Source organism: Amborella trichopoda, chromosome 9, assembly GCF_054954075.1.
Source record: "Amborella trichopoda isolate Santa Cruz 75 chromosome 9, AtrichopodaSantaCruz75HAP2 v2.0, whole genome shotgun sequence".
Lineage (NCBI taxonomy): Eukaryota > Viridiplantae > Streptophyta > Magnoliopsida > Amborellales > Amborellaceae > Amborella > Amborella trichopoda.
The window spans coordinates 8,769,312-8,899,161 of NC_142344.1; the positions used below are offsets into that span (position 1 = coordinate 8,769,312).

Genomic DNA, 129,850 nt, shown 5'->3' on the forward strand with positions numbered 1-129,850 from the left:
AATTTTCATCTATGAAAAAAAAAAAAAACATTTCTAAATCTCGCCCACACTCTTTTTGTTCAATTTTGAAGACATTATCACAATAATGGTACTTTACCTACCGTAAAAACTAACACATATTATAGGACAATTTAAGTACCGTAAAAATTAACCCATGTATTACAACAATTTAAGTATCGTAAAAATTAACCCATGTTATATGGCACTCAAAATATCGTAAACCCATATATATTACAGTACCATAAAAACTAACCGATGTTATACTGTTATCGAAATCCCACGAACCATTTTCTTCTTCTGTTTATATTTGTTTTCTTTCACATCTATATTTATCTCTTTTATCTTTATATTTCTGTTTAGGTTTATCTCTTCTTTCTCTCTATTTCTTTTTAGGGCAATAATTTCATGCAACGGTTGTATCATAGTATAATGCAACCACATTTCTAAAAAACCATGTTTTTGGCATTTGTATTAGTAAGCAACATTCAATTGATAATGTTCATTGCATGTGTGTGTGTGAGAGAGACATGTGTGAACCTCTCTTTTTATTCAAAATTTTTATCAAAATACTTATAAGGGATAGGCTATTTACCCATTTAAAGTTATTACAACTCAAGACAATATGTATTTATAGTTATTTTAAGATTAAATCAAAACAAATGGGTAAAATGTTAAATCGTTCATCTCCAATAGGTATTTAGATAAATTTTGTTATTACTTTTGCCAGTAGTAGCAACTATTATGTGCCTACTACCATCATTTATACCTCCATTAGGGTAGCCACATGGACTAGGCTAGGGCATATTGGATGGGACAAGTCTGGAGTTAAGACCACCCGTAGGCCTAGCCTAGCCATGCCAGAACTAGGCCAGGCTTATCCTAGGCTCAACCAAGTTTCTTGCCAGGCCAAAACTGACCTTGACCTAGCCTTAAACTTTACACAAAATATGTATTTATGCAAAATGCATGTACAGCATGCCACTCAGAGCATACCCTACACTTACTCCCTAGGGGCAAAATAATTGTTTGGGAGGACATTTTTATTTATAAATTTGGGATCTGTCTAAGAACCACCCCCATAATATTTTTAGAAATCAAAGGGTGAGAGGGCTCTTGAACACGTAGATCTTGCCCTTTAAAAATTTGATGGTTCCTGTTCAATCTTTGAAGGTTTGATTTTTTCTGGCACATCGAGATTTTAAATTTTTTTCTCTTATTTATTTATTTAAGTTTTCATTTTTAAGTTAGGGAGTTGGCTTAAGATAAGTGATTACATGTCCAAAACTTTGGGGTCCTTAAGATACTCCTGAGCTCGGATGTTTCCTCACAAACATACCTGAGCCTGGATTAATATTTTGACTTAGAACAAGATCTTGATCGTAGATAATAATTTCTTTTAAATGGGTGATGCCAGATGTTTGAAAGTCGAAATCATAGGAAATGTTGTATGCAGTCTCTACTAATGCGTACGATAAAATAATTTAATATAGAACCAAGGAAATTTTTATAAGAGATTATTAGCCGAACTAAAATAATTGAGATAAGGTTTGGACGATGATGATGATTATTGCCACCCATTATTTGATGCCTATAATGGATGATGTTGATGGTTTGAATTTCTGCTCATCACATCTGTCCATGTTGGGAAGAAATATTGGTGGCGGGCTAATATTTGGATAAAATTGAAAAATGATAGAGAATGAGAGAAAGAGTGAGACGTGTCCACTAAGAAATTTTCTTCCCAAATTTTGTTTTTAGATTCGTTTTGAACTCTTATTCGGTTTGGTGAGAAAAATGAAACAGTTTGATGCTTTGGTTTATTCGGGAGAAGATTTTAGATTTTTTTAATTTAATATAAATAAATTAGATATTTATATAAAAATAATGGAAAATTTTAAAATACAAATTTTAAAAAAATTAATAATAAATAAAATAATTTGATATAAATATTTCTTTGTTTAAGCTTGAGAGGCAATAGCTTCGGCCAAATCGACTCGAAACAAACTTAATATGATTCAAGTGGATGCATCAGGTCTAGGCATAAAATTTGAACGCTTCAGCCCTGAAGCGCAACACTAGGATGGGAGAGAGACGTGGCAAGTGAGTAAAGGGGAAATGAATGTGAGAATGCTTGAGGGACACTACAATGTTAATTTGGGGGATATAACCGACCACATTACAGCCCTGAGTCGTTCTTAATGTGAACGTTTATCATTTAAAACCCTAATTAGTTGGATAGTATGTGTTTACACTTCGCTTTTAAAAGCAATAAATTTATGGTGATGGCAATGGGCGGGGCTGTTATGTCACTGGGGCAGTAAGGGCCTTGGTGGTAGTACCAACCAGTTTTATGATAAAGTCTCTGATTCCATTCTCACCAAAGGGTTGGGGCTTAAATCTTCACTAACTTGCACCCCATAAAGCTATGTCAGACCGGGAATTTTCTTTTAACAAAAAAGTACAAGAAAATAGAAAAAACAAGAAAAAAGAGAGTTGGGACAATTCAGGCCACCACTGGTCCTAGCCTGGAACAAGAAAATAGAAAAAACAAGAAAAAAGAGGGTTGGGACAATTCAGGCCACCACTGGTCCTAGCCTGGCCCTAAAGTCACATTTTGTGGCCGAGGCCATATTTTTTAGGGTTGGGCTGCCTGACCCATGGCCAACTCTAAATTTTGGTTTAAAATTGTCGATCCTAATCAGAATCAATCAATCCATATTAAGAAATAGCCCGATCACCTCTAATTTATATTATTCCTAATGGATGGCTCTTATCAACTGCTTTGCTTTTTATCTTCTTAATTTTTTGCTAGATCACTGAGATGTTAAAGTGGCAAATTCAATTGGCAGATCTAGGTTTTAAACCATTTTCAACCTTTGTTGCAACCTATTTGATAACTGGACACTGTAAGTTCTTTGGGATCTGGATGTTCTGAACCTCTATAAGCCATATATTTTGATGTCTGGAAACAAAAAATACCGGTCCGACAACCTATGCAGAGTTTTTGGAAGTATAGGAACTTGCGTTTCATTGAACCTGGAATTCTAGAGATCTAGAAATTCATCATTTTATAGGGATCTTTTTAATGGGAGAGAGAAAGGGTTGTTTGATGAATAAGATTTCAAATGATACATGCCACGCCTAATTTTGCCCGATGAAAAACTGATCTGGTTTATCTGGTCCTCAACGCAACCCATTTGGCCTTTTCTTTTGGTCTAAAATCACATCGGGTTCTCTCTCCATACACCTAGTCATCATTCTTAGATTATTCTCACCAATTTTCTTCCAATTTCATAATAGGTTGACAAGTGGTTGGTCCAAGCAAGGCCTGCCTAGGTCCCTCCGCATCTGGTTTGAGTCCAGCCCAGTGTGGATAGGGCCAAGGGTCCCCTGGCTAGGCCTAGTATGGGCCGCACCTGGTTTACTAGACTCAAAGATTAAAGAATGAAAAATAAAGGAAAAATATAGGGCTGGGCTGGCCTGCTCTATTTTGGCCCAATTCTGCTCGGCAATAGGCAATGGTATAACCGAACCCATTCTAACTTTTTTTTTTTTTTTAATAGATCAATGGGTAATACAAGCCTTATTTTTTTAAAAAAATAGGATTGTTTATAAAAAAACTATTTATGTTTTGTACAGGGAAGTGACAATTATTATTGTCATTTAAATTTCAAAATAGATGCTTGTAAGAATATCACTGAATATACCAGGATTTGAAAATTCCGTGATCATGATCGATATCGCCTAATCTACATTAAAAATCGCTCATAATGATTCGAATCCTGCAGTATATTGAAATCCGGCCATGCCCCCTACCGCCTAGGTGGAGCCGGTCCGTACCCGGTTATGTAGTATGAAACAGCGGTTCTTCCGGGTCATGCCAAGTATAAAACAGCGGTTCACGGTTTTCAAATTTCTATTTCCTAGGGAAAATGTGGCGAAAATTGAGGTGGCAAGTCTATTTTTTCCTAGGAAAATTGATGTGGCCTTACACGCACTTTAGAAAATGAAGTACCTCACAAGTGTTTTATACCATGGGAAAAATGATGTGGTCTGACATGTACTTCATAAAATGTTGGGAAAATTATGTAGAAATTTGTTATAGTTTATGTCAATGGTTTAAAAAACGGATCGGTGACCCGGATTGGGTTTCTAAAAACCGATTCGGATGGGTGAATCGGCGATTCGGATCGGGAATCGGGTGAATCGTTCAGAATAAAGTTTAAAAAAAATTCAAAAAAATTATTAAAATTCATTATAAATATTTTTTTTAGGAATTCAATAAGAAACGAGGGTACTCCATTAAGAATTTTCATGTTTTTGAATGAATATGCGAATATTGATATGTTCTTTCCCTGCATGAACCGCCATTCAGCATTTACTTTACATCACACAAAAAGATAAATATAGAATTATCATGGAATAAGTATATCAACATACATGGACTACAATAAAGCATAAAATTAGTAACATATGATCTAAAAATAAAATGATAGACGACGTTATTGTTCTTCTTGGTCACGTTGGTGCCATTGATTGAATTTGTTTAACAATTCATTGATTCGATCTAAAAACGAATCATTGATATTAGCAGGCGTCTAACTATTCTCAAATCCCTGAGTGTTAGTGTTTTGTTGTGTTCCCAATCTAAAATCCCCGAACATTGTCCATCCTTCATGCTCACCTGCACTGTTGCTGTTAGGACTTGATATGTGAATAATATGGCTGGGATAGGGTGGCCTCAGAATCATCATCTCTCTCATTTTCTCTTTGAATAATATGGATTAAAAAATAAGAATAAAAAATTTTCAAAAAAATCGATCATAGATTAAAAAAAAAAAATCACAAAATTTCAAAAAATTCTATCATGCAAAAAAAATTCAATCATGGATTAAAAAAAAAAATCACAAATTTTCAAAAAATTCAATCATGGATTACAAAAAATTTGATCATGGATTACATAAAATTCGATCATGGATTACACAAAAATCGATCATGGATTACAAAAAAAACCAAACAAAAAAAAGCAAAAAATTCAATCGTGGATTACAAAAAAAGAAAAAAAAAATCGATTATGGATTACAAAAAATTCAATCATGGATTACAAAAAACTCTATCATGGGTTACAAAAAAAATAAAAAACAAAAAATTCGATCATGGATTACAAAAAAAAAACAAACATTTCGATCATGTATTACAAAACATTCGATCATGGATTACAAAAAATTCTATCATGGGTTACAAAAAAAAAAAAAAAAACAAAAAATTCGATCATGGATTACAAGAAAAAAAAACAAACATTTCGATCATGGATTACAAAAAATTCGATCATGGATTACAAAAAATTCTATCATGGGTTACAAAAAAAAAAAAAAAACAAAAAATTTGATCATGGAATACAAAAAAAAAAAAAAACAATTCGATCATGGATTACAAAAAAATCGATCAAGTATTACAAAAAAATCTATCATGGACTTAAAAAAAAAAAAAAAAAAAGTTCCGTATGGGACTCGCCGATTCACTATACGAACTCGCCGATTCCGTACAGTGAATCGGCGAGTCACTGTACAGAATCGTCCGGTTCTCTCTAGAACCGGACGATTCCCTTTTTTTTCGCCGATTCGATCTGTCCATGGTGATTCCCGAGTCGAACCGGGCGAGTCAGGTTCGACTCGGCGTTTTTTTAAACACTGGTTTATGTTATTACGGTTACATCAAATAGTTTTCGTTATTACACAACTATCTATTTTTTATCTTTCATAACGCTATTTTTTAAAAAAGACAACTTTGCTCATTTTTGGATGTTCAACATTCAAATTTATCATATTTTCGGATGTTGAATATTCGAAATTTAGCCGCAGGTCAAATGATGCTTTTTCCCATTTTCAGATGTTCAACATCCAAAAATATCAGAAATTCAGATGTTGAACATCCAAAAATGACTGATAGCTGAACAAAAAAAAAAAACCTCGCTACTGTTAGCGAGGTTTTTCGAAAAACCCTAGCTGCACATTCGAAAACCATCACTGCTCTTGTAAACCTCACATCATCTTCAAAATCTACCATTGCTACTGTTTCGAAGTCTTCAACCCCTTTCATCTTATTCAACAAGGTAAGGTTTTTTACTTTTTTGCTTGTTTTTCATTATTTTTTAATTTCAAATAAATCATTGTGCTCTACTTTGCATCTAATGGTCCAAAAATAAATCAGTATAGAAGTTACATTTTGGTGGTTTTGTTTTTACTATTGGTTTTTTTATTTTTTACTAGGTTTTGTTGTGTTTATGATGAATTTCTAAAAATACATCAGTATAGAAGTTATATTTTGGTGGTTTTATTTTGACTATTCTTTGCATCATTTTTGTGGTTTTATTTTAACTATTCGTTATTTTATTTTTTACTAGGTTTTGTTGTGTATATGATGCATCCCTGAAAATACATTAGTCTAGAAGTTACTCAATTTCTTACTGTTGGGAGTGAATTTCTTGGGAGCGAATTTCTTACTCAATCCCTAAAAATACATAAGTATAGAAGTTACTCAGTATATGATGCATCCCAAAAAATACATCAGGATAGAAGCTCCTCAATATATGATGCATCCTTAAAAATACATCAGTTTGACTATTTTCTGCATCATTTTTACTGTTAGGTGTGAATTTTTTAATTCTTTGTTCACGTTTTTTATATAATATTGGTTTCTTTGAGTTGCATTTGATCAATTTATCACTTATATCAATTTTATGAAATGTATGGTTGCCCAATTAGTGAAGATTTGTGTTGGTGAAATTTGTGTGTTTTTTTTAATGCTTATCGTTCTTCTTTTGAAATTTGTGTCTTTTATTGAATGCTTATTGCTCCCTTTTTGAATATATGAAATTAAACAGTTAAAAATGGTCAACCTGATATATGCAATTTGTAGTGCTAGAAATAGGTATTAATCCAGATTCTGAGTGATAGTTTACTAATGGGTGGTTGTTTTTGGGTGGTTGGATATAATGAATTTCGGACAGAACAAATCTTTGATTGCCAATAATTAGAAAACCACTGGGCCAACTAGAGACTTTCCCAAGTTGGCCTAGACCAACTAGAGACTTTAGTTCAATTTCAAGAAACAATCAAATTTTTTGTTTAATAATAGCATGTCATTATTGTTTGTTCATTTGTTATCTAGTAAATTTCTATATATGTAACCTTATGATTAACATTGTGACCATATGGGATTTCAGTGAATATGAATCGTTTACATCCTAATGGAGGATATCCAAGAGGTCCTCAGGACCCTAGTTTGCTGCAATTTCATCCTGGAGATGCATCATAATTTATATGGGAAGAACATGTATATGCATATATTCATATATGTCATTTCTATTAATTTGTTATTCTTCAATAAATTGTATTCAGGTTCAAACATTCTATGAGAAGTACATGTATATGTATTCAGACTAATATGTTGTTTATTTGTTGTATTTCAAGAGAAATAAGAAATTATAATTGATGAGAAGAGTTTTCAATTAAACGAATGGAAATTAATAGAAGAGCAAGTTGAATTAGTTAATACGTCTGGGTTGGGTCCCTTGTCTATCATTTGGCTAGGCCGAATTGATCATCCTTTGGTCTCAGCTAATGTAGAGAGGTGGCGTTCTAAGACTAACACATTTTATTTCAACATTCATATTGGTGAGATGGCACCGATACTATTTGATGTATACGAGATATTAGGACTGGCTGAGGATGGCTAGCCAGTTACATGTCGTCCTATCAGTGACCTACAACAGTATATAGAAGACAATTTGGGTGTAGTCCCTAATGGTAACCTGACAATCCTGAGGCATATATGGTTGAAGGTGAATTTTAGGGAATTGCCACCTGATACAACCCCTATTCAAGTTTATAGATATACTCGAGCATATCTGCTCTTCCTCATCAGTGTCACCATATGCGCTGATGCATCAGTTTCAATAGTGCCAACAAGGTACTTGCAGTTTTTTGAAGATATTGTGGGAGCCAACAAATATGCTTGGGGTGCTGCTGCCCTTGCATTCCATTATCACTTACTGGGAAAAGCTTGTACATTCAAGTGAAGACATTTTAGTGGTTCAGCCACTCTCATGCAAGTAACCTTTTTTTTGGTATATGACATAAGCGTAATAGTTTAGACTGCTTTCTTAAAATATTAAATAATATTTGTTGCTGAATTTATTGCAGTGCTGGTCGTATGAGCATATTATGCATATGAGGCCCATACCGCATAATATATCTCCAAAATTTGCCTAAAGCCAAACGATGGGAGCCCTCGAAGAAATATCATGGCAATCCACATAATTTAATGCCTCCCATCAGACAAGAATTTGATAAGTTCCAACCTAATGAGGTTAGTGTATAATTTGATATTGATTACTTTTAAATGTATTTAATCATTTGTAATTATTTTTATTGACTGATTGCATATCATATAACAGGTAATATGGAATCTCTATTTCAAGCCTGATGAGGTCATTTCAGATGACAGGCAAGAGGCATTTGAAACTACAATGTGCTAACGACACTTATATTTGACGATATTGTCAAGCCATACATGCTAGATCGAGTACGCCGGCAATTTGGAGCTAAAATGACATTCCTAGAAATCCATTGGTTGTTGGTAATAGGGCGAGCAGACAAGGTGGACACCGAGATTGGCGAAATGTTAATGCAGCTAAAATCCACCACTGGTTATCTTGCCATGAGCGCAAGATGCCTGATATTCAAATAGATACTGACAATGGGTTGCCTTCAGAGGAGTACAAGGCCTGGTACAACCTAGTGTCCGATCCTCTTATACATAATGTCGCTAACCCACCCAAAGACATATTACAACCTCATAATCAGGAAGAAGAAGCAGAAGATGTGGTTCCTGCTTATGAACCACAGTATATAATGAGACCCTGAGGTTATAAGGACCAGTTGATATGTTTATATTGACCTACAAATTCTTATAGTCTTGTATTTACCTATTAGTTTCATAAAATTATTTAAATATATTAATTAGGTAATCTTGTTTGTGCATATTAGTGCAGTTCAGGCATCTACAGTCATGTTAGCAGAGGCACTTACACTAGACAGAAGTGGTATTCAGAAGTTTACAATCGCGTTAACAATGCATTTGAAACATCGTCTTAGTTTGTGCCAGTTGATATGGATGACATAAAAGCCAGGATGGTAAGTTTACAGCGTGAATATCACTACGAAGGTATACCTGACGAGGCCGGACATGATAGAGTGGGTGAAAATAGTCGGGTTGTAGAAGACCTAGCTCCATTCACACAACCAGCAGTTGAGGAGTCTAGAAGATATAACACAAGAAATAAACAGTATCCTAAGAGAAGGCGACCAGTGTAATGGGGTCTTGACCCTTGTAATTTTGTTCATATCTTCATTTTGAATGTTTTGAAACAATTAATTTGTTCATTTTGAGCGATGTAATATATTAGTCTTTTTGACCCACCCTATTTGTTCAACGAGTTTTGTTAAGTACAATTTGGTCTTTCTACTTCGTTGAGTCTGTGTTTTTTTGAAGAACTCGTTGCTAATCTTTGAGCTTTGGCATGTATATATATATATATATATATACACACCATTGAAGTCTTTGAGCCTTGGCATGTACCAAATTTATCGGTGATGGACTGATTGATAGGCCAGATTCTTTGAGCCTTGGCATATATTGATGGGGCATTACATTTGATTGGTGTATATATATATATATATATATATATATATCGTTGATGTCTTTGAGCACCATTATCAACCGGGACGAATTAAGAGCTATTAACCCTGAATTTCATACCAAAGGCGTAAAAGAATCAAGTGTAGTATGATTAGAGAAATGGAACGCAGATCGCGTCGAGAAGGCCGAGGGGCTTTCGAGTTGATCTAAGAGAAGAGAGATCTAGTTGATTATATATATATATATATATATATATATATATATATATATATATATATATATATATATATATATATATATATATATATATATATATATATATATATATATATATATATATATATATATATATATATATGAATGTTGGTTTATACATGCAATTGATGAATGTTGTTTAATGTATATAGCAACTTAAAACATTTTCGGATGTTCAACATCCGAAAATGGCACTGTCAAAATCCAACAAGTTCTGAATTTTGGCAGTCAGTTTTTAGATGTTGAACATCTGAAAATGTTACATTTTTGGATGCTGAACATCCGAAAATATGTTATTTTCATATTTTCGGATGTTTTTAACATCCAGAAAAATTTCCCTATCAAAATGTGACATTTTCGGATGTATCATTTTCAGATGTTCAACATCCGAAACCTGACTACCAACAGCTCACTGCCAGATCTTCTCCTTCATGGACGGATACTCCGGGTATAATCAAATAAGGATGGCGCCTGAAAATGAAGATGCCATCGCATTCTTAACTCCAAAAGGGGTCTTCTGTACATAATGATGCCTTTTGGATTAAAGAATGCTGGGGTCACATATCAGAGAGCAATGACGACCATTTTCATTAAGTGGTGTAATAAAGAACAACTTGTACCATGGATGCTGAAGTTTGTTTGGTTGGAGGTAATTGATTTGGCTAATTCTTTGATTATCTCCTGCAATCATAGAGAAGCCAATAACGTTGTTGATCTATTGGCCAGGAGTAGCACTTCTCTTCAGAGATTATAATTTCTAATATTATAAATGACTGTTTGTAACCCCTCTTATTAAAGAATAGAATGGTCTAAACCTTCGTAAAAAAAAAAAAAATTATTTTCTTTAATGTTGCAACTGCATGACAATTCCTCTTGAGAATTGTTGAGTCCCATGTCCAGCAAGGAAAACATGAATGCTAACCCATTTGGGCGTGATATTTGAAAAGAAGGTTGTTGACGAGAAAAAAGAGGGAGTTGAAATTCACACACTTTTCATTCATAAGATATTTATAGACATTATTGTAAATGACACTACAATTACTAAAGGTTGCGGTTTCTATAAGGTTGCGACTTTAAACGATTCAATTACGGTGCACCTCCAAATTTCAACGTAACATATAATTTTGGTGTAAATGTTTTTTAGGATTATCTGAAAATCTACTTTCATATCAAATTATAAAATTTTAAACTTCAAAAATGGTCAAAATCAAGTAGATCTATAAATATATGAAAATCTTGAAAATTGATGGTCTAGATAATATGTTGCAAGATGCACTATTTTTGGGACTCAAAATCTTTTTTTTTTTTTCATATTCATACATCTCGATGTCGAGATGATCAATTAGAGGGTTTTTAAACATTAAACAAAATTCTCTCATGGATTTTTGAGGTGCATCATATAAACTTTTTCAATGACTTAAATCTTACACATGGCCTCTATTAAAGAAGGGTGCAGTTTAAGTAGAGCCGAGGCTCTAAACAATCAAACTAGAGCCCACCTTAAAATAGTGTAGATAAAAATGGTTTCAATACTAGAAAGTTTGTGATAGCCTTAAATTATATTTTCATCTTTAGTTACAAAATTTAAAGCTTAAAAAATAGCGTAGATCAAGCAGATCTATGAAAACTAGAAAATTGACAGCCAAAAATACGTTACAAGATGCACTATTTCAAAAACTTGAAATCCATTTTTTTTCTCATGCCCATGCCTCTTGATATCGAGATGATCAATTTGATGATATTTGGGCATCAAAACAACCTTTTCTAGTGGAAGTTTTGAGATAGGATCTAATTTGATTGTTAAGAGCCTAGGCTCTATATAAACTTTTCCCATTAAAGAACCCAATCAATAAACTTAAAACATCCCCAAAATGTATAGCCAATCAATTTTCACACTACAACTCTATCGTATTGATGTAGATATATTACTTACGGAAATATGGGTATGTTCATGCTCCTTAACATGAGAACAAATATAGGCTTGCTTCTAATATACATTGAAAGGAAAATGTCATCTTCAATACAAGTTTGAATTGAATAATGTGCCACAAGTACAAGAAGTGGTCATCAAGGCATCTAAATTGTGCAATCAATTTGCAATATGTCTATACCTCAATAGTAATCTGCTTTACACATGTTGCTCTTTATTTATTTCCAAAGTAATCATTAAAAAAAAAAAAAAAACACATAAAAAGCATAATAACTCAATGTAAACTCATGGAAATATAATTTATTGGAAAAAAATTATATAGGGAGGCCCTAAACAAACAAATTAAGGTGCATCTCAAAAATTCACTAAAACAAGTTGTTTCGATGCTGAACAACCCTCAAATCTGATCATTTGAACCTTGAGATACATGAAAGTAAAAGAAAAAGACTTCAAGCCTTAGAAATAGTACACCTTGTAATGTATTATCTAGACCGTTAATTTTCAAGTTTTTTCAAAAGCTCATAGATCATCGATCTCCTTGATCTACACTATTTTAGAAACTTTAGATTTTCTAATCAGAGATGAAAATAAATTTCTATGCCATCATAAAGATTTTTTGTACTGAAACGAGATATCTTTCAACATTATTTGATGGTACACCTTACTTTGAGTGCCTCAGCCTTATACAAACCATACCCTTAATTTTCACATGAAAGCATCTATCTCCATAATGAATCGTCCCCTTTAAGTTAATATCATATGTTATTGACTACCAAGCGTCCTTCCAAGGTAGGATACCAAATCTTGAGTCACTTAATGCACAAGATCATGTGGCACGGGTACAAGATTATTATTATTATCATCATCATCATTATTATTATCATTTTTATTATTATTAAATAAAATTACATAAATATCCGTTATACTTTGCGTTATTATAGATTTATCAAATAGTTTATGTTATTACGTGTATGTCTGTCTCTTACCTTTTATAACGTAATTTTAAAAAAAAAACGACTCTAACATTTTTCAGATGTTGAACAACCGAATTGGAGGGTTTTTTTGATGTTCAACATCCGAAAATAGACCGAATGTTTAACGTTCACATTCCCATTTTCGGGTGTTGAACATCCTAATTGAAGGGTTATGTCGATAAGTTGTATTTTTTGTGAAAATAGTTTCAGATGTTGGACGTCCGAAAGTATCACATTTTCGGATGTTGAATATCCGAAAATATGACATTTTCGGATGTTGAACATCCGAACATGGTGTCGGATGTTGAACATCCGAAAATGGTTTCGGATGTTGGACGTCTGAAAATGTCATACTTTCAGATGTTCATCATTCGAAAATGACTGTGAAATTCCTAAGACTTTCTTAAAATTCAAAGTTATATTTTTGGATGTTTAACGTCCGAAAAGATGACATTTTGGATGTCCAACATCCGAAACCATTTTCGAATGTCCAACATCCGAAACCATTCTCAAATGTTCAACATACGAAAACCCCTTCAATTTGGATGTTCAACACCCGAAAATGGGAATGTAAACGTTAAACTTTCAGCCTATTTTCGGATGTTGAACATTCGAAAAACCTTCAAATTCGAATATTCGACATCCAAAGAAGGGTAAAATTGTCCTTTTAAAAAAATTACATTATAAATGATAAAAAATGGACATACATATAACAACATAAACTATTTGATATATCCGTAATAACACAAAGTATGATGGATATGTACGTAATTTTTCCATATATATTATTATTATTATCTTTTTTTTTTTTTTTTTAAAATGTTGTACTATAATCTTCTTAAACCACTTTCTCCATCCATGCCACGGATCCATGGTACTACACTAAGCAATAATGAGTAATTAAAGAATTATGTTGTCCTAGGCTCCATTCCCACCATTGCGGCTTCAAAGAAGAGGGGAACCAATTCGGTCACCAATTCCTCCTCTTAATTCACGGCCAATAACTATGCATTTCCAGGTCATAATAGATGGAATCCAAGTTAATAATGGTGTATTTCTCATGGGATATGTGTGGTCCGAATAACTTCAAACATGAAACTGCATGATGATGAAAATCATTCTGACTTTTAATTTAGGGCATCTTTGGTTTATGTAAAAATATTTCCATGAAAATACTTTTGTATGAAAGAAAGAACTACCTTAGGTATGAGAGTTTTTTTAGACTAATTGGCTAATAATTGGTGTGAGCAAAATACATTGAGGCCTATTGGTGTGAAAAAACTCCCACATCTAATCACATAGGGGAGTTCTTTTATGTTAAAATATTTTTACGACAATATTTTCATAGGAACCAAAGATTCCGTTACGTGTTTATATTTGTAAGTTGTAACAAGTCTCGTGGTCCCTCCGGAGGTGGATATTAACAACCACAATTGGATCTGTTAAGATTCAAGAGAACAAACATAAGAACGGAAAATGGTGAGAGATGAAAAGAGATAACAGAAAAAATTATGTGGTTCAGGCCAAAGCCTTATGTCCACGGATCTAAAGCCCAACTGGCTACATCTTTACTATTTTAAATAAAGATTACACAAATATGTGTATCTATATATAGAGGACAATTACAATGAATCTTGGCATCTATATATAGAGGACAATCACAATGAATCTTGGCATCTATATAAAGAGGACAATCACAATGAATCTTGTCCTCTATATATAGAGGTCAATCACAATAAATCTTGGAGATAGAAGTAAATCGTATGAGGCCTTATCACCAATAACCAACTTGATAACCAAGCAATTTGACTTGGTCTCTTTTTATCTTCAAGACTCTCCCTCAAGTTGGTGCACGGAAATCTAAATCAAAGTGACCAACTTGCAAATCGAAACGGTAATTTGCAAATAGTAATGGGAATTGGAGTCTTGAGACCAAAAGTTGCCAAAAAAAACTTGCACTGCTCTCACTGGCGTATTTGAAATCTGCAACAGCGAAGATATGTGATCTGGGACACATGATCACCAAATGTGGTCTAAAAACCATTAAAAGTGCTACAAAGGCATAACGAAGACGACTTTGCGACAAATAGTGGCAACAAACACTGAAGATTGGTGAACGCTTCTCCTTGAAAAACCCGCTAATCATGAATGTGCTCCCCTTGACGATGTCACTACACCAAGGGTGTGACGAAGTCCTTTGCTACATAGCGAGGCACTAGAAGCAAATAAAATGCGAGACAACTGAAAAATACGTGAATACTGACAAGAACTGATGTTCTTGTCTACATAGCAGTTACATTAGAGATGTTGACTTAATCTCTACTCATCTCATCTAATGCCAATGAAATTGGGTTTCTAAACAATAGCCCACATTTTAAAAGAAATGCCACTCATTTTTATTTTTTTCTTTTTTTTTTCACATTTTTTTTTTTTTTTGCAAAAAAAAGAAAAAGAAAGCTACTAAAATTCCTCAAAATTTTTGGGTTGGCTTCTGGTTACCTACAAAAAAGCCCCCAAAACCAATAACATAATAGAAGACGCACGAAGACCTCACCCATCACAACTCAAACTCCTTTCTCTCACTTCACTGTCAAAAGCTTGATAACAGATGCAGATCCTACTTTGTGCAATGCAGCCACCACATCCTCGGCCTTACAGAGGCCCTTATCTTTTGCATATTGGAGAGCAAAAAGTACTGCTTCTTCGGTGGCCTCTGAGTATGAAGCCTTTGTCAAACGCACGCTTAGAACTAGGATCAACGCCCTGAAAATAAGACTATGCCTCGCCAGGGATTCATCATTGTAAAACCAATCAAAAGTATCAATGCTGATCTCAGGAATAACGACCGACATTATGGGCATAGAAACAGAGAGAGAAACGGAAAGACAACTGCGGAGAAGATCGAGAGAGAAACGGATGACTTCTCTCTCCACCTATTACTAGACCACCAATGAAGACAAAAACCGCATGAAGACAAACCCATGGAAAACGACAACAACAACAGAGAACGGCATAGGGAGAAAATGGCATGGAATTTCCAGCATGAATCTGAATTTCTGGCATGAATCCAAGCAACAGCAGAGGGCAGAGGGCAGAGGACACTGAAAGAGATATGAAATTTCTAGAACGCCGCCTCGATGCCGACACCTCAATGCTTAAGCTTGCCATAAAATAATAAGAGGGTCACCGGAATATCAAAGAGGCGAGGAAGGCCAAGGTTTCTGGTTAAGAAAATGGTGGAGGCAAACTTCACAAGAGGACGAACAACAGAAAAGAGATGATCGGATCTTTCTTGATCTGATACCAATGTAAGATTTGAGAGCGCAAATATGAAAAATGGAGAGAGAAGAAGAGAGATAACACAAGATTTACGTGGTTCAGACCGAAGCCTTACGTCCATGGATCCAAAGCCCAACTAGCTACATCTTCACTATTTTAGATAAAGATTACACAAGTATGTGCCTCTATATATAGAAGACAATCACAATAAATATTGGAGATAAAAGTAAATCGTATGAGGTCTTATCACCAATAACTAACTTGATAACCAAACAATTTAACTTGGTCTCTTCTTATCTTCAAGATGACCATCTCTCGATTTGTTCGTCATCCTTGACCAGGGGAGATGCTGATTTTCTTTGTATAGTTCCAATTTTATTGCTGGTATCTTATCAAATATCAATTGTTCAAATACACATAGGAGTCCAAATGTGAAGATGTTGATGACCTCTATGAATAGGAGTGCTAGTTTGGTTATTACAAGTTCTAGCAATCCATCCAGTTTAGATCACCAGATTCCCTGACAGACTCATCTGGTTCCATGATGGAAGCAGGTGATTCCAAGGAAATCAGATTGGTTTCTTGTTTCGACAATGAACCAAGTCTATCACGACCAAATCCCAATCCAAATTAGTGATTCCCGACCTAGATCATTGATTTTTAAAATAGTAAGAGTATTGTAGACACACTGTGACTATGAGCATCACTTTGATGAAGCTTGGCTACAAGGCTGGAAGAAAAAATAAACTTCCAAACGATGATAATTAGTAAAATTCATTAGCTTTCCTCTTGCGATCAATCAAATTACTACCGTAACACATATAAACAAGGGGGTGCAGTTGGCATATAGATGCATCCGTAGCAGTAGAGGTAAGGTGCACCTTAAAATTTTGTCATAGTATATAATTTTGATGTAAAATGTTCTTAGGATTATCTCAAAATCTATTTTCATATCTAATTATAAAATTTTAAATTTAAAAAAAGGTTAAACTCAAGTAGATCTATAAACATATGAAAATCTTGAAAATGGACGGTGTAGATAATATTTTGTAAAATGTACTATTTCTGAGACTTAAAATCTTTTTATTTTTCACGGTCATACATCTCGTGTCGAGATGATCAATCAAAGGGTTTTTCAACATTAAAAATACCTTTTCCGATGGATTTTTGAGGTGCATCCGTAGTTCTACATTATAAGGTTGCATCCTTATATGAACTTTTTCCTATAAACAATAGGGCATATACTATGCTCCAGTGGTCTAAAAAACGGATCGGTGCCCCGGATTTATGACGCATCTGATCATGCCGATACTAATCGTTCTATGATGTCATAATCGGTGCCAATACTAATCCTTCTATGATGTCATAATCGGTGACGCATCCTATCCGTGATGTCGTAATCGTTGCCGATACTAATCGTTTTATGATGTCATAATCGGTGGCGCATCCTATCCTTGACGTCATGAAACGTTATGTGACGCCATCAAACGAGGAAAGTGGCCGGATTCCATTTTATGGCATGATCCGAATCGGGCTGGGCGATACTGGATCCGGATCGTCTGATTTTCGATGTCATCAGGCGAGAAAAATGGCGGGATCCCATTTTATGGTTGGATCCGGAACGGGCTGGGCAATACCAGATTCCGGATCGGGTCGCTGATTTTTAAAACACCGTTATGTTCTATAAACAATTGGGCATCTATTATGGGGAATATACTATGCTCCTGCAAAACAATAGGGCATATACTATGCTCTTGTAGGAGCATACTGTCTATCTACTCCCTTGGGTGAAAACTGACTTGGGAGCCTTTTTTTGTAGTCTAAAATTTTGAAAACTACGTAATTACTATTAGATGATTATTTCTAAGAGAGAAATTTTGGATTTTCATCTCCGTAAGACTTAGATATCTCTCTTTTTTTTTAAAAAAAAAGGATGGTCATTGTTCAATCTTGAGATATCGTTTGTTTCAACTCTATAGAGAGTGCAATTTGGAATTGTTCTTTTTTGAGGCCAGTCTATGGTTGACGATGCTGCATCCCCAACATTTGGGATCCTAATATTACTTCTAGATTGGTTTTCACTGGAGGGAGTAAATGAATAGTATGCTCCTAAAAGAGTATAAGATATTTTTTCTATAAATAAAGATGGGTTTTAGGTGGCTCTAAAATATCTCTTTTAAAACAAAATTTATCTTAAAGATGTATTTTGGATAAAAACTTAACAGGTCAATAATCTCGACCACCATGATCATGATAAAAATTAAGTCTTAAAAAAAAGAATTTTAAACTTTGTTTTTGAATTTTTTAAATTATTTTAATAACATATTTAAAAATTTAGACTTCAATTTTTTTCAAATTTATGGTTGCGGTGGATGATACCAAGGCCTTGTAAAATTTCAATCCAAAATCTCTATCTAAGATGGATTTTTAAATAGGGATACATCAATACGTAACCATCGAAACTGTGGGTGATACACATTGGTTTTACAAGTGGGTTTCGCGAGAAAAAACTAATGGAAGGTGATGCACATTGTTTTTCCTTTTTTTCTGTGTGCTAATTGGCATATTTTCTCATATGTTTTTACTATTTCAGGAAAATGTGGATGGGAATATTGAAATATTACTTTGCAACCCATGTTTATGTGGATATAGTAAAATCGTAAGAGCCACAACCTTCTCAATTGTTAACGTATGGATATGGATATGTATCATATTGATACATATTAGTATGGATATGCATCTATATAGATACAGTCTAGATAACATGTTATAAGATAAACTCTTTTTAAGATTTTTTTTTGTTCATATAAATAATTCAAAATTGACGCTTTATATAAACTTTTTCCATGAGAAAAAGAAACAATTATTTTAACAGATACGTACGTCGAAGTAAAAATTTTCCCTTTTTAGAAATATATTTTTTCCCTTTATTAACAAATGCCTTCCTCATGCTAAAAGAAGAACTAAGGGGCTGCTAAAAGAAGAATGTTTCCCTTATTAGTCAAAGTGAAGGGGGTTAACATTTATCGTATATTTTTCCCTCATCCAAGAAAATGCATGCCTACGATCAAATGGAAAACGAAGCATCATCAAAGTAACGATAAGTGTTCGCAAAATTGAACCAGAATGGTTAACTGGACATGGGCATAGAAACGGTTTAAGCAGCCTAATGGTAAACTGGTCGATTCAATCGTTCTAACTGGGAAAGTCCCGGCCGGTCAAAAAGTGTTAAAAAGAATAAAAAAATACAAAAAAAAATCTATTAACATATGAAAAGCATATAAAGAATGATTAAAACAAAACACATCCAAATGAAGTTGAAAATTAATGGAAAAAAATGGATTTTAACCTATTTTATATTTTTCAAATGCTATTTTTAGATTTTTTTTTAAAAAAGATGATAAAATATAAAATTGAGTATTAATGACCAAAATAATTTTTAATATTTACCATAATATAAATAATATTTAAAAATGAATTACAAATTAAATTCTTTATTTTTGTGAATTTATATACATTTTTTTGAAATTTTTTTTAAATACCAGTTGATCACACTAACTGCCCAAAACCGGAACCGGCCACTCCAATCTAACCAGGCGATTAACGATTATATCGAACGATTTTGTGAACAAGGGTAACTATCGTTAAAATAACTCGTTATACTGGGAATAGTCTTCACCGGCATGTTAATAGTAATGGTGATATATTAGATATGATACTGGAAAATAAAATACTAATAATAATATTGAAAGACGTTATAACGTGCATTGTGCTTAAAAACAATGAAAATAAAGATTGTTTTCAAAATATATAAGTCTTTTAAAAAACAAAGGATGTACCGATCATATATAACCCGGTACTTTAAACTTGACAAAAGGATTAGGTTTGTATAAAGGTGTCTACCTTGTACTATACAAGTAAGACACATTTAAATTTTCCCAGAAGATGCAGTTTCACTACTGAAAACCTTACCATGGCTTTAATATCCTTGTTGAACCCCAATTATTCTCAATAATAAAAATATTACGGTCTATATAATTTTTATTTTTTTTAATCTTGACCGTGCCTTTTTAAATAAAATAAATTATCTAGACTTTACTTCTATAATCTAGACTACCCAGATAACTTGTTACAAAATACATTGACTTGAATTTTTGTTTCTTTGTATCCATGCAACTTAAGGTCGAGATGATCAATTAGAAGGTTTTCTAACTTTAGAACATTTTTTCTATAGGATTTTTGAGGTGCACTTTACTTCTAAAATCTAAGGTTGTAGCCTCATATGAACCTTTTCCTTAACAAAAAAAGGAAGATGTAAAATGATATAAAAGCGCTTCTTTTTTCAAACGACAAAACCAAATGTTTTAGCTTTTACATGGTTATATATCGACCAAATATACAAATAGATTTTGAGATAATCCTAAGAACATTTTACATCAAAATTACATATTATGATAAAATTTGAAGGTGCACCTTAGTTGGATTGTTTAAGGTTGCAACCTTATGAAAACCACACCCTTATCTAAATCATCCATTTATATTAATTTTAAAAAAATTGATCATTTACGTTTTGTACAAGGAGGTCACAACCACTATTGTCCCTTAGATTTCAAATGGGGTTGTTGTAAGAGTGTCATAGAAAAGACTCAAAGTTTAAAAAAAAATTTAAAAAAATCTCCGACTTTATGCTAGCCCAAGCCATCCAATTTAACATCTAATGAGTAGGAGTGATAGTGACCTCATTGTAATGAAGATAAATCGTCTCATTATATATAAGGATACGGTTTCTATGAATCCATGTAGAAATGAGTCACCTTTTAAAAATATATTTTTGAGATGAATTTTTTTACTTAATTTTTAAAGACATGTAATCTCTAACATGGAGATCACGAATATGAAAAAAATAAAAAAATTTAAAAAATAATTCTATTAAGAAATCATTTGGACCTTTAGTTTCAATTGTTTTTAGATGGACCACCTATTTGCATCCATCATAGATTCTTTGTACCTTGGGATCAAATATTGTATAAATACAATCGAACCCGCATTATATTTTGAAAATGTTGAAAATGTTAATTAGAGATGTCAACCGTAGAAATGGATACCACGTTGTGCTAACTGGGTGTGGGATGCTACCACCACAACCCAGCCCCTTAATGCAAACCGCACCCTTAATACATTACATGTAACTGTCACGTGTCAACATATCGGACGGGCCGAGCTCATATATTCGCCCGATATGACATTTCCTTGAACCATGACCCATACCTCATGTTATGTAACAAACCATGCCAGTTATTCATCAGTAGCCCCGTTAATTGAGCCTTGGAATCATGGGGTTGCTTCTTACATGAGAAGAAGTTTTCTTGGGTGCTTTTCCAATCTTCTACGAAATATAACTTAATTAATAAGCAGCATTAACAAATTCAAATCCCCACGTAAAGCATTATAATTTTCTCTCTTATTATTCTTCACTTTCGGCTCAGTGGAAGACATTTTCAATGCGTTTGTCACACGTCCAAGTATTTGCCTCCCTTGACTGACTTGAGACCTACTGCCACCAGCCTTAAAGGTAGCAAATTTGGGAAATATAAAAATCTGTTTTTTTTCCCCAAAAAATTTGGGTTTTTAATATATGAGGTAAAGTGGTTTATGTGTCAGGGGACGCATAACTACATATGCGCCTCATGAGGCATCCCACATCTATCTTAAAGATGGATGTGTATTCTTTTCTTAAGAAAAAAAATAAAATCAGCAATTTGAAAAAATTTCAGAAAAATATTATTTAGTTTTTTTTTTTAATTTATCTTTTTTAATACATTCATGTACTCCATGTTAGAGATTATATATACTTTAAAAATTAGATCCAAAATCTGTCTCAGAATCTTGGGACTCATAATGAAAGCAAAATTTTGGAGTGAAGATGAGCGCCAAGCCGATATCTGAGAGGGGTGTACCGTGAAGCTGGTGTTCACAGAGCCCAAATTTTATTTCAGGAACTCTTTAGAGAGAGAAGAGAATCGAAGCTTTCTGTAGACATAGGAGTCTATAAATTTTCATTGTAATCTCCTCTCTCTAACTTCCCATATTTATAGGAAGGAAGATGGGGCCAAATGTTCATATGTTTAAAGAAAGCTTCTATTCTCTTCTCCCAGATCTCAAGGATGCTTGTCCTCATCTCACATAAATCGTAAAAAAAATCTTGAGAAAATAATTATTCATTTATATATTACATGTAACAAAATCTTTTAACAATGAATAAGTGTTAAAATAAATACATATGGGATTCCTCCTATAAAAATAGATCAGGACCATAAAAATAGGAGAGGCAACGTGAGGTCTCATGACAACACGTGCTAACGTCTCCCACTTGGCCATGACAACCGAGCACAGTAATAAGTCATAGGTATACTCCCAAATTTGAATATGACATTTAAAATATTATTTTATTATGAGGCTTTTCTCACGCTTTTGCTGATATGCCTCTCATAACAAATGTTCGCAATATCTATCAAGAGGATTTTCACGCTAATGCGGATTTATCACTCAAGGAAACCAACTGACTTAAAGATTTTTTAGTCCCATTAAGCTTGTGTGCTTAGAAAATACTTCAACGCTTAAACTCTTGTCAATGGGTCAGTGATCATATTGGATGATGGCAAGTAGCAGTTACTTCATTTTTCTCAACTAAATCCCAAATATAATGATATTATACCTTTAGTGTCTTCCTTTGGAGCTATTTGCTCCACTTTGTATTAGTTTAATTACAATTTGATTATTACAAAACATTTGAATTTGTTCATTGATTATTTACAGTTTCAAAGCATCTATAAAACATTTTATCCAGATGTCATATTTATATCCAATTCTACAAGTAATGTACTCTACTTCATGTGTGTACTTAGAAACACACCTTTGCTTCTTAATAGACCACGAAATAGTGTACCTCCAAAGAGAAAAAATGCCCTATAATAGACTTACTATCGTTCTTGTCTCAACAAAGTTTCTATCCAAATATCTTAGAAAACATAATTTAAGATGCATTGTTCCCTTAATGTACGGTAGAATTCTTTTGACTACTTCCAATGGGCTATACCCGGATTATTTTGACATCTACTTACAAGACCTACAATATAGTTCAAGTCTAGTCTTGTACATTGTACTGCATATACTAAGCTATTAATAGCTTGTGTATAGGGAATATTAGGTTGTTTTTTGTCCTTCGGTTGGACAATCATTCTTATATAGCTTTTTTCCATTTTCAATAAGAGTAGACAGTGGTTTACAGTTTTTCATTTTAAATATTTTAATAACAGAATCAAGATTATCTCTCTTGGCTCAAACATAATATTCTAGATTTTCTACCTCTTGTTTTTTTTTATGCCTAAGACATAAGATGTTTTTCCCATATTTTTCATCTCAAACCGAGAAGAAAGCCATAACTTAGTTTTATCAATCATTTATATGTCATTTCCAGCTAACAAACTATCATATACATATAATGAAAGTAATATGAATTTACTCTCACTTTTCAAGAGATATACACAATGGTCTAACCTATTAACTTCATATCCCATTTGAAGGATAACATTATGAAATATTAAGTATTATTGTTTTGAACATTGTTTTAAACGATATAAAGACTTGTGTAATTTATATACTTTGTTTCTTGACCCTTGATTATGAAGTTCTCGGGTTGCTTCATATAGATGATTTCTTTTAGTTCACCATTCAAAAATGTCGTCTTTACATCCATTTAATAAAATTATAGATCATAATATGCAACGGTGGTCAAAATTATTCTAATGGATATAAATGTTACAATAGGAAAATAAGTGTCAACATAGTCAACTCTCTTTCTTTAGGTAAAATTATTTGCAACTAAACTTGCTTTAAATTTATCAATTGATCCATCATATTTTCAGCTTCTTTTTAAGTACCCATTTGTAGTCTATATGTTTCCTATGTGATGGTAAATCACATATATCTCAAACTTTATTTTTCTTAATACAATCAATTTATTCTCTAATGGCATTAAGTCATTCTTGAAATTCTTGTGACTTCATCGCATTATTGAAATTAAAAGTATCATCGATTTTATCTAGATCAATAGAATTGTTTATCTACTTACTCCTGTAGACATAAAAATCATCAAGGACCTCTAGACCTCTTTTGACTTTTGACTACTTAACATAGGGTGTATGGGTACTTCAATATTATCAATCTAATTTGGGTTATCCATATCCACTGTAGGTGGTGGTTCTAAGTCACTTATTGTCACACCCCCAAGAATTTACAATATTGATATTCCTGAGATGTGACAATCAAAACATATATACATCTCATTGATAAGACAAATTTACAATGGCGAAATTCTTACAAAGTAACAAAAGAAAGTTTAAGCACAACTACAGTATCTTCCAAAGTTGATCCTGACGAGCACTCAAAATGAAACCGCATTTATCCTGAAAAAATGTTTACCATAATTTGATGAGTTTGGCTACTCAGTAAGTGATCATCATAATCCTAAAAATAATCATGATTGAAAGATATCAATATTTTCAAAAAAGAGATCCATTAATAGAAATGCATTAACAGTTTCACTTTAAAAAACAATGCGTAATTAAGTATAATTCGAATAATTGAAATGTGTATAACATTTTAACAGCAATGCATAATTCAAGGATTTCACAAATTACCCTACTGGCGTCCCAAGTAGGTCACCTATATACCCATCAGCGTCCTGATGGGTCCACTTAATCCCTATCGGTGTTCCAGATAGGTCCACTTAATCCCTACAGGTCCACTTATAGCTTACCGACGTACCGGATGAATCCACTTAATCCCTACCGGCGTCCCAGATAGGTCCACTTATATCTCACAGGCGAACCAGATGAGTCAACTTGCATACTTAAAGTATTTTTATATCTCTTTAAACATTCGAAAGCAGCAATATCATGTACTCAACATATCACTGAAATTATTAATATGAATTTCACTGAAACCATTAAGAACAATCACTTTCAATAACATTTCCAAAATAACCAGACAAATATTTTGGGCTCAAATGAAGAAAGGTAGCAGTTCGTAAAGACACTCTAGCATAATTGCCAATCTAATATGGATAGAAAAACTCTTATAGAAATTCATGAATACATAATTTTCACGATTTATGGGATGTCAATTCACAAATGAACATTTTACAGACAATGCTATAATCAAATGCAAAAATATTAATTTTCAAATAATAAGGCAGTCATTTGCGCATGAAATTTACAATGTCTAAATATTCAAAAACAGTAGAAAGAAATCTCACAATTTTACTAAAAGCAGAAATATCACATTTATTTTTAATAAATTTACAGTATCTAAAATTTTCTAACAATGGACAAGAAAAATAAATAAATTTATTTCTAAGAATTTACAGCATTTAAATATTTTACAATAGATAAAATGTCACCATTTTTACTAAAAAGATTATTCTTCGAAATAATGAGGTCGCTTGCGCATAAAATTTATTGCGCCTAAAATTCATGATAATAAGCATAAGTAATTATTTCATTTTATGTTTAAAAAGAATGGATTATTTTTTGAGACAATGAGACCACTTACCTAAAATATTTGAGAGGGTGCTTCCGATAAAAATTCGGCTAGAGAGAGAAGAGCTCACTGCGTTTCGGCTAGAGAGAGAGATCTCAAAATTTTCTAAGGTGGGAGTCCTCACCTCTCCTATTTAAATTCTTAAAACACCTTATTATATTATTTTATTAAGTTACACCTCATAAATGAGGTGTAATAATTATATTACTCCTGAAATGTTAAAACCTCACGTCAACCAAAGGACATGGTAAAGGTCAGGAAAAGCTTAAACCAAAAGCTTTTGAAAATAGTGATGGTCCCTAAAGACCATCATGCTCATGTGGACCATCTCTTATTAAAAGTTTCTTTTCTCTCTATTTTTTTTTTTTTTTGAAATTTTAGGATTATTACATTCTTTCCCCCTTGAATAAATTTAGTCCTCTAAATTTGTGTACCTGATTACTGAAAAAGATAGGGATATTTTTCTCTGATATCGTCTTCTCGTTCCCAAATCGACTCCTCTCTTGAATGGTACTGCCATAATATACGGACCAAAGGAATCTCCTTGTTGCGCGACACTTGTGCCCTTCTATCCAGTATCAAAATTGGCTTCTCAATGAAGGATAGGTCCTTTCTGATAGGTAAAGGTTCATATTTCAAGATATGAGATGGGTCGGGCTGATATTTTCGTAGTGATGATACATGGAAGACATTATGGACGTTTGCCAATTCGGGTTGTAAGACAAGTTTATAAGCGATTCCTTTGATTCTTTCCAGGATTTCAAATGGTCCGATGTAACGTGGGCTCAGCTTTCCTTTCTTGCCGAATCTCATAACGCCTTTTATTGGTGAGATTTTTAGGAAAACTTGATCACCTTCCTCAAATTCAAGTTCTCTCCTTCGGTTATCGGCAAAACTCTTTTGGCGACTCTGAGCTGTCCTGGGCCTTTTTCGAATTAATGTTATTTTATCTGTGGTTACCTGGACAATTTTTTGCCCCAAACGCTTTCTTTCACCAACCTCGTCCCAACATATGGGTGACCTGCATTTCCTTCCATACAGGGCTTCATATGGTGACATCTGGATACTGGCTTGGAAGTATTATTATAAGCAAACTCAATCAGGGGTAAATGGTCATCCCAGCTTCCTGTAAAGTCAATGACACAGGCCCTCAGCATATCTTCCAAAGTTTGGATGGTCCTCTCCGATTGTCCATCAGTTTGGGGCTGAAAGGCAGTGCTAAAGGTGAGTCTCGTCCCCATGGCTGACTGTAGCATAGCCCAAAATTTAGAAATAAATCGAGTATCCCTATCCGATACAATACTGACCCAAACTCCATGCAACCGTACTATTTCCTTAATACTGGGTCAGTCGATCCAAAGTGTATGTCGTGCGAATCGGTAGAAAATTGGCAGCTTTGGTCAGCCGGTCCACAATGACCCAAATGCTATCTTGTCCTGAATTTGTTCTAGGCAAGCCAGAGACAAAATTCATAGAGATGTGCTACCACTTCCACTCTGGCACGGGTAGAGGCTGTAACAACCCAGCGGGCCTTTGATGCTCAGCTTTTACTTGGTGGCATGTTAGGCACTTAGACACAAATAGTGCTACCTCTTGTTTCATATTATTCCACCAAAAGGTTTTCTTCAGGTCCTGATATATTTTAATACTTCTGGGATGTATCGTATAACGAGAGTGATGTGCTTCTTCCAATATAGCTTTCTTCACACTCTCATCATTCGGGACACAAATCCGACCTTTGAATCTTAGCAAATCCTCACTGCATATAGAGAATTCGTCTCTTTTTCCCAGCTTCATCTCTTCTACAATTGTTATAAGCTGAGGGTCTTTCTTTTGTGCCGATCGAATCTGTTGGATTAATTGGGGTTCTACCTTAATGTTGGCAATCATACTTACCACACCATTAATGGCTGGAGCAGGACGCCAATCCACTATTTCCTCTAACAATCTCATTTCTTGGATCATTAGATGAGCTAAGACTCCCGTAGAACTTAGAATGTCGGCCACAACGTTAGCTCCTCCTGAATGATAATGGATTGTACAATCATAATCTTTTAGGAAATCCATCCATCTTATTTGCCACATATTTAAATCCTTCTGAGAGAAGAGGTATTTCAAGCTCTTATGATCTGTATATATTTCAAATTGCTCACCATATAGATAATGCCTCTACATTTTCAAAGCGAATACTATTGTAGCCAGTTCCAAGTCATGAATTGGATATTTTTTCTCATATTTTTTAACTGTCTAGATGCATATGTCACTACTTTCCCACATTCCATTAATACACAGCCCAATCCTTTATGTGAAGCATCACTATAAATCACAAATCCCCCACTCCCCTCAGGAACAGTTAAAATAGGTGCTGAAGTTAATCGAACTTTTAGTTCTTGAAAACTCTCCTCACATTCACTTGTCCACTCAAATTTGATATTTTTCTGCGTCAATCGAGTCAATGGGGTTGCGATTCGAGAAAATCTTTCTACAAATTTTCTGTAATAACCTGCCAATCAAAAAAAGCTTCGAACTTCAGTCACATTACTTAGTTGTTTCCTATTTACAACGGCTTCAACCTTTGAAGGATCAACTGATAGACCTTTCTTTGATGTGACACGTCCTAAAAATGTCACTTGCTCAAGCCAAAATTCACATTTGCTAAGTTTGGCATATAATTTCTTTTCTCTTAATATTTGCAATACCATTCTTACATGATGGTCATGTTCCTTCTGATTCTTGGAATAAATTAAGATATCATCAATGAATACCACAATAAATTTATCCAAAAAAGGCTTAAAGACCCGATTCATCGAAAACCATAAATGCAGCCGGTGCATTGATTAATCCAAAAGGTATGACTAAAAATTCATAATGGCCATACCTTGTTCTGAAAGCTGTCTTGAAAACATCTTCACTTTTAATCTTAAGCTGATGGTATCCAGATATAAGATCAATTTTTGAAAACACTTGTGATCCTTGTAATTGATCAAATAAATCATCAATTCTAGGTAATGGATACTTATTTTTCATTGTCACTTGGTTCAACTGTCTATGATCGATACACAATCTCATGGCCCCATCTTTCTTTTTAACAAACAATACCGGAGCAGTCCAATGTGACGCACTGGGTCTGATAAAACCTTTATCTAATAATTCTTTCAATTGTTGTTTAAATTCCTTAAGTTCTGCAGGTGCCATTCTGTAAGGTGCCTTAGAAATTGGGGCTATCCCTGGCAATAATTCAATAGAGAATTCAATTTCCCTGTCAGGCGGTAATCCTAGCAATTCTTCAGGGAAAATGTCGGGAAATTCTCGGATAACCGGAGTGGTATCCAAATTTATTTCTTCCTTCCTATCTTCTTTAATATAGGTAAGAAAACCTTAACACCCTTTTCGAAGGAGGCGATTAGCTCGAATACAAGAGATTAAATATGATGGGGAGTCTTCTTTGATACCATTGAAGTAAAATACTGGTTAATTCGGAATACTAAAGGTAACTATTTTCTTGTAATAATCAATACTTACATGATATGCAAAAAGCCAATCCATGCCTAAGATTACATCAAAATCTTGAATTTTTAGGAGTATTAAATCAACCAACAGTTCATTTTCTTCTATCTTTATTACACAGGATTTGTACACTATAATGGTGTCACTTGAATTCATCGGTGTAGATGCCTCTAGAATGTATTCTAATTGTTCTGGTTCTACCTTTAAGTGGCATGCAAAGTGTGGTGATACAAATGAATGAGTAGATCCAGGATCAATCAAAATACGAGTTCCTTTTTGGAAGATAATAATAGTACCTTGGATCACTGATTTTGAGGCCTGAGCGTCTTGCTGGGTGATGACAAATACTCTTCCCTTCATCTGAGGCTTTTGAGCTATCTCTCCCTGCTTTGGAAGCTGTTGCATCTGTAAGCTAGGACATTCTCTAATCTGGTGCGCCAATTTTCCACATTTAAAACAGGCTCCAGTATTCCAATAATAAGGGCTCGATCAATGGTTTTTCTCATAGTTTTTACATAGTTCTATTGGGCTTTGAAGTGACAAGAGCCTTGGCTTCTTGTTTGCCCTTTCAAACTGATTTCAATTAGATGGTGTGGGTCTAACCTGATTTTTCGTCTTTTGGTAATCTTCAAAATCTTTTTCGACAATTTGGGCTCGATCCACTATTTCAGCATAAGTTCTCAATTTTAAGACTGATATTCTGCTTCTATGTGGTGTAAACCTGGCCAATTCAGTAAACTTGGCCTCGTACTGTGCTACTGTCCGGTTTCTTAGGATTAATTCGAGAAATTCCATTTCTTTTTTGTCTCGAATAAAATCTGAGAAATACTTTTCATTAAATGCCTCTATAAATACTTCACAAGTTAAGGGTTTAATTTCTTTGACCAATACTCCTTTTGCCATTCGCCACCAATGTTGTCCTTCACCTTTTAACATAAAAATTGCTAAGGCCACCTTCCTATCATCAAGTTCCATTACCTCGAATATTTTCTCCAATTGCATAATCCATCCATCGGCTTCCAGTGGGTTTACAGCACTCTTAAAAGAAGGTGGGTTCAATTTCTTAAATTGTTCGATATTACTCTCATCATTTCCCGTAACTGACTGCTTGGGTGGATTGTTGTTTTCCATCTGATGTTGCATTAGAGCAACCATATTATCCAAGGCTTTGTGAATTCCTTCCATATTAGCTTCAACTATTCTGGATCTTGACTTCGTCCCGGTCTATACATGCAATAAATATGATTTTAAGTACATTTTTTTAAAATTTCCTAAGAATCTTAAACCTATTGCTCTGATACCATAATTGTCACGCCTCAAGAATTTACAATACTGATATTCCTGAGATGTGATAGTCAAAACATATATACATCTCATTGATAAGATAAATTTACAGTGGCGAATTCTTACAAAGTAACAAACGAAAGTTTAAGCACAACTACAGTATCTTCCAAAGTTGATCCTGACGAGCACTCAAAATGAAACCGCAGTTATCCTGAAAAAATGTTTACCATAATTTGATGAGTTTGGCTACTCAATAAGTGATCATCATAATCCTAAAAATAATCATGATTGAAAGATATCAATATTTTCAAAAAGGAGATCTATTAACAGGAATGCATTAACAGTTTCACTTTAAAAAAAAATGCATAATTAAGTGTAATTCGAATAATTGAAATGCGTATAATATTTTAACGGCAATGCATAATTCAAAGGATTTCACAAATTATCCTACTGACATCCCAAGTAGGTCACATTTATACCCCATCAACGTCCTGATGGGTCCACTTAATCCCTATCGGTGTCCCAGATAGGTCCACTTATACCTCGTCGTCATACCGAATGAGTCTACTTAATCCCTACCGGCGTCCCAGATAGGTCCACTTATACCTCACCGGTGAATTATTAATATGAATTTCACTGAAACCATTAATAACAATCACTTTCAATAACATTTCTAAAATAACCAGTCAAATATTTTGAGCTCAAATGAAGAAAGGTAGCAGTTCGTAAAGACATTCTAGCATAATTGCCAATCTAATATGGATAGAAAAACTCTTATAGAAATTCACGAATACATAATTATCACAATTTATGGGATGTCAATTCACAAATGAACATTTCACAGACAATGCTATAATCAAATGCAAAAATATCAGTTTTCAAATAATAAGGCAGTCATTTGCACATGAAATTTACAATGTCTAAATATTCAAAAACAGTAGAAAGAATTCTCATAATTTTACTAAAAGCAAAAATATCACATTTATTTTTAATAAATTTACAGTATCTAAAATTTTTTAACAATGGAATAAATAAATTTATTTCTAAGAATTTCTAGCATTTAAAATATTTTACAATAGATAAAATGTCACCATTTTTACTAAAAAGATTATTCTTCGAAATAATGAGGTCGCTTGGGCATAAAATCTATCGCGCTTAAAATTCATGATAATAAGTTGAAGTAATTATTTCATTTTATTTTTAAAATGAATGGATTATTTTTCGAGACAATGAGGCCACTGACCTAAAATATTTGAGAGGGTGCTTCCGATAAAAAATCGGCTAGAAAGAGAAAGAGCTCACTGCGTTTTGACTAGAGAGAGATCTCAAAATTTTCTAAGGTAAGAGTCCTCACCTCTTCTATTTAAATTCTTAAAACACCTTATTATATTATTTTATTAAGTTACACCTCATACATGAGGTGTAATAATTATATTACTCTTGAAATGTTAAAACCCCACGTCAACCAAAGGACGTGGTAAAGGTAAGGAAAAGCTTAAACTAAAAGCTTTTGAAAAATAGTGATGGTCCCTAAGGACCATCATGCTCATGTGGACCATCTCTTATTAAAAGTTTCTTTTCTCTCTTTTTTTTTTTTTTTTTTTTTGAAATTTTAGGATTATTATACCTACGATCTTAAGTGCATCATCTTTATCCACCACATGTAGGTTTTCTTCATTGAAATCTTCTAGGAACTCATCATCTCTGCTTTCAACGTGTCCTTTATCTTTATGATAAAATATATAGTCCTTCGAACCTTTGGGGTATCTTTAAAATTATAAACTAGAATTTTGTTTTAAAATTTATTTATTTGCAGACGTGGAATTAGAACATATATTGTTGACCCTCACTTCTTTAAGTTACTTAGATCATGTATTCTACCTATTCACAATTTATTGACATAGTTAGAACCCTATTAACTACATACATGTGCACAATTTTTTATTTCAAGTCACCTATGATTTTATGTGGATCATCATTATCCACTATAGGTAAGTTTTCTTCATTGGAACTCATTATCTTTGTTTTTAAACAAATCATTTATCTTTATGATAAAATCTATCGCCCTTTGAACCTTCAGGGTACCCTATAAAATTATAAACTAATTTTTTGTTTTCTAATTTATTTCTTTGCTAATATGGAATTAGAATGTGTGTTGTTGACCCCTACTTCTTTACGTTGTTTAGATCTGGTCTTCTGCCTGTTTACAATTCATAAAGGGTAGAATATATTGCCTTAGCTGGAACCCTATTAAGTATATATATAGCTATGTTTATTGCTTATCCCCAAAAGGTCTTGAGTAGACTAGCATGAGCTATCAAGGATCTAGTCATTTCTAAGAGGGTTTTATTACGTCTTTCTGCTATGTCATTTAGTTATCACGTATAAAGCATAATAGTATGTCTTTTGATATCATTTCTTGGCAATAAGTGTTGAAAGTTTCATATTTGTATTCACCTCTTCTATCAATTCTAAAAACTTTGATGTTCTAACCCAGTTGGTTTTCTACTTCATTTTTATATATTTAAATATTTTTAAGGCTTCTGATTTATGGTGGATTAGATAGACATATCAAAACCTAGAAAAATCTTCAATGAAAGTGATGACGTATGATATCCCTATATGAGTTTTAACATTAAGAGACCCTCAAATGCTTGAGTGGACTACATTCAATAATCAATAGCTCTCACCCCTTTATTGAATGGTTTCTTGACAAGCAATGTTAAGAGGTCGGAAATTCCCCATTATTTAGATTTCGAATAAGATCTGTTTTTATTAACATATTTATTTTGTATTTTCTTATGTGGCAAATGCTAAGATGCTAAGTGTAGGCATCAATAACCATTGCATAATCAATATCACCAGAATAAGTAGAAATTTTATTATCAAATTTCTCAATTACATGAAGTAGGAACAAATTATGCTCATCAACTAAGGGTCCTCAAGTATAAATTTGTCCACGCTTTCTAATTGACACTTTCAATGATCGAAAGCAGACTTCAAAGCCCTTTTAAATAAATAAGGGGACAGATATTATATTTTGCCTCATACTAGATACAAAATATACATTAGTGAGTACAAGATCGACTGCCTCTATATAAAACCTACATGTTCATACACCTAATACATCATAATAAGTATAGTTCCCCATGTAGATGTGTTTCTCCCCACTTTTTATTTCCTTGAAGTCCTTGAAAAGATTGTTTGAGCTTGCCATTGATTAGTGCATGTATCTACCTACCATTTTTTGATGTCATGGTCTGTAAGCAAGTATTCTGAGACCACATAAACAAGTTCACGCATCCTACTCTCATTTCCACTATGCTTTGGAATTGGCAAGTTTTTGTTCTATGAGCAACAATTTTTTAAATAACTTGGGAGACCACGTATGAAACATTTTGGCGGTCCTTATTTAGCATCTTGGTTGTAGGGCTTGGTTCCTTTATTCTTGAACTCATTATTCTTCTTATTAAACTTTCTTTGAAATTTTTGGTTGTTAGGTTTGGGTTGGCTAGATTTGGAGGTCTTTGAGCAAGCATGGGCCCACTCTTTTTATCTTTTTTTATGTGTTCTTGTTCTAATGCTAGTTGCATCGGGAGGTCCCCTAAAGTTAGAGATTTGGCCCAAATGGCTAGTAGAATTGTTATAGCTGAACTCGAAAAAATTGAAAAACTACCTGGAACGAATTTGAATAAGTGGAAGAGGAAGATGAAATTTATCATCATCCAATATAGAATTTTATATGTACTAAAGGAAGATCCACTAGTAGTTGGTGATAAACCAACTGAAAAAGAAAAGACAAAGTTAGAAAAATTATTAGAAGATGACATCATAGCTGATACTTCAATGCTAACTTTTATGCAATATGACCTCATTAAGAATTCGAATATTATGTAACACCTAGGAAAATACTAGATACAATAAAACTAAAATACGACACAACATCTTAAACTCGACTCCAATTGCTATTAGAGCAATTTAACTCATTTAAAATGAATGAGGGTAATATGTGCTCCCAATTTAACTCATTTAAAATGAATGAGGATGATAATGTATTGGAGCACATAAACAAAATGCTTGTTACGGCTAATGACTTAGCCATTGCTGGGAATGAAGTTCCCGAGCACATGCAAGTTTCCACAATCTTAAATAGACTCCCACCTTCATAGAGGATAGTAACCATAATACTTAATGTCAACTATAACAATTCTACTAGCCATTTGCTAAGTTATGTATGAGCAGCATAAATAGTTTCTAGGTTCTAAGCAATATAAAATTAAAGAAACTAACCAAGTGCCACCAAAATATACAATATGTGGTCAATATTTGTAACAAAGTGGGATAGTATCAGTTATCAATTTATTCCAAAATTAAAGGAGCTAGATATTTTGGGGATAAAATTAAAAGAAGTATTTATAATTGAACTTATCTCACAATTGGAACTAGAAATTAACGAATTTCAGCATCTAGCACATGTATCGGAGTATAATATATGAGAGGAAAAATAATGTATAATAATGATAACCAAATTTAATCTCATGAAGCAAAATTAAATCAACAACAATGATGACAATTTCCAAAATATAATGATGTTTAATGAGGGAAAAAGTTTATACAAGGTTGCAACTTTAAAATATAGAAATATGGATACACCTCAAAAATCCATCGGAGAAGGTTGTTTTAATGTTGAAAAACCGTCTAGTTGATCATCTCAACATATAAATGGATGAATATGACAAACAAAAAAAAAAAAAAAGATTTGATTCCCGGAAAGAGTAAATCTTACGACTGTCAATTTTCAAGATTTTCATATATTTATAGATCTACTTGATTTTAACTATTTTTAAAATTTAAAATTTTATAGTTATATGTGACAATAGATTTTCAAATAATCCTAATAATTTTTTAGGCCAAAATTACATGATAAAATTTGGGGGTGTGTTTAAGGTTGCAACCTTATGTGGTAACGACAGCCTTTAATGAGAGGCCGAGTTCTTAGATAATACGAGGGGCGCCCTTTTGATAACTGGCCAATAAGCAACTCTAGAGCGGGCTTGATAACATTAATGCCAAAAAAAGAAGAAAAAAAAAGTGATAGGTGCCTGCCATTTGGTGCTCCCTAATGCTTACAGGGTTAGTGGTTACTGGTGCTAAAGAAAATTGCCGCTTATAAAACGTGGCAATCTAGAAAGAAGATATTGTTGGAGTCAATTGATAAGCTCCCCTTTTTTTTAATTATTAAACCCTAAAATAAAGAGAGAAACAAGTTATATACTATTAAAACATGGACAATGTATTAGGGGAGAGAGACGACAACCTTTGGTTGCAAGTAAGATGGTTTCCGTTTAAGAGGTAAAAAACCAAAAAATAAAGAAGGAAGTTGTAGAGGGGTGATCCCATGTGATCCTTAGGAAGGAAGAAAAGGAAAACATAATGAATGGGTAGGGCCTAGACGAGCCGTACGATTGATTTGTTAATGATTGAGGAGGGAGAGTTTTGGTTTTGTTATTACCAGACCTTCGACCCAAAAGGTAGACCCGACCCCGGTTCTTGGTATAGGTTTCGGTTTTTGAACCTAACGGGCTGGTTTGGGTTCAAAACTTGGACCCGAACACTATTTGGGTTTGGGTCCAAGTCCAGTTGGATCCGACCCGTCTTGCAAACTGTTGGAGATAAAATATTTTATTTTAATTCGTTTGGATGTATTCAAAGTAGTATATAATAAGAACTTGTAGTCATTTTTAGTTATTAAACGACAAATCATATGGCTTGGAATCTAATGGCGGATGATTGTGACCTTGTTGCCAATAATATGGATATATGATGGCAAAAAAAAAAAAAAAAAAATGAAGCTCATGATTAGAGGGTAACAATGGATCCGACTAGACCCGGGACCCAACGGGTACTGGTATGGGTCCATGTTTTGGACCCGACCCATTGCCACCCCTAAGTAAAGCAAACCCTACTTGAGAAAACAGAAGCTGGGATCTGAGAAGATGTGAAGGCTGATGATCACAAAGCTCAAATTTTATTTCAGAAACGCTTTGGAGAGAGAAGAAAATAAAAGCTTTCTATAAACACACGAGCTCAGTTGATTTTGGTTGTTATTCTCATCTCTCTAACTTCCGATATTTATAGGAAGGAACATGGGCTCAATGTTCCATTTCTCAACAGGTCTATGAGAAAGAAACAGATTCTCATATCTCATGGTTATCTATCCTCATCTTACTTGAATGTTAGAAAAAAAACTTTGAGAAAATAATTATTTATTTATATATTACATTTAACAAAATATTTTAACGATAGATAGAAAAAAACTTTGAGAAAATAATTATTTCTTTATATATTACATTTAACAAAATCCTTTACCACTGAATAAATATTAAAATAAATACACATGAGATTCTTCCTATAAAAAAAGCCTAAAAAAAGTAGGTGAGGCAGGGTGAGGCCTTGTGACCACACGTGATAATGTTACTCATTGAATTAGGTTAAGGTTGGAACCTTCTAGAAACCACACCCTTTTTATGTAACTATGGTACTTTTGGCAAGTGCTATCGAAATCCTTGGTTAATGTGGTAGTATTTATAAGGTTTTATAAGAGGCCTAGGTTTTACGATAAAAAGTAAAGTTGCTCCTCAAAACTTCATTGGAAAATAGTTTTTGTAGCAGGAAACCTCAAATTGATCATTTCAATATTACCAATTGTAGATTTAAAAGAAAATAGTTTTAAGGTCTAAAATAAGGTTTTTTGTAACACATTATCTACACTATCTCCTTTTAAATATTTACATACTTGCTTGACCTCCCAATTTTGGAGCTTCAAATTTTAAAAGTACAAATGAAAATAATTTTTCAGACCTAAAAGTTTCTTGTTTAAATACTGTTTTAGGAAAAATTTTAATAGAGCCAAGATTTTAAACAATCAAATTAGAGCCCATATCAAAAATTTCACTAAGAGAGGTTGTTTTGATGTCCAAATATCCTCCAATTGATCTTCTCAACATCAAGATGTACGGACATGAGAAAAAAATGGATTTCAAGTTTTCGAAATAGTTTTCATCTTGTAACACATTTTTTTATCGTAAATTTTCAAGTTTTTATAGATATGCTCGATCTACACTATTTTTGAGGCTTTAAATTTTATAATTAAATATAAAAATATATTTTAAGACTATTACATAGATTTCCAGTATTGAAAACTATATTTCTTGCCACTATTTAACGGTAGGCTTTACTTTGAATGTTTAGAACCTCGGTTTTATACAAACCGCAACCTTTATTTTCTAATGTAAAGCCGGAGCCTTATTCTAACTGCACTTTTATTCACAAACGATACACACCAAATAAATTAGATGACGAAGACCATATTGTACGCCTTTGTTTTAGCAATGTTTGGAGAGTCGTCAATCACAAAATCTATCTCCTCAAGAAAAAAAGAAAAAGCAAAAAAGAAAAAGAAAAAAAAAGAAAAAGAAAAAGAGAAAGGAAAAAGTGTCCTCACGACCCTTTCCTTTGAAGGAAAGAGGGTATTAAAGAAAAAAGAAAAAAAAGCAAGGTGGTAGCTTTTGAATTGTGAGGCCACATTTGCAGTGTAACCATGGAAAAGTGTTCTATGTGTCGCGGGGATGCATTTCTATATTTACATTCCCCATCCATCCGAATATGTAAATGATGGTCTTTTCTCAAAAAAAATATATATAATAATAATAATATTATTATTATTTGAATAACTCTTTCAAAATTTTTTTTTTTTTTTTAATTTGTTTTTTTTACACTCCATGTTAGGGATTATATGCCCTAAAAATTAAGGACAAAATATATTTCAAAAATAGATTATTAAAGGAGGTCGCATATCTGCATATGAGTCCGGGGACTCACAGTAACCTTATCCCAACAACAATGTAAAAAGGGTGAACTTTACCATCCATGGAATTCACGTAGAAGCGACTCTATTCTACCGCTTCACGCCATTCCCATTCCCATTCCCATTCCCATTCTTTTCGGTCGCTTATGGAAATAAATAAGCATGAAATAGATGGGAGGATGCCGCACCATCGCACCACCTACCATTCTCTCTCTCTCTCTCTCTCTCTCTCCACCTACCATTCTCTCTCTCCCTCTCTCTCTTACATGTAACTCTCCATTTATAGATATTCTGTCTTTTTATTCAGCATTTAATGCCTCACTATACCCCAAAATCTTCTAATCCATCATAAAATATCTCATTTTTATGAAAGTTGAATGCACAAGGAATTAAAGTAGGCATAGAACATCAAATAACAATAGCCACATTCTTTTTGGCTACATGATAATTGGCAAAAAAAAAAAGCCACAAAATTGTGGCACCAAAAGTGACATGAGCTAAAGAATTTAAATTTGGCTCATAATCCACTGGGACAGTTGCTCAAACCAGAGGAAAACCCTCTTCACCTTACCACTTTATGAAGGGTTTCCCTCCTTGTATTGGCCTCACTCCTCTCCCCCAGATACAGAGAGAGAGAGATGATTAGGAGTAAGGAGTGAGAAGAAAAATGGTGGGGAAATACTTGGAGTATGAAGGGCTTGGGCACCTGTTTGTGAGTGTGTTCCTTTACTATTTTGCTTCTTTCATGGTGATTCCAGTCATCACAGATGTTACCATGGCGGCCGTGTGCCCCGGGCGGGATGAATGCAGTGCGGTTATCTACCTGACTGGCTTGCAGCAAGTGGTATGCACATCTTCTCTCTCTCACATAAAGACATGCGTGCATGCTCTCTCTCTTGTTAATTCTCTCTTTTTTTCAGATGTCAGTGGAGAGAGTGCCCCTACCCTGAGTAAGAATTGAGCCTAAAACGTAACGTTGTAAATCGTCAAGCGCTAACAAAATCAAACAAGGCTACGCTATTTTCCTAAAAATCATTTTTTCTTTGGGTGAGAAAGGGCCTCTATCCTTAATAAGAATTGAGCCTAGTAGCACTGCAAATTGTCAAGCTTTCACTGTGATAGACACACACAAAGACACCCAGGAATAGGTGCATGCTCTCTCTCTCTCTTTCTCTCTCCCACACACACAAAAAAGTGCATATGCTTATCTCTCTCCCTCTCTCTCCAAAAAAAGTAGTGGGAAACGTGAATCGTAGGCCTTCTCCGTTAAATAACATAATAATTAAGTGGTATTCTGACTATATTGGAGAATTAATTGGTGATTAATTTTTACAAAGAAATAGTGAAGCTAGATTCCTAGGATACATTCTTGGAACATGTTACCTAAGACGTCAACCGTCCATTTCGATGCAAATGAATTGGGGCCGATGATAAACATCAGACCCACCAAACACAATGCAATTTGATACTGTTGGATTTGTTCTTGGATTTATATGCAAATGAATTGGGGACTTTTGTGGTTACCACAATTATCCCATCGATAAACAACGGGCCCACCAAATAAATGCAATTTGACGCTATTGGATTTGATCTTGGATTTATGCTTTATGCAAGTCTAAACTTAATTTAAGATCTTACTAAACAATATTATGTTCACTTTCACGCGCACTAAAAAATATGTTAAGTGATTTGTAGACGTAAATGATTTAATAATATTAGTGTTTCCCTTTGTTTTTTTATTATTAATGAATTCATATTAATAATATCAGTGTTTCCTTTGGCTATTTATTATTTTTTTGCAAAAGTATACAACAGGACCACTTACTTTTTGTACAAGATGGGTGGTTGTATTTATGTCATTGATCAAGCTTAAAGTTCAAAAAAATATTTTTCGAAATTTGTGACAAACCCAAACTATCAGATTTCACATCCAATGACTATAAATAATTGTGACCTCTGGGAAAAATGGTTTCATTGTATACAATCCTTATTGGTTTTTTCCCCCAATTAACACCTTCAAAATGTACCTCCCTGATCTATTGAAAAAGAGGGTAGGGACTTGTCTTCCCTACTAAATTACCAAAAAAATTGGCTGAAATTTCAAAATATGAATTCAAATTTTCAAAAAATTAAAATTTAGAATAAGACACATAAATTTGGGTGAAATTTTAAAATATGAATTCAAATTTTCAAATTTTAAATTTGCATAGAAGTCCTGAAGTTCTAGTGCTATTTGCTAGGTTCAATGGTAAATTTCCATCCAAACTTGCTTTTCATTTAGAGATGTTGAGGGTTTTGTGTGTTAAAATTTTGATTTTTCAGATGACAGGCATGGGAACTCTAGTGGTGACACCAGTTGTGGGGAAACTCTCAGATGAGATGGGAAGAAAAGCTCTCCTTACCTTCCCCATGACTATTGCGGTTCTACCTTTAGGTAAGTCTCTTTATTAGAATGATTCTATTGAAAAAATGTTTTATTAACTTGCTTTAAGCTAAGTATTTGTACTTAGGGAAATGATTAGTTATATATACGACATGCAAATGTGATAGTTCTAAAACATCTACTACCACAGATGGTGAGTCTAATTTGGATAGGGTCGCATCAAATGCTTAGATGCTGACTCCACCCACCTATGTTTGATTGACATATAATCCAAGTTCCTAGACTTATGAAGCCACATGAATTTGGCTTTTATATATGGACGCGGTTAGCATGCGGCTAAGCCCGCACATGTACAAATGCGGGTTTAGCAATAAATATATTTTTTAAATATAATTTGATCTTAAGTTTTAGATAATATATAATCTTTAACATGAAAATCATGAATATGAAAATAAATAAATTTTGAAAATTATAAATAATAATTATAGTAAAAAACATTTGGATCATTACTTACAATTGTTTTTAGATGGACCACCTATTTGCATGGATGTTGTATACCTATGGACTGCATATTGTACAAATGCGGTCTAGCCCATATGAAACAAGTGTTTTATATATGTATTTGTGTGTGTGAATTTGAGGTTAGTCCACTAGCTGATAGCTATAGTATTAGCCCAACGGCCCAAGGCCCAGATTGTCTAGCAGTCACAACCTCATTTCGTAATATAATTTTAATAATTTTTCTACAAATCCAAGTCACATGAAATTTTAGACGATCATTCTTCTTATCAAGACGCACCTCGTGAGCTAACAGGATATTTTCTTTATTTATATATATGTGCACGTGTGTGGGGTCATGGTGAGTATGCAGGCATCTTTCAATCACCACTGTCCAAGTTTGTTGGACATTGGTGATTAAAAAGTTAGCAGCAATCCTGCATATAAACATTTTCTTCTATATATATATATATATATATATATATATATATATATATGAACATTCTCACCTCCTTTTTATTCTTTTGGTTCTATTTTAGCGTGGAAGAATTTGGGGTCTATGAATGTTGAGGACGTGAGGCATGCGATAGATGTACTTCTAAGCATTGAAGTATGGGATTAATTAGGGTATTTGAACTTTACTTTTGATATTCCCTTAATAGAATTGGATAATTTTGGGACTTCGAAATGTAGGGTATTTTTTAGGGAAATTATCGTTAATAGACCTATATTTTACTATAATTGAAAAAAAAAAAAAAAACCCAATTTTTCAAAACCTCACTTATACCTTTTCTCACAATTTTCGGCTTTTTTTGGACCAAAATAACCTTCACGGTAATCTTTTTACCGTAAAGAACATTATGATAATTTAAATATCGTAATAAGTTGCAGGAGTATTACGGTAATTAAAATACCGTACTACCTTAAATTAGTATTACGGTAATTTAATTACCGTAATGACATTACGGTAATTTAAATACCGTAATAAGTTGAAGGAGTATTACGGTAATTAAAATACCATAATACCTTAAAGTACTATTACAGTAATTTAATTACTGTAACATTGCCCACGCCTCATTAAAAGAACACAAAAGATTTTCTACTCTCGCAGGAGTCTACTATCTATTTACTCCCTCGATAAAAATCCATGCTAGTTGTATTTTTCAAATCTCAAATGTTTAGGATATAATCTCTGCTACTTATAGAATAATTTCAGCAAAAGAAATTTTCAAGAAAATTATTCTGTATATTAGAAAAACCTAACACTTCAAGATTGAATAGAAACTATCCAATTTTCAAAGAGCTAGATTTAAGTGTCACAGAACTCACAATTGAATTCTTTCAAAAATAAATTAGTAATTTTTATTTGGTTCTCAAAATTTTGGAAAGAAAACATTTTTAAATAGGTGTTTTTTAGCGAGAGAATAGATCCACATCGTGCTCCTATGGGAACATGAATTTTTTGAAAAATACAGCTTCGAAGAAGACTACTGTGAAGGGAGGAGAGGGGTAGCCCTGATATTAGCTTCGGTTTGAAGCTTTTCAACCAATAAGGATTTGGAATTGACCGGGAAAGTATTACAATAATAAGAATTTCGTAAAGACTTCCCCACACATTACGGTAATTAAATTACCGTCATAATAATTCAACGATTACCGTATTTAAATTACCATAATACTCTTTAAAGTTTTTATGGTGTTTTAATTACCGTAAAGCTTAAAATGTATTACGGTAAAAAAAACTACCGTGAAGGTCATTTTGGTCAAAACAAAAACTGAAATTTGTGAAAAAGGGTGTAGGCGAGGTTTTGAAAAGTTAACCGCATTAGTCGAACACACATTACATGTGTATTCAAGTGTATCAAGCACGAAATGGAAAATATAAAATTTTAAATTCTATATTACGAAATTATCGAACAAGTATAGATAGAGCACAATGATCATGGGAGAGATAGGCATCTCTCATCGAAATTGTTTTTATCATTTGTTTTTCTTTTTTGAATTTGGAAGATTTCCATTTGAGAGATGTTGAAAATTTTCTTGAATTTGGAAGATTTCCATTTGAGAGATGTTGAAAAATTTCTTGAATTTGGAAGATTTCAATTAGAGAGATGTTGAAAAATATGATGAACTTTGCATGTATTTTACGTATCTCCCCTACGCAAATCTATCTTCTTCCCTCGATTTTCATTTATCAATGAAAAATAAAATTGAAAAAATATAAGAAGAAGTTGATTTTTTTTTTGGGTAAGTGAAGAGTTTGATTTGAGTGGCATCAAGAAAACTCGAGGTGCTTTTTCGAGTGGTGTATAATATGCTCACCATCGAAATGAAGTCATGCTCTTATTGAATGACAAGTGTCACGCACTCGAAGTGTGTTTATATGTGTAGAATCAGATGTTTTGTGGGTGTTTCTCAGGACCAAATCTGTCATCTTCTTCTTTTTTTCATTGAAGGACTAAAACATAAAAATGTCCACTACAATGAAAGAGGAACATTTTTTTTTCCATTGAAGGCCTCATGCATGAATATGTCCACTACAATGAAATAACAACTTTTTTTTTCAATTGAAAGACTCATGCATGAAGATGTCCACTAGAATGAAAGTAGAACTTTGACCCTTTGAGAGGGACTTTTTAACTACTTCTAAAAAAATTGGTTATTCAGATCGAAACTAATCGGGAAACCAATCAGGCGGATCTGGATTCTGTAAATTGGGAACCAACCAAATACCGCCATCAATTGGCTGGTTCTAGCTAGTTCTTTGATAGAACCAGTCGGTTTTGTCAGATCGAGGTTAGAACCAACCCCACTTTTTTATTATTTTTTAATAACAAGAATTGGCTGGTTTGGGCCAATTATCTCTGATTTTATGACAAAACTGGCCAGTTCTGTCATAGAGTTAAACAGAACTGACGTCACTTTTATTTTATTTTTTATTTGGTATACTGGATTGTCAATCTGAATCACCGATCCATCGAACCAGATAAAAAATTGGAACGAATAGGTTTTTTAAAACCTTTATCCGAACTAAGTTCAAAATATCTCAGCCAACATGTGAAAGCATAAGCTAACATGAGTGATGTCAAGGGGGGACTACCAAATGGTCCACGTAGAGAGAAGAATTCCACGATACCCCCATGATATTGGCCGAGTCGAAGCAGCAAATTTCAAGTCTAATGTTTAGGAATAGACCCAATTCATATGAAATGTGATTTTAATAATGATTTCGTCATTTGAGATCAGATTGAACCATGCTCATCCAAGGGTCAATAATGAATCTTGTTTTTTATTTTTTATTTTTACTTAAAAATGATATTAATTTGAAATTTTGGTTTTAGGTTTATTTTAATAAGTAACATTGAATAAAATTAATAACAAACTATTTTGAATAAAGAATATTGTCCAAAATAAATTTAGAGGCATTTTCAATATTTTAAATTATTTTTATTTAATTATATTTGTAAAAAAACATCTACACCAAAATTCAATTAATTTTTTATTTAAATAAAAATAAATAAAATAAAATACGAGACTAATTTTTGGCCTTTGGAAATTGGCCATATGAGATCTCAACCATTCGGCATGATGTGGGCGGGATACTTTTCCTTGAAAAAAAGTTAAACGGAAGATCATTTACATTTGGTACATGGTGATCACATTAATCTTGACCATTGGATGTAAAATTGGGTGGCTGCAATTATTCTATTGACCAAGTTCAAACTTCAAAATAAATTTTTTCGAACTTTATGACACATTGAAGCTATCAAATTTCACATCGGATGATTGTAAGTAATTGTGACCACCTCGTATCAAAGTTAAATGATCTCATTGTATACAATCCCAAAGTTAAAAGATATTTATTTTATAGACAATCATGACATGATACATCAACTTTTGCTCTAACGTTGAAATAGCTATTACGCACCCATTATGGAAAGAAAGAGCAAGCCTTATGAGCTGAAACCAATCTTTTTGGTTTAGGGGTGCAGTTTGTATAGAGCCGAGGCTCTAAACAATCAAAATAAAGCATACCTTTAAATACTATCAAGAAATGTAGTTTCAATACTAAAAATCTTTGCGATAACTTTAAAATACATTTTTATTTTTAATTATAAAAATTTAAAGTTTCAAAAAAAAAAAGGTAAATCGAGCATATCCCTGAACATCGGACTTAAGAAAATTTGCTGCGTGAAGTCATCCTACGTCACTCCTTGAAGAATAAATTACCCAAAAAAAAGAAATATGAACGCTTTTGTCATTCTGAAAACATGGCACAAAGTTTTAAATGTTTTTTTTAAGCTGCATCGAGATGAAATTTGGAGGTAGTGTGCGCTTTTGTTGGAGCACATATGTGAAAAATATAAAAATAAATAAATATAAAATAAAATAAATAACTTTTTTGATAATTTATTATTTGTAAAATATTTTGTAGGTATGTGGTATTTAGATACGTAGACGTTCAAAGTTTAGATCAATCCAATGTATACGAAAAATTAAATTTGAATTCTTAGAACATGCTCTGGATTGTCTAATCAAATATTTGACGGTTGAGATCAATAAATTTTAGGTTAACTATATTATGAAGTTTCAATGGTGTTTCAATCATTCTTTTTTTTTTTAAATATAATTTGCATTCTTTTTTAACAAATTTATACAGTGAAGAGTTTAAACACCCAAAATTTCATCTCAAGTCAATCCATATAAAAATAAATAAAATTGAAATACTTAAGCATACTCTTAACTTCCTGTGAAAGTATAGATATTTAAAAATTTACCTCAATTTACTGTCTATAAACATAAATAAAATTGACGACTTAGATGTGCTCGCAACTCATGCAAGTTTTTTTTGCTTTTTGTGTAAATCTAAACCTTCTATTTTGTTAGACTTACCATGAAAGAGCTATAATTTTGAAATCTCACACAATTTTATAGACATCGCCATGCCATTTACGAAAACTTCTTTGAACAATTGGTTAATAACATCTCATGATTGATGAAATTCTAGCTTAAACCAAACATAATTTTTTTGGAATTCCCGAAATTTCATGCATACTACCTGAGATTTTTTCAATTATCATAAACTTACTTCCGCTTTCTAGATTTTGGAATTGGAAATTTCTAATTCTAATTCTAGCTTCCAGCTCCTGAATGCCCCCATAAGTAATTCCCAAATTCTCAACTAAATTTTTTTAAAAAATCAATTTAAGATTTTACCTCAAGATTTTAATCCATTTAGTTACCAAATACTTTTTTTACAAAGCCATGGTTTACATAACTTTAAACAATAAAATTAGGTATTACTTACTAAACTCTGTCCAAGGATAAAATTTTGGATCCAAAATCTTTTTGCAATTATTTGTATTTGATACAAGGTGGTCACAATTGCTTACAAACATCCGATGTGAAATCTGATAGCTTGAGTATGTTACAAAATTCAAGAAATTTTCTTTGAAGTTTGAGCTTCGTCAATAGCAAAAAATCATCTATCTAATTTGACATCTCATAGTCAAGATTAATTGTGACCACCTTGTACCAAAGATAAATGATCTCATTGTATACTTTTTTTAAAATAAAATATAAGACCCCAAATAAGATACCAATCTATTCATAAATAGTTTAAAAAAGGGCAATCCAATATGCTCTTATGCACATGTACTATAATCCAAGGGTCAAGGTTCATTGTGGCCTCCATGTATTAGATATATGTATTTTTCGGCTAAGCCCGCATATATAGAAATGCGGGTCTCTTAATAAATCTATTTTTTAGATGGATTTTAAGACTTAATTTTTGAAGACATGTTATCTCTAACATGAATATCATGAATATAAAATAAATAAATAAATTTTAAAAATTAAAAATAATAATTCTAATAAAAAAACATTTAAACCATTAATTCCCATTGTTTTTAAATGGAAAACCTACTTGCATCCATCTTAGATGGATTCTTTACATTTTCTGGACTACATTGGTAGAAATGCGGTCCAGCCCGCGTGAAACAATTTTCTTTACAAAGAATCTCTCCTTCCTCCAAGCCTCTCACCGCCCTAAAATAGTAGTGTACAATGAAACACGGTTGATATCAAGGTTTTGAAAAAGCGTTGATGCCGTGGACGCTCAAAAGGAGCACAGGCACATTTTGATGGTTTAGATTGAACATGCTCATCCAAAGGCCAATATTGAATCTCCTTTTTATTTTAAATTTTTAATTTAAAAATCAATTGATATAAAATTTTAGTTTTAAGTTCATTTTTATAAGTAAAATTGAGTAAAATTAATACAATAAATATTTTGAATAAAAATACTGATCCAAATAAATTTAGATGTCTTTTTTATTGAAAATATTTTTTAATTATGATTGTTTAGTTACATTTATAAAAATATACCTACACTCCAAAATTCAGATAGCTATCTTATTTAAATAAAAAATAAAAAATAAAAAATAAAATACAAAACGAACTTTTGGCTCTTGGATATGACCATATGTGATCTCAACCACTCGAAGGGTCCTCTCGACATCACGTGGACGAGATACTTTTTTAAAAATAATGGAACGGTGACTCATATAGTTCTTCCAATTATTTATGTGGTTCGACAGATTGGCGATCTAGATCGACGATTTGGTTTACCAAACTTAAAATTTAAAAAAATCAGTTGGATTGGTTCTCCCACAGAACCAATCGTTTTGTGACTTTTGTCTTAGAACCGGTTTGAACCGGCCGGTTCAGGTAGATTTAAAAGATACGCAAAAAAAAATTAAGGTGGATCCAGTATGTGCCGGTTCTACCATAGAAGCAACTGGTTCGGCACATCAGCAAAGGATCATGAACCACGCACATGTTGCGTTAATGGTACGTGCTCCTGTTGAGAGCCGTGCACCAAAAATCACAGTCGATTGCAGGAAAACATCCCCGGCCACAGACTTCAATCCATGGCCATGGAAGGAAATGATGGATTGAAAAACATTAACAATGTGCTCTCTCTTCTTTGTAACAGCGGTTCTTGCGTATGGCCGGTCCAAGCCCTTCGTCTACTGCTACTTCGTCCTCAAAACCCTAACTGCTATGGCTTGCGATGGCAGCATCCAGTGCCTTTCTACAACTTACCTCGTGAGTCCCCTTCTCTCTCTCTCTCTAAAATTCCCTGGCCTCAAAACCTTAATCGCTATGGTCCCCGAGCTCAAAACTCTTTTACACAGGCGGATTGTGTACCGGTAGGGGTTCGAACATCGGCCTTTGGCTTGCTCTCGGGGACAAGTTTGTGTGCTTTCGTTTTTGGAACCCTAACTGCGAAGCTTCTCTCTGTTCCTGCCGCTTTCATGGCTGCCTCTACAATTGCAGGGTTAGCTGTTGCTTACATGGTGGTTTTTTTGCCAGAGAGGGAAAGGGGGGAGTTTTATGGTAAGGTGGAAGGGGTTTCTCGAAGAGAAAGAGGAGGGCAGGTTTCGGTTTGGAGGAGCTTGCCTTCTGTTTCGGATTTTACGTGCTTGTTGAGCAGCAGGTGATGTTTATTTTATTCAATAGTCTATTTTCTACAGTCACCGTATTTGTAATTGTTTAGGTCGAGTATGTGGCCTCTTTAAATCATAAATAAATTAATTTTTATATATTTTTTAAAAAATTTTAATATAACTTTTTTATATTTTACTTTTGACCGAGTTTAACTTTCAAAATTTCCTACATAAAAACGACTGCTCACCAAATTTTCTACTAAAAATTCTTCAAATAAGTGTTATTGAGGGTGGTGAATCCTAAATAATAATAATTAGGGGTCTGATAGTATTTTACTTGAATCACTCTAGATAAATTATAAAAATAAAATATAAGATTTTAAATAATTAAAAAGGAAAATGTTCATATAAGGTTGCAACCTTAAAAATGTAGAAATAAGGTTGCACCACAAAAATCCGTCGTACAAGTTTGTTTGGGTGTTGGAAAACCCTTTAATTGATCATCTCCACATCAAAATGTAAGACTATATAAATAAAAAAAGATTTTGAGTCCACGAAATGGTGTATCTTGCAACACATTATTTGACTGTCCATTTTCAAGATTTTCATGTGATTCTAGATCTACTTGATTTAAACCATTTTTAAAGTTTAAAATTTTATAATTAGATATGAAACTAGATTATCAAGCCATTCTAAGAATTTTTAATATTAAAATTATATTTATGATAAAATTTAGAAGTTTGCCTAAGGTTGCAAGCTAATTAAAATATCCCTAATTGTTGAGGATTATCATTGTCGCACTAGGTTATTTGCGTCATTTGGTAGTTTGGCGTTTAGACATGTAACGTTATTTTCGTAATTTAGCTCAAGTTACTAATATCCCAAATTATCAAGATGAGATAATGGATGTTTAGGATCTCAACCCCGAACTCAGATAACCTCTAAAACTAAAACTATAGTAATGATAAGATCTTTTGAGCCCTTCAACAATATAATTAAGCTTATGGTGCCACCATGGATGGAAACCATGGTAACTAAATAGCCTTGCGCTGATTTCGATTTTTCCACCAAAGATATTTGTTGCAATTCGGCGTAAAATAATGTTGTTTAGACTATTAAATATATATATATATACAAAGAGATCATTCATCTTTTCTACAAAGAGGTCAAAATCACTATTGTACTTTAAATTTCAAAAAAGACTTTATGACTCACCCAAGCTATTTAATTTGACATCTAATAAGTGGAAATGGTTGTGACATCTTTATAATAAAAATTAAAGCTCTTTATATACAACCCCATTATTGGAAATATGTGATACGGGATTTATAACATTATATAATAATAGATATTAGTTAAATGGTCCTTGTCTACTAGAGTAATGATATGCGTATTTTAGAAAATGCCAGTTGGATTGGAACCCAATTTCCCTAAATCTCTGGGCAGTTTCCTCTGGAACCACCCTGTTCTCCTACACAAATTCCCATTAGAAACTGGCTTGTTCAGTTCCCATTAGGAGCCAGTTTGACAGAAGTTCCCATCAGGAACCTGCTTGTTCTCTAATAGAACTTGTTAGGGAATCCGATAATCTGGCCTCACATTTTATTTTTTTACTATTTTTATTTTTTAAAATTGTTCAATTTTCTTTTTTTTTATTGGCTAATTCTCTTGAAGCCAACTGTTCTTTGACAAAATTCATATGGCCAATTCACCCTACCGATCCAGGTTTAAAAATTGAATGTAACACATTGGTTATTTGGAAGGGAGTGGAGATACAAGGATTTTTAAAGAAATTAACATATATTATGAAATTTCATCTATTGTTTTTATAGCAGCAAATATAAAGTACAATGTGAAAGAAAGACCTATGTGATCTTTTACCGAGGAATACATTTCATTTTATTTTATTTTTACTACTTTCTTTTGGCAAAAGATCACTTACAGGTGGCCTTTATTATAATAAGATAAATTTCAAAATAAAATCAACATAACAATAAAACCAAGATTTTAACAACTTGATGCCATTGAAAAAACTATGCACTATGCTTGAGAATAAAAGATAAGATTGCAAGAAACAAAAGGAAGAGTGCTAGAGATTACCTCAATCGAGCTTATTACACGTCACACTGAGTCACCACCATCTGATGATGCTGGATCAACGGTCTAGCTTCAATCTCAAGCCAGAAAAACAAATTTCGGCCAAGCCACACCAATGGAACATTAACCCATCTGATTACAAACTCAAACCCTAAGTGAATTCTCTTAGCAACCTAGTATGAGAGAGATGGATTCTCTTTTTGTTAAACCCTAAAACCATTAGCTATAAATCCATATTTTAGAGATAGGAGAGAAGAACTCCATAACCTAAACCTTTATATTCTTTCACAATGTGGGAGAGAGAGATCAAACATGAGAGAGCTAAACTTTCTTAAGAGAGAGAGATAGAAAGATAAAGTGTAGAGAGTTTTTGGTAGAGACAATCCATTTTTATAGGCTTTGAATAAGATTAGGGTTTCTTAAAATTTTCTTTGGCTTACCTCTTCTTGTGAGATTGAACATAGATCGTCGATCAATGGTGACTTGTGGAGTGAGAGATCAGAGCCATCCATTCCATAGATGGACCATCAACATTATGGAAAGTGCATGAATTATTATCTCCCTTTCCTAGACTATTTTCTCATCAATAAAAATTAAATAAATTAAATATAATCAAAATATTGTGCATATCATAAAATAGCACAAGTCTATTCAATATTTTCACAAAATCTTTCAAAGATATATCAAGTCAATATTTAGTCAATATCTTTCAACCATATGGCCACATGCCATATTACTAAAAAAAATAGGAAAAAGAATAAGGGCGGGGCGGGGCATGCCACCCAAGGGCGGCACTCATGGGCCCCACCTTCTAAAACTATGACGAGCTCATGTGCACAATGGGCATCCATGATATTTTTATATATTTAAAATTAATAAAAATATTTTAGAATATTATTTGAATATTTAAATAATTATAAAATCAATATCTTTAATTTTATAAATCCAAAAATTATAAATAAAATATCCAGGGGTTCATAAAAATTCAAATAATAATCTTAAACTAATTTCCATCATAAAACAAATACAATTAAATTAATTTGATGGGAAAAGGATCCATATGGTTCAGGAATCAACAATCATGAGACACTCCACCTTCAATTGTAGACTACAGACCACACTTGCTTTATCAGACCGACCCAGTGTTTCCTATGACCCACAGTCCAAGCAGGGGCTCTTTAGCAGGTCACCAAAGTCCGGCCGATGAGCCAAGGGATCGCAATCCCAGTCTGTAGATTTCAAGTCCTCCCCTATAGACAAGTCAAGGTCACCAAGACCTTATGCAACCATAGCTCTATGGCGCAAAGGGTATCTCTCACACATGTATACGCTTCACCCTAAAATGTGGATTTCTGGCTTTTTCGAACGATCTATCGATATGCATGCTGTGTGATGGTACATGGATGAGGTTTTGACCCATCTCTGTAGGCCATCATCACATACAAAGCTCATTCATCCAGGCATATTCTCCGACCTCATTAAGGGTTAACCCATTAGAACCCTTATCTGTTTGTTCTTTATGCCCAGGTAACATGGGTTTTTCCCAACCGACTGGCCTAGATCGTCAAGCACAGTCCGATATCTGCAAACATTGTTTGCTTAGTATAATCTACGAAAGACCACACTACCACTGAATTCATGTTCCATTCTATCATTTCATTTTACAAGTACTTGAAAGGCCTTTAAAGGCCACATAAACTCAACACAATGCTCCCATAATACTTAGTGCTGCGTCTAGGGCTCCAAGAGTTACAAGATGAAAGTAAATCATAATATGTTTAGTGAGCTCACACTACAAAAGTTGTGAAACTAATCTATGTTTTACACGCAAAGAGTGTAAATCCAGAATGGAAGTTTGGTGACGGGGCGAAGAATATATTCAACTTTCGACAAAGAACGTGTTTTGTTATAGTGATCTAGAGAAATGTTTGATTGTGTCCTCTACCTAATGTGTCAAGATTTTGGTTTCTCTCATGAGGCTCTCTGTGGTCTCCACTACCATGTTCTTGGCTTAGTCAAAAATATGTCTAATTCAATCGCAGCGCTGTAAATTCTGCTTGTACTTGTTGGCTGCAATTCTTTTACGACACTATAGGGCAGTGTTCAGAAAATCAATGCGGCCAAAGTGGAAAGCATGCGCATACACCATCCATAAGGCCATTCATGCATTTACGACATATAGTTGACATAACAAATATATTTATAACTCGGCCGAGTTCGAGTGGCCTTGGCCGAGCCTTGAAACACTTATGTGAGATGTTTTCTGACGTGATATTGTGTAAACTATACAGCTCAACATTTTCAAATGCGTCTGTTGTTACATTCTTCAGCACACTTGGAGAGACTGGTCTTCAGGCTTCCTTACTGGTATCTACTCCTCCTGTCTAGGAGATTTGCTTTTCTTATTTGCAGTATTCTTTATTTAAGGTTCTACACAAAGTTAGAAAATAGAACTGTTTTTCTTAGACAAATAGAAACATCTTTCAATAGTCTATTTGCTTTTGATAAACTTTGCAGGTCTCATTTGTTTTGTCCCTTTTCCCTTTCTGTTATTTTAGTTTGTTGATTCATTACATTAAGAAAGAATATCATGTATCTTGTACTTATTTTATTAGTAATTTGTAATCAGGTATCATGCCCTTCTTTTATTAGTAATTTGTAGGTTTGTAGGCTGAGATCATTGTACATATACTCATTAGAGACACATTTTACAGAATGAGATCAAGACATCTGTGCTCATTAGAGTATAATGCCTTGAAAACAATGCTTTAGTGATTCATTGGAAGTCAATAGCAATAGGGGAATTCTTACTTCATATTTGAAGCTGAAAAGTCCAACCAACACGGTTGTCTTGGCAGGTTCAAGCTACATAGCCTTGAACATGATGCCTTAGTTCCTACTTATAAAATAATAATTATAATAATGATGATGATGATAATAATGATCAACTATTAACTTTTCATGGAAACATTATGACAAGATAGAGATTATGTTTTGGTGCAATCAACCACTTCTATTGAATTATTTGGAAACATAAATAATGATCAAAGATTAACTTTTCATGGAAACATTATGTCAAGATAGAGATTTTGTTTTGGTGCAATCAGCCGGTTCTATTGAATTATTTGGAATGCATAAATAATTATGCTGGGAAATCATATGTAACCCGTATGTTTCTTTTATCCTTTTCTTGTCATACACCATGGGACCACTGGTGTTATCTGGAGTACTAGGAAACCACTAAGTTTTGCTTTATAAGAGATTGTCAAAAGCGGGATACACACATTCAGAATTGACAAGTAGTGGCATAGTTTGTTAAACTTATACAGTATTTACGAGCTAAATACTTTGTTATGTTCTCTTTTTAGTCTGCCAACTTCGGAAAAAAAGGTTATAATTTCCTGGTTTCATGTCTGTGTGCTGGGTTAATCAAATATCCAGAGGAGGTATATGTGGAGTTACATACATGAGAAAAACATGTAGTGTGGAAGGGGACAGCCATGTAATTGGAAATAGGTTTGACATTATTGCACGTTGTTTTTGCTTGTTAAAAAAGGGGAAATCAGGAAATGGGTAGAATTGAGACCTCATATCCAACCACTCATTCTGAATATGGAGTTGGCTTCCAAGTTGGCCTTCCAAAGGGTGTGGTGCAAAATCATCTAATTGATATTGAAGATTTCTTCCATGTCTATGATGATCCATTAGTGCACTAATTCTAGCCTCATCTATTAGTAAATACTAAGAACATTCTAGGAATGGGCTCAAGGCTAGATGGTTAGGGTGTCAAGCCACTACAAGGTGACTTTTTGAGTTCCATTCTTATAATGGGTAGGGGACCCCTTCCTCGTTGAACTACCCTAAAAGCAAAAAGATGTCAGATTAGTTGCTGTTCTGGTGTTGTGCTGCTGTGTACATTAACTTTAATGGAGAATTCCATCTACACCATTATTACTGTGTGGCATTTCCAGTATGGTCATAAGGTCATCACTGTCCCATCAATGGGTTGGGTGGTGATTGGGGGAGTTAACCGTTCTCTGGGTTAATGAAAGACAGGTTTGGAGGACCCAATGAAACCATCAGTATCCAACCCAGTGATGTGATGTTGATGGCTCCCCATGGACATACTCTTGAAATGATCATTTAATTCACAATATATGTTGACTTATTTATTCCCTTATTACATACCTTGGGGCAGTGGAGTGGTGTATGGTTGGTTCCCCATTATTGTTAACGCCATCTGAGGGGCAATGTCTTTCTCTTTTTTCATAAGCCACTGTCCTTACTGTTAGGTATGCTTTTCTGAATGCTGGAAATTATTGCTTGCAAGTTCTTTGATTGAATTTGGATGTGAGAATTTTAGACATTTGAGTCTCAGTTGCCAGGCTTTATGTTTGAGAGTATTTGTTGAGTTATTCTGGTCGACTCTGTATTGTTTGTTCTGATTGAAGTTAGCATATTATGATAGAGCTTGAATTTAAGGAATTTCATAGGTTCGTGTGCCTATGCATATTTTTTGAGCTAATTCTTCTTTTTTGCTCTGTACCTGAAAGTAATTAACTTGACATCTGTAATTGCATATCATTTACTTTACTGCAGTACTATTTGAAAGCTCGATTTCACTTTGACAAGAATCAGTTTGCCGATATACTGTTAATTTGCGGGATTGCAGGGGCCACTTCTCAGGTACTTGTTTTGAGAATCTTTCCACTTGGTATTTATGTTTCAAAAATTTATTTCAGAATAATCATATGAAGCTGTTGGTTTTTGCAGATGCTTTTCATGCCAATATTAGCTACTGCTGTCGGTGAGGAGAAGTTGCTTCGTGTGGGACTGTTCGCATGCTGTGCTCATGTATTACTCTCTGATAATAATTTTTGTTTTGGCATTCTTGATTTATAATTTATCGATTTTTTTCCTTCTCCATATCGAGTTTTGAGTTCGAGACTTGCTGATATTTGGAAAATAATGCAGACCTTCCTGTACTGCATAGCATGGTCCTCAGCGGTAAGTTTCTATCAAATTTAATTAGTTAAATATGATCCTCCTATAGTTTTATGACACAATGAAATTCCATCCATTTGTTCTTGAATATTTTAATTTTGATCCCTTTTTCAACCTATTCCAGAATTCCTTGTAGTGCCCTTTGATTTCTAACAGCTATTACCTAACCAAGTATTGACTAACAAAAGAAAAAGTTGGATAAAGAACTAATTTCTATAGTAGTAAAACAGCCAAAAACTAACCATTGGGTCATGTAAAAATGAAACTTGCTACATTTTCTTCCTTGTATGTTTCAAGTAACATTAGCTCTGCTTCGTTATCTTGTTTATTTGTGTTTTAGTTGTTTCCCTTAAGATCCTTCTTCAGTATGGGTATTCACAATTGGATATATTGACCTTACATTGAAAACCCTCAACTCATCACTAATAGTATTCTTCTATCAATTTTGTGTTCTTGTGTAGGTTCCATACATCGCATCTATGTTTGCATTTTTTACTGTTTTTACTACTCCATGTGTGAGTATCCTACTGGTTGTTCTATTACTCCAAATTGACCTACTTGCTTTGGAAAAGTGTCTTAAACCTACATTTCTTTAGCTTACATCTCTTTATTTATGCTTGCAGATTGGGAGTATCGTGTCCAAGCAAGTAGGGGCTGATGAACAGGTACTGTTCCTACCATAAACATTTTTTCTTTTTTACAATTAACATGTCAAGCCAGTGCAGTTGATATTTGACTCACTTTGTTAATGCTTCATGGTTTTGTTGCTTAAGAGGGATGATGTTTGATGAAAATTACATTAGCTTTCAGATAATTTTTTTTTTGGATTAATTTTCCTCTTATATACAAGCCAAATCCTCATAGTAGTTTGTGCAATATTTTCTCCCTTGATAGTTGACAGTTTGTTCCTTTGATTCGATTTTTCAAATTTAGTTGTCTTTTGGAAATTAAGCTATGACGAATGGGTCGATACCCTCTTTGGGCCCTAGGAAAACAATATTTTAGTAATATGAGAAGATTATTGCTTGAATTTATTCTGGAAATGGGAAGAAGATGACTTATTCTCCATGTACATTAGCATGATTGGAACATTGTCCAAAAAATGCCTCCTTCACATATTCATGAATTAACAACTCCACAAGTTGTTAAAAACTCTACTTTTGATTCTGATACAACTAAAGGCAATGACATCAGGTTTCTTGTACATATTATCTGACATGGGTATAACACCCATTGCAAGTATTTATCCGCTGTAGCCTCCCTTTAGGAAAGTGACATCTGAAAAGCAAACTGTTGTAACAAATAAGTCCTCTTTTATAGTATACCAGATTGTAGTCCCATGAAAATGATGTTGATGCAGAAGTTATGATGAATGATGCTCATTAGTTTAGAGCAATCGACATGTGCATTTGGTCAAGAGTGATTTTCATTGATTCTTAGTCATAGCCTCACTGTATTTGATAAGAACTGTCAGTAATTTGCAAGGTATATACTTCACCCCAAAAGAAAAAAATAAAAACTTTTGAGATATATATGCGTGTGTATGGATTCAATTATATTAGTCATGATGGTTGTGTTACCATCCCACATTAATATACATTGGACAATGTCAAACCAGGCTTGGTGGCATTGAAGAATGGCATTATCCATAATGTGCACCTTGTACACTGTTTTATAATATCGCAGCTTGTCCTATTGATCTAAGTTTGTAAGGTTAATGAATAATAATTTGTCAATTAAGAAGTATCGTCTATTTTTGCTCAACTCCTTTAGTGATTCGGCTGGATGGGAAGTTACTGATGCATTTTGGAAGGGTAATGAGTGTAATCTTTATGCTGCTGATCCAGCAAATCAACTTCATTGAGCTTCATATGCTTGTGAAATTCTAGGTGGGGTGTTTACAGAAGTTAACTTCAGAGCCAAAAAGCTTGCAAAAGCTACTGGCAGATCTATAATGTTTTCGTGCCTGCCAAATCCTTGTTCACATACTATGATAGAAGTTTCTTTGAATAGGCAGTCCTTATCTTGATGATCTTATGTAAGTAAATTAGGATTTAAGATTGTTGGTATGAAATGATAAAGATGTTGGAAAATTCATTCCTCTCATGTGCAACAGAATCGGATTTTGTTAATTCGAACTTACTGTCAATGGTCATCCTTGCATATCCAGTTTACAATGCTGCAACGAGTTCTGCAATTATATAGCAGGAAACAAGAATAGTAGTGGACTCAAATATTGACCCATATGAATCCACCTTCTTACTTCCCATCACGATGAACATCCCAACCAGAGAAAACATAATTTTAACAACCGTTCTGTTCTACTCGTCCAGCAGAAATTATTTATGGCAAATTTTGGAGTAAAAACAGTTTACAGTCTGCAACAAAGTATCAGATGTAACAATATCAACATGCGCAATTTAAGGGTGCTATGTCAACACTATTTAGCTTCTAATTGGAAGGTGTTGCTATTCTACCACTTCCATGGGAAATAATCTTTTGATCTCTGTTTTAAATGCTCACCCAAATGCAAGCCGGTAAATATCCAATTGACATTAATTATTTTGAGTATGAGTTTATGTCATGTTTCATCACAAAAACTTAGTTCAATCTGCAGTAATTTAATCTTGTCTACTTTTACTGAAAAACACATCTCAGGGGAAGGCTCAGGGGTGCATTTCTGGGATACGTTCCTTTGCAAGCGTTTTATCCCCGCTCGCAATGACACCTCTCACAGGTGTTTGACCCTCCCTTGAATTTTGCTAGAGAAAATGCACCATAGTCCAATGGACTGAGGTCTGTGGTACTCCAAGGTTTCATCCACCATCGACTCCCGTGCACAGATGGTTGGCAATCAACTGGCACAGGGCTCGCATGGAAATTCACCCTGATAAACTTTATCTCCAAATGATCGGTGAATATGAATGGTCGATGTATAATGTACCATTAATCCGAAACCATAGTCTATTGGACTATGTTATGTTGTGCATCATTTAGATTGTTCAAGAATCATCCACTGAGCTTGCATATTCTATGATTCTTTCAGCTTTGTTTCTATCGGAGAGAGCACCATTTCCTTTCCCAGGTTTCAGCATCATGTGTGCTGGTTTTGCCTCTGTAAGTGTTTTGAGTGATGAATTTTGTTTAGATTTGATGATGGGGAGACCATAACATAAATAAGTTTATCTCTTTTGTGCAGTTGATAGCCTTTGGCCAAAGTTTTGTGATGAGGGCTGCTCCTCCAATTTCAACTCTCAAAGCCAGCAGTAGCAACTATGTGCAGGTGTAATTATTGGAAAATGAAAATTCCAAGTAAATAATTGTATACCTACTTAGCCCAAAAGAAAATGTATATATCAGAAAGAACCAGCATTTATTATCCCTATTACAATGTAAAATTGTAGGTGAAGCATTAGGGATGGAGGTTTCACCATTTGCACTAAAGATGCAGGAGTGTAGGCACAGGTTTGCACCTTTGGGTTCAGACTAGGATATGTTCCTCAAGAATAGGTGTCCATTAGTGGCCATGAGCTTGGGCCAGTACTTCACTACTGATTTGTATTTTAGACGGTATATTGGAGTGTCCATATACCTCACAAGATTGCAACTGATAAAAGTTAAAAAGAAAATCAAGTAAAAAAGTTGACCAAAATACTTATAAATGTTTCAGGGTATTTGGTCAATGTCTTTATTCAAATTATATTTTCATTTTTTAATTAAGTGTGCCCATTTAAGATGAGTATACATCCAATTTCACGTGAATAAAATTTGTAGAAGAAAATAAAAATAAAAAATAAAATTGATCAGCCTGGATTCAATTCAACTGTTTGAAATTGTGCTTGTGAACCCTTCAAGTGTTTACGTGATGTGGATGCTATACATTTTCTTTTCTAAAATAATGCCTGCCATAGTTGGTTTTCTAAATATAGGTAATATATATAAATAAAAAGTGTGGTTTATATGAGGCTTCGACCTTAAACAATTAAAGGTGTACCTTCAAACCCCGTTAAAAGATCCAATTATGGTGCCATAACCGCTTTAATGGTTTGATAATTCATTTCCAATACTAAATATTAAATCTGAAAATTGTCTAAAATAACAGGTTTATAAACACATGAAGATATTGAAAAATGACATTCCAAATCTGTATTACAAGATTCACTTTATCAAAATTAGAAAAAGGTTATATAAGTTCGCAACCTTATATTGTAGAAATAAATTGTTTAAGTAGAAAAGAGTATTTTGAAGTTGGAAAACATTCCAATTAATTATGAGTATTCTGAAGTTAAAAAAACTGCCAATAAGTCAACTCGACATCGAGACATATGAATATCAAAAGGAAAAAGTGAATTTTGAATCCTAAAATAGTACATCTTGTAACAAATTAGTTAGACTATCCATTTTCAAGATTTTATATATGGAAAAAGTTTATAAGGGCGAGACCCTAAACAATCAAATTAAGGCATCATACCTCGAAATTGCACTAGAAGAGGCTGTTTCGATGACCAAAGATCTTCAAAACGATCAACTCGACCTCAAGATCTATGGACATAAAAATGGATTTCAAGATCCATGAACGTAAGAAGATTTTAGACCGTCAATTTTCAAAATTTTCAATTGTATATAGATCTACTCGATCCACACTGATTTTGAAGCTTCAAATTTTATTATTAAAGACAAAATAGAACATTAAAATTTCTAAGTCATTATAAAGATTTCCAACACCGAGACAATATTTTTCAATACTATTTGAAAGTGTGTCTTACTTTGAATCTTTAGGTCCTCAGCGTTATATATATAAATATGGAAAACTCTTCCCAACTCCTATAAGCGAAAATGAACAGTGATTTCGCCTACCCTCATCAGCATTCAAACTTCATCGTACGGCCAAAATTGTGCGATAGTGTTTCATTTTTCATTTTTCATTTTTTTCTACTAATCCAAATTACTTGAAATTTGGAACGTGTGTACATCTTAATGAAACACACCTAATAAAAATATGAAAAACATAATTCGTAAAATATAAATTAACCAAAATACCTCCTAAAATTTATGGGGTATTTTGATCAATTTATATTTTACGAATTATTTTTGTTTCATATTTTTATTAGGTGTGTTTCACTAAGATATACACACGTTCTAAATTTCAGATCATCCCGATTAGTAAAAAAAAAAGAAAATTTTGATCGTACGATGAAGTTTAGACATGATGAGGGTAGGCAAAATCGCTGTTCATTTTCACCTACAAAAAGAGAGACAGTACGGCTTAGATCAAAGAAAGGAGAGATAGAGGAATGTGATCAATAGTTATCTATCTGGATGGTATATCTTTATGTGTTATGAAACGCAACAAAACAATAGATCTTACTATTCCTATATGAGTAACCTACCCATTGATACCCCCAATAGGGTAACTTTGTATCTCTTGTGCGTGCTTAATGCTTCACGCTTATGAGCAAGGGAGAAGTTACAAGATTTTGTGTGTTTTAGTGTCAAGCCGTAAAAAAAAATTTCGTTCTGACAAGGAATGTGTCAGACATAAAAAAAAATAGAGAGAGCAAGAGTGAGGGAGGGTAGAGGGAGAAAAAAAGAGACAACAAAGGAGAAAAGAGAATAAAAAAACAAACTTGTTTTAAAAATCATTGATTTTTTTTGTTGAGAGGTAAATACAAAAAAAAAAACAATATTATTACGTAGAAAGTTGATTTTTACGTATCACCATACTCGACGTTACGGCCCGATGGATTCGGTGAGGTACGAAGAAGAGGTAGGGCCCAAATTCCACTAATGGCACTTGACCTACCCATACGCACTCCCTTATCCACAACACCAACCGGAGGTCCTGTGGGACCCACTGCCACCAACACATGGATGTGGACGTTTATGTCCCCACTCGAGTTTTGAACATGCACAACACATTTTTTTTTGTTAGTTTTAAACATGTAAAAATGCAATTTTTTTCCCTTAGCAAGAAAAAAAAATGTGAATATGGGGAAGAGCATAATCACCTTTCAACCAATGGGTTGGACGGCCATGAAGCGTTCGCAATCATGAGCATAATCGCAGTCAACCATTACGACGATGAAGAGAGCATCATCACCTTCGATCAATGGGTTAAAGTGTGCGAGTAAGAGTGAGATTTGCATCCAAATCACGTTATGCTTGCATTATCACTCTATCTTCCCTGTTAAAACGTGGTGACGCTCATGACCACATTCATTCCCATTGTACTCTCCATGAAGAAAGGGAGATCGACATAGCAGCCATCGCTAATACAACAACAACCTGTCCATTTAAGAAAATTGAAAAGAATAAAGAATAAAGAGCTCGGAAATTCTTTCGTTGTTGAAGAGAATTCAAGAAATGTCATCGATTAGTGCAGGTTGAGGTTTTTATGGCTGAAAATCATGGATCCTGGCACAGCAATATCATTGGATTCCTTTTCTTTATGAGTTAGTGGTTCACCCTTGACTTTTTGTGACGAAAATATCGCAAAAATTAGATAGGCAAAAGACCGACATATCTTAGTCACACACATGTGCCATCAATTTCAACTGGGCGTTTCCCAACAAATCAGACGTGGGCACGTGACCGTTACACCAGGCGTTGGCCGCTGAAACTCTTCACTTCCGTTTTCTTCGGTTCTGGGAACTCAAGACGCCGTTACTCCAGTAACACGGCACACAAGATGCCCTAAACCATGTGACTTTCTCTCTCTTCCTACCTCCATTCTGTCTACATGTTTGTCTCGCTTCTTACCTCCCATCTTTCTCTCTCTAAACCTCTGTCTTCTTCCTATGCCTCCTGCTAGCAGTTTCTTTCTCCTCTTGCTCTTCTCCCCTGCCGTGTAGCATCATTTTCTCTCTCCTCCTCGTTACTAGCCATTCGGGACCACTTTCTCTTTCATTCCCCACCTTCTTTCTACCCGGCTCTTAGGGCTTCTCTCTCTCGCTCTCTACCGAAGTTTCGAATTCCTTGGATCCAAAGAAACCTTTCCAGCTCCTCTTATTGATTCGCAATGAAATATCCTCTTTATGAGCTCTGTTCTCTGGTTTTCGCCATGAGTTCTTCTGTTTCTAAGCTCTGAGACCCTTACTCTGGTTTTGGAGCAGAGGAGTTGGGGCCTTCTAATGGCTGGTGATGGGATGGAGGTCCTTCCCCTCGAAGGTGATGTTTCAGATAAAATCATCATGCTCCATGGTGACCTCGACTTATGGATCAATGAGGCGAGGTCTCTTCCAAACATGGACATGTTTTCTGAGCATTTGCGCAAATGCCTCACCATTTGTGAACCGTGTCGAGCTCCATTCGAGAAGAGAGAGAAGAGAAGGCATCGACATCGGAAGATCATAACCAGTGATCCCTATGTCTCAGTTTCTTTAGGAGGAGCAACGGTTGCTCGAACGCGAGTTATTCCTAATTCCCAAAATCCAGAATGGAAGGAGCACTTCTTGATACCGGTTGCTCACCCAGTTTCTCGGATTGAGTTTCAGGTGAAAGACAACGACATATTTGGAGCTCAATTGATTGGAATTGCAGGTGTATCATTACATAAACTTGTGCCCAATGAGACTATCAGTGAATGGTTCCCTATATTTGATTCTTATGGTAAGCCCCCAAAACCTGATTCGGCTTTGCATTTATCAATAAAATTCAGGCCTGCTCTGCAAAATCCTCTCTATAGACATGGAGTCGGGGCTGGAACTGACTATCCAGGGGTTCCAAATACCTATTTCCCACTTAGAAGAGGTGGGTTGGTTACTTTATACCAAGATGCTCATGTTATTGATGGTCAGCTTCCTGAAATAAAATTGGATGGTGGTAAGATGTTTGAGCATGAAAAGTGTTGGGAAGACATATGTCATGCTATATTGGAGGCCCATCATTTGATTTATATTGTTGGGTGGTCTGTTAATCATAAGGTTAAGCTTGTTAGGGAACCAACCAGACCATTGCCTGAAGGTGGGGATTTGACTCTTGGGGATTTGCTCAAGTACAAGTCACAGGAGGGTGTTCGAGTGTGCCTTCTGGTTTGGGACGATAAGACCTCACACGATAAGTTATTCCTGAGATCGGTATGCATGTTCAATAATCCTTTTACTCTTTCTTCCCTGATACTTGTGGCTTGTGCAAAATAATGGTTTACACTTTACACTAAGTTAAAGCAGCTTGGTTGAGCTGAATTCTGTTATTCTCCATGATAGGGTCCTTTTCGACATTGCTGCTACATATGTTATCCATTTAGTTCCTATAATGAGAACTACATATGTTATCCATCCAGTTCTTCTAGCTATGGGTCGAAGCCTATGCCATCTTAAGATTTTGGGGCTGGATGTGGGTATGTTCTGTTATATATATTTTGTTCTTCTTTATGATGGTCACTGAGAGTATTTATGGGAATTCATTCCTTTTTGGGGGTCAATGTTCGTGATTGCTTTCCTTGGATCAATTTTGCACTTTTTATGGAACGGTAGAAGTGAAGGGAATCATATTCATGGCAGAAGCTCAAGGGAACCATGATGATGAGTTTAGTAGTTATGAAGTTCTGTTATTAGGAGCTTATAGAGGTCCAATTTTGCACATGAATTTTGACTTCTGGATATGTTTCACATGTGTATATTCAAATTCAAATTTACAAGGAATGAAAGTATGGTTAATTATAAAGAAAAAAACAGAATTAGCAAAGTGAAAATAAAAAGTACAAATCCATTTGTGCCAATAACGAAGACAAAGTTAGTTTGTACCACTGTTAGAAAAACCGGCCATTAGCTCACAACAGCTACGGTTCCGAGTCTGGTTAGGGGCGGTTTTGGGGTTCTCAGCCCAAAAATTTCCAGACCAAACCCGGCCGGTTGGGGTCTAACCGGCTGTATTTATGTCTAACCGGCCGGTTTTGATCTGACTGACCGGTTTTCTGTTAAAACGGCGTTTTTTTGGCAAAAAATGTGCAAAACGAAATAACAGCCGTTTTTTGAAATGGAGCCTATTATTTGCGGCAGGACCTGTGAATCAAATTTTCTTACTTTTTTTATTCGATTTCCTTGCCATTTTTTGGCCTTTTTGGTGCTTTAGTATTGTAAACCATTATTAAATGTCTATAAAACAACAAAATTCTAATCAAAGATAAAAAAAACAATAGTTCTTGTGGATTGAATTGGCGAATTTTCTATCCTTTTGAAATTTCTGCCATTTCATCAATTTCTTCTTCAATAGGTAACGATTATTGATGAAATTTGAGAGTTTTGTATTATAATCGAATTGGTTACCATATCCCTATTTCAATTTGCTCAAAAAACAAGATAGGGGGTTGATTTTGGCCCAAAAATTTGCTTGAAGAAACCCTAATTCGATCCGCCATTTCGTTAATTTCATCTTTAATAGGTAATGATTATTGATGAAAGTTGAGGGTTTTGAATCATAATCGAATTGGTTATCATATCCATGTTTCGATTTGTTCAAAAAACAAGATATTTGGGGTTGATTTTGGCCTCAAAATTTGCTACTCGAAGAACTTGTGTTCGATCCAAGAAACAGATTTTGGATCAATTTATTGGTTTTTTTTATCAAATTGATTTATGGATGTTGATCATCAAGGCTTCATCTGTCATATAAAATAGGTATAATTGAGTAAATTTTTTAATATGAATTTATTTCTTGCTTGATGTCATGAAAATTTCGTAGGTCTAAATTTTCTGCGATTTTTTAAATTAAATATAAAATGAAAATTATTTTTTATTAGATTTGGTGCGCTTGAAAGATGATGGAAGCCTTTATAAAGCTTTTGTATTGATTTGTTCGATTTTCCGAACATTGAGGGTCGTTTTTGCTTGAAATGTTGCTCGATTTTAGGGGTTTTTGAGAAACCGATTTTTCAAAAAAAATTAATTTTACTTAATATTATTAAGTTAATAAAATTATTTTTTTATGATGAATATGGGAAGTGTTTTTCTATTTTGCTTACTAAAATTATATTTTTTTTGATAAAATTATGTTTTTATGATAAAAATATGTTTTTTCATGAATATGACAAAAAAATCGATTCTTCTTTTTTAAATGTTATATTTTTTCTAACAAACAAAAAAATAAGTGCATGATATTTTTGTTCTTTTTTTTTTTAAGTGCATGATATAGTTATATTTTAAATAATGAAAATGGGATTGTTATTGTAATTGTTGTAATAATGGAATTGGGATTGTAATTGTGTAATGGAAATGGGATTATAATTGTGTTGGCAGAGGCATTCACAATTTCAAACTTTTTTATTATCAAAATTTTTTTATCTTGCTTTTAAATAACTGTATTGAATTCTGATATTTACTTAGGATCAATAATGGTCAGTTCCTTCTTGCCATTTTCTTATTTTGTCGTAAGGACTGCTGATATAGCAGTTTACTTTGCTGCTCAATTGATGAATGTAATCATGAACTGTTAATATGATTACTTCAAAATTTTTGTTGGAATAGAGAAACCAAGAAAATACATTGGCAAAATACAAGAGTTCCCTAACCCCCCTTACCACTCTCACTACTAGCCATTGTTAGTTGGACTTTGTGACACCATCAATTAAATTAATGTCAAATTATAAATTGTCTTGCACATCTCCATAGTATTCATATATTAATTTTTGTAAAAAGTTGTTTCGAATTTTTTTTGTGAGATAAATGTAGGTAATAAGGTAATAGACACTAAATCTAAGTTTTTCTTTTTCTTTTTTAATTCTTTTTGGGGTTTTTGACCCTTTTTTTAAAAAAAAAAAAATCCACCAGACCTGTTAGTCCAGTTAACTGCCCGGTTAGTCTGGTTCTAGTTCTAACCGCTCCTAGCCCTATGTCTGGTTAACCGTTTCGGTTCGATTTTGCGAACACTGGTTTGTACACCAAAACTACTGAACTTCTGGAATTAATTTATTTTATACCAAGTTTAGTGAAAATCTCACCTAACCATTGTATAGATTAACCTCTTTTTTTTTGGTAAGTCAGTGGGGGAGAAGGACCCCTACCTATAGATTAACCCTTTTGAAAAACAGAAAGTGCACTATAATCCTGTGGAATAATGTCAGTCACCTTTTTACTATGATTTATGGAAACACCATACTCTACCGGTTCGTCACTGAGAGTGTTGGAAAGAGTGGGATTGTTAGCAAAGCTTAGGGTGGGTCCGACTTTCCAACTATATCCATCAATCTCAATGGATGGCAATAAAGCAATGGGTTATTACGTTCTACATTGTCAATTGGATTATATCTTACTTTCACTTTTAGAATATGGATGTTATGCATGTTGGAAACTTCCTATTGTGTACTTGGTGACTAGGATGGCAGATCAATATTAAATTGAACAATTACATGCATGTCGGATTTATCTAGTGGCTTTGCAAATATGTGTCGTTTCCTGGGTCAAGGCTTCATGTAAACGCTATGCGGGGTCAGGTTGAATATGCTTGGAACTAATTGAGTCAACTTGTGGAGTCATATAGCGACATGTCTTGGAAATAAATTTTTGTACATTTAAATACTTTTTATTTTATTTTATAGTTAATAGGGCTTATGTTGGTTTGCTTCATAAATTGCAATAATACTGAAACCAAGCTTTGAAGACTTCTACTCAGCTTGGAACTTTGCTGAACCTCATGGGCGTTGGTGTCAAACATTCCTAGGGCAGCAAACATGGTCTGATAGATTGATGGTGAGCATAGTGGCTGATAGATTGAAAAATATGGGCATATCTTTGAATAGCACAAGGATATGAGATTTTTTCTGCCTAATTGTTTGTTTCCTTTGGATCAAATATCTTGTAGGATCCTTTCTTTAAATATCTTGTAGGATTCTTTCTTTAATGCAAGCAAAGTTTCATCATTGTCATCATCATCATCATCCAAGCCCTAACCCAATTATTTGGGTCGGTTATATGATCTTGTTCTTCCATTCTTCTCTGTCAAGGGCCATACCCTCAATAAGACCAAAAGTCACCATATCTTTTCTCACTACTCTATCCTTCTCGGCATTCCCCTTACCCTTTTAGAGCCTTCATCTTGAACCAAATCGCACCTCTTAACTGGTGTTGTACTAGGTCTACACTGCATATGGCTAGCCCACCTAAGTCTACTTTCCCTCATCTTATCTCCTATTGAAACCACACTTATGTTCCTTCTTATGCATTCATTCCGAATTTTATCCTTTTTTGTCTTGCCACTCATCCATCTCAACATTCTCATCTTAGCTACGCTCATCCTATACATATGTTGTTTCTTAACCACCCAACATTCCGTCCCATAAAGCATGACTGGTTTTACAACTGTCCTATAGAACTTCTCCTTCTGTCTCAATGGTATCCAATGATCATATAAAACTCTGGATGCACATCTCTACCTCGCCTACCCAGCTCTAATTCTATATGTGACATCTTCCTCAATCTCTCCATTCTCTTGGATTATCGACCCTAGATATCGGAAACAATCTCTTTTAGGTGTTACTAGACCATCAATCTTAACTATTTCCTCATTTCTACTCCTATTATTACTAAACTTGCATTACATTTATTGTGTCTTAGTCTGGCTAATTTAAAAAAAGTTTACCATCCTTAAAAAGTCCTATGCAGACATCTTGGCACTAGAACATAGAGAGCTCATTTTGATAGGAAAATAAATATCTTCTTGATCTTGTGTGCTTGCGGTAAGTGTCATACCTCCAAGATGCAAGAGAAGGATTGTGATGTTACATATATGTCTAATGTAGTTTTCATTGGATGTCGTGGTGCCATCGTAGCTTGGCATACTTCATCTCAAGTAGCACACTTCTGATAATTCTGGATATTCTAGTTATATTTATACCACTTATTAACCAATACTACTACATTATGGTGATCTTTACATTATTAGTAGAAATTAGGTGTCTTAAGGTAGAAAAGTTGTTCCCGGTTAACCATTAAATTAATGTTTGTGTTTGAAATATGTCTGACAGGAATTACTTATGTGGTGTTTGTTTGATATTGCTTGTGATTGTATGCTTTGAGTTTTGAGATGCGCTCTGCATTTTCTATCACAGTCTAATTTATTGATGTGAATCAATGTTGAGCTACCATTTGTAACTAAAATTTTTTCCGATACAGGAAGGAGTGATGCAAACTCATGATGAAGAAACACGAAAATTTTTCAAGCATTCATCTGTTAATTGCGTGCTGTCGCCTCGTTATGGTAGCAGTAAGCTTAGCATTTTCAAGCAACAGGCAGGCTTTAGACCATTTGTTCAATTTGGCTTTTAATAATTTTGCTTTAATAGAGATAATTCTACGGCATTGTTCTATGTGCTTTTAGCTAAAGTTTGGGTTTTTTCTGATGTGCCTGAATGAAGATATTGAACAAAAAGAGAGCATATTCTTAAGTCAACCATTTCTCAACAAAAAAAAGAGAGAGCATTCTGCATATGCTGAATGAACACATAGTTCCTCAAATTTTTTTTTTAATTGTTGCAATAAATTTGAAGAATTCTTAGGTGCCATAATTCTTTAACTGTTAAACATAAATTATGCCACCTACCATACCAATAAAAAAAGAAAAAGTAGTTTGTTTTACCTGCTTTTGTTTGTGTCATCGAGTTAAATAATTCTCTACTTTGTTCATTCTCAACAAAAAAAAAAATTTCTCTACTTTGTTGCAGCTACTTATTTGAGACTCGTGAACAGAATGCCTGACTAGTTTTTTGTTGCTCCTGAAATAATTGTGTTATGTTGCTACTAGATAATGTTAGTATGAGAACATTTTTAAATATATTTATTTTCCTTGTGGGTAAACCATAAAAAATTGTATGCAGTTATAGAATTAATTGCATCACAAAATTAAAAATTATTTCCGTTTTGATATTCATGCTATGCATTCGAGGCTTCGACGGTTTCTGCAAATGGTGACCATGTTGATTTATTTCCTTTTTGGTATATTTATTTGGCCTTACTACACATGAGTTCATGTTTTACATTGTTCTGCATGTTGAACGTGCATCCTCCACAACGGTCAGGCTTCGAGTGTAAGACTGTCAGCATGTTGATTTAATGCATACGGCAAGTATAATATAATGCTAGCTAGTTGATGTCAGAGCGTGGTTAAATAGATAGGTATATTGATACTTCTACTCTTGCATGGCCCATATACAAACAGAAGCGATAGGTGGTAGAAAAATATGCAGATGTACTCGTTGAAATATTCAATCAGTCTCAATAAAAAAATAAAAAATATATATAAATAAATAAATAAATATATATATATATATATATGGGAAAGGCTGAGGCTAGCTCATAGCTACATATGAACCCAACAGCCCAAATTCAATCTGGGTCGATTTGACAATCACGACCTCATTTCGTATTTTAATTTTAATTTTTTTATACAAATCCAAATCACTTGAAATTTTGGGCATGTATTATTTAAATATAGAAGAATCTAATAAAAATATCAAAAAATAATTTGCAAAAATTAAATTGACCAAATTACTCCTAAAACATTTCAGGGGTATTTTGGTCAATTTATTTTGTACAAATTATTTTTTAATATTTTTATTAGGTGCACCTTTATGAGAAGAATAGACGCATAAAACTTCAACTAATTTGGATTTGTAGAGAAAAATTAAAATTCAAATACGAAATGAGGTCATGATTGTCAGATCAACTCAGATTGAATCTAGGCTGTTGGGCTCATATGTAGCTGTAAGCTAGTGGGCTAACCTCAGCCATTAGTTCAAGTGGAAGGCTAAAAAAAGACAAAGGGTAGACCCAAAATGATATGGTTAGAAGTAGTGAGAAAAGATATAGGGCTTACGGCCTCACTAAGGGTATAGCCCTTAATAGAGCAGAATAGCGGACCGGGATTCATGTAGCCAACCCCAATTAGTAGGAAAAAGGCTTTGACAATGATGATGATGGTGATGATATTGTGCAACACTGCATATGTAAGTTGTGTGTAGACTCTTCCTAACACATTTTTGGGATGAGGCATAGAGGTGATCTGTTCAATCAGTTGCCTTAACCCACTGAATGGTTAGTAAGTTGTAGGGCACCGGCTAAGTAACTGGTTGAAGAGGTCGTGTTTCTGAAATTTGTGTGGGGAAGACGCTGCGTATAAAAATTTATTTGCAGTGTCTACATAGAATATGATCTCTTATTTCTACCTTAGAATTTTGGAAATTTTGATGCAGTGTTGCTATTGATTTAGTCTTCAAATTTTGAATTTACATTGTGCCTGTTATTCATATTTGCTGCAGGCTAACTCTTTTATGGTCATGTTTTTTGCATTCAGGTTGTCGGAACTCTCTTTACACATCATCAGAAATGTGTACTTGTTGATACACAGGCATCATGGAATAAAAGAAAAATAACAGCCTTCATAGGTGGTCTTGATCTATGTGATGGCCGTTATGATACCCCTGAGCATCGACTATTTAAAGATCTTGACACTGTGTTTAAAGATGATTTTCACAACCCTACATTCCCAGTAAGTCTCTTGAGTTCTTATAGCTAGGCTAGGGGAGGTGATTTATCGAAGTTTAACTTGACACTGTTGCTTGCTGCTTTTAGTATTGAGCAATACTCTAAATTTCTAAATCATGGCAAGATGACTTTTTGTGTACTTGGCAAGTGGTTCCTGAGTATTAACAAATTTAAAAAATTGAAAGAAAAAGGAAAATAGAAAAGTTCAGGATAAATAGGAAAATTGCAAAGTCCAGTCGAAAATACAAGACCATATTTCCACGTGAGTGTCAAGAGCAGAAACATAGATCTCACACACACACTCTGTGCTTGCAGGCAAAGGTGTTACACACAAAAGTATTGGTCTTTGCCAGAAAAACAACATATCCTTTCAGCATTTTTTCTCTTTTTTTTTTTTTTTTAAGGAACTGTAAATAGGGAAATTTTCTAGATAAGCTAAAACATTAATGGATCTGGGGGAAAAAACCTTATATTTATATAGATTATTTTGCAGTTTTTGTAAAAAAAAAACATTAAAATGGAAATAAAATTAAAAAATAGATTGAGCAAACAGGTATATGTTGATCTAAAGTCAGAATTGGTGCCTGATCTCCAAATCCACGCACCGAAAGGGCTTTTTTCTTTGATTGCAGTTAAAAGAGCCCTAAGTAGTTGCAAAATCTCCACCCTAAACTTTCATAGTGATTGAATATTTGATGAGGAAGATCCAATGCTAGCAAATTTTTCTTTCAAGATGAAAATTTAATTTCAAGAATCATCAAATGCATGCTTGTTTGGTGCACTTCGTGTTTCCAATTCGTCTAGAATGATAGAAGGGGTGAAAATAGGGTGCGGAGACCCACTCTCAGGCTTTAAAACCTTGTCAAATTCTCCAGAAATTCAATGATGTGCTTTTCAGGTACTTCAAAATATAAAAGAATAGGGGCGGAGTTGGTTAGTCTCTAATGACTTGCTCTAGATTTGGGATTCACCTGACTCCAACACTCATCTTGCTGAATCTTGAAAATACTTGGGCATTTTTCCAAAACAGGATGGAAAGCAAGTTCATTGGTTTTAAAGCATGGCACCTGCCACAGCGAGTTGACTCAGGCGATGCCTGAGTTTTTAAAGAGTGGCTTTGTATTGGCTTGTGGATTGTGATGCTGACAACATTTTATTAAAATCAACCTTGTCTTGCTCACACATATTACAGACATTTAATGAAGTTGTCGAAACTAGTTTAATTATAACAATCTCATACATATCTTCATACATATTTACGTAAATTATAACATTTAGTCTCAAAAGCTATATCTAGTAATGATTTTAATGTTTAGGATTCTATAATTTCATCCACATTAGAAAGCTTAAGAATTTTTATGTACTTAGAATGTGTTGAGTCTAGATCTACCATGCAAAATTATGCATGAACATATACACTCTTAAATTCAATTTTGAAGATTTTCAATCTCAAGTACAATAATTTGTAAAAGATTTGGGACCAGTTTGGATATCCAATAAAAAGAATTTGTTATTCATAAAAATTGCAAGTTTTTCAAATGGCAATTGAAAAAATACAAAGCCTTTTTTCTATTCTTATAAAGTCGTTTGGGTGTTACACGAGTATTTTATTTTAGCCCCCACTATGGATTTGTATTACTCTGTCACAAATCCCTCGCCTCACCAAATGGTCTCTCCCTCCTCCCCACTTACCTCCTCCCCTTGCTCCAAATGTAGGGTTTCCGTTGATTCTGATGAACCCTAGGGGTTTTCTGTGAGAACTTGCCCGTCTCTGCAAATTTGAGGTTTGTGTTATTTTTGATGAACACTAGGGTTCTCTCTCTCTCTCTCTCTCCCCAAAAAAAGCCATCAAATCAAGCAAGAAATAGAGAGAAACCCAAATCCAAAATGGGTACCTCTTGTTTTGTTACAGTGACCATAGATTTTTGCTTCAAATCTCCAGCGCCTCTGTTTGAGCTCTCACTTTTCTTCTTATTCACAGTCAAAGTTCCCTTATTCAATTAGTTGGCAGAAGAAAAAGAAGAACCATCTTTTACTGGATTTATGAGCTTCACCTTTGATGAAGCACGTCCCTTGCTTTCTGAAGCCATGACCCACAAATCTCATCCCAAATCCCTATTTTCTCTCACTACAACTTCGAGAGAGAAAGTGTTGGGCTCAAATCAAAGATGTAGCTAGGCCTCACCATGACCAACTTCTCCTCCTTCCTTTCATAAGAGACAAGAGAGAGAGGACTCAACTGGGGATCAGATATGGTAACCTTGGCTTCAACCTTGAATCAATCATGGACTCCAGTTGATACAGATGCTTGGTGCCACTAAACCATTAGCAACACCAGAGGAGCTTCTTAGAGAGATAGAGAGAGCGAGAGAGTTGGGTAGCTGGGTGCTAGAGAGAGTTGGGTTTTTGGTTTGCAATTAGAGAGAGAGATAGAGAGAAAGAGAGTTGGATAATGGGTAAATAGCAAGAAAGCTGGGTGTGGGGTTTGCACGCGGTGAGAGAAAGCCACACTTTCATCCAAAAAAATTCAGGTCTAACTTGTTTTTTTTGAACGATAACTTTTGCCTTGACACAACAGTATTTTTTCTTTCAATCTAAAAATCTGGCAAAATCATGCGGTTATCCAAACGTTTTAAAGTCGGCTTCACAAGATTTTTGGATTGTAATCCAAAAATATTCCAATTTTGGGTACATCCAAACTGGCCCTTGGTGGTCATAAAGGTGAAATCCATGAGGGAAAATTTTAATATCATTGAAGTTCTTTTCCTGCCTGCATTTTATGCAAAGTAAAGATCACAGTTATGAGGTGCACAAGAATTATTAGATATGTATTAACTTATGACCTTAAGCTATTAAAATGATAATTCCCACTCCTTTGTAATTTATGTGATATGTAAAGAACCATCATCATCATCATTGCAGTTATTGTATGTAAAGAAAGATACAGAGAATTAAATATGGGTTATGTTAGGGTGCTCACACTCTGGAGTAATTTATCGTTGTACTCAACAAAATTTAGATACTTATATACCCTTGTTTTGTACATGGAGCTTTTTTAGTAGGGGCATTTTTGGTCATTAGGAGGGGTGTGATGTCATCTTCATGTGGGTGACATCACCCACATGGAGCATTAAATGCGACTAGTGTGCTCCATATAGGTGATGTCATACTCCATGTGGATGACGTCACACCCCTCCTAATGATCAAAAATACCCTTTAAAAATATGATACATGTACAAAACAAAGGTATAGGAAGTAACCAAAATTTCTTGAGTACAATGATAAATTGCTCCATAGTGTGAGCACCCTAACATCACCATTAAATATTCGTAATGTCCAATAATTGATGCCTTCCATTAATTTTTTCTATGATTTGAATTCTCTCTCATGGCACTAATATCTTGCTCAGATATACTCTGGTTTATATCGGCTGAAACAGCCATTTTTCCAGCTTCACATGTATGTGTTTCTCTTCTGTCCAAGTACTTCAAGCTCATCTGTGAGACTGCAGTTTCATCACATCCCTGACTTCATTTATTTACATCATGATTCACTTTTCCCCTTTGAAAGCTGATTAATATCTTAAAGATGACCCCTTCTTTTATATGTAATGGAGCTCTACGTATTGAGTAATAACACTTTGTTTCATTATTTTTTCAGGTTGGTGTTAAAGGCCCAAGACAGCCATGGCATGATCTTCACTGTAAAATAGATGGCCCAGCTGCTTATGACGTGCTCACAAATTTTGAGCAACGATGGAGAAAAGCGACTAAAGGATGGGAATTCGGACGAGGCTTTAAAAGAGTATCTCACTGGCACGATGATACTCTGATAAAGCTTGAGCGTATCTCTTGGATTATTAGCCCCTCTAAATCTGTTCCAAATGGACATCCCAGTTTATGGGTTTCCAAGGAAGAGGATCCAGAATGCTGGCATGTGCAGGTTAGATTAGTTGGACAAAGCTAATGGTTATTTTACTTAAAATTCTTTCATTCACAATCACTTTCAAATGTAAGCTGGTTTCTATACCTTGTCAGGTTTTCCGGTCAATTGATTCAGGATCAGTGCATGGTTTTCCAAACGATGTTCACGAGTGTGAGGCGCAGGTCAGTCTGGAGTAGTTCTATGAATTTTCTTAACAAGAATTCCGTTAGCCACATTTGAGGTTTTATGCTGCATTGCATTTCACTAAGTTAGCAGCCACTTATTTTCGTTCTATTCTCTATATCATTACAGTACTAAATTTAGTTTGGACAAATATTTTATTTGTTTTCTTGTAGAATCTTGTCTGTGAAAAGAACCTGGTGATTGACAAGAGTATTCACACAGCATATGTAAAGGCAATCAGATCTGCCCAGCATTTCATATATATTGAAAACCAGTATTTCCTTGGTTCTTCTTATGCATGGCCCTCATACAGAAATGCAGGTTTGAAATTATTGCTATATATGTCTATGTTACAGTAGTCTTGTTTATGATGCACGTAGACCTTTATATGCTTGAGGTATTAGTGTAAATGCGATATGATAGGGGTACTAGTGAGGGATACGATGTGGAAACTGTTTAGCCATATCCTACTTCTTACTCTGAAGTATGTGAAGACTCAAGATCTTGAGTCCCTACTTTACATAGTGATACATAGTAACAAGGATGATGTGTGACACAATAAGGTAATACTTGTTATGTACAAAATGACCTAGCCAATGTTAAGTATGATCTGCAAAATAACATTATAGTACTTAATAAGGGGGATGAACCCCACCCCTCCCTCTTTCTCTCTCTCTCTCTCTCTCTCTCTCTCTCTCTCTCTCTCTATATATATATATATATATACACACACACACACATATATATACAATGCAATACTATTTTCTTGTAAATCATCCTTGATATTATCCAGGTCATTCTCTCTCTCTCTCTCTCTCTCTCTCTCTCTCTCTCTCTCTATAGGAAGGACCGGTATTGTGTCTAACCTATATTATTATTCAAAAACTTAGAGACATTTACTCGGGCCCAAATTCTGCAGAGACTTTCTTGGATAATACGCAGTTCATGAAAATATAAAAAAAAAAACCTATAAAATGATGTTCTGAGGAGATCCAGTCCATTCCCATTTTGGGCTATGTATAGTGTTGAACTAGAGCAACAACGGTTATGAGGGGTAATTTGGTTCAAGGGGAAGGCTTGAAAAGGGCAAGGGAAAGCCCCAAAAGGACATGGATGTAACTAGTGACAAGAGACATAGTGACCTATGGTCTGACTGAGGGTACAACCCTTGGTAGATCGGAATGGCAAAACAGGTTTCATGTAGCCAACCCCAAATGGTTGGGACAAGGCTCAGATAATGATGATGATTTTGTGTTTACCACCGTCATAACAAGCATTTAAAGATTACATTAAATAGCCTCTCTTAGTCATATAACTTCCCCTCTAATCTTATGAACTTGTCATCGTGATACGGAGTAACTTTGGGCTAATAATTCCAACCGAAGAAAGGATTTGAAAAATGCCTATATGAACATGATGTCTTCTCTCCTATTGAAGTTCCTAGGTATTAATTTTTTAATTGCTTTTTCTTCATTATCATCTGCAAGAACATATAGGTTCAAATCTTGCTTGACTGTGATTACTATGTCAAATGGTCACAAAGCAAGTAGGATGACAAAGCATTTGATATCCTATACAATATGGTACTCCATATAATTCATTCGCATCCCAAAGTTGCCGAGAATAAGTTTACTATTAAATAATTTGGCATTGTAACAAATTTTTTGAATGTAAACTAAAACAAGGTAATCTCTTTTGTGTTAGTATTAATTTTTTAATTGTTCTTTCTTTGTATATGGAATAAAGATCCCGTTCTTCTTGGAATCAAGATTGCCATCCCCTTAAAATTGACACTCCAAGAGTCAAGATTCTTAATATGCAGAATCGAGTTTCCGACATCCATGGAATCGAGTTTTTGACATTTGTGGAACAGAGATATGTTGTTGTTTTGAATCGTGATTCTAACATATTTGGAATCAAGTTTCTGAAGTATATGGATTAGAGATCCATGCTAGTTTGCGATCGAGATTTACAATAATATGAACTATGGAATGTGTTTGACAACCTCTACCAAGAATTGAGATTTCATTTTTATGGAGATGGAAGCCACAAGCACATCTTGAGCTTCATCAACTTTAAAACTTATGTTGGATGTCTCTTATTAGAAGGTTTCCCAAATTTTAAAGTGATTGTGTTGACTATTGTGCTTACGGTCATTATATACAAAAGACAAGTATTTTTAAATTGTTATTTTAACTTCATTATATAAAAACAAAATATGATTATGTCTATGTCATGGTTTTACTTTAAATTGTATGTGCTGTATTTACCGGTTATATCTTAAATTTAAAGTAAAGGCCACCCAGGGTGGCACAAGTAAAATAATGAAACCCTGCAACCACTAGAAGCATTCGAATGAAGATTTCTACTCCAATTGACGTAGAATCAAGATTTAATCCTTACTGGAATCAATATTCGATATATTTGGGAACGTCTACCCACAATTAATGGGTTCAAGTTTCAAAAAGGGTGTTGGATCGAGATTCTGAAATTAAGGAATCAAGTTTCCTTGGGTTCGATAAATGGTTTCTAAAGCTGTGTTGAATCAAGATTCCGAAATTAAGGAACCGAGTTTCCTTGGTTCCAAAAAATGGTTTCTAAAGATGTGTCGAATCGAGATTCCGAAATTAAGGAATCAAGTTTCCTTGATTCCGAAAAACGGTTTCTGTGGAGATTCCTTAATGGAAATGTGCAATCGGGTTTCAGAACCGGAAACGCGAGGTTGGTGAAGAATAAGTTTTACTATCAAATAATTTGGCATTGTAGCAAATTTTTGGAATGTAAACCAAAACACTGTAATCTCTTTTGTGTTAATATGATACTGAACTCTTGGTTCATCCTCCTCTGATTAACAAGGCCTGCCTCCACTTTAAACCATTGTGCTCTGTTAATTGATCTTTAAGACTTTAGAATTTGATACTTGGGTGTGGCAGTTGAGGTTATAAAGCATTTAAATTTTTTTGAGATTTTATTTGTTCCTTTTAATTTCCTTGGAATCACTTTGAGAATTGATAGTTGTGATTGGTGGTTGAGGTTATGCCACGCATCTGTAGGCTGAATTTATACTCTCAGTTTTCATCCTTCCAAATGTTGACTGATGTTTTCCCTATTATATGAAACTTGTTTTGAAGTCACACCTTTGTTGACAAAAACAGGTGCTGACAATCTGATACCAATGGAACTGGCTTTGAAAATTGTGGGCAAAATTAAAGCAAAGGAGCGATTTGCAGTCTATGTGGTCATACCCATATGGCCAGAAGGTGTTCCTACTAGTGCCTCTGTACAAGAAATTCTCTTTTGGCAGGTCAGAGAGTAGTTCTTCTATCAATGTTAATGTTAGTTGAAAAGTAACTTTTCTGGGAATTACCTCAGTAGTTGCATATTATTATACGTTCTACTCAAGAGTTCACGCCTCAGATTATTTTTTTTGCGTGCCTGAGAAAAATCAAAAGGCACAACTAATAGCATGTGATTTGCACCATGTGACCATGTAATAAAGTTTGCAACAAACACTAATGGTGTGCCCTGTTAGTAGTCCTCTGTGGTGAAGGGGTCATGAAGTTTGGCATATAAGGTCAGTGACATCTGTAAAGTTGGTAAACATGCCAAACAATAAATCACCTCCATGAAATTAAGAAGTAGAAGAAATCCATATGTTTTAGTATTCAAACTATTTTCCACCACTGCCAGTGGTTTGGTTGGTTTTACAGTTTGACATGGATAGTGTAAAATTTGTTCACTTATGATTCATAGTAATTTAGTTGATGTTGTATGAAACTTCTTTCTGTACTTGTTAAATCTAAGTATTTTTACTTTTTGAGTTCTCAGGGGCAAACAATGGAGATGATGTATGAAATTATCGCACGGGCACTGAAAGATGAAGGCTTGTCTGAGAGCTCACATCCACAAGATTATCTGAATTTCTTCTGTCTTGGTAAACGTGAGGGAGACCCAAGAGATATGTTACCAACAACAGAACAGGCTCCTGATAACAGTGCTGCGGTATTCATACAGAAACTACTAATCAATTGTGCAATATGTTTTGTACTTATTCATATACTTCCTTAACTACATATTGGATGTTTGGACTGAAGAATACTAAGGGGAAAAACTGTAGATTGCAACATACTTGCTTTAATCCTTTTTCTGTTTTTCATTGGTAATTTTGTTATATATATTGTCTCTTTTAAACAGACAAGCCAACGATCTTATGTATTGATGAAAGTGCAGTGCACCTTAAAATTGTATGAATTACAGGACCTCACATTGCATCTGATTTCATACTCCTTAACTTGATTGTAAAACATTAAGCTGATTATCATTTTACTCATGAGAGATTGATTACTGAATTTGTTGGTTTTCATTGTGTGTCATTCTCTATGGCACTTAAAGATTTATTTACTATGGCATTCTCAAATGGGCATCATGACTTTGTGAACTGAATGTCACTAATCACGTATAAATGTTCTAGCTTTAGGGTGTGAACATTGTTCAGATATTCACTATACATGTCTATAACAGTTCTGATTAGTAGGGATATTTTTTGTAGCTTTGGTCAGTGGACGTATTTTTTTAAAGTTAACACTTGTGGGTATGTTGAACATTCTGGCTTTGTCTGTATATGTGCACACACAACAATTGAAGTTAAGGGCTTTCATTATTTGATGCTCTTGTATGAGAACAAGTGCATGACTGGTCTTTGCTGTTATGTGAAAAACAGGGATAGCATGCTTACATTTCACTATTTATTCTATGGACGAAAGGATCTATATTTATCAGTAAAGCAAAAGAATAAAGAGGATCTCTATTGTTTGTGATCTTATGTTATATTTGTTCAACGTTGCCACGGATGATAACCATTTAAAAAAAAAAAAGGTTACTCCACATGATTTAACATTGGTTTTGCTATCATTCCCCAGTAATGTTTGGAAGGTTTGATATTTGTTAAGGTACTTGTTTGCTTTAGTAAGTTGTTCTCTATGTATGCTGGCTTAGAATCAAAATTTTCTTGTAGGGCTTGGCTCAAAAATTTCGCCGATTTATGATTTATGTCCATGCTAAAGGAATGATAGTAGATGATGAGTATGTGATCCTAGGGTCGGCCAATATCAATGAGAGATCTTTGGCTGGTTCACGTGACACTGAAATTGCAATGGGTGCTTATCAGCCTCATCATACGTGGGGAAAAAATGATAGGCATCCTCGTGGGCAGGTTAGTATTTTGTTTTTATGTTCTTCTTTTCCTCTTGGCATGTTATTGCTATATACTTTTATGGAGGCTATTCAAAATCATTTGTTGAGGGTCTTATTTGTTGAATGGGGTCTTCTCAACTAGATAGTTATTACATCTAAAATGTTGAGTGGCACATTTGAATCACAAAGGGGCAATCAATGAATATGACTTTTCAAGGAGTGTATGACTCAAGTATGATGCAAGTGGAGGCTGTTGAAACAAACTTGACACTTTATTACCTCATCAATTTACTATGGAAATTCAGCAATTATCATTTAATGACTTTCATGACATAAATTGATAATCACTTAAAAGTCACTAGTGTTTCCTTTTGGATTATATAATACCTATGCAAGGATCTCTCGGTCAGAAATGTCTCTCATTGATCTTGGGCTGCTGTTTTGATGAATTTGTCATGCTAGGGTCTCCCTAGCTAATTATGTAGATATGACTAATGATGTATTTATATCATGCTATTCGATGAATCTGTCGTGTTTTCCAATCCTTGTGTCTATTCTGTTATTTATGCTGAAACCCAATCTTCCTGCTATTTCGAGAGTTTTTATGTAAGTTCAATGCTGTTCTTGGGTTTATGGCTTCATGGAGGGTGTTGGGCATATTTTCCATATTTAAGATGTGGTTGAATCAAAATGGACTTCTTTCTAGTTCAGAAGGTAGATCGACCATCATATAAAGATTGTAAGGTTATCCCCGTAGAGAGTTTGACTACGCAATATAGGCTCATGGTTGTGGATGTCTGCATAAAAAACATGGAAGAGAAGGGGTGAAATTAATTAGTGTCCAAGAACTAGGTGGTCGAACTTAAAAAATGAGAAAAAAGATTTATTTAGGATAAATTAGTTAAAGAAGGAAAATGGAATTCCGAACATGAGGTCAATGTTATGTGGAATGAGATGGCTGATTGTATTAAGGTAGTGGCAAAAGAAGTTTTAGAACTAGAGGGAAAATAAATTCCGATAAGGAAATTTGGTGGTGGAGTGATGAGGTTCAGAAGGCCATTAGCGAAACACAATCATGTTATAAAAGTTGGCAATGCAATAAGAATGATCAAAACTTAGAAGAATATAAAACTGCTTAGAAAAATGCTTAACAAATAAGTAAGGCTAAACTTAAAGCATATGATAATTTATACAATAAACTAAGAACAAAAAAAGGCGAAAAAGATGTCTTCAAATTAGCAAAAATGAAGGAGAAAAAGTATAGGGATCTAGACCATGTTAAATGGATTAAGAACGGAGTTTATGATAGTGTACCTAGCGATTTGACTTGGTGGGTATTAGAAACGAACGGAGTCTCTACACCAATTGGTGAGAGATAAATACAAGGGAGCGCTAATTAGTGTGCGATCAACTAGTGGAGAGATAAGTGAGTTTTCAATGACAAAATGTCTACATCAGAGGTCAGCACTGAGCCCATACCTCTTTGTCTTGCTTATGGGCGACTTAACTAGGCACTTACAAGATGAGATACTGTGGTGTATGTTATTCACGGATGACATAGTTTTTATCGATGAGACCCGAAACGGCATCAACACAAAGTTAAAACTTTGGAGGGATGCTCTAGAATCGAGAGATTTTAAAATTAGCCGAACTAAGATAGAGTATATGGGGTAAGTTTAGTAATAATAAGAGCAAGTTTAGTAATAATAAGAGTAGAGACGAGGAAGTAGTTAAGATTGACGGCCAAGTAATGCCAAAAAGAGCGCACTTCCGATATCTTGGGTTAATAATCCAGGAAAAGGGAGAGATTGAGGAAAATGTCTCCTATAGAATCAGAGCTGGGTGGGTGAAGTGGAGATGTGCAACTGGAGTTTTATGTGATTGACGCATACTATTAAAGTTGAAGGGCAATTTCTATAGGAAAAATGTGAGACCAGCTTTGTGGAGCGAAATTTTGGGCAATCAAGAAACAACATATCCATAGAATGAGTATATTACTAAGATGAGGATGTTGAGGTGGATGAGTGGCAAGACAAGAAGGGATAGAATTCGAAATGAATACATTTTGGAGAATTTAGATGTGGCACCAATAGGCGATAAGATGAGAGAAAATAGATTTAGGTGGATTGGCCATGTGCAGCACAAACGCAGTACAACACTATTAGTAGGTACGAGTTAGTTCAAGTAGAAGGCTCAAAAAGAGCAAGGGGTAGACCCAAAAGGACATGGTTGGAAGTAGTGAGAAAAATATATGGGGACTTATGGTCTCACTGAGGGTATGGCCCTTAATAGAGCAGAATGACAGACCAGGATTCATGTAGCCAACCCCAATTAGTTGGGAAAATATTTTGATGATGATGGCTGGTGGTTGAATCAATGCTAAGAAGCTTAAAGCTGGAGGATCTGGTGGGGAAATCGGTTGGACTTGGGGATACTAGATACCTAACTTTTTTTATGGTTTTTATGCAACTTAGGCCTCTAAAGGGGTTGATTTCATAAGCACCTTAGTCAAAAGGACCGAGATTTTTCGTTTAAGTCCTTATTGATGTCTGATGGCTGATGTCATTATATGTTTCCTTATCCTTCATGTGTTTATGAACAATGACCGCATTACAAAGCTAAAATGCAAAAGATGAAGAAAATAGGACAAACATTAATGAACATATACATATGGTACCTTTCCTTCATGTTTTGCTTCCTTCTCTTGAATGATACATGCTCTTTTGTTGCCATTTATTCACAGGTATACGGGTACAGGATGTCATTATGGGCTGAGCATCTAGGCCATCCGGAGGACTTGTTTTATGAGCCTTCCAGCCTAGGGTGTGTGAAGAGTGTGAACAAGATAGCTGAAGATAATTGGGGTAAATACACAGCAGAGGAGTTTGTGGAATTAAGGGGACATCTCCTTAAATACCCCATCAAGGTCGAAGCCGATGGGAAGATTGGACCCTTACCAGGCCATGAAAACTTTCCAGATGTGGGTGGAAGGGTTCTTGGGGCTCATACGTCCCTTCCTGATACCTTAACGACTTAGCTGCATAACTTCTGTACTTAAAAACCTTTCCTCAACTTGCATCCATTGGAAACAAGATGAGCATCTTCAAGTTCAGGATCCCATAGCATACTTGGGTTAGAGGGTGTGCAAGTGGTGGATGAAAGGTGAATTTTCAGGATGAGAAAGTCATTTGTTTGAATGGGCTTTGTGGGCTGTTGTGTATTTGATCATGTGCTTCTATTTGGGATTTATATGTGCAAGCAGGTTCATTTTAGCTCATTAGTCGCTTGTAATTTTAATATTCATGGAAATTGTAATTGTAAATGCATGATAAAATTATCCTTGGACTCCATGTTGGACATACACTCCTTCCGGTGTAATCATGTATATTTTTGTGTTATTGTTCTTACCATAAACATTCAATGAACAATACCAGTAGCAATGCCAAATATCTTCGATACAGGGTAGAGAGAGAGAGATTGTCGCACAAACTTCATTAGACGAGTGTGGCTTTGATTATTTGGTTGCACGAGTAAATAGTAAGGCTCAAGCAGGTCCAAAGTTCAAGAAAGTTTTGAGGCAATCTAAGGGCTGGGAAGAAGGGGTAATTGTTGGCATTGGTTTCCCCTTGGTTTGGAAGCACAATAACATAACAGAAAAGCAAGGTGAGGTGCTCAATGGTAAGAAGCTGGAGTAACAAATAGAAAAAAAAAAAAACCAGTATATAAAGGGACTATTTAATTTTGGTACAAAGATGTAATAATCACTCTTATCCATCAAATTTCAAATTGGATGGTTATAAGAGCTATTAACTAGATTGAAAGTTCAAAAAGTAAAATAAAAATTGTAACACATCAAGCCATTCAATTTAATACCTAATGGTTATGAGTACTTGCGACCTCCATGCAAAAAAAGATAGATGGTTTTATAGTATACAATATGTAGTTCTTATTTGATCGAGTATTATACAGTCTCTAGTGACTAATCCTCCTTGCAATTGTTCAAATTTAGCTATAGTGCACAGTAAATCTCGTTGCTCATCAAAAGCCAAATAAGTATGGTAACTTTGATCTCTCTCCTTTCATTGTTATTTTGTTAAAAGGTGAATTAGGCTTGCTGAACTTCGCATTTTTTTTTGTCTCCCTCTCATGAGTTTCTCAATATCGTCTAATAGAAGTTTAACCGCTATAAACCCAACCACTCACTGGCATCATCTGTCTTTGGATGCAAAGACCAAAAAATCACTCTTTTAGCCTCTGATTAAGCTGGATGAAGACTAAATTCTCGAGTTTATTTTGCTTAATCCTGTTCGCTTGTGAGAATGTATGAGCCAAATTTTAGAAAACTTTGAGTAAAATTACAAATGTGTAATAGTCCACTGATATAGTACAACAATAGCCAATAAAGCATGAGTTACATGAATTTTATAATAATCATAACTAGGGTGCAGTTTGTATAGAGCTTAGGCTCTAAACAATCAAATTAGAGCCTACCTTCAAATAGTGTCCAGAAATGTGGTTTTAATATTGGAAATCTTTGTGATATCTTTAAAATATACTTTTATAGTTATTTATAAAGTTTAAAGCTTAAAAAATAATGGAGATCCACATATCTATGAAAACTTGAAAATCTTGAAAATTGATAGTCCAACTTTGCATTTCAAAATACACTACTTTCAAAATGTGCAACCCATTTTTTCTCAGGTCCGTACTTCTTGACGTCGAGATGATCAATTTGAAGATATTTGAGCATCACAACAACCTCCTCTAGTCAAATTTTTGAGGTAGGTTCAAATTTGATTGTTTAGAGCCTCAGCTCTATATAAACTTTTCCCTCATAGATATCTGTCACAAAGAATGAAAATAATTTGCATCATTTTAAAGTATGAAATTAAAAATTAGATTGGTGGCACTTACTGTGAACCGGTTATTACTGAATAATTTGTCTCTGCATGTAAGTTTGTTAATGTTATGTAAAACAGTCATTTAGCTTCAATTATTCTCATTTATAACACAAAAACACTATGTATTGTATGACTTCATAGTTGTTACACCTCAATAAAATAAATTGCAAATTTATAACTCGAAAACAAACTGAATTGTATGACTTACTTCTTAATTACTACACCTCCTCAATAAAATAAATTGCCATCACCTGTAAATTCAAACAAACTCCACAACAAGAGCACCACCTCTGCCTGCAACTCTCTCTCTCTACATATGAGAAACTTTCTCTCTCTACATGTTTCAAGCTTTGAGCAACTCTCTCTCTCTCTAGGTAACCCTAACCCCTTGGTACCTCAAAATCTCGCCGATAAGTTCACCTTTACCTGAACCCACGTACCTCCCTCTAATTCTACCGTCCCTTATGAACAAAAACGTAGGCACCTCCACCACGTCCATCTCTCTCAAGAACTTCATGCAACTCTCGTTCTCATCACCGTTCATTCTCGCAAACGCCACTGTTCCGGCCATCTGCCTCGATAGCTTCACCACCGTCGGATACACCTTAACGCACGGCCCACAGTGCTTGAGCCCCACGTCCAAGACTACAAGCCTTTTATCTGCTCTGCTCTCTTCTATGAAAGCTTTTGCTTCCTCTCTGCTGTGCAGCTGCTTCACCGGCGTCTCTGCGTCGCCGTAGTACAGCACGTCGTCGGCCAATTGGCCGGGCTCGATGCCCTCCTCCTCGTGGACCTTCTCTTGGGATTTGTAGAAGGTGAAGTGTGGGACGCGGTCGATGCCCTCTCGATTGCAGAGGGCACGGGTGGCATCCGACTCATCACCTACGACGAGGAGGAAGTCGACGTCGGAGCAGGTGCGGGAGAGCTCCACCATGACGGGGTAGATCTTGTGGCTATGGTAGCTCTTGCTCCCGGCATACTCCACGACAACGAGGCGGTTTAGTGCCTGCTTGAGGGCATCGTCGAATTCCTCGATGCTGTGGATGCGGCGCACGCGTGCATCTCGGAGAGGAGTTGTGGTGGCCGGGGGGTTGGTGGCGGCAGGACCACCAGTTGGGGCAGGGGATGCAGCGATGCGTGTCTGTCGGGAAAGAGACCTGACGCCGAGGCCGAGGCCGAGGCAGGGGAAGGTGGAAGCAGAGGGGGAGGAGACGGGAAGAGAGAGTGTGGGGGTGGGTGGGGAGAGGGGGTCTATTTTTGAGAGAGAGGAGGCAAGGAAGGCTGACGCCGGCGTTGCTGCCATGTAGAGAGAGAGAGAGAGAGAGAGAGAATTGTTAAAGTATAGAGGCAGAGGTAATATGAAGATGAGATGAGAGGAGGAGAAAGGAAGAGAGCGAGGGGGGAAGCGTGTTGCAGGGTTTTAATGGAGGTGTGAAAATTGAGAGGGGAGGGGGGAGATTTAATGAGGGGAAAGGAAAGAGGGTTCTGGTGGAGAAGCTTCCTTCTTTCTTTTCCGAGGGAGATGATATTATCTTTTTTAGTGTGTGGTGGATATTGTTTGGTGAGAAATGCATGGTATGGATATCTTTGGGTAGCCTAGACATGGGACTACAAATTTAAAGCGGGTGTGAATGCAAAGGTGGGGTTCATTCAATTTCGTGAGGTTGCGGCGTTATGAAATTTCGGAAAGCTGCACTTTAGAATTCTTTAGAAATCTACATTAACCCTTTTAAAAAGGATGAAATTTCTATAAGGCCTCGTCCATTCACTTTTAGCAATGGAAATCTCCAAGGTGGATCTAAAATCAATTTCTAATATTAAAAATAAAATTTGAAATTAAAAAATAATAGCGATCTTACGGATCTATGAACATTTATTTTTAAGGCGAAATTGACGGTCTAGATAATTTGTCACAATATACACTATTTTTTAGAGTTTGAAATCTTTTTTTTTTTTCATAACCATGCTGTTCAAGCCGAGATGATGTTGCAAAGCTCTTCCAATGCTTTAATTGCAATTTTAGATAAGTTATGAGATGAGATTTTACTTGTTTTCATAGGGACGCAGCACTATCAAACCACTCTCCTAAAAAAGAAAATTATTTATGACGTGTAGATCTATTTTGTGCCTAGTTATAAAATTTGAAGTTCTAAAAATTGTGTTGATGGGAGAATCCAAGGAGACGTACAATAGACGGTCCTTGAAAAGTACTGCTAAGATATACTATTTGGAAAAGGTTTATATAAGGATACAACCTTATAATGAAGAACTACATATGCACTTCAAAAATCCATCGAAAAATGTAGTTTAAATGTTGAAAAACTCTTTGATTGATCATCTCCATATCAAGATATATGACCATAAAAAATAAAAAGACTTTAAGTCTAAAAAATAGTGTATTTTACACATATTATCTACACCGTCCATTTTCAAGATTTATATGTATTTATAGATCTACTTGATTTTAACCATTTTTTAAATTTAAAATTTTATAATTAGATATAAAAATAGATTTTGAGATAATCATTAGAATATTTTACATCAAATTTATATACCATAATAAAATTTGAAGGTCCACCTTACATCTACAGCTATGGATGCATCCGTATGCCAACTGCACCCATACTATTTTTTAGCATTTGAAATCCTTTATTTTTTTCAAGGCATAATCATTGAGGTGGAGATGATGGCTTTGCAGGTTTTCTGGAACCAAATTTATGTATCTTAACAAAAACATGCCTCATGGAATGTTATCAATAGGGGTGGCAACGGGTAGGGTATGGATCAGGTTCAGCTGGGCCCGGACTCGAATCTGAATAGTATTTGCGTCCAAGTTTCGGACTCGACCCGACCTGTTGGGTCGAAAAGTTGGACCCATACTCGTACCAGTATTGACAACAAGGTCACAATTATCCACCATTAGATTTCAAGACGTCTGATTTGTCCTTTAATAATTACAAGTTCTTATTCTATACGAACCTTAATACACCCAAACGAATAGGGCTAAAAGAATTGTATCTCCAACAGTTTCCGGGTACGGGTTGAGTCCAACCGGACCCGGACCCGGACCCGAACCCAAATAGTGTTTGGGTCTAGGTTTTGGACCCAGACCCGAGTCGTCGAGTCCAAATGTTGGACCCATACCAAGTTACGCAGAGGGTCCCAGATCAGATCTGCGTCCATTGCCCCCCTTAGTTATCAAGAAGGACTTTTTTTTTTCATAATCATTGTGGTTGAGATGAGTGCTTCGCACGTTTTCTCACCAAAATTGTGTTTTTTTTTTTTAGTAAATAGAAGTCACATAAGTTAGTGGGGGTTTGGGCCCCTATCTTTTAGTGAGAATAAAATCTAAGACCTCACCATAGAGCTCGGCAACATCAAAATTGTGTTTCTTAAAAAAAAAAAACATCCGCCATACATTGTTATCAAGAAGGACAGAACTAGGAGGTCCAATCAGTTGGACAGTATGGTCTATAGTAAAAACTTAGATTTGATAAAAAAGAATCGGTTAAACCCAGTTTGGACCAACTAAAGAAGCTAAGTAAACTTTCTCTTCGTAAAAAGTTTCATAAATTGCCGAATCAACTCAAAATAGCCCGATTTGGCTTAGAACCGGACGAGGATTGGTCTAGCTCCCCCATATTCGGACGAGTCACCTAATTCCGGTCCAAAACATATTTTTTTTCATTTTCATATTCTACTCATTTTATGTTTGAAATGCGCTAATTCGAATTCATTTACATACTAACTTTTCAACAAATTGAACCTCTCTTAGCCCTCTTTTATATCCAATTTTTATATCCAAAAGGAAAAAATGGTGCCGCTTCTCAGGCTGTTTACAAGGATTTGGGAGTCGCTCTCTATATTGACCGGGAATTGTTGTTCAATAAGGTAATTCCTAACTCCAATCCTTGAATTCCACCATATTGTTAGAGACCGTGCCAAGAGCTAATGCAAAGTCGTCTGTGCATTGTCGTTGAGGATGCCACCACAGACACCAGCGTCGGGGTTATGTAAGGATGATCCATCAATATTGAGTTTGAAAAATCCACATTGTGGAGTTCAAATGACTTTCTTGCGGGACAATGGGCGCCATGGGATTTCCAAGTTTTGAGCGATACATCGTTCAGGGGTATGGAACGATCACCTTTTGAGGCGACCAGCAAGCTCACAAATAGGATATGGCTGAGTAGTTGCTCTCTTCTTGTTCATTTGCTTTCGAAAATACGGGCCTTACGTTTTTGTCCCAATGGACCACACCGCAAAAGAAAAAAGAGAAATCCAAACATCCCAAAGTCATGTTGATTTAAAACAATATTTGATCCGTTTTTTTGAAGAGTTGAGGGATGGATGGTGCCAATGAGAAAAAATTTCACATCTTCAAACCATGAAACCTGCGAGAAAGAGGATTGCATAAATTTGATAATTAATAACTTAATATTATTCTCTTCTTGGAGACAAAGGGGGCATATGGAAGCCAGGGCGATCTCCCTAAAGGGTTCAAAGGAGAAGAACAAAGTGCTTTGAAATTAGGTTGGATTGGACTCCTCTGTCTGATATGTTTATAAAGAATAGGACATCAGAAGAATGAATCCACACTAGGAGGTCTTGTTTGTTTCAATGGTGATAGTGTGGGCTTGGACATCAAACCATGCTTGAACGGGAGGAACGGATGTAGGGTGAGGAAGAGTCTATTGTTGTATGCTGCATAATCTGCCACTATAGGTTTAACGCGATCACCCAAGACTTTGTGCACATCAGTACCACACATATCTCATAAGGATTTTTCAAATAGCCAGGGGTCAGCCCAGAAGTCTATTGTGGGACCATTCCCAGTAGCCCACTTGATATCATATTGAGGTTGATTCAGTCCCTGGTTATAGCCTTCCAAGAATGCAAGCAATTTCTATTTCTAGGAATCCAAATAGAGGTATTTTAAAAGCAACTGTGTTTGAAAAATTGGGCAATGAGGGAATGAAGGGTTAGAAATTAACATCCTAACCAACTTCAACATACATGTCATATAAAGTCATGCATTGTTCGGATCCATAGACCTCCCTCCTCAGCTTTAAGCAATATGTTCTCTAGTTTACCAAATGGAAGCCCTTATTATTTGATGTGCTAGAGCATAGAAAAAGAAAGGCTAGTAGATGGAGGAAGCACTAAAGATACACCTGAATAGCTGTAAGCATACGGCCACAGATAATGAAAGTGCTTGCCAAGACCTGGGTAGATGAAAGCTATTTTGTTCACATATTTGCTATTTTTCTCTATTTTCACTCATTTCTTTCAAAAAATATGGGCCAAGTCAGTGGAGCCAACTTTTCGACTGGCTCAGATCGGTGGGGGACAATTTTGCAATATATATATATATATATATATATAAATTCCTGTACGTGTGTACCGCTACAGTAAATGTTTAACGGTTCAGATTGAATATGAGCCGATCTAACGGTCATAGTTGTTCGAGAGTATTTTAATTTTATTTTATTTTTTACAAATCAGAATGATCTGAAATTCGGAGCATGTGTACTTCTTAGTGAGGCGCATCTAATAAAAATAATAATAATAATAATTCGTAAAACCAAATTGACCAAAATACTGTTGAAAATTTTTTAGGGCATTTTGGTCAATTTATTTCATGTAAAATATTTTTTTATACTTTTCGTAGATTCAACTATTTTTTATAAACACATACTCCAAATTTTAAATCATTCTAATTGTATAAAAAAAAAAAAAATACTACTGAACATCCGTGATCGTTAGATCGGCCTAGATTCGATCTGGGCCGTCTGACCTTTTCTATAGCGGTACGTAATCAGCGTACCGTAACATCTTCCATATATATATATATATATATATATAGAAAAAGATCGAATACGGCATGGGCATATGGAATATGGGCACCCCAAATGGTGGATATCGTGCGTACTGATTTCAATGGGCACATATATCCCATTTTAAAACCATATTCAAGACCATTGGTTGACAATGTAGCTATCAACCCGTGGGTTGATATGATCTTTCTTTAAATGCTGGAGATCGTGCGTAGTGATTTCAACGGCCACGTATATCCCATTTTAAAATCATATTCAATCTGGACCATTGGCTGACAATGTATCTATCAACCCGTGGGCTGATATGATTTTTTTCCTATATATAATGAGACCATTTACCTTTGTTACAAGGAAATCACAATTAGTTACAACTATGCGATGCGAAATTTGATAGCTTGGATGTATCACAAAGTTTTAAAAAATATCTTTTGAACTTTGAGTTTGTCACTGAAATAAATGCAACAACCTAACTTCACATTTAATTGTCTAGATTAATTGTGACCACCTTGTGCCAAAGGTAAAGGATTTTATTATATGCTTATATATATATATACATATATATATATATATATATATATGAAAAATACTGCACAACGCTTATAGGTGAAATGAACAGTGATTTTGCCTACCCCCATCACCGTCCAAAGTTCATCACACGGTCACGATTATCCGGTAGTGTTTCATTTTTCATTTTTTTTTTTATAAATTGGAATGATATGAAATTTGGAACATGTATTCATAAAAAAATAGGAAAATCTTCAAAAAACAAAAAAATTTATTTTACATTAAAAAAATTGACCAAAATACCCCTGAAATTTTTTGGGGGTATTTTAGCCTTTTATTTTTTTGTGGATAATTATTTTTATATTTTTATTAGATGAGCTTCAATAAGATATATATCATCGAAATTTCAGGCCATTTTGATTTGTAAAAACAAAATGAAAAATAAAACACTATTGGATAATCGTGACCGTGTGATAAAATTTGGACGGTGATGAGGGTAGGCGAAATCACTATTCATTTTCGCCTATAGGCATTGGGAAGAATTTTAATATATATATATATATATATATATATATATATATATATATATATATATGAGTCACTGTTATACGCCCATACACTCATACATGATGGCGTAGATTGAATCTAGGTCATTCTGTGATCAATCTGAGGCTCACGGATGTTTAATAGAGTTTGAATTTTAATTTTTTTTCAACAAATCCAAATAACTTAAATTTTAGGTGTGTATTCTTCTCATCAAGGTGCACCTAATAAAAATAGAAAAACAATAATTCATGAAAAAATTCTCAAAATACCTCCTAAAACTTTTCAGGGGTATTTTGGTTAAATATTTAATATAAAATTTTTTTTGATATTTTTCATAGATTCGCCTATTTTTTAAGAACACGCGGTTAAAATTTCAAGTGATTTGGATTTGTATAAAAACAATTAAAATTTAAACACTATCAGACATCCGTGATCGTCAGATCGGCCTAGATTCAATATTGGCCGTGGGTGTTTACTGTAGCAGTACGCACCTGGGGCACACAACATATTTTCCTATATATATATATATATATATATATATATATGAAAAATTTGGGATTAGCCCACTAGCTGATATGAACATATGAGCCCAACGGCCCATATTGAATCTGGGTTGATCTGACATTCACAGATGTCCGGTAGTGTTTAAATTTTAATTTTTTTTCTACAAATCCAAATCACTTGAAACTTTAGACGTGTGCTTATAAAAAATAGGCGAATCTTAAAAAAATATCAAAAAAATATTTTACATGAAATAAATTGGCCAAAATAACCTCGAAAAATTTTGAGGGTATTTTGGTCTTTCGTGAATATATTTTTTTATATATTTATGAGGTGCACCTTGATGAGAAAAATACACACCTAAAATTTTAAATGATTTGGATTTGTAGAAAAATGAATAAAATTCAAACACTACCGGACAACGTGATCATTAGATCGATCCAGATTCAATATGAGCCTTTGGGCTCATATGTTCATATGAGCTAGTAAAAAGCTGGGATTAACCCACTAGCTCATATGAACATATGAGCCCAACAGCTCAGATTAAATCTGAGCCGATCTGACGATCACGATTGTTTAATAGTGCTTGAAAAAAAAAATTTATTTGTTTTTTTATAAATCCAAATCACTTGAAAATTCATGAAAAAATGACTAAAATACCCCCAAAACTATTAATTTATTTCATATAAAATAGTTTTTTGATATTTTTCTGAGATTCACCTATTTTGATAAGCACACGTGTAAAATTTCAAATGATTTAGATTTGTAAAAAAAAAAACACTAAAATTCAAACATTACCAGACATCCGTGATCGTCAAATCGACTCATATTCAATTTGAGACGTTGAGCTCATATGTTTGTATGAGCTAGTAGGCTAATCCCATCTTTTCCCTATATATATATATATATATATATATATATATATATAGGAAGATACTACAAAACGCTATAGACGAAAATAAACAGTGATTTTGTCTACCTTCATCATCGTCGAAAGTTCATTGCATGGCCATGATTGTTTAGTAGTGTTTTATTTTTCATTTTTTTTTCTTCAAATCAGAATAATCTAAAATTGGAACGTGTGTTCATAAAAAATAGGCAAATCTACAAAAAATATCAAAAAAAATATTTTACGTGAAATAAATTGATCAAAATACCCTCGAAAAGTTTTAAGGGTATTTTGGTCAATTTTGTTTTCACGAATTATTTTTTTTAAGTGAATATCATTAAGATGTGCATATGCTCCAAATTTCAGATCATTCCGAATTGTAGAAAACAAATGAAAAATAAAACATTATCAGACAATCGTGATCATGCGATGAACATTGGATGGTGATAAGGGTAGGCGAAATCATAGTTCATTTTTGCCTATAGGTTGGGAAGACTTTTTGCCTATATATATATATATATATATATATATATATATATATATATATATATATGGAAGATACTGCAAAACACCTATAGGCAAAAATAAATAGTGGTTTTGCGTACTCTCATCACCGTCCAAAGTTCATCGTATGGTCACACTTGTCTGTTAATGTTTTATTTTTTAATTCTTTTTTACAAATTAGAATGATCTGAAATTTGGAATGTGTGTTCAAAAAAAATTGGCGAATCTACAAAAAATATCAAAAAAAATATTTTATAATAATTTGACCAAAATACCCCCGAAAAGTTTTAGGGGCATTTTGATTAAATTTTTTTCTCGAGTTATTTTTTTATGTTTTTATTAGGTGTTCCTCACTAAGACGTTCCTCACTAAGACGTACACACGCTCCAAATTTCAGATCATTTTGATATGTAAAAAAAAATAATGGAACACTACCGAACAATCGTAACCGTACGATGAACTTTGGACGAGGATGAGGGTAGGCAAAATCACTGTTTATTTTTGCCTATAGGCAATGGGAAGAATATATATATATATATTAAAATTTTAAGCTTCTGCTATTTTTTTTTAAAAAAAATTGATCCCGTTGGTTAGCTAATCAATCTTTACCATTGCCTTGAATATTTTTTAATGCACTTGGATACCTGGAAATATATTGTCTGTGAAATATATTATTCCCGTACATTACTGCGTAATGCATTACATGCAAATGGATTAGTATTTAGATGTGGGAAATACATTGCACCATTTAATATGGAATTTTCTACATTGCACCTTAAATTTGGGACATAACGATTTAATATGGAATTATCTACTAGACCATTTATCTTTTGTACGCACAATCATTCTTGTCCTTTAAATTTTAAAAGGGTGGTTGTATTAGTGTCATTGAATAAATACAAAATTTCAAAAAAAATTAACTTCGTCACTCACCTCAAGCCATCCAATTTTACATTTAATATTTGAGAATGATTATGCCCTCCACTCACAAAAAATAAATGGCCTCTTTGTAAACATTCCTATTTAATATTGAAATGCATATGTATATATAGGATGACTATACTATGCTTGTCATGCCGCAAAGAATAATAACTTAATAGTATGAATTAATATTGGTCATAAACATTAAGTGAACTATTTTAGTCATGGTGATGTACTTTTTAAAAAATTTATTGTGAAATGGTAAAGTATTTTAAAAATTAGATTGAGATATTAAAGGAGGCAAATGTGAAAAAAAAAATATAGCTAATATATTGTAAATAATTTATCACTTCTTTATCTGTATCTAAATCTTAATCCCCAAATTTTTTTTTGTGATCATCATAATTTAAATAAAATATAATTGATCACTTTTTTATTTCGATATAATTAATCCCAAAAAAATCTTTTTTTTTTTTCAAAGATTTAGTAATCATTATAATTTATCAGATATAATTTATCAAAAAATCATTACAAAATATAAATATAAAACATAATTTATCAAAAATCATTTTTTATTTTTTTTTAAGATTTAGTTTAATATGAGAGCTACAATCCCAATTGGACAGAGCGAGTGTGGAATGTTGTACAGGAGAGTGTAGAAATGGATGTGTGGTATAGAGGGAAAATGACAGTAGATAGATGATTTTTTTGGGCAAGATGCGCCTAGTTAAATTACCCTTCAAGCCACATAATAGATTTCACGTCTTTTGGGAAAATAATTTATTTTTATTATCTTACTAATAGATTTCATATATTTTGAGAAAATAATTTATTTCCATTTTTGAAATCTACCCAAACATGATAAATCTCATATTTCCTTATAACATGTTTTTCTCCTATATATTTGCGGGTACCAAACGGCCCCTTAGTGTATTAGAGATGAAGAAAAGCATATTACGTGTTAACTCAATAATTAAGCTTCCAAAAGGAAAAGTAGAACGGCTACAAAGTTTCATTATTTACAATGAGACCGATTATCTTTGCCTACTTTTGTCTAAACATCTCTCACTTTCAATTTTGAAGCATTGTTACCACAAAACACCCCAACAAAAACTATCAAATGTTAGGGGTTTGAATTCGGGGCTTAAATAATCTTAATAGGCATTAAGGAGTCATAAATTATTATTTTTTTCGACACAGATAACAACAATTTCATTGAGAAAATGAAAGAGGTACAGTCAGGCTAGAAGCTTTTGAGAAAAGAATGGAAAAAAATAACATAAAAAAAATGAAAAAAGAGGCAAAAAAAAGAAGAAAGAAAAAAAAAAGTGGCACTCTTCGCTAGGCCATCCGCTAAAGAAATTATTTCCCTCGTAAGGAGACATAAATCAATTGGAATAAGATCAAGACCTTGTAATTTGTCGCATGAATCAAATGAAGTAAGTAATGGGAAGGTTGAGAATAAGATTCGGAAGTGAGTTTGAAGCTTAGGATCAATAGGAGTAATGATATAAATATTATTTGGAATACAATTAGAAACTTAGATTTGACTAGGAGAAGTTAACATGGATCGAATGAACCAAGGAATTGGAGGGTTGAGATTGAGATCCAAAAGGGCTTCAAGATTTAGATTAATAGGAGTTTCAAGTGATAGCTTAGTAGAGATTGAAAGGTGTTAAAATGCTTTGAATTGATACCAAGAAAATATTTACATGATAAATACAAGCCTGCTACAAGCGGGGTGTGGTTGGTATAAGGTGTCAACCTTAAACAATCTAGGTAATACGCACTTCCAAAGCTCATTGAAAGATATTATATTATTTTGGTTAAGAATATTTCAATGATGACTTGAAAACTACTTCATACCTAGTTATGAAATTCAAAACTAAAAAAATGGTATAGGTCGATCAGATCTACAAATACATAAAAATCTTGAAAATAGAGGACGTAGATAATGTATTATTAGATGTATCATTTTTGGGACTTTAAATTATTTTTTCTTTCACAACCGTACACATTGAGGGCGAAATGATCAATTAGAGGGTTTTTAAGCATCAGAAAACCTTTCTCGATGGATTTTGAACCGTGCCTTTTTTCTACTGTATAAAGTTGCAACCTTGTATAAACTTTTTCTCAAAAAATGCTAAAAATATATTTCTATGCAAAAAAATAAAAAATAAATAAATGAAAGAGGGAGGAGAAGAAGGAGGAGGAGGAGGAAAAGCTCTCCACAAGATCAAAACTTTATAATTATAACCCTGAGGGAGGGCTTAGATGTTCCGTCTTCAGCCAAAAACTCCGTTTTGGTAATTTTTACGTACAACTACAAGCCTGGGAAAGTGAGGTATCTACCGTTTCAGTGTTCTTAATCTCCTCTAACACTTGATTACCACCAGCAGTAGACTGCATCATACTAAAACTTGACAGGGAGTGACTCAACCAAGTGGCTCAGACTCGGATCAAGTCAAGTACTTTTATGGAATTAAAAGATTTATTAAAAATTACAAAAGTTATATTTAAATTTCCCTAATATACAAAGTATAAATTTCGCTAATATACGACAACTTCGTGAATTTGATGAAAATTAAAAATGCCAACTTTCATCCAACTCATGGGCTGGAGCACCTACCCCTTGTTGGATTAAACCCATGTGGGCATCCAAACCTGGAGTAAGTATAGATTTCTAGCGCCTCTAATTTTGAAAATTTCTAAATCGTGAAGGAGATTATATTTTAAGAGTCCGTATGACAAATTACATGTAGTATACAAATCATTTACTAGGAAATCCCATCATCACACTTAAAAGCGGATGGTCAAGATGAACTTTTCCTTTTCTCAAGTTCACATGCATTAAGGTTGGGTGCAGTTGGCATATGGATGCATCCGTAGCTGTAGAGGTACGGTGAACATTCAAATTTTATCATGGTGTATAATTTTGATGTAAGATGTTCTTAGAATTATCTCAAAATCTATTTTTGTATCTAATTATAAAGTTTTAAATTTAAAAAATAGTTAAAATCAAGTAAATCTATAAACATATGAAAATATTGAAAATGGACGGTGTAGATAATATGTTGTAAAATGCACTATTTATGAAACTTAAAATCTTTTTATTTTTCATAGTCATACATTTCGATGTCGAGATGATCTTCAACATTAAGACTATCTTTTTTGATGGATTTTTGGGGTGCATCCATAGCTGTAGAGGTAAGGTTGCAACCTTATATAAACTTTTTCCATTAAGGTTTTGAGATTATAACTAGTATGCTATTTGTATCCTACATGTACTATGCTAGCAAAACCCATCTAATAATATGGAAAAAAGAATTTTCTCTAGAATTCTGAAAAGACTAATTTGAGACTAGAATGGCAAATGAGGGTTTTATTATTATTATTATTATTATTATTATTATGTAAAGGTTAGTAGTCTTGTTTTTATGAAATAATTTCATGCTCTCATGGGAGCATATTGCTGATCTGATCCCTTGACTAAAACCTTTAGGACCCCAAAATTTTGGGATGTAATCTTGAACTTAGCAACCAACCTTGGAAAAACACGAAAAATAAAAGAAAATAAACAAATAGCACTCTCTATGTGCCTAGAAAAGCATCCCAAATTTGAAAAACCGTCCAATTTTTGTACAGTAAGATCCTAGCGTTGAAAAACTTGAAATTCAAAAAATAACTATCTAGTGATTATTAAGTGGATCTCAATATTTTAGATCAAATAAATTCTCCCAAATAACTCTATATGTCAACACCAAACTTGTGAATCTCAAGCCCAAATCCTGCAAGCAATTGGAGAAAATTAGTTGAGATGTGAAGTTGGTAGGATTGAAGCGCACAATGGGCTCCACTTTTGGAAAACATTGCCTTTGCTTTTTCCTCGTACAAATATACTAGGTAAATCCAAGAAGCTTATTTAGGAAGCATTTCCTTCTCTCTTTTTATCTCCTTTATCTCATCCATTCATCTTTCTTTTCCTCTTATATATGCCATATGGATTTTTGCAGCAAAATGATAATATTCTAGATAAAGCACTTTTGCTTCACAACTGAAATGGTAGTATCTTTTTGGCACTTTTTGGACGAAAAAGTTCATATAAGACTTCAATACTATATATTAAAAGTAAGACACCTTGAAAACCTACCAAAAAAAAGTTATTTTGGTGGTGGAAAACTCTCAATTGATCATCTCGACCTTGATGTGTATGTATATAAATAGATTTTTGAGTCCAAAAGATAATGCATTTAATAACATATTGTATGCACTGTCGATTTTCAAGTGTATATAGATTCGCTTGATTTACAAGTGTAAAATCCAGCGATAAACTTTGAGATTTTCATGTCCCCCCTCCTCCTAAACTCTCTATCAGACTCTCTCTCTCTTTGTACCTTTCTTCATAAATAATTTGCCAAAATTCATGAGAAAGCTCAGGTATTTCTCCATATTTAGTATTTTTAATGGCATCTGAAACATAGAAATTGTTTTATTCATGTATTCCGTGAAGCAAACCATGAGTAGCTTATGTGATCATTCTACAATTAGACTAGTTTTTTTTATTTTTTATGTTGATTATCCATGTAGTTGCTTACGTTTTATAAATAAATTTTCTCATATAGTTCAAATTTTTATTGATTGTACATTGTGATAAAATTAACCGGCAATAGTTTAAAAAAAAATAAAAAAGAAAAGAGTCTCCAGATACTATATCAACTTGGTGAAATATATGTATGAGGGAGAGCTAAGTGTTTAAATAACTACTGGAGACAAGAGTTAGTTTTTCGTGACAATAGATCTACATCAAGGGTTAATGTTGAGCCCATACATATTTGTCTTAGTTATGGACGACTTAACTAGACATCTAAAGGATGAGGTACTATGATGTAGGTTATTCCTAGGTGGCAAATGATTAATGAAACCTAAACGACGTCAACACAAAGTTAGAACTTTTGAGGGATGCTCTAAAATCTAAAAGTTGATAATAGGACAAAGACGTAGCATATTGAATACAATTTTAATAATAATAGGACTAGAGTTGAGGAAATAATTAAGGTTGACAACCAATAAATACTAGAAAGAGTGCTTTTCAATATCTTATATCAATAATCCAAGAAAATTGAGAGATCGAGGAAAATGTTGCACATAGAATTAGAGCTGTGTGGGCAAAGTGGAGATTTACAACTAGAGTTTTATGTGATATCTGTATACCAATGAAGTTGGAGGGCGAGTTTTATAAGGCAGTTGTGAGATCAACTTTACTCTTATGGGGCATAATGTTGAGTGGATAAAAAATCAACATATTTATAGGATGAGTGTAGCTGAGATGATAATGTTGAGATGGATGAATGGCAAAACAAAAAGAGATAAATTTTGAAATGAATACATTCTGGAGAGCTTAGGTGTAGCTTCAATAGGTGATAATATGAGATAAAGTAGACTTACGTGGATTGGTCATGTACAACATATACCCAATATGACACATGTTAGGAGGTGCGAGTTGGTTAAGGTGGAAGGTTAAAAAAGGGTAAGGAGTAGGGTCAAACGGATATGGTTGAAAGTAGTGAGAAAATATATGGGGATTTATGGCCTCACTAAGGTATTTGGGATTTATGGTGACTCCAAATATTGAAAAACACTTTGATGATGATAATGAGTTAGAAAAAAAAAATGACTGCTTTAACTTTTAAATGGACAGTATTATCTAATGCATAGTTATTAAGATGGTACTGGATTGCTGATCTGACGACTTGGACTGTAGACCATTGCCTTGTTCGGTCAGGTCAAAAGTAAAAATTAGATTCGATCAAACTAACGTTTGACAAATCCGACCGCCCAATTTCGACTAGCCAAACAAAGTGCAGATATTTTTCTAATATATTACATATTTTTAAATTATTACATATATTTTTATATTTTTTAAATTTGGTTTAACCAATTCGATTGACGGTTAGATGGATTTTCAGTAGATCAAACTCCTCATTGTGTTGATTGCTAATCCAATCTTGATAACACTGGTCCGATTGACCATTTGCAGTAGAACCAATAATATTACTTTCATAATTAAAGCTCCCGTAGGTTCCAAACCTACATTTAAGGAACCTATAAATCTTATTGTTCCCGTGATTTGAGTTGGTTACGTGTAACGGCATTAATCAGTCCAAACTCACCACATTAAGTAATTATATATTTCTATTGTTGCATATTATAAAGGGCCATTTCCCCATCTACTTATTCACCACACCTGTGAAAAGATTTGCTGCTCCGGTGGGAGCATATTGTGCATTTGTCCCTTGGGGTAAATTTCATGTTAGGAATATCTTTTTGACCCTAAGTTTTATGGATGTAGCTTCTAAAGCCTAATAACCAACCTCACACTAAAAACTAAATAGGAATTTCTATCTACTTAAAAAAAAATTAATGTTATAATATTGAACAAGAATCCTCCATTTATGAAGGGCAAGATCTAGGTGTTTAAAGAACTTAAAATTTAATTTTTTTAAAAAAAAATGTTTGATAGATCCTAGAATTTTAAGAAAAATAAATCTCCTTAGTGATTTGCCCCAAAGAGTTGTTATATGCCATGCAAACAAACACCATATAAAAGGAGAAAAACCTATTCGATGTTAAAAGAGGTGAATTCCCTTTCTACAGTAAAAAAAAGAAAAAAAAGTAGACCCTGTAAAACAATAGAGGAGAGAGAAAGAGATAGAGTAGAGAGAGAAAATGGGAAAGTTCAAAATGGGGATTCAAAAGGGCATAAGCAGGTTACATTTCCATGTCCCCCATCTCCACTCTCTCTCTCTGAATATCGAAAGGGGGAGCCCCTATTCGATCCCCTCCATTAAAACAACAACGAAAAGGCCCTGAAAGATTCCAAATTAGGGCACAAAAATCATCCTCCTCTCTCTAAAGCAGCTCAAATCGTTCCTCCTCCTCCTTATCCTCCCTATTCTCCTTCATCCCCTTCTTCCCCTCTCCTATGCATCTCGTTGACCCCTCAATTACCCAGTTTCTCGATCTCAAACCCTAGGGCAAGAATCGAGATCCCATCGATTGAATCGATCACCATTGGATCTAGGAGGGATGGAGGATTTTCCCGGCCTTTTGCAGCGTGACTTTGGCTTCAAGCCTCAAGGTAAATCTCCTCCCATGTCTGCTGTGAAAGGCTCAAGCTCTGGTTTTAACATGGGTGGTTCTGTGAAATCACCACCAATTAGTCGAGGGAGCTCTAAATCGGGCTGGAATTCAGAGGATTTGTTTGGTCCCTCGAGTAATCAGAGTCGTCATGATCCGTCGGGTTCAGCTGTCTATGATGATGTTTTTGGGGGCCCACCAAAGTTCTCCGGTGCCATGGGAACGAGGGCTCCTTCTGGTTCGGAGCCCTTCCTTCAAGGTTTTAAGGATCAGTCTAAGTCATCATCTATACCGGTTTATGATAAGCCTGTTTATGACGATGATATTTTGGCTGGGGTTCGTGGGTTGAGGAGCTCCACCGGTGTGGAATATGATGATGTGTTTGCTTCCATGGGTCCGGGTTCCAGCTCTAATGCTGCATTTGATGATCTGCTGGGTGAATTTAACAAGAAGGAGCCGAAACCAATGGGAATGGGCGAGGCTAAGCAGGATTCAGCTTTTGACGATTTGATCTCTGGATTCGGAGGCAGTGATCCCGCTAAAAACAGGTGCCTTTGGGTTTTGATGCTTAATATATGTTCTAATTTTTTTGAATGGAAGTTGATGTTTTCGCGGGTTGTTGAATTTTCTGAGTGATTGGGTGGGTTGCTGTGAAATTTGTGATGGGCTTGTGTAATAATAGAAATTTGCTCTTGATAAGTCACTGAATCCTACTTTATTCATTACTTCGAAAAATTGAGCGGGAATATGTGTATGCTTAAAAAATTTTCTTCATATTTGAAGGTTGACTGTTATGAACCAGCATGGATCAATATTTGACATTGCAGGACAGTGGTCTTCTGCTTCGTTGAATTCTAGAATGGGATCGACCTTAATGCAATGCATGCTTAAAATTTTGATTTTGTGAGTTATATTTTGTGCAAAAGATTTGAAGATATGCATATGATTTCTGCTATTTTACTATTGATATGTTTTGAGTCTTTTGATGAGTTTAGAACTCCTAGTAAAAAGAAGTATGGAGTTTACATGACCTCTCATTTTTATTTATTGAGTTAAAGTAGGTTCCTTGTTTCCCTTTCTATTGGTTTCTCCTTAATGTTTAAATGAATTTTATTGTGGTTGAGACATGTCTTTAGGAATTCTTTTATGTGTTTATGGACTTTTTTTTTGAAGTGGTTAACTTTGTATTGACAAAATAAAGTTCTACATCAAGGAACAAAAGACTGCAGCCCATCAAGGAACAAAATCTGTTTAGTTTTAGGGAGAGCATTGTCATTAGTAACACTAAAACTAACATGAAAATCTTAGTTTAGAAGATTCTCATTCTGGAAGTAACGTTTTAGTTGCTATTTTGAGAAGTTTAGTTGTTTTTAGTTATGCAAATTGTAAATGCAACTGCTCCATAGTATTCAATGTGCTTTTGGGCTCCATAGGGTGTGGAAACTGCCACCCTAAAAAGTATAACTTGAAGTCTAAGATTTTGACTTCTGAAGCAACATAGCCACTCAGTGACATGCCCCATAAGTACGAATTCTTAATGATATTGTGAAATTTAGAAGCATAACTCATATTTTAATCAGCAAATAGTTTGTTGCTTCCTTTCATGTAGCTTTTTTTTAACTTCTTTCTTGATGGACTAAACCTCTTACTTGTTATTTTCTTTATAGTCTTAGTGTTAGTTTGGATGTACCCAAAATTGCAATATTTTTGGATTGCAATTCAAAAATCTTGTGAAATAGATTTGAACCATTTGGACAACCACAAGATTTTACTAGATTTAAATAAAAAATACTGCAGCATCAAGGCAAAAGTTACCTTAAAAAGAAATTCAAGTCACACTTGAATTTGTTTTTATGAAAGTGCGGCTCTCTCACCCTCACCCCTGTGCAAACCCCACCTTGTGACCCAACAATCCACACCGTGAAACCTCAGAAACCCCTAATCTACTCTCTCTCTCTCTCTATAAACTACTTCAATTCGAAATCTTCAAAGGAAAATCAAGTGCCACAAAGAAACTCTGAAGGAGACAGCTACTCTAGTTTCTGTTTGCTCGCAGAAGTTCCACAGCAAGCTGGATTAAAGCTTGTTTGTCTCTCTCTAGAATGACCAAACTCCGCCCCTCTCTCTCTCTTTCTTTTCTAAAACCAGGGGTAGACTCTTGTCATACCTCCAAACAGAGGTAGAAGAGGAAGCTCAAATAAGGCAGAGAAGATGAGAGAAGAAGAACAACAATAACAGGTGCTTGGATCTCTTTTTAAAGGGGAGAAGAGAAGAGGGAAGCACGCAGTAAGGTGATATATAGAGGTGTGAGAGAGAGAGCATTAATTGCGTAGTTATCCCCTTCTTGTTGAGGGAGAGAATCGCAGAGAGAAAAATAGACTTTATAAGAAAAGAAAAAAGGCTTCGTATTTTTTGCAATTGGTATTTGAAAAACTGTTATTTTATTGGATAACAATTTTTTTTTATTTGACATCCAAACTGGCCCTTAATTTTTGAAAAACTAGCAAATAGTTTGTGGCATCCTTTCATATAGCTTTTTTTTATCTTCTTTCTTGATGGACTAAACCTCTTAACTGTTATTTTGTTTATAGTCTTAATTTTTGAGAGTTTGTCATCTTTGTTAATGCACTCAACCTCTTAACTTTTGAGACTCAGTTTTTTTTTTTTTTTGAACGTGTTAACCTTTAATTTAAGAAGAGATGGTACATAACCTTGTCTTGCCACAAAAAGGTGCTCGAGGTGAGAAGGAAAAAAGAAAAAAGGCATCTAAGGCCTCTTTCGAAAAGTAACTGTTTTGGAATAGCAACTTAAGAAAAGAAGCCGATCCTCGGAGCAGAAAAAAGCCAAAAAAGGCAAAGAAAGGAAAGCCAAAAAAGAGAGATCTGCTAGAGTCCTTCCATCTCCGCTGCTGCTTTTGCTAGGGAATCAGCGTCGTGATTTCCTTCCCTCCAAGAAGGCGTCCACACAATGAATGTATTCCTGCAAAGGTAATGAATCCGATCAACTGATTGTGCCAAATACCAAGGTGGGAGGAGGCAGAATTTTGGGCCCAAGTGATGGTGTTCCTGGAGTCACCCTCTATAATGATAGAGGGCAGGTTGAAATTTTGGGTGAGAAGTAAGCCTTCTAGGAGAGCTTCAACTTCAGCCTCAGTCGAGTCTTTGTGACCGATATGTTTGGAAACAAAGGCCATGATAGAACCGAGGTAGTCTCTGAGGATGACTCAAATTCCTGACGGTCCCGGGGTACCAAGGGAGCAATCGTGAAAATTGAGGTTTAGCATCCCATGTGGTGGAGGTTTCCATCTAGAGGACCTAGTGGGGCAGGAGCAATGATGCCTAAGAACGATGCTCCAATCTTGGTGAAACGCCAAAGGCTGAATACCTTTGAACTGAGGGTGATTAGTAGCCCAGAAAATGATGGAGGCTTTGAGCTTGTTGAAGATTTTGAACCAAGGAGAGTAAACCCCCCTAAAAATCCTGTGGTTTTACTCGATCCATAAGGACCATAAGGCTGTGGACACCACTGATTTCCAAAGCAAGGTTCCTGCTTTGGGCCATGGGAAATGCTTAATTGAAGAAAGAATCGAAGTTGCCTCAGCCGGAAGTACGCATTCCACCTTGAAAAGCTTGAGGATAGCACCCCATAGGTTGTATGCGTATGAGCAATGTAGGAAGAGGTGGTTATTAGTTTCCTCTTCTACTAAGCACAAGACGCAGCGATTGGGGATCCAAAAACCTCTTCTTTGTACCTGATCAACGGTGAGAACTCTCTAATCGAGGGCCAACCACATGAAAACCTTGACTTTGGAGGGGCTAAGGAGTCCCAAGCCTAAACCACGATCGAGGTCGGAGCGAGGGGGAAAGTAGAAGGTAGAGACAGAGAGTGGTAGAAAGAGGAGACCGAGAAAGAGCCACCAGGGGAGGGGCTCCAAATGATTCGGTCAGGGCCCGAGTGGGCGAGGAAACATGCTTGCAGGTTTGCCGAGAGAGAGGCAAAACTGAACATTTCTTGGTCATTAAGGGATCTCTTGAAAACAGGGTTCCAGGATCGAGAGGTCCCGGCTAGTAGCATTTCTTGGGCTACTGTTGTCCCTTGATCTCTAGCGAGACGAAAGAGGTCAGAGCATTTTTCTTTAAAAGGAGTATGGCGCAGCCAGAGATCGTGCCAAAAGAGGATGCAGATTCTTGATCTGGGGTGGAATTTGATGCGAGGTTTGAAGAGTGGAAATATAGAACAAATAGGCCTCTAGACACTTGAGGATCTGTTATTGGCTCTGAATTCGGGTACCCAAGGGGAATCGTGGTTATGATATTTGGTTTTGAGGATGTCGAGTTAGCAATTGCCAACACCATTTGCCAAGTAAGGCTAAATTTTGAGTGCCGATATTTTTAATACCCAAACCCTCCCATTTTTTAGGCAGACAAAGTTTATCCCAAGCTAACAGGTGGAATTTGTGGTCGGAATCAACACCTGACCAAACGAACCTTCTTATGAGTTGCTCGATCCTCTTTCTGATGGCCACAAGCATTTGAAAGAGGATATCTGGTATACTGGAATGTTGGCTAAAGTAGCTTTGATGAGCATGAGCCTACCACCTAGGGATAGAAACCTCCCTTTCCATCCTGATAATCTGCGGTCCACTTTGTCGACAATGTGGGACCATAGGCATTTGTTAGGTTTTCCAAGACAGAGGGGAAGGCCTAAGTATTTTGTGGGTAAGGTTTCCTTGCTGCAACCCCTGGAATCAGCAAAGGAAGCGAGAGTGGGAGGGTCGACATTGATCCCCATCATAGTGGTTTTGTCGTAATTTACCTTGAACCTGGTGGCAAATTCGAAGCATCTAAGGAAGAGGAAGAGATGCTGGATTTCCGAAGGGGAGGCATTGCAGAACACATGGGTGTCGTCTGCGTATTGGAGGTGGAAAATTGGAGGAATCCCGAGTTCCACAGAGAAGCCACACAACAATTCTGCGGCATACATCTTGTCGATAGAGTGACTGAAAACCTCTGTCGAAATGGCGAAGAGGAAGGGGGAGAGGGGGTCCCATTGGCGAAGTTCTCTAGTAGAAGGGAAGTATCCTTTGGGGGTACCATTAATAAGAATAGAGAAGAAAGGGTGGGAGTAACAAGCTCTCATCCAATTTCTCCATTTGACTCCGAACCCCATCCTAGATTGGGTTTCTTCAAGTAAATCCCAATCGACATGGTCATATGCTTTCTCCCAATCGAGCTTTACTATGATGCCAGGATTTTGTTCAGATGTCTGGAATGTATACATTCGTGAGCCACCAGGGCACCATCCAGAATTTGTCGGTCTTTGATTAAAGCGCTTTGATTGGGAGAAATGATCAAGTGTAGGTCCTCTTTGAGGCGAGAGGCTAGCACCTTAGTTGAGACTTTGTAGGTGGAGTTCACGAGATTGATAGGTCTGAAGCCTTTGAGCTGATTTGCACCGGGAATTTTGTGTACCAGAGTTATGAAACTTGTGTTCATAGCTCGGTGAATGATCCCCCTATCATGAAATTCTTCTAAGAGGGAGAGGAAATCAGCACGAAAAGATTCCCAGAAAATCTTGAAAGGAGCGAGCTGGTAGCCATCTGCTCCAGGGGCTGTATCAGAGTTGAGGTCCGAAATAGCTGCTAAGATTTCGGGTTCAGAGAAAGGTCTCTCTAGCTAAGAGGTCTTCTCAGGTGGTAGAGCAAGGAACACAATGCCCCTTATTTGGGGACGAGTGGTTGACGGGGCCGAGAAGAGGGTTTGAAAATAGCCAAGGATGGCCTGCTCTATGTCTGGGGGGCGATCTAAAAGGTTACCTTCCACCAATAGCTGGGATATAGAGTTATCCCTGCGCCTGCAATCAGCCGTTCTGTGAAAGAAACCAGTATTGAGATCCCCAAAATTCAACCACTTAATTCTAGATCTCTGGTACCAGAATATTTCCTCTTTTTTGAGTAGGGATTGGAATAGTAGTTTAAGTTTGTCCCTTTCCTGAAGTTTAGGGCCCGAGGGAGACCTAGTTTCTTCCAGGTTGTCAAGGGCCTTGATGGACTGCAAAGTAGCGGTTTTCTGAGGTCCGAGGAACCCTGGGATATTCCGACTCCAAGATTTTAGCAGCCCCTTGAGTAATTGCTGTTTTTGTTGAAATTTGAATCCTGCCCATCCAACAATCAAACTAGAAAGTTCCAACCACCAAACCAGTAAAAGGTTAGTAAGAGAAGGTTCTTCGAACCATGCTAATTCAAACCTAAAAGGTTTGGGGCCACTAAGTGAGGGATTGGTGTTAAGGAGGATAGGGCTATAGTTTGAAGTGGGCTTGGGCAGAGCCAAAGAATGGGTTCCAGGAAATGAGGTCTCCCAATCAATATAGGTGAGGAAGCGATCCAGTCTTGAAAGAGAGGGATTGGGAGTGTGGTTGGACCATGTGTATTAAGCGCCTTGGGTTAGGAGGTCTAAGAGGTTGTTGGAAGCAATGAAGTTAGAGAAAGCTGACATAGCTGGGGAGATCCTTGAAGAAGAGTTCCTTTCATGGGACCATCTAATGAAGTTAAAATCACCCCCTAGACACCAAACAGGGTGGGGAAGTTGACCAACCTGGTTGAGTTCCTCCCGAAAGAGAGGTCGGAGAGAGTCTTGGTTAGGCCCATTGACAGCAGTAAATTTCCAAAGAAACTCGTCAGGAATTCTGGATAGTAGAATGGTGACGGAGCCACCTGTTGGGATACCAGTATCCTACTATCTTAGTTCTCCCTGGTGAGCTTTGTTGAATTTGGCTGCACTTGTATCTCTTCCTTTTTTCTTTTCTCTTTTTTAGTGTCACTGCACAAATTCATTTTCCCCATATATTCATCTGTAATTACAGTGTTTGTTAGCGATGCGCATGACATGCAACAGTGCTACATCTTCTAGGGATTGGTCATATGTTTCCTCCATAGGGAATAACTAAGTGCGTTCCATCACACTACCATTATCCAAAGAGAGTGGCATCCATATTTAACAAAATTTCCCCCATGATACTGCATAGTGGATGCATCCTATATTATCCCACCCCATGGTTTATATCTCTGCCATCATGATCTCTGTTTGTGTGTGTGTGTCTCTCTCTCTCTGTATTTGTGTCTGTATGTAGATGTATGTGTTCTTTTGTATGACGAGTGCATTGGATTATTAGACACCCAAATTTGAAATCTACAAATTCGGGATTCAATGTCCAACTATCCTGAAAGGCATCATATCCCTTCTTTCCGGTTTCAGACATATTTGCTGAATATTCCACGCCCTGTCAGTGTTGCTTTAATGTAATTAAGTCTTCAATGCATTATATTGACCATCTTGTCCCCATAGTTTTGCTGCTATCTGCTGAATGAAAATTTCACTGCTTATTTCTTTGTTTTGAATGTGAGGCTCTTTTGCGAAACTATTGAATGTCATTTTTTTTGTGTAATGTGATTCGCAGGGCAACTACAAATTCCAGTCGTCCACAAGAGCAAAGTATTCCTTCAAGTAAATCAGCCCCAAATATGGTAGACGATCCTTTTGTTGTTTTTGATTCAAATCCATTGCCCCCACCCTATTCATCTTCAGGGTTATTCACAGATGATCCTCTTGGAAACATTGGCATGCCATCAAATTCTCGAAGCTTGAAAGAGGAATCACCAAGGAATGGGGTAGCAGTTGATGATGGATTTGATGGATTTCCCGGAACTGTGCCAGCACTTTCATCCGATGGTAATAAGAAAAATAAGAGCCCATTACGAACAGGGCAACACTCTTCTGATAGAGACATTGAAAATGAGAAACCTCCCTCTAAAAGCCTGGGGAATAACATTCCTAAGAAAGAGCAGATAAACAATAACAGGGAAACTCATCAACCACTCTTTGACATGCCTACTGGCATGCCTGATTCTCATAATTTTACTGGAAAAAGCAGCTTCCACTCATCAGGTGTAAATACAGGTTCTTATGAAGGTATTCATGAGGTAGACACATCTCCGAAGACTGATGGGAATACGGAGAGTGTTGATGATGTATGGCTTACTGTTGATGAAATCCATCTTTTCACACAACCTACTAGTGCTCCTCCTCCTTCAAGGCCGCCTCCTCCATTGGTTATTAAGCAGGCACCAAGAAAGGTTAATGACTATTCTAGTTTTCCGCAACCCTTCCAGCAGCGTCTCTTTCCAAAAACAGTGGCTGATGCAGGGAGGACTCCAGGCATATCACCGATTGATGAACTGGAAGATTTTGCCATGGGTAAGCCTCGGACTTCGGCAGATGAACGGACTGATGCCATCTCAAGTGAAGAAGATGTGGAAACTAGTTCAGCGGCAGCGGCTTCAGCAGCTGCAATGAAGGAGGCCATGGATAGGGCCGAAGCAAAATTGAAACAAGCCAGGGAAGTGAGAGAGAGAGAAAGAGACGCAAAATCCAAAAGCAGAGAAGAGAAAGCTGCACAAGAGGCTCAAGAGAGAGAAGAGAGGGAGAGGCAGGAAAGACTCGAGCGCGAGAGGGAGCAACGCGAAAGAGAAGAGAAAGAGAGAGAAAGGAAGAGAATAGAGGAGAAAGCTCGGTTAGCCGAAAGGGAGGCGGTCGAAAGGGCAAACCGTGAAGCGCGTGAAAGAGCGATGACAGATGCACGCCAAAGAGCAGCCGAGAAAGCGGCTGCCGAAGCACGTGAACGAGCTCAGAAGACAGCGGTTGAAAGGGTCTTGGCTGAAGCTCGTGAGAGAGCAGCTCGAGAAGCAAAGGAAAAGGCTGAGAAAGCAGTAGCTGAGGCTCGAGAAAGGGAAGCAAGGGAAAAGGCTGAAAAAGCTGCTGCTGCTGCTGCGAGGGAAAAGGTGGCGGCAGAGAGAGCAGCTGTGGAGAGAGCTGCAGCTGAGGTGAAACTTAGAAATGATAGAGCAGCCGTGGAGAGAGCATATGCAGAGGCTAGAGAGAGGGCAGCAGCAGAGTCTAGAGAGAAGGTGGCAGCAGCTGCAAGAGAGAAGCAACAACAGAAGAATAATAATGATAATGATCTTGAGGCCTTTTTCGGCGGTGCTCGGCCAAACAGTGCCCCGAGACAAAGGACCGCTACCTCTTCGGTTGGAAATCTATCTCATTGCTATAATATTATCTATGTTCTCCTTTTCTTTTTGGTATTGCAGTGGTAGGATTTGAACTTGGGATTTGGTGTTGCAATTGTCTACACCTTAACCAATTGAGTGCAAGCTCCGCTCCATCTATTGTGGTGAGGTTTGTGTGCATGTTGAGATTAAGTACTATTCTGACTGGATGTTGCAGGATTCTTCCGTTGATGCCCAATATCAAAACAAAGGAACTTCTGATGGGTCAAGAAGGACATCTACTGGAACCTCAGCCAGCATGAGAAAAGCATCCTCTACTACAAATATAGTGGATGACTTGAGTACCATATTTGGAGGTAGCAGATTAATTGAACTGCTGTATTTCTGCTCTAGCTTCCCTATTTTTTGGTTGCTTCCTTCTGCAAAATTGCCCATCTTTCCTTCTTTTTTTTTAATGTTTTGTTGGGGGAGTCAGACTTAATTGGGTACACTTTTGTTGTTGAAGCTGCTCCACAATCTGGGGAGTTTCAAGAAATTGAAGGGGAAAGCGAAGACAGACGGAAAGCTAGGCTGGAAAGGCATCAACGCACATTGGAGCGTGCAGTATGCTCTCTAACTTTTAACTCCATCCTTTTCATTCTTACTAGAGCGGCACACTGTCTGTAGAACGTATTAATTATCTTGTTTGCCTGTACTGCTTTTAATAAAGCCACAGACAAATTTTCCCCTTTAAACATCAAATGTACTTTTATTAGGCAAAAGCTCTGGCCGAAAAAAATGAACGTGACAGTCAGCTCCTGAGAGATCAAGCCGAAAGACATGTAAGTTCTAAAATAGCGATCTGTTGTTTTTCTATTTATTTATTTATTTTATCTCGGGTGTTCTGTAGGAATGGCTGCTAAAACTTCTCTTCTTGCTTTGGTTCTGATATCAAATTGAAGTGTACAAGGGTTTGTGGTTGTAATTTTATATAGGGAAACCTCACTATGCTACCATAGTTTTCATGATCTTCTAGAATGCTGCTTTTTTATTATATTTTTCAAAACTGCCATCCAAGTTTCATTATTGCCACTTCTTCTAAGATTGTAACATTACTATGTCAGAGGAACCTGTTATACTTTGCCATCTGAGCACAGTATGAGAACATGGAATGTTGAGGAAAAGAACTGCAGGATTTGGGGGGAGAGAGAGAGAGAGAGAGAGAGAGAGAGAGAGAGAGAGAGAGGCCAATGGTGGACTTTGGGACTGGAGAGGGATGGGGATCTTGAAGGAAGGAGTGAGAGAGGCAGTGAGGGAGGAAGGGAGGGAGGGAGAGGGAGGCTGGGAGGGAGGGAGGGAGGGAGGGAGGGAGGGAGGGAGTGGGAGGGAGGGAGAATCCATTGGCAGCTACGGGATCAGATCATAAAAGAGGGACTAGCAGATTGAAGGATAATGGGCGAGAGCATAGCTGTTGTGAACAGCATCTGGAATGGTTCTGGGATTGATGGATCAAGGCTACCCAGAAACTCCTTATGATAGGGATCTATGTCCGTACGACATTAAATCTAAGGAACATGGTCCTTGTGTTCTAGGGATCGAGCTCCCCAATTAGATAGGATTGATTTCCCTATTTGAATAGCAACAACCCCAGGCCTGGTCACTACGAGCTCCTTATAGGGGTTCTTAATGATATCTTCCACTTTGTATAGTTCTCTAGCATGTGCACTCATGGTTTTGCATGCAAATACAGCTGGTTATCTGCATATGATTCATCAGCTAAAAAAAACTGATTAAAGGAGCTGGAATTCAATGACCGTACACTATTGAATCTAAGGAATTTGATCCCTATGTTTTAGGGATCGAGATCCAGAATTCTAAAAAACGAGATCCATAGAAGATCCCTTTCCGGTTTCTAGAGTGGATCGCCTACCAAAGTTGGCAATCCCAGTAACTATGAGAGAGAGAGAGAATGTTGCCAGTGGCGATGGAGAACCATGAGAAGGTATGGAATCTGCAGATATGGAATAAGGAACGAAGGCAGAAGGAGATGAAAGAAGAAGAAGTGGAGATTCGGTTTAATAAAAATTTTATCATTGTTTTAGGAAGGTGGAAGGCGGGTTCCTTATGATTGATGTGCCTTAATGGCAACACATATGGTCATATGCGAGTTAGAGGGAGGTATGGAGGGAGGGAACGAGATGCCCTACAAATGCTCGATGATGTGTTTGGAGTCAAATTCTATTGCTTTTATCCATTTTAGGTTTTAGGTACTAATATTATAATACCTTTAAGAGATGCCTTTTGCTCTCTCTCTCTCTCTCTCTCTCATGTACGCATGTGCACATATTCACAAACGACAACATCATGAAGACATGCCAAGGTCGTGCCTGCCTTGGCCATGGTACTAGAGGGCTTCTTGCCCACCTATTTGGGCACCTTGAGGTGGCCTGATGTCCTAGATGTCATGCCTATCCTACCTGGTGGCCCCTGGCCTAGGCACCCTGCCTGACCTGGGCATTGCGGTACAGCTGGTCTGCCTCAAGGTGCCGAGGAGGGCTGCCTTTTAATACACAAAATATTTTTAATATATATTGACCACAAGAAAAGGGTATTTTGGGTAATAAATAGTAAATAATTTGAAAAAGTGGCAATAACTGGAGATTAAGGGGCTAGTTGGTAATTTAGAAGAACATGAAAATGAGGTTGTATTTTTGAAGATTGCGAAAACAATGGTGGCTGAAGTGAGGTTTTCCCTTCAATTTATTGCAGAAATATCATCTAGATGTCGAAGTTCGAGTCTTATTGTTTATGGCAGCTAAGCACAACTGCATTGGTCATTTTTTTTTTTTTGGGGGGCGGGGGGATGTGTGCTTATTTTGGCTGGTTTTATTTTCAGAGGATTGGAGAAACATTGGATGCAGAGATTAAACGGTGGGCTTTTGGAAAAGAAGGCAACCTGCGTGCTTTGCTTTCAACCTTGCAATATGTATGTTAACATTTGATTATGTTTACTGGCACCTGCTTGTCATTCGTTATTCTTGTCTGGCATGTTTTCTGTATTCTGTTTCCTGTTTCCTGTTTCCTGTTTCATGTTGATTCTATTTACTTGTGTATCTTGCTCTTTGGGAGGTATAGGAATTTGTACTTGAGTCTCTTTCCAGCATGCTTCCAATTTTCCTTGTTTTCGTCTTGCTAGGAGTTGCAGAATATCCACATGATAGGTTTCTTGGTTCATTTGCAAGATGTGCCTCCGCAGAATGCAGAAATTCTGTTTCTGTTCGAATTTAAGAGTCAAAAGTAAACAAAACTTTTGAACATCTGATATAATCTGCTGGCACAATTTGCTCTGGAGGACTTGTTCAGCTTCTGAGAAAGTTGTCCTGTCTTACGGACACTGGATGAGGTGTGTATATGGGCGAGGCTGGACTGGACAGTCCAACCAAATGAATCGATGACCAGTCCTAAATGTGGCCTGGTCTATCTTAGGGCCAAAGGTGCAGGAATTAGAGGTGTAGGGACTAATAAAAAGAAAAATAATTTATGTATTGGACTGTTTGAGTTGGTTCGATTGGCTGGTCACATTGGTAGTTCTTACTTTTATTTGAAATTCTGTTTCTTCTTTACATTTTTTAAAACCACTTTCAGCCTGTGAGGTACCATAAAAGTTGTTTGTGAGCGTACATAATTCTCTTTATGTGAGAAATATTGGATGCATTTGATGTTGCATTAAGCACAAGGGCTTCTTCCTTACTTGGCTACAAGGAAGGATAGGACTGCATAAAATATAAAATAAAGGCAGAATATGGGACGTAGAAGGAGACTAAGAATTGCTAGTCTTAGAATCAGGATCTGAAAAGAAAAAATAAAGTAAGTATTTTTCTTTTTTTTTCCAGATCGTGAATACTATTTTTTCTTCATTTGGTCCAAGATTATTGTAATTCAAGTGTTTGTGTTAATATGAATGACACTTTTAAAAGTTGTATCCTTAGACTTGCCTTAATATATTAAACACAACAAGTTTTAAGAATGTCCAAAATCACTCAATTTAATTTGAATTCTAGGTGAACATGGGTCTTTGATCATGGTATTCTTTTTTGGTTTGAGTCTACTTTACATGGAAAAAGTCCAATAGAGAAATTATTTATAGTTTGGGAGATATTGGTCAATCTTTGGAGTGTGCCAGTCCTGAGTACCCGATTTCCAGAAGGTCTGCACTTCTGTGCGTGGACCTTTTGGGCTATGAAAATGTATGGTATTTAGTGGGGGCTATATGATTCGTTTAGACAATTGCGTCTAGTTTCAGTAAAACGTTTCAGAGAAAAATTACTCATATTTCGGTCATGTTCATTTTATCAGATGGTGCTCCTATTGTATTTTCTGCTGCACAGTCCAGAAAATGACCCTGTGAGTCACGGGTCAGTAAGCACCCTATAAAGAGTGTTCAAGGGCCAAACCCCAAATTTTTGTTATCCTATTTTGTGTCTAATTTCTATAGAAAAAAGTCCCATGAATTATTGTTGGGTAATTTTGGAGTTTTGGCCCTAGAATTGGTAGTTACTCGACCTGAAAAACCAGAAAAAGGTGGTGAGCTGCATCCCATGAGCAAACTAGACAAGGGCGTTAGACACCTTGTAGCCTCCTACCATGGAACCAGTATTCCAAAAAACTCTGGGTGGCGCCAAGGCGGCCAGGGGGGTCCAGGCCGCCCAGTAGAATAATCAACAAGGGATATATAACTGTCTAATTGTTTTGAGGTCAGATTTTGTGTAAATAGTCCATAATTCCATACATTTCAATTTCAAAAATCAAACTTTGAAGTTTAAACTTGAAACCATAATGCATTATAGAATTAAACCATATCCATAGTCCATACCATGATCCAAACTTCATGCACTCCGTAGTCCATACATAGTAAAAACTAAAAATAGGAAAATATAATCCAAGATAGCAACTTAGCAAGACTTTGATTCATCATCAACAAAAATGAAAGAAAATAAGAAATAATACAGAGTTAGGGCATATATCAAATGTCTGTAGTCCACAACTCCACATGCACTCCTCAATACTCCATAAATCCATATCCATAGTCCACTCATAGTTAAAACCAAAAGTTTACAAATGATAGTACACAACCAAGAGGAGGAAAAGAAAAATGAAAGAAATATAAACTTGAAGACTCAAAAGGTTTTTCAATCATCACCCATCATAAGAAAAAGCAGGGTCAGTTGCATCATATGCTTCGGAGTCGAGGCCATCATCATTGGAATCATCTCCCTCCTCAACATATTAGTTGTCCTCTATCTCTTATGTATTTGCCTCTACTTCCTCCTCCACCCTCGTACTTTGTGAAGACGATCTAGTGGCCCTAGGAGGGTTAGCTGCTGTCCTTGAGGCCTTCATGATCATATTCCATGTCAATTCTTCATGCCCCTCGACCTCATCATCATCAACTAACAACTCCATAGCATTATACATATTTTTGATCTGAGGGAGTCTCTCTTATCTCTCTATGCAAACCTCTCCTTCAAGTATTGGTTATACTTAACATAGACTAGGTCATTGAGCTTCTTTGATTCAAGCGTGTTCCTTTGTTTGTAGGAATCTAATAAAATCAAATGAAAGTATGAAACTAATTAATATAAACATATAATACCACAAAAGTACAAATTTACAGCTGATAGAGTAATCAATAATTATTAAGTAACTACTAAAGTACTAATACAAATTAGTAAATTGTGAATTAATACAGGAAATAAATTACCATCGTAAAAGCACTCCAATTCTGCTCATAGGCGGACGAGGTAGTGGTTACGCTTAAGATTTGAATGGCCAACTTTTGTAAATTTGGAGCATTACACCCATGTTGGCTCCACTAATTGGCTGCAAATTGATTATGAATTACAATTGGCTAATTATATATAAAATATAGATTATAGAAAACAAACAACAAACCTGAAATGAAACTAGAACGTGAGGAATTTAAAAATATCATTACTTGGATCAATTTTGGTCCTTTGCCTCACCGCCATTGAACTCCCAAAAGACTTTGATGCACGCTTGTTACTTGTTAGCTCATCAGTGCACATAATGTCTTGGATATGATTAAGAACTAGCACATCTACACACTTATTAAATCTAGTCGTAATTTGTGTGTAAATCCCTATCGGCATAGAAAAACGTTGGGTTCAAAAAATAACCAGCTGCATGTGAAGGCCGTTGTAGTTGCCTATCCCACTTCTCATCAATAATCTTCCAAACAGGCTCATAGCGGCTCAGATCATCATTTAGATTATGGGCTATCTCTCGTTTGTATCTCTCGATTGCCTCATATATGTAGCCCATGGAGGGCTTGTCACTATCAACCATGCGAAGGGCTTTGACAAGAGGAAAAAATACCATAAGAGCGCCTTTCACCTCCTGCCAAAAAGCCTTACAAAAGATAATATTTCTCACCTTCTTCCCTTTCTTATCTCTAGACCACTTTCATGCCCTTAACTCTTCCGAGGTAAACATCTGCCTCAACTGGACTCTCCTCGAATGTATGCTATCGATGATAGGTACTAGGTAGAAAATCTCGTGACCTTGGGCCGCACAATCTCCTTCTTCTTTGTAAATCTAAGCATCATGCTGAGGGTGGGGGGTGTAGCTAGAAATGAAAGTCGTAACTGACTTTGCCTTCTTTGATGTTGCTCTCAATGACCCGAAAGGCACAATGGGATGGGTTGGACCATTGGCAAATTTTAAGGACAAGAGGAAATCTTTGATTGAGGATCAAAGGCATCGCATCTCGTAAGGCAACAGGTAGAGGACCAAAGTATGATTTTTCATTGGTTTGACCTGTAATCTGGTTCTACTGGACATGTAAACATTTTGAACTGAGTGGCATATGGACATATTCACACTTGGCTTACATGGTGAAGGACCAATTGAGCTTCGCTAAACACCATTTGTTTACTACAAGAAACTTATAAACCTGCCAAGTCACAACTATCCAAGATAAAAAATCTCAAATTAAGACTTCAGGTAAAGTCAACAAATATACTATATCTTATAATCATCATCATCATAGGCTTTTCCCAATTAATTGGGGTCGGCTACATGAATCTTGGTCGGTCATTCTTCTCTATTAAAGGGCATACCCTCGGTGAGGCCATAAATCCCCATATCTTTTCGAACTACTGCCAACCACGTCTTTTTGAGCCTATCCTTTACCCTTTTCAGTTCTTCCACTTGAACTAAGTCGCGCCTCCTAAAAGGTGTTGTACTTGGTCAGCGCCACACATAGCCAGCCCACCTAAGTTTACTCTCTCTCATTTTATCTCTTATTGGTGCTACACCTAAATACTCTTGAATGGATTCATTTCGAATTCTATCACTTTTTGTCTTGCCATTCATCCATCTCAACATCTTCATCTCTGCTATACACATTCTGCCCCATAGAGCAAAGTTGGTTTCACAACTGTCCTATAGAACTTGCCCTTCAACTTCATTAGTACGCGACAATCACATTAAATTCCAGTTGCACATCTCCACTTCGCCCACCCAACACTAATTCTGTACGCGACATCTTCTTCAATCTCTCCATTTTCTTGGATTGTCGACCCAAGATATCGAAAGTGAGATCTTTTTGTATTTCTTGGCCGTCAATCTTAACTACTTCCTCGTCTCTACTCCTACTATTACTAAACTTGCATTCTATATACTCTTTCTTAGTCCGGCTAGTTTTAAAACGTGTGAAAAATATACTATATACTAGTATTGCATATAATATTTTAAACATGATCATGACTAGCTTTAATATTTTAAACATGATCATGACTAGCTTGCCTCAACTCTAGTGTGGCTTGTTTAGTTAGTGAGCTAGCAGGCATGGTTTGTTTTGGCTTTTGCAGCTGAAAAATATTGCTTACGCTTTACGCAATTTGATCTTAGTCAAGCGGCCTTTCTGAGATGGCTTGGCTTGTGCACCCCAAGAGTCCTAATAACATTGGGTTGTCATTTAAGGTTTAGAAATCTGTTCAAGTTTGGAAGAAAACCTGCCAAATCCAAGCAATTGTCACTGGTCTGAGTTCCATCGTAGTTTTATTGTTCAAGAACTAGGTGAAGGGTGAAGCAACCAACTTTGACATGCATATGATTTGAAGGAATTTGGTTTCTCATGTTTTATTTAGATCACATCTATGAGCAACATGATTGTTCATTCTTTCTGTAGTTTCTCTGACTCATTTTACCAAATTGTTACTTGGAAGAGAAAAGGTTCAGATGATGGTCTTTTCATATTGTCTTCCGTGAAAGTCATTTGTCTTGCATTTTCAATAATTGCTTTGGAGTTTTAAACTTTTTTGTATTATACTTCTGGCCTCAAATGTTAATGTTGCTTTTTTCTGTGGGTCGTCTGGGTGAGTGTCAATTGTTTGAGATTTGATGAGATGGATCTCTTTTCTAGGATTACCCTGTACCTGACCTGTCTTTTGATGTTTGAGCAGGTACTCTGGCCGGAGTGTGGCTGGCAGCCTGTGTCTTTGACAGATTTAATTACTGCTACTTCTGTAAAGAAAGTCTATCGAAAAGCAACTCTATGTATCCATCCTGATAAGGTGCAGCAGAAGGGTGCAAATATTCAACAGAAGTATATTGCAGAAAAGGTTTTCGACATCCTTAAGGTACTACTGATTTTATGTAGGAGTTTTATGCAAGTGCTTCATATGCGTCTTTTTCATCTCTTATGGTTCCAGATTAGTTGAATAGCCAGTCTTTCACAACTTTCTTTTGATTGGATAGATGCCATAAATTATGCCTCTTTTTCTCATGGCAATTTAGAATGTTATGTCTTATTTTGTATTGAATTAAGTATCGGTCATATCCGCTGAGTCAATGAATGACATGTTGTGCTAAACATTCATTGTTAATATTTTTTTTGGATATTTTTTAGGTGAATATATATATATATATATATATTTGGATATTTTTTGGTAATTCACCGTGTATTAAGTTAAAAAGAAAAAAAATAAACTGTATCAAAAGGAAATGAATATTTGTTCTACTGTTAATGTCGTTCACCAATTGCATTGTCAAGAATGCAGTTGTAGTTATGCATTTATAGCAATAAAACTTTGCCATCATGATTATCATCATCCGAGCCTGATCCCAATTATTTGGGATTGGTCATGAATCCTGTTATGCCATTCCGCCCTATCAAAATCCATACCCTCAGTCACACCATAAGGCGGCGCCATATCTCTTCTAACTGCTTGATCCATATCCTTTTGGGCCTTTCCCTTGCCGCCCTTTTAGAGCCTTCCACTTGAACGAAATCACCTCTCTTAACCAGTGCATTATACAAACTTTGTCAACACTTCAAAGAAAAAATAAAAATAAATAAGTAATAGTTTGGGTCCTTTCAGCATCACGTACGAGTAGATTTATATGTGAATGTAAATATCAGAAAACTTATGAGAAGAGGAAAAAAAGATGGGATTATGTGATTTGGATCTCTTAATTATAATTGTTATGATCTTTAACGACCGTATAAGGTGGAGAATTGCTAGATGGTATTGTTAGAGGGGTCCAAAAAGCTTGAAAGATGACGTTGAGAGGTCCCTCAGAAATGAAGAGGATCAAGATGTCTGAGGCTTTGCTTGATGGTGTGTGCGTTGTGGATGAGTCATGCACTGTCCACACCCAGTGTTGGTGGTTCCTTCCGTTTTACTTATAATGAAGATTATGAATTCAGTTCATTGTTCGCCGTACCTTTTCTTTGTGTTGGATAATATTCAATAAAACTTGGTATGTTTGTGATATTTTTGATATTTATTGAATCTACCAGTGGGTCTCATATTTCTGCCCCATTCTTTTTGGTTTTGTATTCTTTAAATGCTAACTCATATCAGTTGGGTTACAGTTCAGTAAGTTGATCCACCTGAATTTCGAGTTGTCTTTATTCGGGGGCTGGGGATCTTGATTCAGTGGTTGAGGAACTCCAGTGCAAATCCCCAGTTAAACTGTGATATTCCATATGCTACCCAACGAATAAAAACCTGTGCCTTTGCCCATAGGGCATCACTTTTTGTATATTAGAAAGTAGATTTATACATTGCCCGTCTTCAAGTTGGTGGTAGAGCAACAAGTTTGCTTACATGTGATTGTTCATGTAATTATTGTTAAAATCGTAATAACAACTACAATAGCAATAGCGATGACAACTACTAGTAAACACGCCAGAACTTCTTATGGTGATTCAGTCCATGTTTTCTATTATTGGCTTACAGGAAGCTTGGAACAAGTTCAATTCAGAGGAGCTCTTTTGATGATTTCCAATCTTCTATTTCGAGGGGCAAGAAATGCAGATATGATGCTGGCCCACGGAAGCTGCAAAGCTCTGGGTGGCAGTCAGTGCAGTTTTCTTGGTGATTCATGTTTGTGATTGGTTCGTTATGCACCATGCCTTCTGCTCAAGGTCCTGGAAGTGTAAGAAACACTTAAATTTTTTGCTTGCTGTAAATTGCTTTTGTTCTCTGTATGTCTTGGGTATCATGGCTTGAGGCTTGTTAGATATGTATTGCACGCCTTTTGTCTTCTGAAGCATGTAGAATAGAGAGCATGGGAAGTCTTTGTTGGTGTCGCCTACTGTAGGTTGAGTTCTTCAGCCACTCTCATCGAGGATGGTGGGCTTGTTAATTCTTTTCTTGGACAGAAATTTCTTGAACATTTTGAATGAATGCCAATATATTATTGGTGGTTTTTTATGACTGTTTGGCATCTCAAGTTGTTTTGGCAGAATTTTACTTGCGAATTTTAGAATGAGTGGGAAGATTCTCAATGAAAGAGAAATAATTGTCTGGTATTTAACGTCCTTAGAATCTTGTACATGTACCTGCTTGGAATAGGGTTATGCAAAGTAATTTGGGAATGGATTTAAGGATGGAAGGTTGTCATAAACTGGTTTTGGTCAGAGTTTAAGGATAAAGTCCCAACATACAGATGGATGACAGATTCAATATTACGAAACTCAGCTTTCTGGTGCTTAGTAGTGATCTTGCAGCGTGATGTGTGTGTGTGAGAGAGAGTTTTGGTGGATGTTGGGGACCACAGAGAGAGAGAGTTTTGGTGGATGTTGGGGACCACAGAGAGAGAGAGAGAGAGAGAGAGAGAGAGAGAGAGAGAGAGAGAGACTTAGCACACGGATTAATACATCCTAGGCATGAAGCTGGGTTTTAAGTTTGGAAAGAGTTTATATAAGGTTAAGGCCCTTACAGTCAAATTAAGGCCTCAAAAATCAGAGAAGCTATCTTTTGCCCTTCTTGAAAATAAGGGCCTTGGTCCATGGACTTCTAGCAGTTTTAGTACATCATCAAGGAAAACCTAATCCTGCTACTTAAGGAATTTCATGCTAGAGGGAAGATTGATAAGGCAATGAACTCAGCATTTTATGGCCTTGGTGCCTAAAGTATGGCGATTGGGTCCCTCAATAACATGAGACCAATCAACCTACTTGGGAACCTTCTTGCAAGAGTATTGGCCTCTATACTGCAAGCAATATTGAATCCAACAATATAGGATCCTAAACAACAATTGCTAAAAATATGCCAATTGTTAATAGTATTTTGATAATACAAATATGCAAATAATAGGGGTGCATAAAGCAGGGTTGACCCGGGTCCAGTCAATTGTACCTGGGCCCTACCCGCCGGGTCATGGACCCAGACCCTGTTTGGATTGACCCGCTACCTGATTGCCACCTGCAGCTGAAACTTATTGAAAAAATGGAAACATAATAAGGGGATTCCTGATTAAATGGTGCAATGGATAGTAAAAAATACAATAGAGAATAAAATGAACTTTTGATGAAATCAAGGAAATAAAAGGCAACTTTGCCAAACAGTTTATGAATTGTTACGGCTTGCTTTTGGCCAAATTTACATTTTTTGTAAAATGTATCACCCAGTAAGAAAATGTTCGACTCACTTCGGGATTTGTTGGAGATTTTGAATACCCGAAACCCCAATTTAACCGATCATCGAATATTACACATTCAATATCGAATATGTAAAATCTATAATCCAATAATAAGCTCAAGATTGTTTGCAATAATTAGAAAACATGAGTTAGAGATGGAAACAAAATCATGCGAGAAAATTCGAGAGACAACCATAATATGAATTTAACGTGGTTCACCCTGTAGGGCTATGTTCACGGGCAAGCTGACAAATATTCTACTATCAAAAAAGAAATTTATAAGGGGATACAATGTTATTTCAAATGAAAAAATTGGCGAAAAACATCATCAAGAATACCTTCTTGTAATCACAAAAAAATCATGATTTATCCCACTTCATTTCGAATGATCCAAGAATATGAGCAATATAAGTTCATACAATTCTCCCAAGTATCGTACAAGAAATCATTCTTCACCTCATTCCATTTCTCAACATAACCCAAGGAGCTCTAACCCCTTTCTAGAGAGAGAGAAGAGTAAACCCAAAGAAGAGTGAATCGTGCAACCCAAAAAACCCTGTTTTACTTTTATATAAGCCCCCTAATTGCAGTGACAAAAAATCCCAAAACAAATGGGCAAAATATAAAAGTATAAAAAATGTGATTTTGCTATCACCATTCAATATTATTTACCTTGATAGTAAATCACTTACTTGCCTTGCCAATAATCCCCTTTTTTTTTCTTCATGAAACCTAGAGAAGTTAGGTTCGATTCCAACTTCTCTATCGAAACCATCATCATGAGCATATCCACCATATTTTCTTTGGTTCTAACTTTTACCAATAGAACCAAACCATCTTCAACAACTTATCGAACATAATAGTATCAGACTAGTATGTGTTTCGTCCTCTTGTGATAAACGAGATTCTTGGCCGAATTAGTGAAACTCATATCATCATAAAGCACTTCCATGGGCTTAGAATTGATACTCAATTCTCCCATAAGACCTTGAAACCAAACTACTTCTTTGTTTGCTTCAGTTGCCACCATGTATTCGGCCTCGGTGGTGGATAATGCTACCATTGATTAGAGCTTAGATATCCAACTTATCGATCCATTTGTAAACTTGAAAAACATAAGTAGTAGCTGATCTTCCTCTATCAAGATCACTAGCATAATTTGCATCAACATAACCTTGAATGTGCCCTGAGCCTTTGCTAAATGTCATGACATAATCACTTGTGCCTCTCAAATAACGAAGCACCCATTTTGCACCTTCTCAATGAGCTTTTTCGGGATTTGCCATAAAGCGACTCATGACGCTAACTGAATATGCTATGTTCGGTCTAGTATATACCATGACAAACATTAAGCTTCCCACAACACTTGCATACAACACCTTAGCCATATTTTCTTTTTCATCCACAGTCTTCAGCCTTTGCTTGGAAGACAACTTGAAATGAGGAGCTAATGGAGTCTTCACCACCAAACTTATCAAGCATCTTTCTACAAAGTTATTTTGTGAAAGTGATAAAATCCCACTCTTTCGATCTCTTTGGAGTACCAACCCTATGGAGTCTAACTTAACAACCGGTACGAAAATTTTAAGAAAGTCGACACATTCCTTTTGTGTAAATCCTTTTGCAACTAGTCTTGCCCTATACCTTTATAGGTTTTCATGAATCCCTTTCTTGATTTTGAGCACCCACTTGCAACCAACTGCTTTTTTACCCTTTGGCAATTCAACAAATCCCAAGTCTTGTTCTTTCGAAGAGCCAACATTTCATCTTCCATGTCCTTCTTCCAAAATATGGAATCATCCCCTTCCATAGCTTTTTGGTAAGTGCTCGGTTTTTCATTCATAACAACCAAATCATATAGTATTTCAGAATCCACGTTGTCCCTAAACTGCTCGGGTGGATGAATTACCGTTGTAGATCTTTTTGTCATGGATGGTGCAACTTCTTCATGGGAATTACTTTGTTCACCAACTTCCCCTTCTCCATCAATGGCTTCTTCATTGATACTTGTGGCTGCTTCTTCTGGTACATGACCCTCACTACATGATGAGACATAAGGATGAAAATCAATTTCTTGGGGTGTCATTATGAGATTCTTCCCTTTACCGAATCTCATTTCCTACATCTTTTGTTAACACAGATGACTAATTAAAATGCACATCTCGGCTTGTAATTATCTTTCGGGCACTTGGATCCTATAATCGATATACCCATTTGCTATACCCAACAAAAATGCATTTCTTTGATTTTGGTTCAAGCTTATTTATTTGGCAACTAGGAATTAAAGTATAAGCATCACAACAAAACGTCTTCAAATCGGAATAATCACATGGAGTTTGGACCATAGCTCTTGGGGTGTTTTCTCCCCCAAAGCCGTCAAAGGTGATCGATTGATGAGATAACAACTCGCCATCATTGCTTTGACCCATAGCTCTTGCGCCAATTCGGCATTGCTCAACATGCTTCTAGATCGCTCTCTCAAAGTGTGATTCATCCTTTATGCAACACCATTTTATTGGGGAGTGTAAACTGTGGTGAAATACCTCTTGATTCCTTCATCTTTACAAAATTTTGTAAACTCATCAGAATTGTACTCTTTTCCATTATCTGTGCGAAGTGCCTTGAAGTGGCGCCTCGTACTCTTCTCAACGTCGATCTTTAAATGCTTAAAGGCCAAAACTTCATCACTATTTTATTTAAGAGTGAACACCCATACTTTCCTTGAGAAGTCATCTATAAAAGAAATAAAATGCAATACACCACCATATGATATTGTGGGTGAGGTCTCCAATAAATCCGAGTGAGCATACTCAATTATTCCCTTGCTTGTACGGCTTTTGGCTTTGAAAATTTGTTTATGTTATTTTCTATAGGCACAATGATTACAAAATTTGGATTCCCCAAATTTTATGGTGGGAATTGACTTCATCTTCATCAAAATCTCTATATCCTTTTCACTCAAGTGACCCAATCTCCTATGCCATAAGCGTAGTGGAAGATCATTACTCTTCACTACCGAATTTATGCATCATCAATATAGAGCTTCCTAATAACTTATACAAGTTCCCAACTCTAACACCCTTGATCATAACAAGAGCATCCTTATATACTTTGAGAACTCGTCATTGTTCGGTGAATTTATAGCCATGAGAATCCAATTAAAAAAGAGAATTTAAACTTTTTTTCAAGTCCGGCATATGTCAAACATATGCTCAAGTATACAGATACTTCCATCATACATCTTTAATTTCACCATGTCAATTCTAACCATTCTACAACTTGGATTGTTTCCCATCAATACGGAACCACAATCACATAGTTCATATGAACTAAACCATGATTTGTGTGAGCACATATGATGTGTAGCACTACTATCCAAAATCTAATTTTCAAGGAATTCAAGATTGAAATCCATAGCATAAACCACTTCTTCAATAAAACCGGTTGTAGATTCTTCCACCTGATTTACCTCATTTTTTGATTCATTTGTTACCCTCGTTTTTTCAAAATTTTGTCATTTCCCTTTTGTACAATTTTTCTTCATATGTCGACTTCACCACATCCCCAACAAACAAACATATTTTTTCGGCCTTTAAACTTTGATCAACTTAGATCTTGAATAATTTCGAGAGAAATTACTTCTCTCACTTGAACGACCCATTGAAAAATGAACATCTGATTCTGGTTCTCCAATAGATGCCCTTTTTCGGAGTTCATGGGCAATCAAAGTACTAGTCACTGTACTTAAGTCAAGTGAATCTTTTTTAGTGCAACTCAATGTTATCAATTAAATTATCATAAGATTCCGATAAAGTACATAACAATATTGCCGCCTTGTCCCCATCTTTCATTTTTTACTAACACAATCAAATTCACAAATAATGTTATTGAAAGTGTTCAAATGATCGGAAACTTTTGTCCCCTTTTTCATCCCTAAACTAAACAATTTTTGCTTTTAACATAATACTGTTTGTAAGATATTTGTTTTGATAAACACTTTCCAATTTCTCCCACAAACCCTTTGTCGTCTTCTCTTCTACTATATTGAATAAAACCTTATTTGTTAGGCACAATCGAATTGTAGGCATAGCCTTAAGGTCCATTTCCTCCCAATTTTCATTACTCACAGAATCCGGTTTCTTTTCCTTTCCGAGAAATGTTTTGTATAGTTCTTATTGGACCAAAAGATCATGAACTTGAATTTTCCATATCTCAAAATCATTTTTTCCATCAAATTTCTCCACCTCAAATTGAATACTCGCCATTCTCTCAAATATATTTCACAAAACCTAATATTCTGATACCACTTGTTGGAGATTCGAATACCCGAAACCTCAATTTAACCTAACACCGAATATCACACACTCAATACCAAATATATAAAATCAATAATTCAATAATAAACTCAAGGATCGCGTGCAATAATTTAAAAAAAATGAATTAGAAATATAAACATAATAATGAGAAAAAAATTAGAGAGACAAACCATGATACGAATTCAACGTGGTTCACCCTGTATGGTTATATCCATGGGCAAGCAGACAAGTATTCTACTATCTTAACGTGGTTAACCCCGTAGGGTTACATCCATGGGCAAGCCGACATGTATTCTTCTATCAAAAGAGAAATTTACAACGAGGTATAATATTACCTCAAATAGGAAAATTAGTGGAAAACATCATCAAGAATACCTTCTTGTGATCACCCAAAAACCACGATTTACCCCGCTTCACTTCGGATGATCCAAGTACATAAGCAATACAAGCTTATACAATTTCTCCCAACTATAGGACTAATAAATCCTTCTTCGCCTAATTCCCTTTCTCAACATAACCCAAGGAGCCCTATCGCATTTTTAGAGAGATAGAAGAATAAACCCAAAGAAGAGTGAATAGTGCAACCCTAAAAACCTTTTCTTGCTTTTATACAAACCATCTAATTGTAGTGACAAAAACCCCAAAACAAATGGCAAAAGACAAAAGCATCCAAAATATGATTTTTTATCACTCATCAAATGACTGACTGATTCACTTGCAACTGGTTCTGAATCAGTAGACTATGGACCCTGCCTAGTGCCTAGACCTGGTCAGGTCACTAGAACCGGTTGGTTTTTACGTCGAACTCGGTTGATTTCTTGCCTGAGGAGATCTTTGGGTTCAATTTTAGAATATCGTAGGGTTGATTAACAATTGAAATGAGGTATTCCCTTTTCTATTATTTGATTTTAGTAAAATTTGTGCTTTCAAACTACAAATATTTTCGATTGTTTTTCAAAATAATATAGATTTGTTGATTTAGGCTTTATTTCAGCTACAACCAATTGTTATTTGCCGGCCAATCGCTAGGTCATGCATATTTTCTTCTATTTTGGATCTTAGTTTTAAAAAACGTGCATAACTCTAAGTAAAAATGAGAAAAAATTTCAGGTTTTTACTTCACCATATATTACTTTTGAATTATATCCTTTTCATTAACATCAGAGCATTTTTATAATTTTTTACATATCCTAGGTTTCCCTCTTTTAAATATTTGGCCATTTTAAAGTAAGGTTTAGTGAAGTGGGTTCCAATCCAGGATTCAATGCAAGAGGCATCGTTATCGTGGTCGTTGTTTGGAAACAAAAATTGAGTAGAAATCGGATGGTTGGACTTATCTTTGCTAATTACTAAGATTATGTTTGGCCTAACTTTCATTTATTTTAAGGAAAATATTTTTTTATCATCTATTTTTAACTTTAACTTTCATATCTCATGGGACCAAGAATTGAAAATATTACTTGTAAGCAAAAAGTTTTCACCTTTTCTGTCTTACAACCCCCTACACCTTTTTTACTATAAATTTTTGACCCAAACAAACACTAAAATGACACTCTATTCAAACTCCATCTCTCTATCTAAAACTCTATCTCTCTCTCTCTCTCTTCGTTTCTCAGTTAGTTTACCAGTCAAGGGGTTTAGCTTGCGCTCGAATACGAGTACACCTTCTTGTGTGAGAGAGAGATGAAGTTTTAGAGAGAGAGAGATGGAGTTTGGGTTTTAGAGAGAGAGAGAAAGAGAGATGGAGTTTGAGTTTTAGGGAGAGAGATAGAGTTTTGAGAGAGAGATGATGATGTGAGAGAGAGATGGAGTTTGAGTTTTAGGGAGAGAGAGATGATGATGTGAGAGAGAGATGGAGTTTGGGTTTTAGAGAGAGTTGGAGTTTTGAGAGAAAGAGACAATGATGTGAGAGAGATGGAGTTTTAAAAGAGATGGAGTTTTAAAGAGAGAAATAGATAGAGTCATTTCATAAGTTGTTGAGGTCAATAATATATGGTCAAAATGGTTTAGGGGGTTGGACGATAGAAAAGATTGAGTCATTTTGCTTACAAGTAATATTTTCAATTATTAAGTCTGATGAGATATAGAAATTAAAAATAGAAGATAATATGATATTTTCCCTTTATTTTAATGTACTCCTTGCTTTATGAAGGAAAAAAGAAAGGGGTTACACATTAGTTGTTAGGGGCCAA

At 35.3% G+C, this 129,850-nt stretch overlaps 4 protein-coding genes, 1 long non-coding RNA gene and 1 other non-coding gene across 11 annotated transcripts; 3 read left to right on the forward strand and 3 right to left on the reverse strand.

Moving 5' to 3' along the window:
* Positions 1 to 4,377: 4,377 nt before the first annotated feature.
* Positions 4,378 to 10,754, reverse strand: LOC148780349 (uncharacterized). The gene is made up of 2 exons (XR_016041325.1): positions 10,578 to 10,754; positions 4,378 to 4,768 (listed from the first exon to the last, which is right to left on the reverse strand). It is a non-coding gene; the product is annotated as an uncharacterized LOC148780349 (long non-coding RNA).
* Positions 10,755 to 16,441: 5,687 nt separating this feature from the next.
* On the reverse strand, positions 16,442 to 16,540 carry LOC148780350 (U6 spliceosomal RNA). Its single transcript, XR_016041816.1, has one exon. It is a non-coding gene; the product is annotated as a U6 spliceosomal RNA (small nuclear RNA).
* Positions 16,541 to 38,936: 22,396 nt separating this feature from the next.
* Positions 38,937 to 59,528, forward strand: LOC18424180 (Major facilitator superfamily protein). 4 transcript variants are annotated; one of them, XM_020661544.2, is made up of 14 exons: positions 38,937 to 39,242; positions 40,721 to 40,832; positions 48,277 to 48,389; positions 48,479 to 48,780; positions 53,119 to 53,194; positions 55,427 to 55,513; positions 55,601 to 55,681; positions 55,802 to 55,834; positions 56,293 to 56,346; positions 56,455 to 56,496; positions 58,490 to 58,568; positions 58,878 to 58,948; positions 59,031 to 59,114; positions 59,236 to 59,528. In XM_020661544.2, exons 1-14 carry the CDS (start codon positions 39,066 to 39,068, stop codon positions 59,245 to 59,247), a joined length of 1,323 nt encoding a protein of 440 aa, XP_020517203.1. In that variant the 5' UTR covers positions 38,937 to 39,065; the 3' UTR covers positions 59,248 to 59,528. The 4 variants fall into 4 exon arrangements, 3 of the variants coding, with proteins under 3 accessions (XP_020517203.1, XP_088703835.1, XP_088703836.1); XR_016041327.1 differs by lacking the exon at positions 58,490 to 58,568; XM_088847709.1 differs by having other exon boundaries at positions 59,031 to 59,253.
* Positions 59,529 to 62,739: 3,211 nt separating this feature from the next.
* On the forward strand, positions 62,740 to 84,051 carry PLDDELTA (phospholipase D delta). 3 transcript variants are annotated; one of them, XM_006828773.4, is made up of 10 exons: positions 62,740 to 63,906; positions 68,938 to 69,054; positions 71,114 to 71,308; positions 74,965 to 75,246; positions 75,342 to 75,410; positions 75,585 to 75,732; positions 78,567 to 78,715; positions 79,240 to 79,413; positions 80,426 to 80,623; positions 83,348 to 84,051. In XM_006828773.4, exons 1-10 carry the CDS (start codon positions 62,962 to 62,964, stop codon positions 83,639 to 83,641), a joined length of 2,571 nt encoding a protein of 856 aa, XP_006828836.1. In that variant the 5' UTR covers positions 62,740 to 62,961; the 3' UTR covers positions 83,642 to 84,051. The 3 variants fall into 3 exon arrangements, 2 of the variants coding, with proteins under 2 accessions (XP_006828836.1, XP_088703834.1); XM_088847708.1 differs by lacking the exon at positions 62,740 to 63,906 and adding an exon at positions 64,036 to 64,169; XR_016041326.1 differs by lacking the exon at positions 75,585 to 75,732.
* Positions 84,052 to 85,586: 1,535 nt separating this feature from the next.
* On the reverse strand, positions 85,587 to 87,088 carry CDSP32 (chloroplastic drought-induced stress protein of 32 kD). Its single transcript, XM_006828774.4, has one exon. The coding sequence runs from the start codon at positions 86,806 to 86,808 to the stop codon at positions 85,876 to 85,878; it is 933 nt and encodes a 310-aa protein (XP_006828837.1). The 5' UTR covers positions 86,809 to 87,088; the 3' UTR covers positions 85,587 to 85,875.
* Positions 87,089 to 101,864: 14,776 nt separating this feature from the next.
* LOC18424183 (auxilin-related protein 1) lies at positions 101,865 to 122,132 on the forward strand. The gene is made up of 8 exons (XM_011630619.3): positions 101,865 to 102,892; positions 109,800 to 111,426; positions 111,626 to 111,764; positions 111,914 to 112,011; positions 112,164 to 112,229; positions 114,284 to 114,373; positions 119,874 to 120,050; positions 121,656 to 122,132. Exons 1-8 carry the CDS (start codon positions 102,294 to 102,296, stop codon positions 121,692 to 121,694), a joined length of 2,835 nt encoding a protein of 944 aa, XP_011628921.1. The 5' UTR covers positions 101,865 to 102,293; the 3' UTR covers positions 121,695 to 122,132.
* The last annotated feature ends 7,718 nt before the right edge of the window (positions 122,133 to 129,850 follow it).

Bases quoted from the DNA above. Each gene is read 5' to 3' on its own strand.
- LOC18424183 (XM_011630619.3), top strand. From the start codon at position 102,294: ATGGAGGATTTTCCCGGCCTTTTGCAGCGTGACTTTGGCTTCAAGCCT. The intron at 112,012-112,163 runs GTATGCTCTCTA...TACTTTTATTAG, and splicing joins AACGCACATTGGAGCGTGCA to GCAAAAGCTCTGGCCGAAAA. The intron at 120,051-121,655 runs GTACTACTGATT...ATTGGCTTACAG, and splicing joins AGGTTTTCGACATCCTTAAG to GAAGCTTGGAACAAGTTCAA.
- CDSP32 (XM_006828774.4), bottom strand. From the start codon at position 86,808: ATGGCAGCAACGCCGGCGTCAGCCTTCCTTGCCTCCTCTCTCTCAAAA.
- LOC18424180 (XM_020661544.2), top strand. From the start codon at position 39,066: ATGGTGGGGAAATACTTGGAGTATGAAGGGCTTGGGCACCTGTTTGTG. The intron at 48,390-48,478 runs GTGAGTCCCCTT...TCTTTTACACAG, and splicing joins GCCTTTCTACAACTTACCTC to GCGGATTGTGTACCGGTAGG. The intron at 55,514-55,600 runs GTACTTGTTTTG...TGGTTTTTGCAG, and splicing joins TTGCAGGGGCCACTTCTCAG to ATGCTTTTCATGCCAATATT.
- PLDDELTA (XM_006828773.4), top strand. From the start codon at position 62,962: ATGGCTGGTGATGGGATGGAGGTCCTTCCCCTCGAAGGTGATGTTTCA. The intron at 75,247-75,341 runs GTTAGATTAGTT...ATACCTTGTCAG, and splicing joins CAGAATGCTGGCATGTGCAG to GTTTTCCGGTCAATTGATTC. The intron at 78,716-79,239 runs GTCAGAGAGTAG...TTGAGTTCTCAG, and splicing joins AAGAAATTCTCTTTTGGCAG to GGGCAAACAATGGAGATGAT.